At 46.5% G+C, this 144,179-nt stretch overlaps 1 protein-coding gene, 1 long non-coding RNA gene, 1 other non-coding gene and 3 pseudogenes across 12 annotated transcripts; 1 reads left to right on the top strand and 5 right to left on the bottom strand.

Moving 5' to 3' along the window:
- Positions 1 to 4,820: 4,820 nt before the first annotated feature.
- On the bottom strand, positions 4,821 to 10,874 carry LOC100217218 (uncharacterized). Of its 8 annotated transcripts, XM_035964438.1 has the most exons (8): positions 10,119 to 10,874; positions 9,820 to 9,961; positions 9,659 to 9,725; positions 9,363 to 9,585; positions 8,033 to 8,173; positions 7,740 to 7,895; positions 6,631 to 6,820; positions 4,821 to 5,119 (listed from the first exon to the last, which is right to left on the bottom strand). In XM_035964438.1, the coding sequence occupies exons 1-6, from the start codon at positions 10,178 to 10,180 to the stop codon at positions 7,850 to 7,852; spliced, it is 681 nt and encodes a 226-aa protein (XP_035820331.1). In that variant the 5' UTR covers positions 10,181 to 10,874; the 3' UTR covers positions 4,821 to 5,119; positions 6,631 to 6,820; positions 7,740 to 7,849. The 8 variants fall into 8 exon arrangements, with proteins under 8 accessions (XP_035820331.1, XP_035820330.1, XP_035820329.1 ...); XM_035964437.1 differs by having other exon boundaries at positions 4,821 to 6,820; XM_035964436.1 differs by lacking the exons at positions 7,740 to 7,895; positions 8,033 to 8,173 and adding an exon at positions 6,104 to 6,340.
- Positions 10,875 to 57,437: 46,563 nt separating this feature from the next.
- Positions 57,438 to 64,578, bottom strand: LOC118473190 (uncharacterized; annotated as a pseudogene). Its single transcript, XR_004852284.1, has 6 exons — positions 64,159 to 64,578; positions 63,119 to 63,527; positions 59,699 to 59,936; positions 59,326 to 59,509; positions 58,294 to 58,361; positions 57,438 to 58,216 (listed from the first exon to the last, which is right to left on the bottom strand). The product of XR_004852284.1 is annotated as an uncharacterized protein (transcript).
- A 3,709-nt stretch (positions 64,579 to 68,287) lies between these two features.
- LOC103643521 (uncharacterized) lies at positions 68,288 to 69,371 on the bottom strand. The gene is made up of 3 exons (XR_002266839.1): positions 69,211 to 69,371; positions 68,676 to 68,834; positions 68,288 to 68,382 (listed from the first exon to the last, which is right to left on the bottom strand). It is a non-coding gene; the product is annotated as an uncharacterized lncRNA (long non-coding RNA).
- A 10,573-nt stretch (positions 69,372 to 79,944) lies between these two features.
- Positions 79,945 to 80,042, bottom strand: LOC111590768 (small nucleolar RNA snoR31). The gene has a single exon (XR_004855806.1). It is a non-coding gene; the product is annotated as a small nucleolar RNA snoR31 (small nucleolar RNA).
- Positions 80,043 to 80,722: 680 nt separating this feature from the next.
- Positions 80,723 to 81,244, top strand: LOC103643519 (uncharacterized; annotated as a pseudogene).
- A 7,126-nt stretch (positions 81,245 to 88,370) lies between these two features.
- Positions 88,371 to 94,193, bottom strand: LOC103645385 (actin-related protein 7-like; annotated as a pseudogene). Its single transcript, NR_144502.1, has 5 exons — positions 93,608 to 94,193; positions 90,333 to 90,570; positions 89,960 to 90,143; positions 88,928 to 88,995; positions 88,371 to 88,850 (listed from the first exon to the last, which is right to left on the bottom strand). The product of NR_144502.1 is annotated as an actin-related protein 7-like (transcript).
- Between the last annotated feature and the right edge of the window lie 49,986 nt (positions 94,194 to 144,179).

Raw genomic sequence — 144,179 nt, 5'->3', positions numbered from 1 at the left:
GACCGGTTTTGGGCCGAGGCGATTAACACCGCCTGCTACTCCATCAACCGGTTATATCTACACTAAATCCTCAAGAAGACATCCTATGAACTCCTCACCGGTAAAAAGCCCAATGTTTCATATTTTAGAGTCTTTGGTAGCAAATGTTTTATTCTTACCAAAAGAGGTAGAAAATCTAAATTTGCTCCTAAGGTTGTAGAAGGCTTTTTACTAGGATATGATTCAAACACAAGGGCATATAGAGTCTTTAACAAGTCCACTGGACTAGTTGAAGTTTCTTGTGACATTGTGTTTGATGAGACTAATGGCTCCCAAGTGGAGCAAGTTGATCTTGATGAGCTAGATGATGAAGAGGCTCTGTGCGTCGCGCTAAGGAACATGTCCATTAGGGATGTGTGTCCAAAGGAATCCGAAGAGCCTCCACAAGCACAAGATCAACCATCATCTTCCATTCAAGCATCTCCACCAACTCAAGATGAGGAACAGGCTCAAGGTGATGAAGAAGAAGATCAAGAAGATGAGCCACCTCAAGAAGAGGGCAATTATCAAGGGGGAGATGAAGAAAATCAAGACAAGGAAGATGAACAAGAAGTACAGGGTCAAAGACTGCCACACCCAAGAGTCCACCAAGCGATTTAAATAGATCACCCCGTGAACACCATCCTTGGAGATATTCATAAGGGGGTAACCACTTGATCTCGAGTCGCTCATTTTTGTAAACATTACTCTTTTGTTTCCTCTATTGAGCCATATAGGGTAGAGGATGCACTAAGAGATTCGGATTTGGTGCTAGCGATGCAAGAGGAGCTCAACAACTTCACGAGGAATGAGGTATGGCATTTGGTTCCACGTCCTAATCAAAATGTTGTAGGTACCAAGTGGGTATTCCGCAACAAGCAAGATGAGCATGGTGTGGTGACAAGGAACAAAGCCCGACTTGTAGCCAAGGGATATTCACAAGTCGAAGGTTTGGATTTCGGTGAAACCTATGCACCCATAGCTAGGCTTGAATCAATTCGTATATTACTTGCCTATGCTACTTACCATGGCTTTAAGCTCTATCAAATGGACGTGAAAAGTGCCTTCCTCAATGGACCAATCAAGGAAGAGGTCTATGTTGAGCAACCTCTCAGCTTTGAAGATAGTGAGTACCCTAACCATGTGTATAAACTCTCAAAGGCGCTTTATGGGCTTAAGCAAGCCCCAAGGGCATGGTATGAATGCCTAAGAGATTTTCTTATCACTAATGGCTTCAAAGTCGGAAAGGCCGATCCTACACTCTTTACTAAGACTATTGCAAAAGATTTGTTTGTATGCCAAATTTATGTTGATGATATCATATTTGGGTCTACTAACAAATCTACTTGTGAAGAGTTTAGTAAGATCATGGTACAGAAATTCGAGATGTCTATGATGGGGGAGTTGAAGTATTTTCTAGGATTTCAAGTTAAGCAACTCAAAGAGGGCACCTTCATCAGCCAAACGAAGTATATTCAAGACATTCTTACCAAGTTTGGAATGAAGGATGCCAAACCCATCAAGACACCCATGGGAACTAATGGGCATCTCGACCTCGACACGGGAGGTAAATCTGTAGATCAAAAGGTATACCGGTCGATGATAGGATCTTTACTCTATTTATGTGCATCTCGACCGGATATTATGCTTTCCGTATGCATGTGTGTAAGGTTCCAAGCCGATCCTAAGGAAGTTCACCTTAGGGCCATGAAAAGAATCTTGAGATATTTAGTTTATACTCCTAAGTTTGATCTTTGGTACCCCAAGGGATCCTCTTTTGATTTATTAGGATATTCAGATGCTGATTGGGTAGGGTGTAAAATTGATAGGAAGAGCACATCAGGGACTTGTCAGTTTCTGGGGAGATCTCTAGTGTCTTGGGCTTCAAAGAAACAAAAATCAGTCGCTCTTTCTACCGCCGAAGCCGAGTATATTAACGCAGGCCATTGTTGCGCGCAATTACTTTGGATGAGGCAAACCCTCAGGGACTATGGCTACAAATTTAGCAAAGTCTCTCTCCTATGTGACAATGAGAGTGCAATCCGCATGGCGGATAATCCCGTTGAACACAGCCGCACTAAGCACATAGCCATTCGGTATCACTTTTTGAGAGATCACCAACAAAGGGGGATATCGAGATAGCCTATATTAACACCAAAGAACAATTAGTCGATATCTTTACCAAACCATTAGATGAGAAAACCTTTACCAAACTTAGGAATGAACTAAATATTCTTGATTCTAGGAATTTTGATTGATACTTTGCACACATAGCTCATTTATATACCTTTGATCATATCTCTTTTATGTCTATGACTAATGTGTTTTCAAGTGTATTCTTATGCTTAGTCATAGAATTGAAAGGGAAATGGAGTATTCAGCAAAGACGACGCTTTCACTCAACTCCATCAGTATTATCTACTCTTTGCTGATATTCCACCATCTCTCCACATTGGTATAATCTTTCACTCATATATTGTTTGCCAAAGGGGGAGAGCATTCAAAAGGGCTCACAAAGTCTCCATTTTTAGCGATTAATGCCAAAGGGGGAGAGAGTATTAGCCCAAAGCAAAAGGACCGCACCACCACCTAACTTTTAATTGTGTTTTCAAAATTTTTATTGGTATATTTCAAATTGGTATTCCTCTAATAAAAGTATCTCAAATGGTATATCCCAAAATCCTCTTGAAAGCTAAGAGGAGAATTTCATTTAGGGGGAGTTTTGTTTAAGTCAAAAGGAAAAGCATTTGAAACAGGGGGAGAAAATTTCAAATCTTGAAAATGCTTCTTTCAATCTTATCATACACCTTTGACTATTTGCAAAAGGATTTTGAAAAGAATTCTCCAAAGAATTTGCAAAAACAAAACTAGTGGTGCAAGCGTGGTCCAAAATATTAAAAATAGAAAAAAGCAATCCTTGCATATCCATTGAAATAATAATATTGGTTTAAATTCCAAGCAACCTATGCACTTACCATATGCAAACTAGTTCAATTCTGCACTTATATATTTGCTTTGGTTTGTGTTGGCATCAATCACCAAAAAGGGGGAGATTGAAAGAGAAATAGGGTCAAACCTTTTCCTAAATATAATTTTGGTGGTTGAATGCCCAACACAAATAATTGGACTAACTAGTTTGCTCTAGATTATGTGTTCTACAGGTGCCATAGGTTCAACACAAACCAATAAAAAGAACAAGTTAGGGTTCAAAGAGAAAGGAGGAAAAGAAACCGAAGTGTGCCCTGGTCTGGCGCACCGGACTGCCACCGGACAGTGTCCGGTGCACAAGGGAGATCAACTCTGAACTCCTCAGCTTCGGGTTTTCTCCAGCGCACTCCGCTATAATTCACCGGACTGTCCGGTGTGCCAAGCGGAGCAACGGCTACTGCACCAACGGTCATCTGCAAAAGTGAACAGTGGCGTGAACAGTGTATGGACAGTCCGCGCAGAGTCAGAGCAACGATAGAAGGCGCACCGGATAGTAAACAGTACCTGTCCGGTGCGGCACCGGATTGTCCGGTGCACCAAGAAGTCAGAGCTCCAACGGTCAAAACCGTCAGAACCCTAACGGTTGGGTGACGTGGCTGGCGCACCGGATAGTGTCCGGTGGCACACCGGACTGTCCGATGCGCCCATCGACAGCAGCCTTCCCCAACGGTTGGTTTGGTGGTTGGGGCTATAAATAACCCCAACCACCACCATTCAAGGCATCCAAATTTCCATCAATTTGCATTCAATACAAGAGCTCTAGACTTCACTCCAAGGCACAAAACAAAAGATCAAATCCTCTCCAAGTCCCAAACTCATTCCAAAGACTTAGTGGCTTGTGAGAGAGAGACATTTATGTTCATTTGAGTTCTTATCGCTTGGATCGCTTTTCTTCTTCCTCTGTTCTTGTTCTCAAGCAACTTGTAATCAAAGCAAGAGACACCAAGTTGTGGTGGTCCTTGTAGGGGTCTAAGTGACCCGTTTGATTAAGGAGAAAAGCTCACTCGGTCTAGGTGACCGTTTGAGAGAGGGAAAGGGTTGAAAGAGACCCAGTCTTTGTGACCACCTCAACGGGGAGTAGGTTTGCAAGAACCGAACCTCGGTAAAACAAATCACCGTGTCATCCGCTTTATTTGCCTTTGATTTGTTTTTACCCTCTCTCGTGGACTCGATTTTATTTCTAACGCTAACCCCGGCTTGTAGTTGTGCCTTAAGTTTATAAATTTCAGATTCCGCCTATTCACCTCCCCCCCTCTAGGTGACTTTCAGTGTGTGCAAGCATCAAGGGTTTGGAGGTGTCCATCCTCACTTCTATATATTAAGGTTATCCTAGAGCAAGCGCTACAATAGCAATCTAGCTAGCTAAGCACTTCATAAAGCACCCACTCTAATCATTAAGTGATTCTCAAAGAACTTGGGTATCTAGAGCTATATGATTGGAGTCTCAACTCACTTGCAATGTCTCCCAACTCCCACACTTAAGAAATGGTCAGTTGGGGTGGTATTTATAGCCCCCCATCTCCAAAAGAGTCATTGGAACAAAAGAAACTTTTATGCGTAGGACCGAACATGTCTAGTGGCACACCGGGCAAGCCCAACGAGTTTCACATTAGCTAGCCTGTGAACTAGCCATTACCGAATGTTGAAGCTTATGCATCTGATGTGGTCATTAGTGCCACACTACACATGTCTAGGGAGTGTTACTCGTCTTGGTTGCATTTGCAACCTTTTTGAGCATGTTGTTTGGTGCAGGATTCAGTGTGTCACCTAACACGTCTAGTGCGTTGTAGACTCCCATGTACCCACTGTAGGGCTTGCTGGATGCCATGTTTGGTATGGCATCTGGTTCACATGTCTGTTGCACACTTACATGTCTAGTGTACTTAATCTTCAAGCCCTTTCTTTAATACTAGCACTACATATATCTGGTGCAAAATCTGATGCTCTATGTAGTACTATTTTCTTGGTGTCTTCATGCTTCTTATTTTAGGCTTCTTCTATCTTGTGTCTTGGACTGTTGCTTGATCTTGATAGGAATTCAATGGGTCTTCTAATGTCTTTCTTTGAGGTGTTGATCTCCTTGATCACCTTGTTGCCTTCGTCCAAGTCCACGCTGCATCATTTGAACTATAACCATAAAGACTAGCAAACTTCATTAGTCCAAATGGTTATGTTGATCATAAAACACCAAAATTCATTAATCAAATGGGCCATGGTATACTTTCTTTACATGTAGGTCCCTCTCAACATGTCTAGAGGCTTCAAAAATGTTCCTAATGGGTCCGTCTCACTATGGTAGGACCTAATCTTGCACATAAGGACCTCCATTATAGGGGCCCATCATGAACCCCATGGATGCGAATGGCACTAGACCCACCTGTCTCTATGGTAGCACCTCCCAAGGCCTAGCATCAGTAGGGGCTCCTTGTAGACCCTAGCTTTGGAAGGAAACCTCTATTATCGCTAGTTATAGGGGCCACTAGAGGACATCACCCCCATCTGAGTCTGCTAGCGCAACACCCTTAGGATATGCCGCCTATAACTCACTATATCCTTCAGGTATCAATGCATCCCACACTACCAACATCGTTATCTCTGCAATAAAGGCCTCATCACTAGCAGGCCTAGAGATTGTGCCTGTCTTAGTGTCGGGCTCATCGTTGTAGACATTATGACTAGGGGATCACTACCCCCAATCTTCATAGTTGTCACTATCATCATCTATAGATCTCCTCCTGTAGGGGCATCTTTGATGGCACTAGAGGTGGTCTCAGTAGTGCCTCCCAAGTCCAGAGGCTTGGAAGAGAGCCTACTCGTACCCAGCACAAAAAGGCAAAAACCAAAAGATTTGTTAAACGTAGGCCACGATAAGACAAAGATTGTGAAAACCAAAGAGGTACATAGTTCTAATGTTCGCACAACATCATGTCCCTACAAATAGGGGTGATAATGGGGTCTAGATTTTACATTATAAATTTAAGGATCGAATCGGGTTAGGATCAGACTCTATTTCTAATTATTTTTGAACTAAAATTAACTAAAAGTCGTAACTTATTATGAAAAAAACATTTGGATCATAATCCATTACCACTCATACCTGCCAAACAGGACCCCTTCTACATCCAAAAATGCTTTTTGCTCGGGGAGGAAGGCCATAGCTGCCATGGCCCGAACGCTTCTTCTGCATATCGCTAGGGCATGTGGTAATATCGCTCATCTCATGGATGGAGTCCTCTTGAGGGGAAGCCCCCTTCCACTTCACACCACCGTCCCCTAGCAGATTTTACATGCTACTTGTCACGGCCTTGAGGTTGGTTCATGGGGGTCGCCCCAACTGTAGGGAATAGAGCGCACCCCGTCAGAACTCTCAACCCAGTCGTACATTAGCTTGACATATATATGTCTATGTATTGACACATGGCTTCATCCTCGAACAACATGAAAACACCCTTACACCCACCGACGTTAGTAGCATACTATCGTAGAAGGAGCCAACACAAGCCTTCATGATAGTCCCCATGATGCTAGGGGCTAGCTCTATATCGGTGCCTTTCTCAATGCACATGGGATCTTTGATCCTAGGGGAAGAAGACTCGGTATGGCGATGTATGGTGCTGGCCATACCTTGATTCTTTCCAGAAAATTCGCTGGTCGGCTGCCCTCCTCCAACGTTTGCCATGGCAGCATGTGTAGAGATAGCAACGGATATGTACCCATTAAGTAGTGCTTACCTATACTCGTACGTGAGATAAAATTATACTCGTTAAAAAACTCGTACCCACTCATGGGTATGAAATTGTACCCATACTCGTACCTGCATAGGTAAAAAAAACTTGTCAGACCGTAACCCACACCCAATTAGATACCTGCTAAACCGATTAGGTACCTACTGAACATATATTAAATAGCATAAATATAATAAATGTATGGTATATTTAAAATCATAAAACATCAAATGTGAGTCCATAAAAGAAAAAATAATGAATAATGTAGAAACATGTAAGTTGATCTTATTTTTAGCTAATATATATTTATATGTGCTTATTTAAGTAGGGTATGTGTATGACTAGGGCAGATATAAATTACCCATGGGTACGTGGGTATAGGTAGTACATATTCATACTCATACTCATCTACCCAATATGTACATAATTATACCCATTAACGTACCCGCGGGTATCCTATACCGCCCTTATATTGGGTAAAACTCGTTGGGTATACGTGTTTTTGGTACCCATTGTTATCTCTAAACGTGTGAAATAATGCAAGCAGGCTCGTGAGAAAGAAGATAGAAGGGATAGAAACGTAGAATGAACTGTTATCTACTAGTGGAGCTAGGCCACAATATGGGCTTCCATTCGCTAACTACTAATGGGCTTCCAAAGGCTGAATCCCATACGTTGTAGACGTGTAGGGGCCGAGCAGAGCTGAGCAACATGTATAGACATAGCCGAGATGCAGCTAGGACCTAGGGGCAAACACGAGGTCACGAGCAGATGTCATCCATCACGCTAGCTTGAGTAATTGAGTAAATTAAGGAGGCTCGGTGATTTAGTGAAAGTAGTTGAGTAAGAATGGATCCAAACGGAAAGAGCAATGCCAATGCACGGATGAGAGGCACCTATTGCAATTTGCGATGCTCTATCCGTTATTTTATACAGTAATTTATTGTCGCATTTGCTTCTACCTAGATTTTTTTTATATTGTCATATACATTTTTAACTTCGCCATACCTTGTTTTTGACTCATCCTCCACCACTGTTTGATCCCGAAGTGCCTTCACATCACTAACGCGCTCTATTTGCGGCCCTGGGGCATCCATGGGCTCACACAACTTCCCCGCTCACCACGGGCTCAGTCTCACACGGCCCTGGGCAAGGAACACACCCCTACAACACCATCACATGAACCACAACTTAAACAACTGGCACATCACCAAGAATCAGTTGCATTTTACTTGATGCGGTACTTGTAAACGTCAAGGTCAACTACATGTAGGACTACAAGTGGCAGCTTATTTATGTACATGAACAGCCGCCTGATGTTCTCCCTAGTCAAGGTATCCGTGTCCACCACGTCGCTGTCGTCGGTGTATATCCACAGGCTGCCCGGCTTCACCTCCTCCAGGCAGGCGCGACAGAAGGGGCAGGACTTCGATTTCTCGTTCCTGTAGTGCAAAGAGCGAACGAACTTGTGTTATGACGACCCCGGCCCACCATTAGGATCATCATCACTTATAATAGCTTCGATACAGATTGTTTGAGTGAATGGTATGAATATGATAGGTTGGGAGCACGGGTAATGGAAAGGTCAGATTTGTCAGGCTTGATGATGATGATGATGATGCATCCAAAGCACAAAATATCTAGGGTGTAGTCAAATATTGGCTGAAGGGAGTGGAAGATTATCTCTAGTAAAGCACAAAATATCCAGTGGAAGATAAAGACTGGAAAAGAGAGAGCCAAGCTTATCCTGACCCAACAAAGAGGTGAGCTGAATGGAAGTGCCATTAAACCAGATTTCATCAGACCGCTTCATCTGCTACTAACCGACTATATACATTGAATCTTTTGAAGAAGAAAAAAAAACTACAACTTGAATCTTAAACGACAAGGTCAAGATAAATATTACCGCTGCACCCATGGTACTCCCTCCATAATTTTTTTCTATTTGAGGTTTTGTAGTTCATTTCCGTACTGTTTGGCGTCAATTATGAAAGGATGGAGGCAGTATAACACAAAAAATGCAGGGGTTTGCTGTTCTGACGAGAGTCATCATGCAACCAAAATGAAAGTGATGCTCCAGCCATAACTGCTCCTTGTGGTACCAAGTTACCAACTCGGAAGCAGACTACTGATTCGATAGAAAGCTCCCTACTCTTTCCTAGCATAATAATGGTATTTTCAGTTCAAGTTGCTTTGATGAACAGCCTGAATCAAGAACTTAAAATTCTGTCAAATGACTAGAGATGTAGAGATAGACCATCTGACACTCAAAAGGCTCCAAACCGACCACCTACACTGAAATTGCCTCATTCAAAAAAAACGGTGACACCAATTTTCAAAAAAGAAAAAAAGAAAACAGCACTTCATAAAGAAATATAATTCCACTAAAAACAAATTTCCCATGTTCCCCAATCCAGAGTTTCAACATTCTGCTTCAGAAAACATTATGCTTTAGAACCCACGAGAAGTACTTGACTGTAATTCTGCTTCAGAACCCGTGAGAAATAGTACTTTGCCATCCATAAGCTAACATGACCAAATTTGTGTAAATGTGGAACATAAAAAAATCAAACTTCATGCACGCTTATGGACTCGGCCAAAGATTTTAAGCTAGGAGAAAAGAGATATTACCAATCCTCAAAGCACCGCATGCAGAGCATGTGGGCACAGTCGGGCAGCACGACCTTGGGGCTAACCTCGAGGCAGATCCCGCACTCGAGCTCCCTCTCCGTGTCCACCTCCGAGAGCTGCTCATCCCTGCTCCTGAATTTCTTCAGGCAGAGCTTCCTCTGCTTCCTGTCGTCCAGCTCGGTGATGCCACTCGGAAGCTGCAGCAGCGACGGGAAAATGACGCCTGCCATTGCGCAACGCCGTCAGAACCGACAGTTAGTTGTTCGAGGAAGAGAGGAAGGGGGTGGGTTAATTACCGTAGAACTCCCTGATGCTGGCCTCCATCTCCCAATCAGGAAGCGCCGACGAGCCGTCCGCGCACACCTGCCGGAGAAACGGCAACTCAGCAAGCCAACTCGTGGAGTGAAAACCCTAATCGAGCACGGGCACGAGCTAGCAGGGTGCAAGGCGGCGATACCTTGTATAGCATAACCTTGAGGAGGCCGAGCGCGCCGGCGAGCTTGCAGTCGGTCCACTGCAGGAGGAAATGCGCGACGGCGCTGTACGCCACCCGCATCTGGATGACCGAGCCGTCGTAGTCCCTCAGGAATTCCGACGCCCTGCTCGCATCGCACAAACAAACAACCCCCGCCATCGCGAAAAAAAAGTCATTCAGTCATCCAAAAACGTCGAAGAAGAGTAAAAGATTCCGCCTTTAACGTGAGCAAGCAAAGGGAAAGGGGGCGAACAGGAAATCCCGCTCCCTGGAGGACTCACATCGCATTGGCGTGATCGATGTCGGCCTGGAGGGCCTTGATGGAGTCCTGAAACTTGCGCATCGGCGCGTTCCACTTCCACCGCCGGGGACCCCCCTCCTCCGCCTTGGTCTTCGCTTCCGTCAGTACTTGCCTCCCGCGCGGAGAGCAGAATCGCACGGAAGGGACAAAACAAACCCCGACTAAACCTCGCCGCGTCCCGCCCCTTGTGCCTAAACCCGGCGATTAGATTTGGACTGGGGCGGATTGGACTGGAACGGCTTGCTTTTGAGTTCGTTCGCCCTCCGGCCCTGGATTGGGGTTCCTATTCGTACCCTTTTTTTCGAGCTCGCTGGATTGTTCTGGCCGACTCCGAGTCCAACTCCGAACCGAGACCCTTTTGTTGCCACACTCGTGGGGGGCCGCCGGGGGCGAGACCGCGAGAGCGACGACGAGGAACAGTGTCCTTGGGTGAGCCCGCACGGCAGTGGTCCACGGGCCCCACCCACATCTCGGCACACCTGACGCTCCACGTTTTACCACTGAAAGGTGGGGTCAAATAACCACGTGGTCCCATCTGTCATTCTTTAGATAGAGGTTGCGCAGATAACTTCGTGCTGCGACGTGCCCATGCGGGTCCCACGAAAAAAAATCCCAAAAATATCCATCCTCGGCGGGTCGCTGTCACGCGCGGTCCTCGGCACGCGCAGATGGAATGATGGACAGACAGACCATCCACCCACGTCACCGACGCGCGGGGCCCGCCGGTGTCCAGGCCAACATGGCAGGTTCGCTGCCCGGATATTTATGGCAGCCCAGCCGTCCTCGACGCCGTGGGAGGAGGAAAGGGACGGAAAGAAACCAGTGGGCTCTGGTTTCCGTGAGGCGCTCGCCGACGACGCCCGCGGCCCGCCCTGGTTTGGGGGAGGTTTGGGGGGAGGGCCGGTGTGGGACCGTTGTGTCCTTATCCAAGATTCCGAGGCCATGATTGGCAGGATGGCCTGGTCCTGGTGAGGTTTCGTGACGTCTGTGGCTCAGTGGCTGAGGCTGACCCATCCACCAAGCCTGGTTGATGAATGGCGATGTCACATGTTTTCATTACCGGATAGAGATGTCAGATGGAAGTATTATAATTCAGGCCTCTGTCTTGAACCAATGATAAACGATTTTTTTTTTTGGCCAAGATTCTTTTTCATGGTACTGCCCTAGCCCCTAGTTAGCTTAACTCTTCTGCGTCCTGTAAATCGAAGGTGTTCGAAAACTATTGTATGGAATTATATAGCCATATCAATAGATTTATTGTTACGCACGTTTCTAAAAAAATACCGAACGGGTCTTGTTGGATTAATTAGCACTAAAAATTAACTGGTTACTAATATAATAATGCATACTAGTATTTTTTTAGGCCGAAAGGCCATTTAAATCCACCTGCTAATAGTTGGTCGGACAACAAATTAAAGGTACATAAAAATATTAGTATCTTTGTGTAACGACTTTAAATCGGCGAATAAGGCTAGCTAATAATTAGACATGTACAACCTAGATACTATATTGTATATACCTAAAAAAAAGCCCGTCATACAACCTAATGTATCGAAGTCTTTTATCTTATTCATACCCTCGAGATACAATTCATTTATGTGGATTGTATGGTAAAACCATATCTTTTAGACTTAGAACCGTGCTAAATACGTTTCTTCACTGAGATATATATCTTGTGTTTTTTCACTAAACTCCTTAGATACTCCTTAAGATACGAACCATTTATGTGGATTATATATACACAGGGCAATCCACGTAAATAAGTCGTGTCTTAAGAGGTTTTGATGAATAAAATATAATGCTTAAATACATTAGGTTGTATGAACAAGCTTCTTAAATATGTCTAGTATTTGGAGTACTACAATATAGTATCTACATTATATATGCCCATAGTAGGTTTGTTTGTGAGAGGCGATAGAGCTGGTTTTGTTGCACGTGACACATACGTCGAGTCTAAATCTAAACTATAAAATTTCCGAAATATTTCAACCTTGTCAATACCCTCAAGCACAAAAGTACAAAAACCTCACGAAAAAAAAACAAAGGTATACAAACCTGTGCGCCGTAGGTCCAAGCTTGCCCCTGGTATTGGTATCCAAAAACAATTCCATATAGGTATAGTATTGGTGTTACGAGTAAAGGGACAGATCAAAGTCATCGTTACATCCACCAGGTCATAAGGGACTGCATGTGTTCATTTACCAGTCGATGTGGCCGTCCTCGTGCGTATCTTAATCAAAGATTCAAAGGCATGCTTGAATGCTAGTCACGTATTACCACAACTCACCATAAGTAAAAGCGACAGACAAAAAAAAACTGTGGCTAAGTTCAACGGTTACCTCTCCCAAATCCCTTTATTTGTAATTTCTATTCATATTTAAATATTTCCACTACAAAATTCTTCTCTCAACCATTCCCTCTATACTCTATAACTCAGCTATTTGGTATTTTTGTCTCAATTTTTCAAGTTTAAAAAACTATACAATATTTGTAATTTGTAGTACTATAATACACATTATTTTCATATAATAAAGTTTGAAAAAGAAGTTAATTTTGCATATAAACACCGTGATTAACGAGAGAAGATTAGAGCTTCATGTGATTAACGAGAGATAGTGCTTCCTATATCCTACCTAATGTATTTAAAACGGATTTAGGATCTGATACGGATAGTTAGAAATGGACGGATACAGATACATGGATCGTATATTTATTCGGGCAGATAAGTGACAGATACGAATATTATTTGGTCGGATATTGGATACTTGTCGGATAAAGCATTAATTGCTTATCAAAAAATATTCTTGTTCGACCATGAATTGCAAATAAATTATCATGAATAATAACCATTTTATGAGAAGATAATCACAAGTTCCCACAAAAAATGGTAAAGTGAAGTATTGATTATGTTGAAACTTGGATATTTAAAGTGACTTCACGTGTAACTCACACAATAAGTGGAAACGAAATAGAAGAAACGTTGACATCTTGTGGATTTTATGGTCCCATTATTTTTGATGACTATATGTGTCCATATGTTGTGCCTCCATATAATTTCATGGATTTCTGAGGCTATTTGTGCATTATTAATTTTTTTCTACATAAAATAATCAAAAATAATTAAATTTATAAAATACGCTAGTTTCGATCCAAAATTGCAAAAAAGTTACCAAAACAAATAAACATTCTATTCAAAGATAACCTCAAGTCCCCACATAAAAAATGTAAGTGAAGTATTGATTATGTTAAAACTTTGATACATAAAGTGATTTCACGTGTAACTCACGCAATAAGTAGGAGTGGAATGGAAGAAACAGTAGCATCTTGTGGATTTTATAGTCCAAATGTTTTTGAGAACTATACGTAGATATATATTGTCTCCCCATAAAAATTCATGATTTTTTTCCTATTTGTATATTATTATTTAATAAAATATTCTAGTGCCACTCAAAAAATTACAAATCTCTACTACTTATTAAGACACTAAAGGTAGCATGCCTCCTCCTGTTCTGCTGTTCTGCCTCCCATCTATCTGGACCGTCCGATATGCCATGGACCCCTCCCCGTTCGATGCACGTTCTCCCTCCCCGACGCTCTATCCCTAGATCCGCTTCTCGCGTCACTCTCCCGTGGCCCCCGGCAAGCTCGTGGATGGAAACTGCCACCCCGCGCTGCTTGCGATGTCAAGCCAGCCACCATCCACCCGTCCCGCTCGCTATGCCCGGATCCCAACAGCACACGCGCACCTCCGCGACCGCTCACACACCTCCAGCAAAACCCCTATCGCTCCCCCTCCCTCTAAACCCTAGAGCTCACTATCTCTCTGTTCGTCGGCAATGGTGGCGATGGGGGCGAGGAGGAGGCCGACGAGAGTCACAAGCTATTCGTGGGCAAGATCCCGGCCTGAGGAGCCCAAGCCGCAAGCGCACTTCGCGGCCGCGACGAGCCAACGAGCTAATCGAAGGTAACAACCTGCTCTTCCTAAAATGGATTTTCTGAGGCTTTTGCGTGTGTTTGTGATTCGTTTCAAACGGAGGGGGAATCACACGTGATTGATTCTGGTTGATTTCGCTTGCTGAGCTGCTTGCTTTCGCCTCACTCCTCGCTGCGGTGGGTGCTGCTTGCATCTATGCTTCTGCCTCCTTCCTCGCCGCGGAGCAACAACAATAAATGTAGGGCCACGAGTAGGAGGTTGGCGAAGAGGAGGAAGAGGATAAGCAGGAAGGCGAGATCGAGGAGGACGAGCATGAAGGGTAACGCAACGACATCGGTGGGGATGACATCAGTGGGGAGCACGTTCCCATGGACGCAGATGCTGCTGTAGCAGCCGCCACACAGATGGACCCGCACTCAACGTTGGTGCCTGGGACCGAGCCACCCATGGCAACTAACTAGCTCGGCGATCAAGGCAAAAGCTTAAGCAAGAAGCAAAAAAGGTGAGAACACTCTCAGATTACTCCCACGTTCGCATATCTTTCGATTTCTTGATGCTTTGCTTGAGCCCACGTTCGCTCATCAGATCGACTACCATCATCCTTCGTGCTTGATTTGCTTATGTTGTCGTAGTTGTAACCAGAGATCTGGTCTGAACTAGATTTTAAATGACTGTGCTAGTCATCCAGCCATAATCCACCATGTGAATTAACTGAATTCTGTATTTTACATTACGTATTCAGATATAACTGATTATGGCGATGCCATGTGGTAGATTCTAAAACCAGGCTATGTTGCAGATTTGACGCTTGTCTAACTTATTGCTGACTGTTGTGTGATATTTTGTAGGTTTCGTTGGTGATGCAAGCTTGGTGTTCTCGCAGACGCTTCCTAACCACCCAAAGCTCCCCAAGGGGAAGCTGGTGGCTGTCGTGGTGGTAGACGGATGGGGCTAGGCCAACGCTGACCAGTACAACTGCATCCATGTCGCTCAGACTCATGTCATGGACTCGCTAAAGAATATGTATATGTTGTCCTTTACACCTGCTCACCTGCTTGGGTTGCGTATATGCTCTTTTTTGTTTGTATAATTTTACCGCAATAGAAATCTATATATTTTGGTCCTCATTGTTGTTAAGTATGCATTGGTCGCATGGTTGTCAGGAACCTAATTCTTAGCTCTAGCTCAGTGATGACTGGTCTAATCTTGAATTAATACTTGTTTGTAATGGCTTTTAGATTTTATACATAATCTTGGTTAAGTTTAAGTTCTACAGATAGGTTATATGCTTTTTCCACACCAATACTCACTATTATGCATATGGGGCTCTAGGCCAAGCATTGAATGCTGAATTTTTCTTTGAGTACAAAAGTTTATGCAATAGGAGCGTCTGAAAATGGTTATGCCCTGAGGTTAGTAATGCTTTCAAAGTGTATCCATTCAACTGCTTGTTTTACAAACCTTTAATTATCATTATCCTTGAGTACTACTTTGCAAAATCTAGGTCGCTGCAACAACTTTGTACTAGACCTTTGTTGTTTGAGTCTATTCACAACTAATGTTTTATAGTTTATGTGTTAACGTAGATTTGGATTTAGAAGGGATTCAAATTTATTGTTTCACTTAATGTCTTGGAAATAAGTGAAATTTGTTCAGGATCGAAAGAAGTTGTGATAAAGGCATGGCCTTGGGAAGCCATTGCTAAGTGCCTCCCATCTACTTCATGAGACAATCCACTATTTTTTCATCAACCACTATTTTGTTCTATTTCTTGTTGCTTTCTTTTTTTTCTTCGATTCTCTATAAAAGGAATGTTTCAAAGTATGTTTTTGTGATTTTTGCTATGTATGCAGTGAGGTAATGCATTTTCCACATCCGACAATGCTGTGACATTTGCTCGATCAGGAGTATCAGCCTGTATAGGTAAACACCTTTTCTTATATATCATCATTTGCTCCTCAGTCCTCACCATCCCCACCAGATACATGCACAAAACACTCACCTGCCCCCACTTACCAAAAAAAGCTACTGATGCTCATCAAAGCTTGTAAATAACTAATAAGCATTCCGGGTCTCATTTACCCCCACCCCCTCTTGAAATGCACATGGTTACCTTTCTTATAATCTTTTTCCATTGTGATGATTCCTATGTTGCCAGAATGTTTAGTTTTCATAAAGGTAAATGTTGGAAGTTATTGTCTTATTTCCATGCACACACATCTTGTTATCGTCCATTCTTCTTTGTTTGTCCAGATAATTCAACACAATATGGATAGTTGCTCAAACACATTCTTCCATGATATTCACAGGCCCCATCCAACTTTTTCTGCAAATCCCCGCCCACTACTATGCACGGTCAGTTCACTGTTGCGTTCCTCAAGACTAGTTTATTCGTTAGCCCACTGCTCCAGTATACGCGGTGTTCAGGTAGCACAATTCATATGATTAATCGAGTTGTTCAGGGTACTTATCTATGTTGGACGATCTTGCTATAAAATATGTTCATCTGACTGCATAAAAGACTTCCATTTTTAGACAACAGAATCATCAGTGCGCATTATTATTTTAGTTATCGATTGTACTTGGGGTTGTAGGAAGAGTTTCAGATGAATGAGTTTGTGGTGCAGCTAGGTCAGGTTAGACACCAGGTTCATTCTTCTCCTTTGTTGGTGGTTATTTTGCATATGTATTTATCTATATTTTTCATTGATTGTGGTTAAAAGTATGATAACATTGCAGCTGATTTATTTGTATTTATCTAGAATTTTCATTGACTCGTTCTTGTCTCGAGCGTAATTTTTAGTGGTGCTTTAATAACTGGTATGAAGGAATGTCAGTGTATTACTGGAATGCTTTATAAAGCTGACTGACACAATAGGTAAAGAAATGGTTGGTTGGTTTGTGCAAGCATGCTTCAAAACATAGTTTTATTGATAGAAAAATGCTTATGTGTACTGCTACTGGAATGCTTCGTAATGTTGCAGTAGTATAGTCAATATTAGGTAATTTGCTAGAGTGGCATGAATGTTCCCTTGGTAGAACATTCATCTATAAGTGATGGGTTTAACTATCATATTGAATAAATTCTCATCTTTTCTAAATTCTAAATGTTTATTGGTTTATTTACTGAAAATCTGAAATATGCTGAGATTGGCAGGATCGATAACCGAAAGTGAGGATAGCATTGGGCTTGCTGTATAAGTCCATTTCAGATTTTAGTGCGGATGGGAGTACATCATTCTCATCTTTTATTGATGCTAATAAAAGTATATAATAACAATTAGTATTTTTATATAACAATGAATTTTATCTTATTGATTCAATGATGGATGATTCAACGTACATAAGTATTGTTGATTGTTTTGCCAAGACATTAAAGAATCATATGTGGAATCATTTCCCTATTTTTTACTATAATATTGTTGGCTTTCATTGAGATTGCAATCTAATTTATTTTGTTCATTGCTCAGACTAGAAACTGAGATCATACAACATGGACAGAAGGCAAGTGCCAAATGGACAGAAGGAAAGTAATGGAGTACGTTTAGAAATGCGAGGGTAGTGTAGGGGAATCTTACTAAACTTCTTACGCTCATGGCGCTTAGAAGTTACGGACGACGCGTCGGAGCCGGAGGTGGATGGCGATGAAGAGTCGGTCTCGTAGTAGACCACCTTCCTCATCTTCTTCTTCTTTTCGCCACTCCGATGCGACTTGTGTGAAGGGGATTCCTTCTCCTTCTCCTTGTTGCGGGACTCTCCTGATGGAGCCTTCCCGTGGCTTGTAACGGGCTTGTCGCCGGTCACCATCTCCTTCTTGCCGTGATCTCCCGACATCACTTCGAGCGGTTAGGCTCTAATGAAGTACCGGGCTTTGATACCAATTGAAAGTCGCCTAGAGGGGGTGAATAGGGCGAATCTGAAATTTATAAACTTAAGCACAACTACAAGCCGGGTTAGCGTTAGAAATATAAACGAGTCCGAGAGAGAGGGTGAAAAACAAATCGCAAGCAAATAAAGAGTGAGACACAAGGATTTGTTTTACTGAGGTTCGGTTCTTGCAAACCTACTCCCCGTTGAGGTGGTCACGAAGACCGGGTCTCTTTCAACCATTTCCCTCTCTCAAACGGTCACTTAGACCGAGTGAGCTTCTCTTCTCAATCAAACGGGACACTAAGTCCCCGCAAGGACCACCACACAATTGGTGTCTCTTGCCTCGGTTACAATTGAGTTGATCACAAGAACGAATGAGAAAGAAAAGAAGCAATCCAAGCGCAAGAGCTCAAATGAACACAAGTCACTCTCTCACTAGCCACTATTTGATTGGGAATGATCTTTGGGCTTGGGAGAGGATTTGATCTCTTTGGTGTGTCTTGTATTGAATGCTATAGCTCTTGTAAGGTGTAGGAAGTCTGAAAACTTGGATGCAATGAATGTGGGGTGGTTGGGGTATTTATAGCCCCACCCACCAAAAGTGGTCGTTGGGAGGCTGTCTGTCGCATGGCGCACCAGACAGTCCGGTGCGCCACCGGACACTGTCCGGTGCGCCAGCCACGTCACTTGACCGTTAGGGTTCGACCGTTGGAGCTTCTGTCTTCTGGGTCACCGGACAGTCCGGTGTTGCACTGGACAGTCACTGTACACTGTCCGGTGTGCCTTCTGACGCTGCTCTGACTCTGGCGCGCACTATAGCGCATTGAATGCGTTCTGCAGATGACCGTTGGCGCGAAGTAGTCGTTGCTCCGCTGGCACACCGGATAGTCCGGTGGAGCGCCGGACAGTCCGGTGAATTATAGCGGAGCGGCTCCCAGAATTACCGAGACTGGCAAGTTTAGAGTTGGATTCCCTGGTGCACCGGACACTGTCCGGTGGCACACCGGACAGTCAGGTGCGCCAGACCAGGGCTGCCTTCGGTTTAACTTTGCTCCCTTTGTTTGAACCCTTTCTTTTGACTTGTATTGGTTTGTTTTGAACCTTTGGCACCTGTAGAACATATTTTCTAGAGCAAACTAGTTAGTCCAATAATTTGTGTTGGGCAATTCAACCACCAAAATTCTTATTGGAAAAGGTTTGACCCTATTTCCCTTTCACCCGGCAACATGGCAGGGTGAAAGGGAAATGTGCCCTTGGGCCATTTCTAAGTATTTTGGTGATTTCATGTCCAACACAAGTGCCTAAGTGTAAAAAGGTGGACAAAGTACAAATCAAGAATTAAGGTATGTTTCTCAGACTTAGTACATTGTTTTATGGACTAATGTATTGTGTCTAAGTGCTGGAAACAGGAAAAATCCAATTGGAAATGTCTTGGCTCAAGCAGCCAAGAATCTGCTGAGTCTGGGAGCACCGGACTGTCCGGTGGTGCACCGGACAGTGTCCGGTGTGCCAGGCTGGCTCGGGCGAAGTGGCCGCTCTCGGGAATTCACCGACGACGTACGGCTAAAATTCACCGGACTGTCCGGTGTGCACCGGACTGTCCGGTGAGCCAACGGTCGGCCGGGCCAACGGTCGGGCGCGCAATCTGCGCGAGATACGTGGCTGAGCCAACGGCTAGAAGATGGCACCGGACTGTCCGGTGTGCACCGGACATGTCCGGTGCGCCAACGGCTCCAAGTCTGCCAACGGTCGGCTTCGCCATTTAAGGAAGGAAATCGGGCACCGGACAGTGTCCGGTGTGCACCGGACTGTCTGGTGCCCCCGACGACAGAAGGCAAGAATGGCTTTCTAGATTTGTGCTCAACGGCTCCTAGCTGCCTTGGGGCTATAAAAGGGACCCCTAGGCGCATGGAGGAGAACACCAAGCATCCTTTGAGCATCATTGATCACTCACACTTCATTCTTGCGCACTTGTTCGACATTCTAGTGATTTGAGCTCCGTTCTAGTGTGCTAGTCTCTTGAGCTCAAGTCTGGGTTTTTGCATGTGCGTATTCGTTGTGATCTTTGTGTCGTGTGTGAGTTGCTAATCCCTCCCTTGCTCCGTGATTCTTTGTGAACATCTTTTGTAAGGGCGAGAGGCTCCAAGCTGTGGAGATTCCTCGCAAACGGGATTAAGAGAAGCAAAGCAACACCGTGGTATTCAAGTTGGTCTTTGGACCGCTTGAGAGGGGTTGATTGCAACCCTCGTCCGTTGGGACGCCACAACGTGGAATAGGCAAGCGTTGGTCTTGGCCGAACCATGGGATAACCACTGTGCCATCTCTGTGATTGATATCTCTTGGTTATTGTGTTGTGTTGAGATTCTTCTCTAGCCACTTGGCAAATTATTGTGCTAACAATTAACCAAGTTTTGTGGCTTAAGTTTTTGAAGTTCTACAGGATCACCTATTCACCCCCCATCTAGGTACTCTTAATTGGTATCAGAGCCGTTCTCTTCAAGAAAGGGACTAACCGCCCGAAGAGATGGATCCTAAGGGCAAGGGGATGGTGATCAACGACAAGGAGAAGGAGACCTTCGTCAACGAGCCCAATGATGACAGGCCCACCGACTCAGGCTCGGGCCACAAAAGAAAAGACGGGAGGAAGAAGAAGACAAGGCGCATCAAGGAAATTGTCTACTACGACAGCGACGAATCTTCCTCCTCCCAAAAGGACGACGACGACTACGATAGATGAAAGACGGTTAACTCAAACTTTTCTTTCGATTATTCGCGCATCCCGCATAGTTCAAATGCTCAATTGCTCCCCATTCCACTTGGCAAGCCCCCTCACTTTGATGGAGAGGACTACGGATTTTGGAGCCACAAAATGCATACTCACCTGTTTTCTCTCCATCCAAGCATTTGGGAGATTGTGGAAAGTGGAATGAAATTTGATAGCTCGGATAGCCCTATGTTTATTAATGAACAAATTCATAAAAATGCACAAGCTACTACTGTGTTGCTAGCCTCTTTGTGCAGGGACGAGTATCACAAGGTGAGCGGCTTGGACAATGCCAAGCAGATCTGGGACACCCTCAAGATCTCTCATGAGGGAAACGACGTCATCTTGCTCACCAAAATGGAGTTGGTGGAAGGCGAGCTTGGACGGTTCGCGATGATAAGGGGCGAGGAGCCGACACAAACATACAACAGGCTCAAGACCCTTATCAACAAAATAAGGAGCTACGGGAGCACGCGATGGACGGACCACGACGTCGTCCGCCTAATGCTAAGGTCATTTACCGTTCTTGATCCTCATTTGGTGAACAATATTCGTGAAAATCCCAGGTACACCAAGATGTCGCCCGAAGAAGTTCTTGGGAAATTCGTTAGCGGGCGAATGATGATCAAGGAGGCGAGGTACGTGGACGACGCCTTGAATGGTCCGATCAACGAGCCGCAACCCCTTGCTCTCAAGGCAACACGAAGCAAGGAGGCGCTACCTAGCAAGGTGGCACAGATTGAGGCGGCCAGACTTAATGATGAAGAGATGGCTCTCATCATCAAAAGATTCAAGACGGTGCTTAAAGGTCGCAAGGGACAGCCAAGCAAGACCAAAGCCAAGGGGAAGCGCTCGTGCTTCAAATGCGGTAAGCTTGGTCATTTTATTGCTAACTGTCCCGGCAATGATAGTGATCAGGATCAAGGGAACAAGAGGGAGAAAAAGAAGAACTATAAGAAGGCAAAGGGCGAGGCTCATCTTGGCAAGGAGTGGGATTCGGACTGCTCTTCGTCCGACTCCGACAATGAAGGACTCGCCGCCACCGCCTTCAACAAGTCATCCCTCTTCCCCAACGAGCGTCACACTTGCCTCATGGCAAGGGAGAAGAAAGTAAGCACTCATAATACTAGTACTTATGCTTCTTCAAGTGAGGATGAGTCTAGTGATGATGATGAGATAGATTACTCATGCTTATTCAAGGGATTAGATAGAACCAAGGTAGACAAAATTAATGAATTGATTGATGCCTTGAATGATAGGAATATACTTTTAGAAAAGCAAGAGGATTTGTTGTATGAAGAGCATGATAAATTTGTAGAAGCTCAGAAATCTCTTGCTCTAGAAATTAAGAGGAATGAAATGCTCTCTAGTGAATTATCTTCTTGTCATGAAACTATTGCTAAGTTAAAAAGTTTTAATGATGATTTAAATGCTAAACTAGAAGTAGCTAGTAAATCTAATTCTTGTGTAGAAATTGTTGAAACTTGTAATAGGTGTAAAGATTTTGACATTGATGCTTGTAGTGATCATTTAGTTTCAATTTCCAAATTAAATGATGAATTAGCTAGTCTTAATGCCCAACTTAAGACTAGCAAGAATGAATTTGACAAGCTAAAATTTGCAAGGGATGCCTACACGATTGGTAGACATCCCTCAATTAAGGATGGTCTTGGCTACAAGAGGGAAGCCAAGAACTTGACAAGCCATAAGGCTTCCATCTCCGCCAAGGAGAACGGGAAGGCCCCTATGGCTAGTAGTGTGCAAAAGAACCATGCCTTTATGTACTATGATAGAAGACAACCTAGAAATGCTTATAGGAGTTGTAATGTATATAATGCCTTTGATTCTCATGCAATGCTTGCTTCTAGTTCTTCTTATGTGCATGATAGAAATGTTGGAAGGAGAAATGTTATTCATAATATGCCTAGGAGAAATGTCGTTAATGTTACTAGGAAAGTTAATGAACCTTCTACAATATATCATGCTTTAAATGCTTCTTTTGCTATTTGTAGAAAGGATAGGAAGATAGTTGCTAGAAAATTAGGGGCAAGATGCAAGGGAGACAAAACTTGCATTTGGGTCCCTAAGGATATTTGTGCTAACCTTGCAGGACCCAACATGAGTTGGGTACCTAAGACCCAAGCCTAAATTTGCCTTGCAGGTTTATGCATCCGGGGGTTCAAGCTGGATTATTGACAGCGGATGCACAAACCATATGACGGGGGAGAAGAAGATGTTCACCTCCTACGTCAAGAATAAAGATTCCCAAGATTCAATTATATTCGGTGATGGGAATCAAGGCAAGGTAAAAGGGTTAGGTAAAATTGCAATCTCAAATGAGCACTCTATCTCTAATGTGTTTCTAGTAGAGTCTCTTGGATATAATTTGCTATCTGTTAGTCAATTATGCAATATGGGATATAACTGTTTGTTTACAAATGTAGATGTGTCTGTCTTTAGAAGATGTGATGGTTCACTAGCTTTTAAGGGTATACTAGACGGCAAGCTTTACTTAGTTGATTTTGCAAAAGAAGAGGCCGGTCTAGATGCATGCTTAATGGCTAAGACTTGCATGGGCTGGCTGTGGCATCGCCGCTTAGCACATGTGGGGATGAAGAACCTCCACAAGCTTCTAAAGGGAGAACACGTGATAGGTCTAACCAATGTTCATTTCGAAAAAGATAGACCTTGTGCAGCTTGTCAAGCAGGGAAACAGGTGGGAGGCTCTCATCACACCAAAAATGTGATGACAACATCAAGACCCCTGGAGCTGCTACATATGGACCTCTTCGGACCCGTCGCCTATCTGAGCATAGGAGGAAGTAAGTATGGTCTAGTTATCGTTGATGACTTTTCCCGCTTCACTTGGGTGTTCTTTTTGCAGGATAAGTCTGAAACCCAAGGGACCCTCAAGCACTTCCTAAGGAGAGCTCAAAATGAGTTTGAGCTCAAGGTGAAGAAGATAAGGAGCGACAACGGGTCCGAATTCAAGAACCTTCAAGTGGAGGAGTTTCTTGAGGAGGAGGGGATCAAGCACGAGTTCTCCGCTCCCTACACACCTCAGCAAAATGGTGTGGTAGAAAGGAAGAACAGGACGCTCATAGATATGGCGAGGACTATGCTTGGAGAATTCAAGACCCCCGAGTGCTTTTGGTCGGAAGCCGTGAACACGGCTTGCCACGCCATCAACAGGGTCTACCTTCACCGCCTCCTCAAGAAGACGTCGTATGAGCTGCTAACCGGTAACAAACCTAATGTATCGTATTTTCGTGTTTTTGGGAGTAAATGCTATATTCTAGTGAAGAAGGGTAGGAATTCCAAATTTGCTCCCAAAGCCGTAGAAGGGTTTTTATTAGGTTATGATTCAAATACAAAGGCGTATAGGGTCTTCAACAAATCATCGGGTTTGGTTGAAGTCTCTAGCGACGTTGTATTTGATGAGACTAATGGCTCTCCAAGAGAGCAAGTTGTTGATCTTGATGATGTAGATGAAGAAGACGTTCCAACGGCCGCGATACGCACCATGGCGATTGGAGATGTACGGCCTCAAGAACATTTGGAGCAAGATCAACCGTCTTCCTCAACTATGGTGCATCCCCCAACCCAAAGTGACGAACAGGTACCTCAAGTGGAGGCGCATGATCAAGGGGGAGCACAGGATGTTCAAGTTGAAGAGGAAGAAGCACCTCAGGCACCTCTAACCCAAGTTCGAGCGACGATTCAAAGGGATCATCCCGTCGACCAGATATTGGGTGATATTAGCAAGGGAGTAACTACTCGCTCGAGATTAGTTAATTTTTGTGAGCATTACTCTTTTGTCTCTTCTATTGAGCCTTTCAGGGTAGAAGAGGTCTTGCTAGATCCGGACTGGGTGTTGGCCATGCAGGAGGAACTCAACAACTTCAAGCGCAATGAAGTTTGGACACTGGTGCCTCGTCCCAAGCAAAATGTTGTGGGAACCAAGTGGGTGTTCCGCAACAAACAGGACGAGCACGGGGTGGTGACGAGGAATAAGGCTCGACTTGTGGCAAAAGGTTATGCCCAAGTCACAGGTTTGGACTTTGAGGAGACTTTTGCTCCTGTGGCTAGGCTAGAGTCAATTCGCATCTTGCTAGCATATGCCGCTCACCATTCTTTCAGGTTGTACCAAATGGATGTGAAGAGCGCTTTCCTCAACGGGCCGATCAAGGAGGAGGTGTACGTGGAGCAACCCCCTGGCTTCGAGGATGAACGGTACCCCGACCACGTGTGTAAGCTCTCTAAGGCGCTCTATGGACTTAAGCAAGCCCCAAGAGCATGGTATGAATGCCTTAGAGACTTTTTAATTGCTAATGCTTTCAAGGTTGGGAAAGCCGATCCAACTCTTTTTACTAAGACTTGCGATGGTGATCTTTTTGTGTGCCAAATTTATGTCGATGACATAATATTTGGTTCTACTAACCAAAAGTCTTGTGAAGAGTTTAGCAGGGTGATGACGCAGAAATTCGAGATGTCGATGATGGGCGAGTTGACCTACTTCCTTGGGTTCCAAGTGAAGCAACTCAAGGACGGCACCTTCATCTCCCAAACGAAGTACACACAAGATTTGCTAAAGAGGTTTGGGATGAAGGACGCCAAGCCCGCAAAGACTTCGATGGGAACCGACGGACACACCGACCTCAACAAAGGAGGTAAGTCCATTGATCAAAAAGCATACCGGTCCATGATAGGTTCTTTGCTTTATTTATGTGCTAGTAGACCGGATATTATGCTTAGCGTATGCATGTGTGCTAGATTTCAATCCGATCCGAAGGAGTGTCACTTAGTGGCTGTGAAGCGAATTCTTCGATATTTAGTCGCTACGCCTTGCTTCGGGATCTGGTATCCAAAGGGGTCCAACTTTGACTTGATTGGGTACTCAGATTCCGACTATGCTGGATGTAAGGTCGATAGGAAGAGTACATCGGGGACGTGCCAATTCTTAGGAAGGTCCCTGGTGTCATGGAACTCTAAGAAACAAACCTCCGTTGCCCTATCCACCGCTGAGGCCGAGTACGTTGCCGCAGGACAGTGTTGCGCGCAACTACTTTGGATGAGGCAAACCCTCAGGGACTTTGGCTACAATTTGAGCAAAGTCCCACTCCTATGTGATAATGAGAGTGCTATCCGAATAGCGGAAAATCCTGTTGAGCACAGCCGCACAAAGCACATTGACATCCGGCATCACTTTTTGAGAGACCACCAGCAAAAGGGGGATATCAAAGTGTTTCATGTTAGCACCGAGAACCAGCTAGCCGATATCTTTACCAAGCCTCTAGATGAGAAGACCTTTTGCAGGCTGCGTAGTGAGCTCAATATCTTGGATTCGCGGAACTTGGATTGAAATGTAGCATACATGTGTTTATGCTTTTGATCATGTTCATTCTGCATTTTGTTGCTTATTGTGGTGCTCAAGTTGTACAATCACTCCCTGGACCTCACAAGTCCTGTTTGCAAGTGTGCACATATTTAGGGGGAGCTATGCTACAACTTGACCCTTTGAGACTAACCATGTACTTGAGTTTGGTTGTTTTAGTCTCCAAGGAGAATTGAAATGGAAAAAGGTGGACTTGGACCATGCAAGACTTCCACTGCACTCCGATGAAAAGAGTAACTCTTCCAAGTTCATCTTTATACTCTCATTGCCTATTTGCTCTTATTTGAAGATTTTGGTGAGGCAATGGGGTTAAAAGGGCCAAGATTGATCCTGTTTTGGTGCTTGATGCCAAAGGGGGAGAAAATAAAGGGCCAAAGCGATAAATGGATCAGCTACCACTTGAGAGATTTTGAAAACAGTAGAATAGAGCTTTTGGTTTGTCAAAACTCTTTTGTTGTCTCTCTTGTCAAAAGTTGGCTTCTTGTGGGGAGAAGTATTGATTATGGGAAAAAGGGGGAGTTTTTGAAATCTTGGATCAATTTCTCTTGGAATGACTCTCTTTATGTCTTAACAGGTGTGTTTGACTTAGAGATAGAAATTTGAGTTGGATTTGCAAAAACAAACCAAGTGGTGGCATAGAGTGATCCATATATGTCAAATTGAAACAAAACAATTTTGAGTTCTTATTTGATTTGATTTTGTACTTGTTCTACTTGCTTTATGTTGTGTTGGCATAAATCACCAAAAGGGGGGAGATTGAAAGGGAAATTTGCCCTTGGGCCATTTCTAAGTATTTTGGTGATTTCGTGTCCAACACAAGTGCCTAAGTGTAAAAAGGTGGACAAAGTACAAATCAAGAATTAAGGTATGTTTCTCAGACTTAGTACATTGTTTTATGGACTAATGTATTGTGTCTAAGTGCTGGAAACAGGAAAAATCCAATTGGAAATGTCTTGGCTCAAGCAGCCAAGAATCTGCTGAGTCTGGGAGCACCGGACTGTCCGGTGGTGCACCGGACAGTGTCCGGTGCGCCAGGCTGGCTCGGGCGAAGTGGCCGCTCTCGGGAATTCACCGGCGACGTACGGCTAAAATTCACCGGACTGTCCGGTGTGCACCGGACTGTCCGGTGAGCCAACGGTCGGCCGGGCCAACGGTCGGGCGCGCAATCTGCGCGAGACACGTGGCTGAGCCAACGGCTAGAAGATGGCACCGGACTGTCCGGTGTGCACCGGACATGTCCGGTGCGCCAACGGCTCCAAGTCTGCCAACGGTCGGCTTCGCCATTTAAGGAAGGAAATCGGGCACCGGACAGTGTCCGGTGTGCACCGGACTGTCTGGTGCCCCCGACGACAGAAGGCAAGAATGGCTTTCTAGATTTGTGCTCAACGGCTCCTAGCTGCCTTGGGGCTATAAAAGGGACCCCTAGGCGCATGGAGGAGAACACCAAGCATCCTTTGAGCATCATTGATCACTCACACTTCATTCTTGCGCACTTGTTCGACATTCTAGTGATTTGAGCTCCGTTCTAGTGTGCTAGTCTCTTGAGCTCAAGTCTGGGTTTTTGCGTGTGCGTATTCGCTGTGATCTTTGTGTCGTGTGTGAGTTGCTAATCCCTCCCTTGCTCCGTGATTCTTTGTGAACATCTTTTGTAAGGGCGAGAGGCTCCAAGCTGTAGAGATTCCTCGCAAACGGGATTAAGAGAAGCAAAGCAACACCGTGGTATTCAAGTTGGTCTTTGGACCGCTTGAGAGGGGTTGATTGCAACCCTCGTCCGTTGGGACGCCACAACGTGGAATAGGCAAGCGTTGGTCTTGGCCGAACCACGGGATAACCACTGTGCCATCTCTGTGATTGATATCTCTTGGTTATTGTGTTGTGTTGAGATTCTTCTCTAGCCACTTGGCAAATTACTGTGCTAACAATTAACCAAGTTTTGTGGCTTAAGTTTTTGAAGTTCTACAGGATCACCTATTCACCCCCCCTCTAGGTACTCTCACAGGGGCCGGTATACTACCACTCATCACCGCCCCTATCATCGCCAACATGCGGCTGCACCATGTGCTGATCGACGGTGGGGCCAGCCTCAATGTCATCAGTCATGCAGCATTCAAGAAGCTGCAGATCCCTCACGGCCATTCTCTAGAGTGGGCCCACAGCCGGTGTATCCCCTAGGGAGCATCGCACTCTCGGTCACATTCGGGACCGAGGAAAACTTCCGCACGGAGAGCGTCCAGTTCGACGTCGCGGAGGTTAACCTCCCCTTCAACGCCATCATTGGTAGGCCGGCCCTGTATCGGTTCATGGCCATTGCCCATTACGGGTATTTGGTCCTCAAGATGTCGTCCCCGGCTAGGGTCCTCACCGTGCCAGGGGACCGCGTCGCTGTAGTGGCGGCAGTTGAGAAGCTGCACGCCCTGGCGGCGGAAGCTACTCGCCCGAACGATGGAGGGAAGAACCCCTCGACCTCCGGTACCAAGGCGCCTGCCATGGTGCCAAAGGTGCAGCCGTTCGGAGCAGACGACAGACCCGTGAAGACCATCCAGGTCGGCGCGGACTCCTCCCATACCACCCACATCGCGAGCAATCTAGGAGAGAAATAGGAACTCGCGCTCGTCACCTTCCTCCGGGCAAATGTCGATGTTTTCGCTTGGGAAGCGTCGCAGATGCCTGGGATCCCTAGGGAGGTGATTGAGCACCATCTGAAGATCCACCCCGACGCCAGGCCGGTGAGCCAAAAGCCTCGGAGGCAGTCCGTCGAGCAGCAGGACTTCATTCGCCAAGAGGTCCGAAAGCTACTTGACGTTGGCTTCATCGAAGAGGTCCATCACCCTGTGTGGCTGGCCAACCCAGTCATCGTTCCAAAGGCGAACGGGAAGCTTCGGATGTGCATCGACTACACCAGCCTAAATAAGGCTTGTCCCAAGGACCCGTATCCACTTCCACATATAGACCAAATCGTGGACTCTACCTCCGGGTGCGACCTCTTGTCCTTCTTAGATGCCTACTCGGGTTTCCATCAGATCCGGATGGCGAGGGAGGATAGGAAGCATACCGCTTTTGTAACAGTGGATGGGCTCTACTGCTATGTTGTAATGCCCTACGGTCTGAAGAATGCCTTGCCAACATTTGTACCTGATCAGGGACAGGGTAGAGATATATGCCGATGACATCGTGGTCAAGACTAGGAGGGGGTCAACTCTGCTGGAAGACCTAACCTTGGTCTTTGACAAGCTGCAGGCAACGCGCACGAAGCTAAACCCGGACAAATGCGTCTTTGGTGTCTCCGCTGGGAAGCTGCTGGGATTCCTGGTCTCACGCCGGGGCATTGAAGCAAACCTAGAGAAGATCAGGGCGATTCAGGCAATGAGGCCTCCGACCCGTATCAAGGATGTCCAGAAGCTTACGGGGTCGTTAGCCGCCCTTAGCCGCTTCATCTCATGGCTGGCTAAGAGGGTGCTACCCTTCTTCAAGCTCCTGCGCAAGTTTGGTCCATTCTCTTGGACCGAAGAGGCTGAGCAAGCCTTTCAAGAGTTGAAGCAGCACCTAGTGTCCCTACCAGTACTAGTAGCTCCAGATCCTGGGGAGCCGTTGTATTTATACATCGTGGCGGCCACAGAAGTGGTGAGCATGGTGCTGGTTGTGGAAAGGACGGCGCAAGAAGGCCAGGAGCCTGAGGGCCCGGGACCAGCTACAGGGGTCTGGACCGTTCAGAGGCCAGTCTACTACGTCAGCGAGGTCCTCCATGAGGCGAAGACCAGGTACCTTGAGACGCACAAGCTCCTCTATGCTATACTTGTTACGTCCAGGAAGCTACGCCACTACTTCCAGGCACATAGGGTTGTGGTGGCGACCTCCTTCCCGTTAAGGGCCATCCTCCACAACTCTAACGCCATAGGCAACATCGCCAAGTGGGCCACGGAGCTCGCTGAGTTCCAGCTGGACTTCTAGCCTCGCCACGCTGTCAAGAGCCAAGTCCTGGCTGACTTCATCGTGGAGTGGACGCCTCCCCCGAGCATTTCTAGGGGTCTGGATCCTGATTCGGACCCCACACCTATGGAGCCCAAGGGTCCGATCTTCACCGAGCCCCACTGGACGCTCTTCTTCAATGGATCCGCTCGTCAGCAAGGTGGCAGTGCCGGAGTGGTCCTTATCGACCCAAGCGAAGATCAAGTGAAGTACATGGTGCGCCTAGAGTTCAAGGCCACCAACAACATGGCGGAGTACGAGACACTGATCTTCAGCTTGTCGACGGCCCTATCCCTGGGGATCCGCCAGCTCCTTGTGAAGGGGGACTCCTAGCTGATCATCAAATAAATCCACGGGGAATGTAGCTGCAACGATCCTAGGCTCGCGGCTTACCTCCTCCACGTAAGGAAGCTAGAGAAGGACTTCACGGCCCTGGAACTGCAACATGTTCCTCGGGCTGACAACTCGGCGGCAGATGAACTCTCCCAAAGGGCATCAACTCGGGCACCCGTGCCCGAGGGCGTCTTCGAAAGGCGGCTGCTGAGACCCACTGCCTAGCCCGCCGAACTGGGCGAAGGGGGCGAGACTAGCACCTCGAAGCTGGCAGTCCCGGTGGCGTAACATCTACAGCACCCACCAAAGACTGTGTGCTATAGGGGGTCCTGCCTACCCCTTAGTGCCACAGCCAGTATCTCAGAGTGGTCCCGATGCATGGATCTCCGAGATCCAAGACTACCTAAAGGAAAATATCCTTCCTGAAGATCATGTGTCCATAGAGCGCATAGTGCGGTTGGCTAAACGCTACGCGGTGGTGGAAGGGAATCTCTACCGCCGTGGCACCAACGGCATTCTTATGCGGTGCATTACCCAGGAGGAGGGCCGTGAGTTGCTCATGGAGATCCATGGAGGTGAGTGCGTAAGTCATTCCTCATCCCGCACGCTGGTCGGTAAGGCCTTGTGGCATGGCTTTTACTGGCTAACCGCCCTCTAGGATGCAGCTGAGATGGTGAAGTCCTGCAAAGCGTGTCAATTCCATGCAAAGCAGATACACACGCCAGGTCAGGCTCTGTAGATGATTCCGCCCTCCTGGCCATTCATCGTATGAAGGGTGGATATCCTGGGACCATTTCCTAGGGCCATCGGTGGGTACCGGTACCTCTTCGTCGCCATCGACAAGTTCACCAAGTGGCCAGAGGCCACCTCTGTGGTCAACATCACCCAGGGTGCTGCCGTCGCTTTCCTCAAGTCGATTGTCTGTAGATTTGAGGTCCCAAGCCGTATCATTACGGACAACGGGACCCAGTTTACAAGTCGGCTCTTCCAGGAGTATTTGCGAGGGCATCGGCACCTAGCTCTGCTTCGTGTCTGTGGCTCATCCCAGGAGCAACGGTCAAATGGAGAAGGCAAATGCAGAAATCCTCAAGGGACTCAAGACACACACCTATGACTGTTTGAAAAAGCATGGTGCAAATTGGGTCAGTGAGCTTCCGTCCGTGCTGTGGGGGAACCGGACCACACCCAGCCGAGCCACCGGGGAGACCCCGTTCTTCCTGGTCTACGGGGCCGAAGCCTGCCTTCCCCCGGAAATCATTATGGGCTCCCCACGGGTCCAGGCTTTCGATGAGTCTATGCAGGAACAACTATGGCGTGAGGACGTGGACTTCATCGAAGAGCGCAGATGGCGAGCGGCGATCCGAAATGCGCGGTACAACCAGGCGCTCAGGCGCTACCACCAACGGTTCGTGCATAGTAGGGAGCTCAGGGTCGGGGACCTAGTCCTAAGGCGAGTACTAAACCAAGAAGGGCTCCACAAGCTCTCCCCCAGCTGGGAGGGACCCTTCAAGGTGACGGAAATATGCTGACCCGGGTGTGTCCGCCTTGCTACAACTGAAGGAGAGCCTCTTCCCAATCCTTGGAACATAGAGCATCTCCATAAGTTTTTCCCATAAAAGCAAACTTGGGGACCCGGTTTTCTTCCTTTGTAACTAGGTAGCGCATATATGTACGCCAGCCCAGTAAGGTCCGCCCTCATAAACCCGGTCTGTTGGCCTACACTCATGAATATCAAGTTATAAAGAAAAGATTCACCCCTAGATTTGTTTCTGTAATGGTCTTATTTTGCTTCAATTTGTGAGCACCATTTTTTATCTAACCCACCCATATAATTCCCACCCTTGCTGGTATAATGACATCCGAATTAAGTAGCCAGGCTTGCAGTATGGGACCCCTCGGCTGGGGGGTCCGGCAGCCTGGGGGCCAGTTTTGGAGAACGGGTACTTGTCTCCTAGGGTGGTCCGGAGCCGTGTAGCCGCTTAGCCTGGTTCCGTACCCTAAGCCTGCACGCTCCACCACGCTGTGATGGGTACCCTAGTATTTGGAACTATAGTCCTGTGGGTCCGGCAACCTGGGGTCCGGTTCTAAAGAATGGACACTTATCTCCTAGGGTGGTCCGGAGCTGTGTAGCCGCTTAGCCTGGTCTTGTACTCTAAGCCTACATGCTCCACCACTCTGCGACGGGTGCCCTAGTATTTGGAGCTGTGATCCAGGGGGTCCGGATACATGGATTGGCTTCCCAGTATAAGTCCTGCAGGTCCTGTTGCATGAAACAAATGATAAAAGATACCAGTTACTGAGTCCTATGGGTGCACTACTAAAACTTCCTAGCCAAGGCTGTGTGCAGGTCCAGGTCCTAGTCGAGACTATCTCCTGGGGACCAGGTCACCAATTCTTTCTTAAGTATACTGGCATCCAGCCTCGACACGTCGAGCCTACATCCCACGGGGGCCAAGTACCAGGGAGAAGTTGGTAACGACGCACACAACAAAGACAAATAACATACAGATAAGTTCTGTCACTATTAGAACAATACTTCCCAAAAGTATCTTACAAAATCAAAAAATATTATAAAGTCACTTCCCAGCGGGACCCTTGCCTTCTCTCTGCAGATCTAGCTACTCATCATCGGCGGGATCCCGCTGGAAGCGCTCGGCCACCACCGCCACGATATCTTGTACGCCCTCTCGGGCGGCGTCTTCGATGTCGGCCACCGGACCAGCGATCACCGGCTCCATGGAGATGGTCGGGTCGTGGCTCCGGAAGCACGTCAGGATGTACTCTATCACCGCCTAGCAGAGCCTACCGCCCAAATTCCACTCAAAGCAATTAGTGACTAGAGAGAGAGTTTTGCTCATGTTCTTTGAGTTCTTGCGCTTGGATCACTTTTCTTCTTCCTCTTTCTTGTTCTCAAGCAACTTGTAATCAACGCAAGAGACACCAAGTTGTGGTGGTCCTTGTGAGGAGTGTAAGTGACCCGTTAATTAAGGAGAAGAACTCACTCGGTCTAGGTGACCGTTTGAGAGAGGGAAAGGGTTGAAAGAGACGGGGTCTTTGTGACCACCTCAACGGGGAGTAGGTTTGCAAGAACCGAATCTCGGTAAAACAAATCACTGCGTCACTCTCTTCATTTGCTTGTGATTTGTTTTCGCCCTCTCTCTTTCGGACTCGATTTTATTTCTAACGCTAACCCCGACTTGTAGTGTGTGCTTAAGTTTATAATTTTTAGATTCCGCCTATTAACCCCCCCCCCTCTAGGCGACTTTCAATTGGTATCAGAGCCCGGTACTTCATTAGAGCCTAACCGCTCGAAGTGATGTCGGGAGATCACGCCAAGAAGGAGGTGGTGACCGGCGAGAAGCCCGCCACAAGCCACGAGAAGACTTCATTGGGAGAGTCCAGCAACAAGGGGAAGGGATCCCCTTCACACACCAAGTCGCATCGGAGCGGCGGCAAGAAAAAGAAGATGAAGAAGGTGGTCTACTATGAGACCGACCCTTTGTCGACATCTACCTCCGGCTCCGACGCGTCGTCCGTCACTTCTAAGCGCCATGAGCGCAAGAAGTTTAGTAAGATCCCCTTACGCTACCCTCGCATTTCTAAACGTACTCCTTTACTTTTCGTCCCATTAGGCAAACCACCCGTTTTTTATGGTGAAGATTATTGTATGTGGAGTGATAAAATGAGGCACCATCTAACCTCACTCCACACTAGCATTTGGGATGTTCTTGAGTTTGGAGTACATGTACCATCCGTAGGGGATGAAGATTATGATTCGGACGAGGTTGCCCAAATCCGACACTTCAACTCCCAAGCCACTACTATACTCCTTGCCTCTCTAAGTCGAGAGGAGTATAATAAGGTGCAAGGGTTGAAGAGTGCCAAAGAAATTTGGGACGTGCTCAAGACCGCGCATGAAGGAGACGAGGTGACCAAGATCACCAAAAGGGAAATGATCGAGGGGGAGCTCGGTCGATTCATGCTCAACCAAGGGGAGGAGCCACAAGCCATGTACAACCGGCTCAAGACCTTGGTGAATCAAGTGCACAACCTTGGGAGCACAAAATAGATGACCATGAAATGGTCAAGGTTATTCTAAGATCACTTGTTTTTCTTAATCCTACTCAAGTACAATTAATTCATGGTGATCCTAGATACAAGCTAATGTCTCCCGAGGAGGTTATAGGAAAGTTTGTGAGCTTTGAACTGATGATCAAAGGCTCCAAACAAATCATCGAGCGAGGCGCCACCTCAACACCCGAGGTGCAACCCGTCGCATTCAAGGCGACGGAAGAAGAAAAGAAGGATTCTACACCAAATAGGGTCCCCATCGATGCCTCCAAGCTCGACAACGAGGAGATGGCGCTAATCATCAAAAGCTTTTGCCAAATCCTCAAGCAAAGGAAGGGGAAAGATTACAAGCCCCGTTCCAAGAAAGTTTGCTACAAGTGTGGTAAGCCCGGTCACTTTATTGCTAAATGTCCATTATCAAGTGATAGTGACAGGGGCGACGACAAGAGGGGAAAGAAGAAGGAAAAGAAGAGATACTACAAGAAGAAGGGCGGTGATGCCCATGTTTGCCGGGAGTGGGACTCCGACGAGAGCTCCACCGACTCCTCCTCCGACGAGGACGCCACCAACATCGCCGTCAACAAGGGTCTTCTCTTCCCAAACGTCAGCCACAAGTGCCTCATGGCAAAAGACGGCAAAAGAAGGTAAAATCTAGTGCCTCCACTAAATATGCAACATCTAGTGATGAGGATAACTCTAGTGATAATGAAGATAACTTGTTTGCTCTTTTTGCCAACTTAAACATGCAACAAAAGGAAAAAATAAATGAATTGATAGGTGCTATTCATGAGAAGGATGAACTCTTGGATAGCCAAGAAGACTTCCTTATTAAGGAAAACAAGAAGCATGTTAAGGTGAAAAATGCTTATGCTCTAGAGGTAGAAAAATGTGAAAAATTGACTAGTGAGCTAAGCACTTGTCATGACACTATTTCCAACCTTAGATTTGAGAATGCTAAATTGATTGCTAAGGTTGAGAAGTTAGATGTTTGTGATGATTCAATTGTTAGTCTTAGAAATGATAATGCTAGTTTGATTACTAAGATTGACAATTTGAATGCATCACTTTCTAGCCTTAAGATTGAGAATGATAAATTAATTGCTAAGGCTAAGGAATTAGATGTTTGCAATGTTACTATTTCCAATCTTAGAAATGAAAATGCCATGTTACATGCTAAGATTGATGAATTAAATGTTTGCAAACCCTCTACATCTACTGTTGATCATGTTTCTATTTGTACTAGATATAGAAACATTAATGTTGATGCTATCCATGATCACATAGCTCAACTTAGTGCTAAAATTAGTGAGCATGACTTAGAAAATGAAAATTTTAAATTTGCTAGAAGCATGCTCTATAGTGGGAGACACCCTGGCATTAAGGATGGCATTGGCTTCCTACAGGGAGGCAATGTCAAGCTTAATGCCCCTAAGAAATTATCTAACTTTGTTAAGGGCAAAGCTCCCATGGTTCAGGATAACGAGGGTTAAATTTTATATCCTGTTGGTTATCCCGAACATAAAATTAGGAGAATTCATTCTAGGAAGTCTCACTCTGGCTCTCATCATGCTTTTATGTATAAGAGTGAGGCATCTAGTTCTAAGCAATCCACTCATGCTAAATTGTCTAAGAAGAAAACTCCTATTGCATCAAATGAGCCAATTATTTCATTTAAGACTTTTGATGCATCTTATGTGCTTACTAACAAATCAGGCAAAGTAGTTGCCAAATATGTTGGGGCAAACACAAGGGTTCCAAGACTTGTGTTTGGGTACCCAAGGTGCTTGTTTCTAATGTCAAAGGACCCAAGACCGTTTGGGTACCTAAGAACAAGGCCTAAACTTGTTTTGTAGGTTTATGCATCCGGGGGCTCAAGTTGGATCATTGACAGCGGGTGCACAAACCACATGACTGGGGAGAAAAAGATGTTCTCCTCCTATGAGAAAAACCAAAATCCCCAAAGAGCTATCACATTCGGGGATGGAAATCAAGGTTTGGTCAAAGGACTTGGTAAAATTGCTATATCACCTGACCATTCTATTTCTAATGTTTTTCTTGTAGATTCTTTAGATTACAATTTGCTTTCAGTCTCTCAATTATGCAAATGGGTTACAACTGTCTTTTTACAGATTTAGGTGTTACTGTCTTTAGAAGAAGTGATGATTCAGTAGCATTTAAGGGAGTGTTAGAGGGTCAACTATACTTAGTTGATTTCAATAGAGCTGAACTCGACACTTGCTTAATTGCTAAGACTAATATGGGTTGGCTCTGGCATCGCCGACTAGCCCACGTTGGAATGAAGAATCTTCACAAACTTCTAAAGGGAGAACACATTTCGGGACTAACAAATGTTCATTTTGAGAAAGACAGGGTTTGTAGCGCATGTCAAGCAGGGAAGCTAGTTGGTACCCATCATCCACATAAGAACATTATGACGACCGACAGGCCGCTTGAGCTACTCCACATGGATTTATTCGGCCCGATAGCTTACATAAGCATCGGCGAGAGTAAGTATTGTCTTGTAATTGTGGATGACTATTCTCGCTTCACTTGGGTGTTCTTTTTGCAGGAAAAATCACAAACCCTAGCAACTTTAAAGGGATTCTTGAGACGGGCTCAAAATAAGTTTGGCTTAAGGATCAAAAATATTAGAAGCGACAATGGGACGGAGTTCAAGAACTCTCAAATTGAAGGCTTTCTTGAGGACGAGGGCATCAAGCATGAGTTCTCTTCTCCCTACACACCACAACAAAATGGTGTAGTGGAGAGGAAGAATAGAACTCTACTTGACATGGCTAGGACCATGCTTGATGAGTACAAGACTCCGGACCGGTTTTGGGCCGAGGCGATTAACATCGCCTGCTACTCCATCAACCGGCTCTACCTTCACCAAATCCTCAAGAAGACATCATATGAACTCATCACCGGTAAAAAGCCCAATGTTTCATATTTTAGAGTCTATGTGTCGGCGTTTCGAGACCGGGGGGTCCCTAAGCCGACGAGTGAATGTCGCCGCGTGCCCTAGCCCAGATGGGTCGACGCGAGGCCGAGCGCGAAGGGGGGAAGTGAGGTGGCCGGAGATGGGCGTGAGAGAGGTGGAAATCCTGCGGCCTTCGTGTTCGTCCTGCGCCCAGGTCGGGTGCGCTTGCAGTAGGGGGTTACAAGCGTCCACGCGGGAGAGGGAAGCGAGCGGCCCCAAGAGAGCGCCTGTCCCGTCCTCATCCCCGTGCGGCCAACCTTCTCTAAGAGGGCCCTGGTCCTTCCTTTTATAGGCGTAAGGAGAGGATCCAGGTGTACAATGGGGGTGTAGCAGAGTGCTACGTGTCTAGCGGGGGAGAGCTAGCGCCCTAAGTACATGCCGATGTGGCAGCCGGAGAGATTTTGGCACCCAGCTGGTGTGATGTCGTGGCCGTCGGAGGAGCGACGGAGCCTGGCGGAGAGACAGCTGTCGGAGCGGTTGAGTCCTTGCTGACGTCCTCCTGCTTCCGTAAGAGAGCTGAGAGCCGTCGTCGTCACACAGCATGCGGGGCGCCATCATTGCCTATCTGGCGGAGCTAGCCAGATGGGACACCGGTCTTGTCCTCTGCGACCCGAGTCGGCTCGGGGTAGGGTGATGATGGCGCTTCCTATTGACGTGGCTGGCCTGTGCCCTAGGTTGGGCGACGTGGAGGCTCCTCCGAAGCCGAGGTCGAGTCTGTCTTCCATGGCCGAGGCCGAGCCCGAGCCCCTGGGTCGGGCGAGGCGGAGGTCGTTCGGCAGAGGCCAGGGCGGAGTCCGAGCCCTGGGGTCAGGCGAAGCGGAGTTCGTCGTCTTCCGGGACTTAGCCCGAGTCCGAGCCCTGGGTCGGGCGAAGCGGAGTTCGTCGTCTTCCGGGACTTAGCCCGAGTCCGAGCCCTGGGTCGGGCGGAGCGGAGTTCGCCGTCTTCCGGGACTTAGCCCGAGTCCGAGCCCTGGGTCGGGCGGAGCGGAGTTCGCCGTCTTCCGGGACTTAGCCCGAGTCCGAGCCCTGGGTCGGGCGGAGCGGAGTTCGCCGTCTTCCGGGACTTAGCCCGAGTCCGAGCCCTGGGTCGGGCGGAGCGGAGTTCGCCGTCTTCCGAGGCTTAGCCCGAGTCCGAGCCCTGGGTCGGGCGGAGCTTCCTATGGTGCCTTTGGCAGGGCCTGACTGCCTGTCAGTCTCACTCTGTCAAGCGGCACTGCGGTCGGAGTGGCGCAGGCGGCGCTGTCCTTCTGTCAGGCCGGCCAGTGGAGCGGTGAAGTGACGGCGGTCACTTCGGCTCTGCCGGGGGGCGCGCGTCAGGACAATGGTGTCAGGTCACCTTTGCATTAAATGCTCCTGCGACTTGGTCGGTCGATGCGGCGATTTAGTCAGGGTTGCTTCTTAGCGAAGGCAGGGCCTCGGGCGAGCCGGAAATATGTCCGCCGTTGGAGGGGGGCCTCGGGCGAGACGGAAATCCTCCGGGGTCGGCTGCCCTTGTCCGAGGCTAGGCTCGGGCGAGGCGTGATCGAGTCACTCGAATGGACTGATCCCTGACTTAATCGCACCCATCAGGCCTTAGCAGCTTTATGCTGATGGGGGTTACCAGCTGAGAATTAGGAGTCTTGAGGGTACCCCTAATTATGGTCCCCGACAGTAGCCCCCGAGCCTCGAAGGGAGTGCTAGCACTCGCTTGGAGGCTTTCGTCGCACTTTTTTGCAAGGGGACCAGCTTTCGCGGTTGCATTTTGTTCCGGTGGGTGCGCGCGAGCGCACCCGCCGGGTGTAGCCCCCGAGGCCTCGGAGGAGTGGTTTCACTCCTTCGAGGTCTTAATGCCTCGCGTAATGCTTCGGCTGGTCTAGTTGTTCCCTCATGCGAACTGGCCGTAGCCCGGGTGTACGGTCGGGGCCCAAGCTCTCGGGCTGGTATGTTGACGCTGTCAACGGTTCGGCCGAAGCCGGGTTTGCGAGAGCAGCCCCCGAGCCTCCGCACAGGGCGAGAGGGCGATCAGGGACAGACTCGGCTTTTTTACATACGCCCCTGCGTCGCCTTTCCGCAAGGAGGAGGGGGGAGAGCGCCATGTTACCCTCGATGGGCGCCGAACAGGGTGTCTCCGGTGAGCTGCAAGCGGGTAATCCGAGTGGACGTCCGTGCCCCGTTCGTTAGGGGTCGGCTAGGGGCCCAGAGGCACACCCAAAAGTACCTGCGGGTGATCTGCCGGACCCGGTCCCCTGGCGACGGGGTCCGAGGGCTCGATGCCTCCCACTGATGGGATTCCGTTACAAGATCGCTCCCGCTGGTCTCGGAAATGTCCTAGGGTACCTCGGGAGCGCAGCCCGAGCCTTGGTTATGTATCGAACGTACCCCTGGTCATCCCTCGCTCGGTGTTTGAGGCGACTGTGAACCCTTCGGGGGCCAGCCTTCGAACCCCTGATCAGTAATGGGCGCGGAGCCCGAGTAGCCTGAGGTGGCCGTGGAACCCTTCGGGGGGCCGGCCTTCGAACCTCTGACCAGTAGTGGGTGTAGGGCCCACGCGATCTGAGGCGGCTGTTGAAACCCTTCGAGGGGCCAGCCTTCGAACCTCTGATCAGTAAGGAGGCTCGGAGCCTGGTTCCTTCACAGGGAAGGATCCTTTTCGGGGTATCCCCCTTTCCCGGTCCCTGTTGCAAGAGATAGAGAAAGAGGAAAAAAGGAAAAGGATACGAAATCGAACGACGTGGCGTACCTTTTTTGGCGCGGTTTTTACGGCGAAGGCGAAGCGTCACCCGCTTCTCCTGCCAGAAGCGCCGTCTGTCCCTCCGCGGAGTTAATGCGACGGGGCGGGTTGTTGGCAGGGCGGCCGTTGCGCGTGCGTGAGCCATTCGAGGAACGGATCACGGGCGCGTTGTCTTCACGCCGTGAGAGGGGGTTCTCTAGTTGCCCCCGGATGGGACGTGAGCATGGCTGACGACGTGACCGCTGCTCCTGCCCGCCTGCCACCGTCATCACTACCGGCCCACTTTTGGCCGCATTGACCGCCGCGTCAGGCTGGCGCTACTGGGTCGTGCGCCTGGTCGCCTCGAGTCGCGGTATTGATTCCGCAATCGAGGAGGCGCGGTGGTGGCGCAAGTGGCGGTATGTTGACGCTGTCAACGGTTCGGCCGGAGCCGGGTTTGCGAGAGCAGCCCCCGAGCCTCATCTTAAGGGTAGAAGCGACGTAGTTGTTGGATGTTCCAAGTGTTGCCGTAGACCTCGCCTTGACTGTTGGCCAGCTTGTACGTTCCGGGCTTCAGAACTTTGGCGATGACGAATGGCCCCTCCCAGGGGGGCGTGAGCTTGTGCCTCCCTCGGGCGTCTTGCCGCAGCCGAAGCACCAGGTCGCCCACCTGGAGGTCTTGGGGTCGGACACCTCGGGCGTGGTAGCGTCGCAGGGACTGCTGGTACCGCGCCGAGTGTAGCAAGGCCTTGTCCCGAGCCTCTTCCAGCTGGTCCAGCGAGTCTTCTCGGCTAGCTTGGTTGCTTTGATCGTTGTAGGCCCTCGTCCTCGGGGAGCCGTACTCCAGGTCAGTGGGCAAGACGGCCTCGGCCCCGTAGACCAGAAAGAACGGCGTGAAACCCGTGGCCCGGCTCGGCGTTGTCCTCAGGCTCCAGACCACCGAGGGGAGTTCCTTCATCCATCGCTTGCCGAACTTGTTGAGATTGTTGTAGATCTGAGGCTTGAGCCCTTGTAGAATCATGCCGTTGGCACGCTCTACTTGCCCATTCGACATGGGATGAGCCATGGCGGCCCAGTCCACCCGGATGTGGTGATCCTCGCAGAAGTCCAAGAATTTTTTGCCGGTGAACTGGGTACCGTTGTCGGTGATGATGGAGTTCGGGACCCCGAAGCGATGGATGATGTTGGTGAAGAACGTCACCGCCAGCTCGGACCTGATGCTGTTCAGAGGTCGGACCTCAACCCACTTGGAGAACTTGTCGATGGCGACCAGCAGGTGCGTGTAGCCCCCGGGCGCCTTCTGCAAGGGGCCGACGAGGTCCAGACCCCACACAGCAAAGGGCCAGGTGATGGGTTTCGTCTGCAGAGCCTAAGCGGGCAGGTGGGTCTGCTTCGCATAGAATTGACACCCTTCACAGGTGCGGACAATTCTAGTGGCATCAGCCACCGCCGTTGGCCAGTAGAAGCCTTGCCGGAAAACATTCCCAACAAGGGCTCGAGGCGCTGCGTGATGGCCGCAAGCCCCCGAGTGTATCTCTTGCAGGAGTTCCTGACCTTCAGCGACGGAGATGCATCGCTGGAGGATGCCCGAGGGGCTGCGGTGGTAGAGCTCCTTCTAATCGCCCAGCAAGACGAACGACTTGGCGCGTCGCGCTACCCGCCGAGCCTCGGCTCGGTCGAGGGGTAGCTCACCTTGGCGGAGATATTGCAGGTACGGGGTCTGCCAATTTCGATCAGGCGTGGCCCCGCTCCGCTTCTCCTCGATGCACAGTGCCTCACCCTCGGAGGCCGAGGGTACCTCGGGTTGAACCGAGGCCGCCTCGAGCCTAGCTGAGGGTGCCTCCGGCTGTGCCGAGGGCACCTCGGGCTGGACCGAGGGCGCCTCAGGCTCGGGCGCGTCGTCGATCTTGACGGAGGGTTGATGCAGATCCCGGGAGAAGACGTCCGGGGGAACCGTTGTTCGCCCCGAGGCGATTTTTGCCAGCTCGTCCGCAGTCTCGTTGTAGCGCCGAGCGATGTGGTTAAGCTCGAGCCCGTAGAACTTGTCTTCCAGGCGCCGAACCTCATCGCAGTAGGCCTCCATCTTCGGGTCGCGGCAGTGGGAGTTCTTCATGACTTGGTCGATGATGAGCTGCGAGTCACCGCGAGCGTCGAGGCATCTGACCCCTAGCTCGATGGCGATCCGCAACCCGTTGACCAGAGCCTCGTACTCAGCCACATTGTTGGACGTCGGGAAGTGGAGGCGTAGCACATAGCATAGGTGTTTCCCGAGGGGCGAGATGAAGAGTAGGCCCGCGCCGGCTCCCGTCTTCATCAGCGACCCGTCGAAAAACATGGGCCAGAGCTCTGGTTGGATCGGAGCCGTCGGTAGCTGGGTGTCGACCCATTCGGCTACGAAGTCCGCCAAGACCTGGGACTTGATGGCCTTCCGAGGGGCGAACGAGATTGTCTCACCCATGATTTCCACTGCCCACTTTGCAATCCTGCCCGAGGCCTCTCGGCACTGGATGATCTCCCCCAGGGGGAAGGATGACACCACAGTTACCGGATGAGACTCGTAGTAGTGTCGCAACTTCCGCCGCATCAGGATCACTGCATACAGCAACTTCTGAACTTGTGGGTAGCGGATCTTGGTTTCGGACAGTACCTCACTGACGAAGTAAACTGGCCTCTGAACGGGCAATGCATGCCCCTCTTCTTGCCTCTCGACCACAATCGCGGCGCTAACCACCTGGGTGGTGGCGGCGACGTAGACCAAGAGGGCTTCCCCGTCAGCTGGGGGCACCAAGATAGGCGCCTTTGTGAGGAGCGCCTTCAGGTTCCCGAGAGCTTCCTCGGCCTCAGGGGTCCAAGTGAAGCGCTCGGCCTTCCTTAAGAGGCGGTACAGAGGCAGGCCTCTTTCGCCGAGGCGTGAGATGAAGCGGCTCAGAGCCGCGAGACATCCCATGACTCTCTGTACGCCCTTTAAGTCCTTGATGGGACCCATGCTGGTGATGGCTGCGATCTTCTCCGGGTTGGCTTCGATGCCCCGCTCGGAGATGATGAACCCCAAGAGCATGCCCCGGGGCACCCCGAAGACACACTTCTCGGGATTGAGCTTGACGCCTTTCGCCTTGAGACATCGGAATGTCACTTCAAGGTCGAAGAGGAGGTCAGAAGCTTTCCTCGTCTTGACTACGATGTCATCGACGTAGGCTTCGACCGTGCGACCGATGTGTTCGCCGAACACATGGTTCATGCACCGCTGGTACGTCGCGCCCGCATTTCTCAAACCGAACGGCATGGTGACATAGCAGTACATGCCGAAGGGCGTGATGAAAGAAGTCGCGAGCTGGTCGGACTCTTTCATCCTGATTTGGTGATACCCTGAGTAGGCGTCGAGGAAAGACAGGGCTTCGCACCCAGCAGTGGAATCCACGATTTGATCGATGCGAGGCAGAGGGTAGGGAACCTTCGGACATGCTTTGTTGAGACCAGTGTAGTCTACACACATCCGCCATTTCCCCCCTTTCTTTCTCACAAGCACAGGGTTGGCAAGCCATTCGGGATGGAATACCTCTTTGATGAACCCGGCTGCCATTAGCTTGTGGATCTCCTCGCCTATCGCTCTGTGCTTCTCCTCGTCGAATCGGCGCAGAGGCTGCTTGACGGGTCGGGCTCCGGCCCGAATATCCAGTGAGTGCTCCGCGACATCCCTCGGTATGCCGGGCATGTCCGAGGGACTCCACGCGAAGACGTCGGCGTTCGCGCGGAGAAAGTCGACGAGCACTGTTTCCTATTTGGGGTCGAGCCCGGAACCGATCCGGATCTGCTTGGAGGCGTTGCCGTTGGGGTCGAGGGGGACGGCCTTAACCGTCTCCACTGGCTCGAAGTTGCCGGCATGACGCTTCACGTCTAGCACCTCTTTGGAGAGGCTTTCCAGGTCGGCGATGAGGGCCTTGGATTCGGCGAGGGCCTCGGCGTACTCCACGCACTCCACGTCGCATTCGAACGCGTGTCTGTACGTGGGGCCGACAGTGATGACCCCGTTGGGGCCCGACATCTTGAGCTTCAGGTAGGTGTAGTTGGGGACGGCCATGAACTTCCCGTAGCATGGCCTCCCCAGTACCGCGTGGTAGGTCCCTCGGAACCCGACCACCTCGAACGTCAGGGTCTCCCTTCGGAAGTTGGAGGGCGTTCCGAAGCAGACGGGAAGGTCGAGTCGTCCGAGGGACTGGACGCGCTTCCCGGGAATGATCCCGTGGAAGGGCGCAGCGCCTGCTCGGACGGAGGACAGATCAACGCGCAGGAGCCTGAGGGTCTTGGCGTAGATGATGTTGAGGCTGCTGCCCCCATCCATAAGGACCTTGGTGAGCCTGACGTCGCCGATGACGGGGTCGACGACAAGCGGGTATTTCCCCGGGCTCGGCACGTGGTCGGGGTGATCAGCTTGGTCGAAGGTGATGGGCTTGTCGGACCAGTCTAGGTAGACTGGCGCCGCCACCTTCACCGAGCAGACCTCCCGGCGCTCTTGCTTGCGATGCCGAGTCGAGGCATTCGCCGCATGCCCTCCGTAGATCATGAAGCAGTCGCGGACCTCGGGGAACTCTCCTGCTTGGTAATCTTCCTTCTTGTCGTCGTCGCGGGCCCTGCCACCCTCCGCGGGTGGCCCGGCCCTGTGGAAGTGGCGCCGAAGCATGACGCACTCCTCAAGGGTGTGCTTGACGGGCCCCTGATGATAGGGGCACGGCTCCTTGAGCATCTTGTCGAAGAGGTTGGCACCTCCTGGGGGCTTCCGAGGGTTCTTGTGCTCGGCGGCGGCGACAAGGTCCGCGTCGGCGGCGTCGCGTTTCGCTTGCGACTTCTTCTTGCCTTTCTTCTTGGTGCCGCGCTGAGTAGACGCCTCGGGAGCATCTTCCGGTGGGCGGCGCTGGGGCTGCTTGTCCTTTCGGAAGATAGCCTCGACCGCCTCCTGGCCAGAGGCGAACTTGGTGGCGATGTCCATCAGCTCGCTCGCCCTGGTGGGGGTCTTGCGACCCAACTTACTCACCAGGTCGCGGCAGGTGGTGCCGGCAAGGAACGCGCCGATGACATCCGAGTCGGTGATGTTGGGCAGCTCGGTGCGCTGCTTCGGGAATCGCCGGATGTAGTCCCGGAGAGACTCTCCCGGCTGCTGTCGGCAGCTTCGGAGGTCCCAGGAATTCCCGGGGCGCACATACGTGCCCTGGAAATTGCCGGCGAAGGCTTGGACCAAGTCATCCCAGTTGGAGATCTGCCCCGGTGGCAGGTGTTCCAACCGGGCGCGAGCGGTGTCGGAGAGGAACAGGGGGAGGTTGCGGATGATGAGGTTGTCGTCGTCCGCTCCACCCAGCTGGCAGCCCAGGCGGTAGTCCGCGAGCCACAATTCCGGTCTCGTTTCCCCCGAGTACTTTGTGATAGTAGTCGGGGGTCGGAACCGGGTCAGGAACGGTGCCCGCCGGATGGCCCGGCTGAAGGCCTGCAGACCGGGTGGTTCGGGCGAGGGACTCCGATCCTCCCTGCTGTCGTAGCGTCCCCCACGCCTGGGGTGATAGCCTCGGCGCACCCTCTCGTCGAGGTGGGCCCGACGGTCGCGGTGATGGTGCTCGTTGCCGAGGTGGCCCGGGGCCGCAGGCGCGGTGTTGCGCGTGCGCCCGGTGTAGACCGAGGCTTCTCGCATGAATCGGGAAGTCGCGGCATGAGGTTCCGAGGGGTATCCTTGCCTTCGGGAGGCAGAGCTCTCGGCCCGTCGGACCGCAGCGCCTTCCAGGAGATTCTTGAGCTCTCCTTGGATTCGCCGACCCTCGGTGGTTGATGGCTCCGGCATTGCGCGGAGAAGCATCACTGCTGCAGCCAGGTTCTGACCGACCCCGCTGGATGCGGGTGGCGGCCTGACCCTGACGTCGCTGGCAACGCGGAGCGGGAGACCCTGGGGCAGGTGACGTATTTCTCCGGCTGGGGGTTGGCCCGCCCATGCCTGCCCGACGTCCCGGCGGATCGGCTCAAGCGCTCCTGCTCCCTCGTCGAGCCTGGCCTGCGCCCCGCGGACTTGCTCGAGCTATGGGTCGTGACCACCCGCCGGAACAGGGACCACAGCTAGCTCCCGCGGGATGTCAGCGCGGGGCACCGGCCTAGGGAGATCACCGCCCTCCGGCATGCCGAGATGGTTGCCTTCGGAGGGATCCCCTAGATCGACGTGGAAACATTCGCGGCTTGGGCCGCAGTCCTCGTCGTCGAGGCTGCGGCTACCGTCGGAACAATCGGAGAGGCAGTAGTCACATGCGGTCATGAAGTCCCGCATGGCACTGGAGTTGCCAAATCCAGAGAAATCCCAACAGATGTTGGGGTCGTCATCTTCCTCGGACCCAGAGGGCCCGTAGGTCGAGACGTCCGTCAGCCGGTCCCAAGGCGACCGCATGCGAAACCCCAGAGGGTTTGACCTCGCCTCTACGAGAGCGCCCGCCAAAGCAAGGTCGCTAGGCGGGTTGAGGCTGAATCTAAATGACGTAGGATGGGAATCGGTCGGTACCTTTCGGTCGACGAGCAGCGACATAGTCACGTTGGGGGCTGATTGCATCGTCGTCTCAGGTACGAGGGCGACGTCCTACAAGCTCTCTGCGAGCGCGCTGGCGTCGTCCACTTGCTCGGGATTGGTGTGTCGCGGGGAGACGGCGCTCGCCTTCGTCTCAAACGCGAGGTCGACGCCCGACGCGCCCCCCGTTGGAGCGCTGGGGACGTCGACTCGCTCGACAGCCGATGAGGCGCGGCCTCCCGCTTGGCCTTGGTTGCCCCGCCTCCTCCTCCGTTGTCGGGGGAGAGGACGGGGCGAGCTCGAATGTTGTTCTTCCACCACGCGGGGAAGACGTCGTCGATTCCGTCGCCGGCGGGCGGGCTGTCGGCCGCCATTGTCGTTGTCGCGAGGCGGTGGAAGGAGTATCATGTTGTAGCTGCCGTTGAAGGACATGAACTCAAGACTCCCGAAACGGAGCACCGTCCCGGGTTGGAGAGGTTGCTGGAGACTGCCCATCTGGAGCTTGACGGGAAGCTGTTCGTCAACACGCAGCAGGCCCCTACCTGGCGCGCCAACTGTCGACGTTTCGAGACCGGGGGGTCCCTAAGCCGACGAGTGAATGTCGTCGCGTGCCCCAGCCCAGATGGGTCGACGCGAGGCCGAGCGCGAAGGGGGGAAGTGAGGTGGCCGGAGATGGGCGTGAGAGAGGTGGAAATCCCGCGGCCTTCGTGTTCGTCCCACGCCCAGGTCGGGTGCGCTTGCAGTAGGGGGTTACAAGCGTCCACGCGGGAGAGGGAAGCGAGCGGCCCCAAGAGAGCGCCTGTCCCGTCCTTGTCCCCGCGCGGCCAACCTTCTCTAAGAGGGCCCTGGTCCTTCCTTTTATAGGCGTAAGGAGAGGATCCAGGTGTACAATGGGGGTGTAGCAGAGTGCTACGTGTCTAGCGGGGGAGAGCTAGCGCCCTAAGTACATGCCGATGTGGCAGCCGGAGAGATTTTGGCACCCAGCTGGTGTGATGTCGTGGCCGTCGGAGGAGCGACGGAGCCTGGCGGAGAGATAGCTGTCGGAGCGGTTGAGTCCTTGCTGACGTCCTCCTGCTTCCGTAAGAGAGCTGAGAGCCGTCGTCGTCACAGAGCATGCGGGGCGCCATCATTGCCTATCTGGCGGAGCTAGCCAGATGGGATACCAGTCTTGTCCTCTGCGGCCTGAGTCGGCTCGGGGTAGGGTGATGATGGCGCTTCCTGTTGACGTGGCTGGCCTGTGCCCTAGGTTGGGCGACATGGAGGCTCCTCCGAAGCCAAGGTCGAGTCTGTCTTCCATGGCCGAGGCCGAGCCCGAGCCCCTGGGTCGGGCGAGGCGGAGGTCGTTCGGCAGAGGCCAGGGCGGAGTCCGAGCCCTGGGGTCGGGTGAAGCGGAGTTCGTCGTCTTCCGGGACTTAGCCCGAGTCCGAGCCCTGGGTCGGGCGAAGCGGAGTTCGTCGTCTTCTGGGACTTAGCTCGAGTCCGAGCCCTGGGTCGGGCGGAGCGGAGTTCGCCGTCTTCCGGGACTTAGCCCGAGTCCGAGCCCTGGGTTGGGCGGAGCGGAGTTCGCCGTCTTCCGGGACTTAGCCCGAGTCCGAGCCCTGGGTCGGGCGGAGCGGAGTTCGCCGTCTTCCGGGACTTAGCCCGAGTCCGAGCCCTGGGTCGGGCGGAGCGGAGTTCGCCGTCTTCCGGGGCTTAGCCCGAGTCCGAGCCCTGGGTCGGGCGGAGCTTCCTATGGTGCCTTTGGCAGGGCCTGACTGCCTGTCAGTCTCACTCTGTCAAGCGGCACTGCGGTCGGAGTGGCGCAGGCGGCGCTGTCCTTCTGTCAGGCCGGTCAGTGGAGACGGCGGTCACTTCGGCTCTGCCGGGGGGCACGCGTCAGGACAAAGGTGTCAGGTCACCTTTGCATTAAATGCTCCTGCGACTTGGTCGGTCGGTGCGGCGATTTAGTCAGGGTTGCTTCTTAGCGAAGGCAGGGCCTCGGGCGAGCCAGAAATATGTCCGCCGTTGGAGGGGGGCCTCGGGCGAGACGGAAATCCTCCGGGGTCGGCTGCCCTTGTCCGAGGCTAGGCTCGGGCGAGGCGTGATCGAGTCACTCGAATGGACTGATCCCTGACTTAATCGCACCCATCAGGCCTTAGCAGCTTTATGCTGATGGGGGTTACCAGCTGAGAATTAGGAGTCTTGAGGGTACCCCTAATTATCGTCCCTGACACTATGGTAGCAAATGTTTTATTCTTGTTAAAAGAGGTAGAAAATCTAAATTTGCTCCTAAGGCTATAGAAGGCTTTTTACTTGGTTATGATTCAAACACAATGGCATATAGAGTCTTTAACAAGTCCACTGGACTAGTTGAAGTTTCTTGTGACATTGTGTTTAATGAGACTAATGGCTCTCAAGTAGAGCAAGTTGATCTTGATGAGCTAGATGATGAAGAGGCTCCGTGCATTGCGCTAAGGAACATGTCCATTGGGGATGTGTGTCCTAAGGAATCCGAAGAGCCTCCACAAGCACAAGATCAGCCATCATCTTCCATACAAGCATCTCCACCAACTCAAGATGAGGAACAGGCTCAAGATGATGAAAATGAAGATCAAGAGGATGAGCCACCTCAAGAGGACAATGATCAAGGGGGAGATGCCAATGATCAAGACAAGGAAGATGATCAGGGTCAAAGATTGCCACACCCAAGAGTCCACCAGGCGATTCAAAGAGATCACCCCATGAACACCATCTTCGGCGATATTCATAAGGGGTAACCACTCGATCTCGAGTCGCTCATTTTTGTGAACATTACTCTTTTGTTTCCTCTATTGAGTCACACAGGGTAGAGGATGCACTTAAATATTCGGATTGGGTGCTGGCGATGCAAGAGGAGCTCAACAACTTCACGAGGAATGAGGTATGGCATTTGGTTCCACGTCCTAATCAAAATATTGTAGAAACCAAGTGGGTATTCCGCAACAAGCAAGATGAGCATGGTGTGGTGACAAGGAACAAAGCACGACTTGTAGCCAAGGGTTATTCACAAGTCGAAGGTTTGGATTTTGGTGAAACCTATGCACCCGTAGCTAGGCTTGAGTCAATTCATATATTACTTGCCTATGCTACTTACCATGGCTTTAAGCTCTATCAAATGGACGTGAAGAGTGCCTTCCTTAATGGACCAATCAAGGAAGAGGTCTATGTTGAGCAACCTCCTGGCTTTGAAGATAGTGAGTATCCTAACCATGTATATAAACTCTCTAAGGCGCTTTATGGGCTCAAGCAAGCCCCAAGAGCATGGTATGAATGCCTTCGAGATTTTCTTATCACTAATGGCTTCAAAGTCGGTAAAGCCGATCCTACTCTCTTTACTAAAACTATTGCAAAAGATTTGTTGTATGCCAAACTTATGTAGATGATATCATATTTGGGTCTACTAACAAATCTACTTGTGAAGAATTTAGTAGGATCATGGTTCAAAAATTTGAGATGTCTATTATGGGGGAGTTGAAGTATTTTCTAGGATTTCAAGTCAAGCAACTTCAAGAAGGCACCTTCATCAGCCAAACGAAGTACATTCAAGACATACTCACCAAGTTTGGAATGAAGGATGCCAAGCCCATCAAGACACCCATGGGAACCAATGGGCATCTCGACCTCGACACGGGAGGTAAATTCGTAGATCAAAAGGTATATCGGTCGATGATAGGATCCTTACTCTATTTATGTGCATCTCGACCAGATATTATGCTTTCCGTATGCATGTGTGCAAGGTTCCAAGCCGATCCTAAGGAAGTTCACCTTAGGGCCGTGAAGAGAATCTTGAGATATTTAGTTCATACTCCTAAGTTTGGCCTTTGGTACCCCAAGGGATCCTCTTTTGATTTATTAGGATATTCCGATGCTGATTGGGCAGGGTGTAAAATTGACAGGAAGAGCACATCAGGGACTTGTCAGTTTCTGGGGAGATCCCTGGTGTCTTGGGCTTCAAAGAAACAAAACTCAGTAGCTCTTTCCACTGCCGAAGCCGAGTATATTGTCGTAGACCATTGTTGCGCGTAATTGCTTTGGATGAGGCAAACCCTTAGGGACTATGGCTACAAATTTAGTAAAGTCCCTCTCCTATGTGATAATGAGAGTGCAATCCGCATGGCGGATAATCCTATTGAACACAGCCGCACTAAGCACATAGCCATTCGGTATCACTTTTTGAGAGATCACCAACAAAGGGGGGATATCGAGATAGCCTATATTAACACCAAAGAACAATTAGCCGATATCTTTACCAAGCCTTTAGATGAGAAAACCTTTACCAAGCTTAGGAATGAGCTAAATATTCTTGATTCTAGGAATTTTGATTGATACTTTGCACACATAGCTCATTTATATACCTTTGATCATATCTCTTTTATGTCTATGACTAATGTGTTTTCAAGTGTATTCTCATGCTTAGTCATAGAATTGAAAGGGAAATGGAGTATTCGGCAAAGACGACGCTTCCACTCAACTCCATCGGTATTATCTACTCTTTGCCGGTATTCCACCATCTCTCCTTTGGTATAATCTTTCACTCATATATTGCTTGCTAAAGTGGGAGAAAATTTTACGTTGGGCTCATATTTCACTTAAAGTATCCGTTTTTGGCGATTCATGCCAAAGGGGGGAGAAAGTATTAGCCCAAAGCAAAAGGACCGCACCACCACCAACGAATTTTAAAAATGAAGTTTTCAAATTGTTATCTTAATGTGCTTTCAAAAGGGGGAGAAAGTACTAGTATCTTCAAAAATCTATAAAACCCTCTTGAACACTAAGAGGAGAATTTCATTAAGGGGGAGTTTTGTTTTAGTCAAAGGAAAAACATTTGAAACAGTGGGAGAAAATTTCAAAATCTTGAAAATACTTCTTTCAATCTTATTCATATACCTTTGACTATTTGCAAAAAGGTTTTTGAAAAGAATTTTACAAAGAATTTAAAAAAACAAAACTAGTGGTGCAAGTGTGGTCCAAAATTTTAAATAAGAAGAAAACAATCCATGCATATCTATTGAAATAATTATATTGGTTTAATTACAAGCAACCTTTGCACTTACCTTATGCAAACTAGTTCAATTATGCACTTATATATTTGTTTTGGTTTGTGTTGGCATCAATCACCAAAAAGGGGGAGATTGAAAGGGAAATAGGGTCAAACCTTCTCCTATATGATTTTGGTGGTTGAATTGCCCAACACAAATAATTGGACTAACTAGTTTGCTCTAGATTATAAGTTCTACAGGTGCCAAAGATTCAACACAAACCATTAAAAAGTCCAAGATAGGGTTCAATTGGAAAGGAGCAAAATCCACCGAAGGCTGCCCTGGTCTGGCGCACCGGACTGTCCGGTGTGCCACCGGACAGTGTCCGGTGCACCAGGGAGAATCACTCTGAACTCCTCAGCTTCAGGTTTCTGGAAAATGTTCTCCGCTATAATTCACTGGACTTTCCGGTGTAGCACCGGACTGTCCGGTGTGCCAAGCGGAGCAACGGCTAACAGCGCCAACGGTCGTCTGCAAAAGTGAACAGTGCGTGAACAGTGCGCGGGCTGCACGCGCAGAGTCAGAGCAAGCGCCAGAAGGCGCACCGAACAGTGAACAGTGACTGTCCGGTGCACCACCGGACAGTCCGGTGGCCCATCTGTTAGAAGCTCCAATGGTCGAACCCTAACGGTTGGGTAACGTGGCTGGCGCACCGGACAGTGTCCGGTGGCGCACCGGACTGTCCGGTGCGCTCGTCGACAGTAGAGTTCCCCAACGGCCACTTTGGTGGTTGGGGCTATAAATACCCCCCAACCACCACACTTTAAGGCATCCAAGTTTTCAGCCAACACATTCAATACAAGAGCTACTGCATACAATACAAGACACAAATAGATTGAATCAAAGCCTCTCCAAGTCCCAAATTCCACTCAAAGCAATTAGTGACTAGAGAGAGAGTTTCGCTCGTGTTCTTTGAGCTCTTGCGCTTGGATCGCTTTTCTTCTTCCTCTTTCTTATTCTCAAGCAACTTGTAATCAACGCAAGAGACACCAAGTTGTGGTGGTCCTTGTGAGGGGTCTAAGTGACCCGTTGATTAAGGAGAAAAGCTCACTCGGTCTAGGTGACCGTTTGAGAGAGAGAAAGGGTTGAAAGAGACCCGGTCTTTATGACCACCTCAATGGGGAGTAGGTTTGCAAGAACCGAACCTCGGTAAAACAAATCACCACGTCACTCTCTTCATTTGCTTGTGATTTGTTTTTGCCCTCTCTTTCGGACTCGATTTTATTTCTAACGCTAACCCCGGCTTGTAGTGTGTGCTTAAGTTTATAATTTTCAGATTCCGCCTATTCACCCCCCCCCTCTAGGCGACTTTCAGTACTCGACGGCATCGCCATCGTTGAGGCTGAGGTAGCTATCGGCGCAGTTGCAGCGGCCGGGGGCGAGCCGCCGTCACCACTCCCAGCAGACGCCTACTGCTGACCCGACGGAGTAGGCGCGCCCTTGGGAGCAGAGGGGGAGGAAGCCCTGGCAAACAAGGATGGGTTAGGACCCGTCGGCATGATAACTACACTCGCATAAACAAGAATGAGGCTACAATTACTTGGGGCCCTGGACCTTCCAGCGGCCCTGGAAGCGAGACGTCCACTGCTGTTGCTGCTGCTGGTGCCCCTAGGGAAGATCACCCCCAGGTGGTGGTGGCGGCGGTAGCGGATCCGATGGTGGCGGTGGTGGAGGACTGACGCGCCTCTGCGCGCCCTGAGCCTAGGAGCCGATCCCCTCGGCCCCACCAGCTGTCCTTTGACGCTTCTGGGGTGGGTCCGCATCAAGAGGAGGGTTTGTGACGAGCGACCCATTGGCGTGACGCAGCCGGCGTCGCCTATAATCCTCCGACCCCCCCGGTGCCACCCGGGGCGAGGAGCTACTTGCAGCCCCTTTGCCCTTGTCCTAGGGGCTGGGGGCCACGGGGGGCTCTGGAGCCTGCACCAGCAGGCTGGGGGCCTCCAGCCGGCGCGTCAGAAATCCGGATCCCATGGTGGGGGTTCCAGCCGCCAGTCTGATGAACCGCCACGCCGCTCTCATCGAGGGTCGGCAGCCAGGCCAGGATCGCCGTCCTCAACCCTGGATCATCGCAGAGCGCAGGGATGCCCTGGGGAAGGATCAGGGACTCAGGAATGAAAGACTCACCGGTAATCCCCTTCACCAGGACTTCCAGCTCGTCCTAGGATAGGTCGGTCCCTGGCCCGCGCTGGACCCGGTCGATGTCCTTTGGACCGGTGAACCAGCAACACAGGCGCGCCCTCTGCTGCAGCGGCGCGATCCGGCGCTTCAAGAAGTCGCCGACCACATGCATCGACGTCAGGCCACCAGTTGCCAGGGTCTTGATCCTGTCCAGTACGGGCTCGAACTTCGGCGCCAGCGACGACTTGGCCCTCCATTGCTTCCGGTTGAGCCTTGGCCCTTCGCTCGTCAGCGCGAGGCGGTCGTTGACCTCGGTGCTAACGATCACCCAGTTGTCGTGCCAGTTTTCCCACCTCGCGCCACCGAGGGAGGAGATGTAGGCATCGGCCGAATCTGGCCTTGTTTGGAAGTAGTAGGCGCCGAGATTGTCCTTGGCCTTCCTGGACTTCACCAGCACGAAGAAATGGCGGAAGAGGGAGGTACAGGGCGCCACCCCCACGAACATCTGGCACAGGTGGGCGAAGATGGCCGCCTGGAGGATGGAATGGGGTGTGAGGTGCTGAAGCTGAAGGCTGAGCTCCTCCAGCAACAGCAGGAAGAAAGGCGAGATCGGCAGCGCTAACCCGTAGGAGAGGTAGGAGATGAAGAGCACGAACTCCCCGGCGGCGAGATCGCCGAGGGGAGTGGCACCGGCGCGGATCCATTCGGCGAACGCCGGCGCGCTCCATCTGAGCAGGTTGCGCACCAGGTTGAGTGCCCCCTCGGACTGGAAACGCTCAGGATGAACCGGCGAGGCCATGGCGTCTGCGGCGGCAGAAAGCAGAAGAGCGCAGATGCAAAGGGGCGCAGAGGGCTCGGAGGCGAAAGGGCCCAGTGATTGAAGAGAATGTGAAAGCGTAGCTGCTGCACGCGGGGTGAATCCCTTTTCAGGGAAGACTCTCCTGCTCACGCCCCAGGAAATCCCGTCTGACGCGCACCGGGCGCCCAAGCGACCCAGTCTCTGACATGGGGGCCCTGGCCCACAAGTCATGCAGCTGGTGCGCCGGTCTCCGAATGTGAAAAAGGCGAACCGCCGCGCGAGGAGCGAACCACCACGCACGATCGCACACCGCCTCGAGGCCGCTGCAGAGAGATATTTTATTAACCAAGGCGGCGGCAACGAGGCGCCCCGCACGTGGGCTGATGGAACCGCCAGACGTGGGGCCATGGGTCGGTCAGCCACGGGGACAGATGTGGCAGTTGACGTGACCGAGGATGGACTGACAGCGCGTGTGTCACCAGATGCGCTGAGTTAATGCGGCGCGCGCTGAGGTGTTGCCCCAGTCACCGGTCATGCCATATTGACGCGAAGTACAAGTTTTGGCCCCACCTGCAGGCTCGCATCCTCCCCTGAGGCGGGCCTAGGGGCCACTGTCGATACCCTGAAACTGGGGTACCCCTGCTACTGTACAAAGACGCAGAACCCGCGCGGCTATCTCTTAGTCGCGTGGCAGAAGTGCTGTGTGGGACCAAGCTGTGCCTCGCCCCAGCCGCGAGCGGCTACTTTGGGTCCACAGCAGCGCCCGACCCCACCACATGGGCGGGTCCGAGGCCGCCACGTGTCCAGAGAAGGTAGCATACTCCAAAGCATCAACAGTGAGTCCGGACCCCCACGGGAGAGCGCCGGACCCCCGGATGTACAGTCCGGACCCCCACGGGAGAGCGTCGGACCCCCGGATGTACAGTCCGGACCCTCAAGGATGGTCTCAGACCCCTGGATATATAGTCCGGACCCCCAAGGTTGGTCCCGGACCTCCACGTGTGCAAGCCGGACCCCTGGAATGGGATCCGGACCCCTCCGTATGGGGTCCGGGTCACCACAGTGGGGTCCCAAGGTCCTAGGACAGAACGTACACGGGCCTTGGGCAGGACCCAGGCGGGGGTCCGGTGCCGACATGTGTCCAGGCCCAGTCTGGCGCAGACTTGTACACATACGCCTCTGCTCCCCGCCCAGGCGGAGACCCGATGCAGCCACGTGGCCTACTACGCGTGACGTAAGTCAGCGGGCGGAGCCTGACGTAAGGCCCCGGGTTACGCGGCCCCTGCATTTATTGCGGATAAGGCGCGCCGCGTACCCACTCCGCTGACAGGCGATGTGCCGCCTCGGCATTTAGTGAGCCCTGTCCATTCCGCAGGCGGCGTGCCTGTCCATTCCACCGGCAGGCAATGTGTCGTCTCCGTATTTAATGAGACCTGTCCATTCCACTGGCAGGCAGCGACCTGTCAGTCCCATAGGCGGCATGCCTGTCCGTACCACTGGCAGACTGCACGACCATACTGCCGCGTGTGCTACGCCCATCATTACTCGTACCTTACCAAGGAAGCTGCCACCGCATGTCAACGCTGCGCGTGCTGCAGACAACATGGGCCTGAAGATTACACAGACAACACCTGCATTAGTTGCTCTAGGTATTCCATCCGTTATGTTCCTGGGCCCACATGTCGGGGCTCAGCAACCTTGTATGTGCCTCCCTTGAGCTATAAAAGGGAAGGCACACAACGTTACAAGGCAAGTTCACTCAAGCCAACTTAGACCCTCGGGAAGTTCTCCAAGCTCTCGATCACCAGCAATACAACACACAGTGGAGTATGGTTTTATGCTCCGGCGGCCTGAACCACTCTAAACCCTTATGTGCTCTTATGTTCACCGATCATCTAGCAAACAGGCAAAACGCTTAGGCCGCCTCCTCATCTTAGGATTTAGGGCAGGTGCATTCCGCCACCCGGCCGAAGATTTCCTCTCTGACATTAATGATTCCTTGGTCTTAGTAAAAACTACTTATACGCTTGTGAAACTTGGATGGAGGTAGTATTTGATTGCCTATTTGTTTGTCATTCTTTGATGTCAAATTTGGATACATGTTATATTGATGTTTATCATTTCATATCTATATCTTATATTAATTTTTAACTCCCGTGGCAATGCACGGGCACATAACTAGTAAGTTAAAAAAACTAATAAATGTTCTATACGAAGATAACTCAAGTCCTCATATGAAAATGATAAAGTACTGATTATGTTGAAACTTGAATATTAGAGTGATTCATACAAATAAGTGAAAGTGGAATGGAAGAAACATGTGCATCTTATAGATCTTATGATCAAAACATTTTTATAGTTATATATGGACATATGGTGTACCTTCGTAAAATTTCATAAAGTTTTGAGGCTATTTGGTGTATTATTGATTTCTTGCTTTAGCAAATAAGTTACCAATACTAATAAATAATTTATGAAAAGATAACCTTAAGTTCGCACAGATAACCTTAAGTCCCACATGAAAATGATAAAATCTATTAATTTGATGGCTAAATATGTGTTCAAAAAATATTTATAGATCTCTTCGAGCTCTACAATTTTTATATAAATTTTATCTCCATCCGATTCCATATGTAAAAGTTTTGATTTTATAACTATATTATTATGTAAAAAAGGAAAAAACAGGTAACCGAAGACCCGAACGTTCAGGTATTTTATCGGTTACTGCTCGCTCCGTATCCAACCCGAATCAAAAGATACACTATTCGGATATTACCCATATTCATCACGAATATAAAAATACTCAAACTCGCATAAAAAACAGATATTTACACTATCTGTATTCACATTCAGTACCCGACACGGTACCCATAGGGCGTACCCGACCCATTTTCACCCTAGAGAAGCCCCTTTCTCAATGCAGAGTGCTCCCAAGGGGGAGCCGTTGAAGAGCGATGGAATGTTACGTGCACCCTCTGGCCGGCAGGGGGAGAGGATGCCGTTGGCTACTTGGCTCCTAACAAAAACATATGCCTAAGAACCTGTGACATGCTTAGTTTGTGGGCATGACCCAAACAACTCTTTCACTAGCAGTAGCTGAAGAGATAATGGATCATAATGTAAGTTGAAAAGGAAATCTCAGCTAATTCTCTAATACTACAGGTGCAAATGGGCAATTGGCTAAAACTCCTAACGAATACACGTCAATGTTACCCTCTATTGCACTCTAAATAAACCCAACCGACCTAGATGCACCAACACTTCGCAACAGTCAGGTATGAACTGTGGCTAGCGGTATGAACTGTGGCTGGCGTACAGTGGACTCAAGCATCGGCACCTGCAACATTCAGGTACGAGCACAGCTGTGACATGAACAGCAGCAAATGGTGCACAACCGTGCTAGTTCAAGGCAGTTTGTCTCTAAAAGCACTTCTGGTGCACAATAGACGCCCCGTCTCATCATACTCGCCCTTGGTGATATGCTGGTTTTCAGGGAAAACGACCTTGGCCAATATCGCACCACCCAACCAGGCCGAGTACCTTGCTAGGTTCTCGGACATGTATTCAGGGGGGCTGGAAGAAACATTGCTCAAGTTAGTAATAGCCAGGGAAGTGAGGAGGGGATTGACTAGGAGCAGCAATGAGGGTACCTTCACAAGTGATGGAAAGATTGCTGAAGCAGACAGATTTGCTTCTCTCTGGAACCTGTCCTCAAAGCCTTGAGGAAGAAAAAAAGTGAGATAAACCTTAGTGATTAAATGAGTCTAAGCAAAACTACAAGAGTTTAGATTAAATATGCATAAAGATCCACAAGTTGTATACACAACTGTCCAAGAGAGCCAATTGAACATGCAAAGCTGTAACCATGGCATGAAATGTAGCTGTTGCCTGTTGCTATTGCTACCTAATTCTTACTTAACCAACATACTTCCCACTTCCAGTTGTGCTATTGCTACCTAATTCTTACTTAACCAACATACTTCCCACTTCCAGTTGTGCTATTGCTACCTAATTCTTACTTAACCAACATACTTTCCACCTCCAGTTGTGCTATTGCTACCCATATTCACTACAATGTTTGACTACTTATCCAAAGGACAAGTATCAAATGAAACTTCAAAGTTCTAACAGAACATCAAAGCTGGCACTCTTTATTATTAGGGAACATAACAACAGAGAATGTCCCGGACTAGTGGTGCATAGGTTGGCATCCATACAATCAGTTCATACCGAAGGCAGATTTTCATCTTGAATGAAGCTGCGTTCAACTAGAAAACATATGTTAAATCCACAAAAGTTTAAAACAAAATGATATTACTTACCCTATACAGCTAATTGATATGCATTTGACCTATAGCTAAAAAAACTCGGCCGGTAGGGAAAGACCGCCCTCCCGATATTAAATTAAGAAGAGACCGAATCATGGTTTCGACTGATAAAATCCATTCTGCCCACTCTACAACGGCCCAGCGGGAGGGTGGCGCGCAGGACATAACCCAAGAACGGGTGGGACACAGCGAGGGGATTTTTTTAACCAAGCCCGAAGTTAGGGATCGAACCAGGACCTGGAGATGCTACTCGGAAGCCTTAACCATTACGTTAGAGGCCCTTTCGCTATTTGACCTATGACTCACAAGGTTGAATAAAGCAAAGGTGCACATCAAAAACAAAAGGCAACTAACCAGTCATTGATGTGGTGCCACCACATAACATGGTATTTTCAAGCAGCTGACGATGGTACTCTGATGAAACATTTGAGGCGCTAGTAACTAGCTGGTGAACGATACCATAATCTTCCAAGCCCAATATATGTGGTTGAAATAAAGCTTCACCAACAATGTACCTCTCTTTCTCAATTGTTATGACCTGGAGAAAGAAGCGGTTATGAAAGACTAGTTTATATAGATTGATTACTGCATTTGGACCCAAAAACACGAAAAGAGACAAGGGCACAATAATCATGCATTAATGTAGAAAATCAATCACAAATAAGAGATTACCAACTTGTATGTTCGACAGAAGATTTGAGGCAAAAAAATGAATATTAACCTATACCTGCCCATCAGGAAGTGCCTTTCTGGTTGGCAAGAGCTTTCTATAGCCTTCAAAAGCCAACTGATCTTCTGTGCAACATGCATACTGCTCTTTCAGCCTCTCAACATCAGAAACATCAAGGTTTACTGATGGATTAGTTTTTCAGTTCGTGTGAAAAGAGGTTTGTCAAGTCAACTACCCCAATCTCTAATCTCTTAGAAGCTGTGTTGAACAGCTGCTTCACAAACTGGAGCAATATCTGGTAAAATAGAAGCAAATGTCACTCTCCAACATCAACCTTGCTTGCTGACCACTAATTAGTGAAGTAAAACAAGCACTGGATGGCCATAACTGAACCAAAATGTAGGCAAAGTCTACTTTAGTTAAAGCTAGCCGATCAAAAGATTTGGTATGCCACGTGTATTTTGCAAAGTAGTCAACTATGCCACACTAAACAAATCACCCAAAAATGAGGAAGAACTTTGAAATCCTAAAGAAACAACAATCACAAGATAAATGCAAGTACAAACAGTTTTAAACCACAAGCATGCAGTCACATTCCCGTAAATGAACCAATACCTTAAGAAATACTATGATGCATACCCTAGGAGCAACCGGCACCTAAAAAACTCAACCTGTGGGGGTATGATAGCCCCCGGGCATAGCATGATAGAGAAGACCTCATGCAGGTCGAGGAAACCTCTGATCCTACACCCCACTCATACAAATTGGCACTGCAGCCTATGTAAGCAACCTGGGTCAGGTCTTAGACCTATGTTTTGGTATGGAAGAGACAAGGAGATTTTTTTAAACCCAGGCTAAGGACCTTGCTAATAAAGCCACTAAGCTGGCACCTAGAAAATCCAAAAAAAACTCGAGCTACAGGAGGTAAGACAGCCCTGGAATTTGTATTAAGATGTTATTCTCGCCCAAGTCGAGAAAACCCCCGAACCCCTACCCCACCCATGCACAGTGGCACCGTAGCCAATGTGAGAACGACCACAATAGGGCTGGGCCTTAAGCCCTTAAGCCTGTGCTTTGGCATGGGACAGACGAGAGGATTTTTTATCCCAACCTAAAATTCACTCCAACGGGAAGTCGAACTCAAGACCAGAGGAGTGCTAGAGGCTCTTTCGTGGCACCTAAGAAATCAAGATTTTAAAAGAAGATGTGAAGTAGGTGTAATCATTATGCACTATTTCTTCAGGTATATTACTATTATCTTTTGGTTATTTTGTTAGACGTGAAGCTTCATAATATAATGTGCTCCCTTTGGTAAGGGAAGAGTGTTGTTCCTGGCATCCACTTATTATTCAAATGCAACTATGGCATTTTATTTATGTTATATTTATGAAAGGATTTATAATATGAAAGTATTTTTTTCAAAATGATTCCACTATCATTTTATATTTTTAATATCTATATGCAGTATAAGTATTGTTATCCCAAATGGCTTCTTATCAGAAACTCCATTTAGTTTCATCTTTACCCTAAGTTGAAAAAGGAACAATGTTAATTGGTTACTTGAAGAACCTACAGAAAGACTCCTCTGGGTGCAAGAAATGCAATAATACATCTTTGTAGAAAGGTAAATGTAATTAGGTGAAAGAACTGTCGCACAGCTATATGCAAAAAATAGTGTTTCAAAAGCGCTACACATTAGGCAGGAGGTCAGGCTACGCGTAGTGCCTATGAAATGCTAGGTGTTTGTACTTTATGTGGGTGATTAGAATTATCCTGCTAAAAACTGATATTATCATACATCCATGAGTGACATGACTGCAGCTCATCTTCCTCCATCTCTAATATTTTCCATTTTCAAGCATACATCATGCCCAAAACATCTCTATGCACAAAAAAAGCCTAGACAAAACACCAAGGTGCTAAGTGAGGTGATGCAGCTCAACCTAGTGCCAAGGTGGAGCTAGACACCGCCTTTTAAAATACCAGCAAAGATACACAAATGAAACCAGCACAACATTATAACAGTATGACACAAGCCATGGTTCATTGTTCATTCACAACTCATGAGACTAGATTAATTAATTGCATAAAGCCCATAACCTTTTGATATTTTGTATTGTAACTAGTCGGTTGCCCATGTCTTACAATAGTTTCTATATTCACAATATTTATAATATCTATCTTTTGTAGAACACAAATAAATATGTAATCCAGTGGTTAGAAGCTAAGTCTGGGAGAGAGATAGTTAGGGTTCGAACAATAGGTTCTGCACTTATTTTTTGTATTTTCTGGCGGTGCGCATGGGACCGAGACGCGGAAAGAAATCCCACTTAAATATAGTAGGGATATAAACATTCCTGAAAATTGTTTGCAAAAAAGAATTTATGTCACCCACACGTGATGTTCTTGTGTATCCTTAAAGATCATCAGTCAGTAGTTGACATTTTTTTCTATTGCACAACTTTTGAGCTCGGAAGGGAACATATATGTTTTCCCTGAAAGCCTTCGACATGTGCTGGTTTGCATCAAGGAAATCAGACAAGAGGACTGAATCAAACATTCACGTAGTCAAAATCTACAGGTAAAGAACGTCCCTTTTACACAAATAAATGAAGGAAAAGGTCAATAGCTTCAGAACATTGCTACACAAATAAAAGTGAGATGTGGAATAAACATAACTGAAATCTGAATCTGAATCATCCAAAACTAAAGTTTCTTATAAAGTGGAGTTACCACCAGCAGCACAGATTCACCCTGTGTTCCATGTATCTCAGCTGAAGCCTTTTATTTCTTCATATCAGCCAGTTTATGCAGACTTCTCTCAGGTGGTGGACTTGTCTAGTGTGGAGGTGTATCCTATCAAGATTGTGGAGAGAAGATTGGTGCAGAAAAGAAGTTACCCAGTGGTTCAAGTGAAGGTGGCTTGGGGAAATCTTCCAGAAGATGCTTTGACTTGGGATGACTTTGAAGTTTTGAAGAAAAGGTTTCCAAATGCCCTTGATTGGGGTCAATCAAGTCTTGGCAGAGGGGAAGATGTTAGCACTATGTGAGTTGTATCCAGTTTATTCAGTTGTGTTGCTGCTTCTTGTGCTGTTAAGGAGTATTAGTTCTTTGAGTAAGTCGGTTGAAGAGTAGGGGATTAGTGAATGTACTGTTCAGCTGGCCCGTTAGGGTTACCAGCCATGTAATAGATCCAGGCGGTTAGGCCCAGATTAGGGTCTATAAATACTCACATTTGAAGAGAAAGAAAAAAAAGGAGAGAATAACAGAAATTAACACCACACATACATGGGAGTTTCCCTTGGTAGTAGATGCTCGATTTGAAACTCACCTGTGTTCACCCAGTCGCGGCTCACGTCAGGGAGGCGCGCAATCCCTCGGCCTAGGGTTGGGACACAGTGGTGGAGCGGCTGGTGGCTCTCCCTGGTGGAGCAGGGGATCTGGGCGGCCGACTCCCTGGTGGAGCAGGGGATCTACGCGACCGGCGGCTAGAGGTAGCGGCTGGCGACTCTCCCTGGTGGAGCAGGGGGTCTGGGCGGTCGGCGGCTGGCGTCTGGAGGTGGTGCAGCGGATCTGGGCGGCCGGAGGTGGCCACGTCGGCAGGTTGACCGGCGGCTGGAGGTAGCCGCGACGGGAGGGGCCGAGGCACCGCGGAGAGGGCTGCAGCGCGGTCGGCGGGGGCGGAGAGGCTGGGCGGATCTGGCCGGCGCCGGAAGCCGACGAGGTCATGGACGCGTGCGGGCGGCCGCTGCGATGGACGAGGCGCGGACGGCCGCGTGCGGGTGGATCTGGTCGGCGACGCTGCAAGCAGACGAGGCCGGACTCTGGAAGCAGATGAGGTCGCGACAGCGACTAGGAAGGGCAGCGACGGCGGCCAAAATAATCCCTAATCGTAAAATGACCAGTCTATATGCACTAAATATATAGACAGTAGGTATGGACTTATGGCGTGTTTGGTTAGGGGATTGGCTCCATCCGGAATCAGCCGGTCCGGAATGGATTCATTCCTCACAGGATTGGATGGTTCTTTCTTTATGTTTGGTTAGAGAAATGAGGTGAATCCATTTTTTGTTTGTTTTGAGGAAGCAGGTGAATCCATTTTTTGTTTGTTTTGAAGAAGCATGTCATCAAGCGACGCTCAATCTGCTTTCACTCACCACACCAAAAAGGTTGCATTTTTATCCAACATACATAAAAACTGAAAGTTATAACATAGATAAAACTGAAAATTGAAACTTGTATCTTCACGAGTACTTATCCAGCATACAATTTCATCCAGCATTATCCAACATACATTAAAAACTGAGAATTTATCCAACATACATATTCAACATTATCCAGCATACAAATAAAATTGAGAAGTTATCCAACATCCATATCAATGTTCAAAGATAAGTTTCATAGACTCCATCCATCATAGAAATAACTAAAAAGTTTCAGACACAAGTTTTAGGCTAATCTGCTTTTTTGATGCATCAATCAGAAAGATGAGTCTTGATGTACCTAGACACCCATACCATTTGATCATCTAGTCCCATCTCTAGAAAGGCATAAGCAAGGGCTGGATTCTCACACAAGTAGCCATAGTAGTGTGCTATATGTTCTCTTTCAAAAACAGGAATCTGTTTCATCATAGTCCATAGGTTGGGTGGGATTATCGGACGTGGTTGTGGTGCTGACTGCTTGATTGCATCTGAAAGAGTCTTAAAAGCTTCAGTGACAGTGCATATCAATGGATCCTCATCTTCCATCATCATGCGCCCTCTCTTCCTTCTTGCACCACTTCGAGTAGATGAGTCTCCACCATCACGAATTGGACCACTTGGGTTCAATGATTCTCCACTATCACGAGTTGGACTTGCATTGTTAATGGACCTTAACAGCCCCTGCTGCCTTGCCGCCGCCCCTGTGCGAGGTACGAACCGGAGTGAGCTCATCCGGTTGATTTGGAGGAACGAGTCGCTGCTAGGGTTATGCTGTATTTTGGAATGAGTGGATGACGGATGGGTAGACTCCGTGACGCTATCCAAACGATTTTGTAGGCTCGGATACAGGTTCGGATCACTCTGGATCCATGTCGTGCTGCAAACCAAACACGCTGTTAATGGACCTTAACAGCCCCTGCTGAGATTATATGTTTCATTCTCCAAATGGGCCTTAACAGCGCCTACCGAGATTATATGTTTGATTCTCTCTTGTAACATGTTGGGCAGGATTATAAATATGTATGTGAATTGATGAGTGATGAGTTGTGTTAATCTGATGTTTCATTGAAGTGCTCTATGAAACTATGAGTATAATTAATATTTTCTATTGTTAAATTAATTTAAAATTAACTAGAAATTGATTATTATTATATATAGATTGTTTTTTCTGCTCTGGCTCATGAGCTAAACACGGCAGCTCGAACTTGTAAACGAGCCGAACTGAATCAGTGACTTGTTCGCTTAACGAGCCGAATCGAGCCAGATTATTAGCTTAACAAGCCAGCTCAAACTCGGACGAGTCAAGCTGACTCATATCCAACCCTAAATATGGCACAAAAGTTCTGAAGACGACGCCTTTACACTTTCGTCAGCAAGGACGGATGGATGGAGGAGATAATAGGATGGCAAATGTCTAAGCATTTGCTGTGAAGACGGAAGGAGTCTCTGAAATTTGAACAACAGCATGTGTGTTGTTGGCGCCAGAAATGGGTGTGTAACAGAAACAGTAGATTTACAAATGATTGGATTATGTCCTTTCTTGTGGCGTCATGGACTGGTTAAAGCACTTGGTAGTTATGTTGTTCGTTTAGTGCCAGTTGGTGAATGAACCCTCTGTGTTCATTCGAGCATAGCTTTATCCTAGCGACGTTTGAACGCACTAAGGATAATAAATAGTTAGCCAAAAAATTATTAGTAAAATAAGCTTGCTAACACATAACTAGCTAACTATTAGCTAATTTGTCAAAAGTAGCTAATAGCTGAATTATTAGCTAGCTTGTTTGGATGTTTTTAGCTAATTTTTGTAGCTATTAGCTCTAATACATTCAAACACTCCTTTAGATTCGGTATAGTTTATTTGCCTATTTGGTATTACACACTATTGTAACTTCGTTGCTCTCGAGTAATAAAATCTGGTTCATGTGTGGTCGAAACAAATAAGAGTTATGATTTGAGATCACAAAACTTCAAAAACAAGCATCTAAAAACAAAAAATAATGTTGGCTTAAGAGTTCAAGCCACAAGTCCAGAGTACCCCCAACTAATTAATTTTCTATTATTAAACGCAGGAGCAAAGAAGCTCATTCAGTGTGTCTATGTCATCAGAAAAAAATTTGGAACGTTCCATATGATTTGGACGACACGGCCAGCAGTTAATTGTCCTTAGTCCTTACCTCGACGGCGGCTCACGGCCCATCAATTTCCAACCCAAGCGACGCTCGCGGCCCATGTCCCACGTCAACAGGTACGTAACCTACACACGATGCCTTTTATTTCCTTTTGTTTTATTTGCTTGCTTCTACTCCTTTTTCATTGATGATATTTTATCCTTCTTTCCATTTTCTTCAATTTTTATTTTATTTTTATTTTATCATCTAATTAATTATTTCCTTTATATTGTCCATCGCAATGAGTCCTGTACGAAGTCTAAAAAAAGAAAAATGTCTTCCGTGTGCCTAGGCAAGAGCAAAGAAGCTATATCAGTGTGTCCACGGTCATCAGAAAAATTTTGCAGGGTTCCATATGATTCGGACGACACGGTCAGCAGCTAATCATCATTACCCCGACGGCGGCTCATGGCCTATCAATTTCCAATCCAAACGACGCTCGCGGCCCATATCCTATGGCAACAAGTACGTAACCTACACACGATGCCTTTCATTTCCTTTTATTTTATTTGCTTGCTTCTACTTCTTTTTTCATTTTCGATTATATTTTATCCTTCTTTCCATTTTCTTCAACTTTTATTTTTAATTTTATTTTATCATCTAATTAATTATTTTCTTTGTACTGTCCATTGCATTGCGTCTAGTACAAAGTCTAGAAAAAAAAGAAAAATGTCTTTCGTGTGCCTAGGCATTGTCAGTGTGTCCATGTCATCAGAAAAATTTTAGAGCGTTCGATATGATTTGGACGACACGGCCAGCAGCTAATCGTCCTTACCGCGACAGCGGCTCACGACCCATCAATTTCCAACCCAAACGACGCTCGCGACCCATATCCCATGGCAACATGTACGTAACCTACACATGATGCCTTTCATTTCCTTACACACGATGTCTTTCATTTCATTTTGTTTTACTAGGTCAGTGCCCGTGCGTTACAACGGGAACATATAAATTAGTCAGGAACCATCTTAGAAGATTTTGTCAACACCTATTCACACAAACAGTAAATTAGTCAGCATTATATTCATTTACGAGAAATTGTTATACAATCACATGAAAAACAACTAATTGCGATTCCTCTTTTCAAGTATTGCTCTAGCTAAATTAGGAACTTGATTCCACACAAGAGGACACATTAAAGAATTTGGTATTCAGAAAGGAAAATATAGGAGCACATCGTCGTCAAAATATGAACGCCTTCCAGAGATGGTCTCAAGCAGTACAAATCAAACTTATACACTGCGTTGTACTCATCAGGAGCATTGTACTCGTCATCTTGTTTCTTGTCAACGCCAAAGCTGATGTCTGAAACCTTTGCAACATCGTCTTCAGTCAAGGATATGCATGAACTGTTTAGTGTTACAGGAGTGTTTTGCTAGTGTGTATATTGCAGACGTGACTGCTAGTTCAGGTGCTCCGCTTCGTTAACTGCAGCAGTGTTTTGACGATAATTAGTAAAAGCTAAAATGAGTGTTATCCTATCAACAACTACTAATACCATGAGCCTTAGTATGACGAGTACATACACTTACATGTATTACATGTATTCTTTAGATGGATAATAATAGATAACCATTTTACTCATTTTTCATATCTGAAGACATCTTAGAGGTTAAACTCTTTGCTACTCTCATGTATTACTAAATACTTACAGAAGAATGCGCTAGGAATTGCATGTTCAAGTACACACGAGCAAGCACTCCTGTTGACCGAAGGTTGTTTAGTGATCTGGCATATTCAAGTGGCCACAGTAGCAAGTGTACCACATTGGTGATTGGTGGATGAGAAGTTGAACGAACACAAATATGAGAACTTATTGATATTTGCGCTAAACCAACTGATATGTTCCAATATTGCAAGTGCGGACAAGTTATTAATTATTGTAGTCATTTCACAAAGTAATGTTCATGTACGGTGTTTGTGAATGCACAAAAGGAAGCATCTGCATCTGTTTAGCGATGTAACGAGTGTATAGAATCATTAAGGAAGTGAAAAGCATCACCTGACCATGAGGACCAGTCTGTGTCCATCATATCTGGGTTTGGCCTATACTTCAGGAGGTCTTCCTCATCCGAATGCCCATCCTTCCCATTGACCTCTGCATTTCCTGATTTCTCTCGAGCAGTGGCATTGTCAGCCGCATTGGTGAGCTTCTGGATTTGGTAATCTACCTTCTTGTCACTCGGACAAATCTACAAGAGCGCAGCATCAGAGCCATGGGTAGAAACCACATGCAGTTTAGCTTCATTCTCCAGTACCAAAAATATCATCAACTCACATATTGTAAAGTTGATAACAAAGCGCGCAAGTTGCCCTGTTTTCCAGTGGACCACCTCTTAATTTCAAAGTCTAAAGTGTCTCCAATTCTCTATAATTCACAATGTCCAAACAAACAAGTGGGTTGTTAGCATCCAAGCAAGTGTAGTTAAAGGACCAAGGCATGCTGTAATCACGGACTGAAAATGTGGTGAGATATGAAAGCTGAAAACAATTTTAGATAATAACAAATGTTGGTGAGATATGCTATAATCAAAGGTGAGCTGTTACTTGGTCTATTTCATCTCTGAAATGAACACCAGAGTGTAGACTGTTTTGAGTGTTGACATGGACTAAAGCAAGCATAATCAAGTTGATATGGATATGAAAAGCATATGTACTTACATCTCTCTCAGCCTGCTCCTTGTGAGCTTTTGCATATATCGTTCATTCTTCTCAGCCCGAGATTTTCATCCGAGACCATCACGAATCAAAAAGTGCCACAGCAAAGAGCTGTCCACTTCGAGATTGAAACCTGCCTCTTCTTGTTCTGCCCTGCTTCACCTATAATATATCACAAAGTCAATAAATATATCCTACAACCCAACATAAAAAGGATAAATAAGAATTACCGTGCCCATCAAAGAATCTATAATGATAATAATCTACAACCCAACAAGCAATAGAAAATAAACACAGTGATGCATGACAACAATCTACACCTATATGAAATCAAAATGCATGCATAAATTAGGAAGCATCAAATACAATAATGTTGGAAAGAGAAACTAATAAAAAATTTGAAGTGAAAACCACAGTGAGGCAGTGAGCAGATTTATTATAATCTCACAAAATAGAGGAAAACTTCAAACAGCCCCAACCTTACATTTCAGTTTGCACCGATTAGGTAATACTCACTGAAATAAATAAGGAATCTTACCGGGGGTTCTAGAGGATATAAGAAACTGATAACAGTGTCATTCTCGTCTTCAAGAGGTTGCAGCGGCATATAGTCTGCAGAGATGATAGACACAGTTTATACACAGATGATGAGATTACTCAGAAAAATATACATTTAGTGGGAGCCACCAGTACTGGGTCTGTCCTTTTTAAATTATCTAGCAGTGCAAGATCAACATTGAGGAAATGGCCAAACATATCTTCCAATTGAAAGGGAAATGTGCCCTTGGGCCATTTCTAAGTATTTTGGTGATTGAGTGCCACCATAAATGCTTTTGTGCTAATCTATGCAAAGTGGTGGACAAAGTGCAAATCTTGTCAAAAGGTATGTTTCTAGACTTAGTACATTGTTTTATGGACTAATGTATTGTGTCTAAGTGCTGGAAATAGGAAAAATCGAGTTAGAAATGAGATGGCTTTGTTCAGCCAAAGTCTGCTCAGTCTGGGTTCACCGGACTATCCGGTGGTGCACCGGGCAGTGTCCGGTGCGCCAGACTGGCTCTGGCGAACAGGCTGCTCTCGGGACTTCGACGGCGGTGTACGGCTAAAATTCACCGGTCTGTCCGGTGGTGCACCGGACTGTCCGGTGAGCCGTTCACAGGCGAACTCGTCGCTCTCGGGAGATGATTAACGACGTACGGCTAAAATTCACTGGTCTGTCCGGTGGCGCACCGGACTGTCCGGTGAGTCAACAGTCAGCCGGGGCAACGGTCGGCCGAGGATTCCGCGCGTGACACGTGGCCGAGCCAACGGTCACATTGGTGCACCGGACTGTCCGGTGTGCACCGGACAGTGTCCGGTGCGCCAACGGCTCTCAGACTCCAACGGTCGGCTTCGCCAAATAAGGAAGGATATCTGCACCGGACAGTGTCCGATGGTGCACCGGACTGTCCGGTACGCCAGTCGACAGAAGGCAAGATCTGCCTTCTAGGATTGCTCTCAACGGCTCCTAGCTGCCTTGGGGCTATAAAAGGGACCCCTAGGCGCATGGAGGAGGATACCAAGCATTCCTTGAGCACTCTTGATCACTCACACTTCATTCTTGCTCACTTGTTTGACATTCTAGTGATTTGAGCTCCGTTCTAGTGTGCTAGTCTCTTGAGCTTAAGTCTGGGTTTTGTGTGTGCGTATTTGCTGTAATCTTTGTGTCTTGTGTGAGTTGCTAATCCCTCCCTTACTCTGTGCTTCTTTGTGAACTTCAAGTGTAAGGGCGAGAGGCTCCAAGTTGTGGAGATTCCTCGCGAACGGGATTAAGAAAAGCAAGCAAAACACCGTGGTATTCAAGTGGGTCTTTGGACCGCTTGAGAGGGGTTGATTGCAACCCTCGTCCGTTGGGACGCCACAACGTGGAGTAGGCAGGCGTTGGTCTTGGACGAACCACGGGATAACCACCGTGCCATCTCTGTGATTGATATCTTTGTGGTTATTGTGTTTTGTTGAAGACTCAAGCCACTTGGCGATTATTGTGCTAACACTTAACCAAGTTTTTGTGGCTTAAGTTTCAAGTTCTACAGGATCACCTATTCACCCCCCTCCAGGTGCTCTCAATTGGTATCGGAGTCGTTCTCTTCACAAGGGACTAATCGCCCGAAGAGATGGATCCTAAGGGGAAGGGAATCGTGATCAACGATAAAGAGAAGGAGTTCTTCGTCAACGAGCCAAAGGATGACAAGCCTACCGACTCGGGCTCAGGCCACAGACGCAAAGATGGAAAGAAGAAGAAGACGAGACGCATCAAGGAGATCGTCTACTACGACGACAGTGATGAGTCCACTTCTTCCCATAAGGACAACGACGACCATGACTACGACAAACGAAAGACTGTTAACTCAAACTTTTCTTTCGATTATTCGCGTATTCCTCAAAGTTCAAATTCACATTTGCTCTCCATTCCTCTCGGCAAGCCTCCACACTTTGATGGGGAGGACTACGGATTTTGGAGCCACAAAATGCGTAGTCACCTGTTCTCTCTCCATCCAAGCATATGGGAGATTGTTGAGAATGGAATGAAATTTGATAGCTCGGATAGTCCTATTTTTTTAATGAACAGATTCATAGAAATGCACAAGCTACTACTGTGTTGTTAGCCTCCTTGTGCAGGGACGAGTACCATAAGGTGAGCGGCTTGGACAATGCCAAGCAAATCTGGGACACCCTCAAGATCTCTCATGAGGGGAATGACGTCACCTTGCTCACCAAGATGGAGTTGGTAGAAGGCGAGCTCGGAAGATTTGCGTTGATAAGGGGCGAGGAGCCAACCCAAACATACAACCGGCTCAAGACCCTTATCAACAAAATAAGGAGCTACGGAAGCACGCGATGGACGGACCACGACGTCGTCCGACTAATGCTAAGGTCCTTTACCGTTCTTGATCCTCATTTGGTGAATAATATTCGTGAGAATCTCAGGTACACCAAAATGTCGCCCGAAGAAGTCCTTGGAAAATTCGTAAGCGGGCGAATGATGATCAAGGAGGCGAGGTACGTGGACGACGCACTGAATGGCCCAATCAATGAGCCTCAACCCGTTGCTCTCAAGGCAACGAGAAGCAAGGAGGCGTTACCTAGCAAGGTGGCGCAAGTTGAGGCGGCAGGGCTAAATGATGAAGAGATGGCCCTCATCATCAAGCGCTTCAAGACGGCGCTTAAGAGTCGCAAGGGACAGCCAAGCAAGACCAAGTCAAAGGGGAAGCGCTCATGCTTCAAATGTGGTAAGCTTGGTCATTTTATTGCTAACTGTCCCGATAATGATAGTGACCAGGAAAAAGGAAACAAGAGGGAGAAGAAGAAGAATTACAAGAAGGCCAAGGGCGAGGCACATATCGGAAAGGAGTGGGATTCGGATTGCTCCTCCTCCGACTCCGACAATGAAGGACTCGCCGCCACTGCCTTCAACAAGTCATCCCTCTTCCCCAACGAGCATCACACATGCCTCATGGCGAAGGAGAAGAAGGTATGTACTCGGGATACCACTTATGCTTCTTCAAGTGATGATTCTAGTGACAACGATGAGATAGACTATTCTAGTTTATTTAAAGGTTTGGATAGAATTAAAATTGGCAAAATTAATGAGTTAATTGATGCCTTGAATGAAAAGGATAGACTTTTAGAAAAGCAAGAGGATTTGTTGTATGAAGAACATGATAAATTTGTAGAGGCACAAAAAGCTCATGCTTTAGAAGTTAAAAGAAATGAAATGCTTTCTTATGAACTATCTACTTGTCATGAAACCATTGCTACTTTAAAAGGTGTTAATGATGATTTAAATGCTAAACTAGAAGTAGCTAGTAAATCCAACTCTTGTGTAGAACATGTTTGCACTAGGTGTAAAGATCTTAATGTTGATACTTGTAGTGAACACCTAGAGCGCATTTCTAAATTAAATGATGAAGTAGCTAGTCTTAATGCCCAACTTAAGACTAGCAAGAGTGAATTTGACAAACTAAAATTTGCAAGGGATGCCTACACAATTGGTAGACACCCCTCATTTAAGGATGGTCTTGGCTTCAAGAGGGAAGTCAAGAACTTAACAAGCCATAAGGCTCCCATCTCCGCCAAGGAGAAAGGGAAGGCCCCTATGGCTAGTAGTGTGCAAAAGAACCATGCCTTTATGTACCATGATAGGAGACAATCTAGAAATACTCATAGGAGTTGTAATGCGTATGATGCTTTTGATTCTCATGCCATGTTTGCTTCTAGTTCTTCCTATGTGCATGATAGAAATGTTGGTAGGAGAAATGTTATTCATAATATGCCTAAGAGAAATGTTGTTAATAAGAAAGTTAATGAACCTTCTACAATATATCATGTTTGCAATGCTTCTTTTGCCATTTATAGAAAGAATAAGAAGGTGATTGCTAGGAAATTAGGGGCAAGATGCAAGGGAGATAAAACTTGCATTTGGGTCCCTAAGACAATTGTGACTAACCTTGTAGGACCCAACAAGAGTTGGGTACCTAAGACCCAAGCCTAAATTTGCCTTGCAGGTTTATGCATCCGGGGGTTCAAACTGGATTATCGACAGCGGATGCACAAACCACATGACGGGGGAAAAGAGGATGTTCTCTTCCTACGTCAAGAACAAGGATTCCCAAGATTCAATAATATTCGGTGATGGGAACCAAGGCAAGGTAAAAGGGTTAGGTAAAATTGCTATTTCATCCAAGCACTCTATTTCTAATGTGTTTTTAGTTGAATCGCTTGGATATAACTTGTTATCTGTTAGTCAATTATGCAATATGGGATATAATTGTCTATTCACAAATATAGATGTGTCTGTCTTTAGAAGGTGTGATGGTTCACTAGCTTTTAAGGGTGTACTAGACGGCAAACTTTATTTGGTTGATTTTGCAAAAGAAGAGGCCGGTCTAGATGCATGCTTAATGGCTAAGACTTGCATGGGCTGGTTGTGGCATCACCGCTTAGCACATGTGGGGATGAAGAACCTCCACAAGCTTCTAATGGGAGAACACGTGATAGGTCTAACTAATGTACATTTCGAAAAAGATAGACCTTGTGCAGCTTGTCAAGCAGGGAAACAGGTGGGAGGCACTCATCACACCAAAAATGTGATGACCACATCAAGACCCTTGGAGATGCTTCATATGGACCTCTTCGGACCCGTCGCCTATCTAAGTATAGGAGGAAGTAAGTATGGTCTTGTTATAGTTGATGATTTTTCCCGCTTCACTTGGGTATTCTTTTTGCAGGATAAATCTAAAACCCAAGGGACCCTCAAGCGCTTCCTCAGGAGAGCTCAAAATGAGTTTGAGCTCAAGGTGAAGAAGATAAGGAGCGACAACGGGTCCGAATTCAAGAATCTTCAAGTGGAGGAGTTCCTTGAGGAGGAGGGGATCAAGCACGAGTTCTTCGCTCCCTACACACCTCAACAAAATGGTGTGGTAGAGAGGAAGAACAGGACGCTCATCGATATGGCGAGGACTATGCTTGGAGAGTTCAAGACCCCCGAGCGTTTTTGGTCGGAAGCCGTAAACACGGCTTGCCACGCCATCAACAGGGTCTATCTTCACTGCCTCCTCAAGAAGACTTCATATGAGCTGCTAACCGGTAACAAACCCAATGTGTCTTACTTTCGTGTATTTGGGAGCAAGTGTTATATTCTTGTGAAGAAAGGTAGAACTTCTAAATTTGCTCCCAAAGCTGTAGAAGGGTTTTTATTAGGTTATGATTCAAATACAAAGGCGTATAGGGTCTTCAACAAATCATCGGGTTTGGTTGAAGTCTCTAGCGACGTTGTATTTGATGAGACTAATGGCTCTCCAAAAGAGCAAGTTGTTGATCTTGATGATGTAGATGAAGAAGACGTTCCAACGGTCGTGATACACACCATGGCGATTGGAGATGTGCGGCCTCAGGAACAATTGGAGCAAGATCAACCGTCTTCCTCAACTATGGTGTATCCCCCAACCCAAGATGACGAACAGGTACCTCAAGTGGAGGCGCATGATCAAGGGGGAGCACCGGATGTTCAAGTTGAGGAGGAAGAAGCACCTCAGGCACCTCCAACCCAAGTTCGAGCGACGATTCAAAGGGATCATCCCGTCGACCAAATATTGGGTGATATTAGCAAGGGAGTAACTACTCATTCAAGATTAGTTAATTTTTGTGAGCATTACTCCTTTGTCTCTTCTATTGAGCCTTTCAGGGTAGAAGAGGCCTTGCTAGATCCAGACTGGGTGTTGGCCATGCAGGAGGAACTCAACAACTTCAAGCGCAATGAAGTTTGGACACTGGTGCCTCGTCCCAAGCAAAATGTTGTGGGAACCAAGTGGGTGTTCCGCAACAAACAGGACGAGCACGGGGTGGTGACAAGGAACAAGGCTCGACTTGTGGCAAAAGGTTATGCCCAAGTCGCAGGTTTGGACTTTGAGGAGACGTTTGCTCCTGTGGCTAGGCTAGAATCAATTCGTATTTTGCTAGCATATGCCGCTCACCATTCTTTCAGGTTGTACCAAATGGATGTGAAGAACGCTTTCCTCAATGGGCCGATCAAGGAGGAGGTATACGTGGAGCAACCCCCTGGCTTCGAGGATGATCGGTACCCCGACCACGTGTGTAAGCTCTCTAAGGCGCTCTATGGACTTAAGCAAGCCCCAAGAGCATGGTATGAATGCCTTAGAGACTTTTTAATTGCTAATGCTTTCAAGGTTGGGAAAGCCGATCCAACTCTTTTCACTAAGACTTGCGATGGTGATCTTTTTGTGTGCCAAATTTATGTCGATGACATAATATTTGGTTCTACTAACCAAAAGTCTTGTGAAGAGTTTAGCAGGGTGATGACGCAGAAATTCGAGATGTCGATGATGGGCGAGTTGAACTACTTCCTTGGGTTCCAAGTGAAGCAACTCAAGGATGGCACTTTCATCTCCCAAACGAAGTACACGCAAGACTTGCTAAAGCGGTTTGGGATGAAGGACGCCAAGCCCGCAAAGACTTCGATGGGAACCGACGGACACACCGACCTCAACAAAGGAGGTAAGTCCGTTGATCAAAAAGCATACCGGTCTATGATAGGGTCTTTACTTTATTTGTGTACTAGTAGACCAGATATTATGCTTAGCGTATGCATGTGTGCTAGATTTCAATCCGATCCTAAGGAGTGTCACTTAGTGGCTGTGAAGCGAATTCTTCGATATTTAGTCGCTACGCCTTGCTTCGGGATTTGGTATCCAAAGGGGTCTAACTTTGACTTGATTGGATACTCAGATTCCGACTATGCTGGATGTAAGGTCGATAGGAAGAGTACATCGGGGACGTGCCAATTCTTAGGAAGGTCTCTGGTGTCGTGGAACTCTAAGAAACAAACTTCCGTTGCCCTATCCACCGCTGAGGCCGAGTACGTTACCGCAGGACAGTGTTGTGCGCAACTACTTTGGATGAGGCAAACCCTCCGGGACTTTGGCTACAATCTGAGCAAAGTCCCACTCCTATGTGACAATGAGAGTGCTATCCGAATAGCGGAAAATCCTGTTGAGCACAGCCGCACAAAGCACATTGACATCCGACATCACTTTTTGAGAGACCACCAGCAAAAAGGAGATATCGAAGTGTTTCATGTTAGCACCGAGAACCAGCTAGCCGATATCTTCACTAAGCCTCTAGATGAGAAGACCTTTTGCAGGCTGCGTAGTGAGCTAAATGTCCTAGATTCGCGGAACTTGGATTAATTCATAGCATACATGTATTTATGCCTTTGATCATGTTCCTTATGCATTTTTGTTGCTTACTGTGGTGCTCAAGTTGTACAAACACTTCCTGGACCTCACAAGTCCTTTTTGCAAGTGATGCACATATTTAGGGGGAGTTGTGTTACAACTTGACCCTTTGAGACTAACCGTTTGCTCGAGTTTGCTTGATTTAGTCTCAAAGGAGGATTGAAAGGGAAAAGGTGGACTTGGACCATGAAAGACTTCCACTGCACTCCGATGAGAGGGTAACTTATTCCAAGTTCATCTCATGTCCTCTTATTGCCTTTGTATTCTTATTTGAAGATTTCGGTGAGGCAATGGGGTTCAAGGGCCAAGATTGATCCCGTTTTGGTGCTTGATGCCAAAGGGGGAGAAAATAAAGGCCAAAGCAATAAAGGGATCAGCTACCACTTGAGAAATTTTGAAAATAGTAGATTAGAGTTTTTGGTTTGTCAAAACTCTTTTATTGTCTCTTTTGTCAAAAGTTGGCCTCTTGTGGGGAGAAGTGTTGATTATGGGAAAAAGGGGGAGTTTTTGAAATCCTTGATCAATTTCTTTTGGAATACCTCTCTTTATGTCTCTACAAGTGGACTTGACTTAGAGATAGGAAATTGAGTTTGATTTGCAAAAACAAACCAAGTGGTGGCAAAGAGTGATCCATATAAGTCAAATTTGATTCAAAACAACTTTGAGTTTTCATTTGCATTGATATTGCACTTGTTCTAGTTGCTTTATGTTGTGTTGGCATAAATCACCAAAAAGGGGGAGATTATAAGGGAAATGTGCCCTTGGGCCATTTCTAAGTATTTTGGTGATTGAGTGCCAACACAAGTGCTTTTGTGCTAATCTATGCAAAGTGGTGGACAAAGTGCAAATCTTGTCAAAAGGTATGTTTCTAGACTTAGTACATTGTTTTATGGACTAATGTATTGTGTCTAAGTGCTGGAAACAGGAAAAATCGAGTTAGAAATGAGATGGCTTTGTTCAGCCAAAGTCTGCTCAGTCTGGGTTCACCGGACTGTCCGGTGGTGCACCGGACAATGTCCGGTGCGCCAGACTGGCTCTGGCGAACAGGCTGCTCTCAGGACTTCGACGGCGGTGTACGACTAAAATTCACCGGTCTGTCCGGTGGTGCACCGGACTGTCCGGTGAGCCGTTCACAGGCGAACTCGTCGCTCTCGGGAGATGATTAACGGCGTACCGCTAAAATTCACCGGTCTGTCCGGTGGCGCACCGGACTGTCCGGTGAGTCAACAGTCAGCCGGGGCAACGGTCGGCCGAGGATTCCGCGCGTGACGCGTGGCCGAGCCAACGGTCACATTGGTGCACCGGACAGTGTCCGGTGCGCCAACGGCTCTCAGACTCCAACGGTCGGCTTCGCCAAATAAGGAAGGATATCTGCACCGGACAGTGTCCGGTGGTGCACCGGACTGTCCGGTGCGCCAGTCGACAGAAGGCAAGATCTGCCTTCCAGGATTGCTCTCAACGGCTCCTAGCTGCCTTGGGGCTATAAAAGGGACCCCTAGGCGCATGGAGGAGGATACCAAGCATTTCTTGAGCACTCTTGATCACTCACACTTCATTCTTGCGCACTTGTTTGACATTCTAGTGATTTGAGCTCCGTTCTAGTGTGCTAGTCTCTTGAGCTTAAGTCTGGGTTTTGTGTGTGCGTATTTGTTGTAATCTTTGTGTCTTGTGTGAGTTGCTAATCCCTCCCTTACTCCGTGCTTCTTTGTGAACTTCAAGTGTAAGGGCGAGAGGCTCCAAGTTGTGGAGATTCCTCGCGAACGGGATTAAGAAAAGCAAGCAAAACACCATGGTATTCAAGTGGGTCTTTGGACCGCTTGAGAGGGGTTGATTGCAACCCTCGTCCGTTGGGACGCCACAACGTGGAGTAGGCAAGCGTTGGTCTTGGCCGAACCACGGGATAACCACTGTGCCATCTCTGTGATTGATATCTTTGTGGTTATTGTGTTTTGTTGAAGACTCCTCTCTAGCCACTTGGCGATTATTGTGCTAACACTTAACCAAGTTTTTGTGGCTTAAGTTTCAAGTTCTACAGGATCACCTATTCACCCCCCCTCCAGGTGCTCTCAGTTGGTATCGGAGCCGTTCTCTTCACAAGGGACTAATCGCCCGAAGAGATGGATCCTAAGGGGAAGGGAATCGTGATTAACGATAAAGAGAAGGAGTCCTTCGTCAACGAGCCGAAGGATGACAAGCCTACCGACTCGAGCTCAGGCCACAGACGCAAAGATGGAAAGAAGAAGAAGACGAGACGCATCAAGGAGATCGTCTACTACGACGACAGTGATGAGTCCACTTCTTCCCATAAGGACAATGACGACCATGACTACGACAAACGAAAGACGGTTAACTCAAACTTTTCTTTCGATTATTCGCGTATTCCTCAAAGTTCAAATTCACATTTGCTGCATTGCTGCCATAGGAGAACAGAAATCAGAGATCGTACGGAGAAGAGGCAGAGAAGTCTCCTGAAGAAAAAGGAATAGAAATGCTATTAAACAAAAAAAGAACCTTGGATCATGCATAAACATGTCGGCCGTAGAGATGCTGGATGCCTAGGATTTTACGGTCGATCATGCCAACCGCATTGCAGCCTGGGCTGGTGTCACCTCTTACTCCACATTTCACCTAAGTAAGAAAGATTGCGAATTCGAAGCTCATCAGTAATAAAACCTCTTAGCATAAAGAAATGATGAAGTAGAACCTACAAAGAAATGCTTCTCTATGGAGCCAGGAGCTGATGTCTGGTACTCCCAGTCAGGAACATAGATACCGTACAAGAGGGACTTGTATGTGATCGCCACGACTACGCCTACGAACAAAATGGCTCGTGATCCTTCCCATAGTGCAGAAAGGGGAGTACTTTTGGTCTAACTAAACTCACAGCTAGTAGCGGTATCGCTTGAGCAAATCATATCCGTAGTCTACATCTTCATCTCCTCTGATCCAAATCTCATAGAGGACGGTCAACAGATAAGCTATTGCAATTCTCTGCAATCAAGAATGCGAGGCGTCAGTTTACATACATACTTACCAAACACCAGTTTTATCTTGTCCATGACAAAATACATAGCTCATAACAGAAACACGCATTACATATACCTGCAGTACACCCATCAGCCTTATTTCTTGAAGGTCAACCCCGAAACTTAGACTGCAAAAACAATGAAAGAATCCACCTACGCAGCGCGTAGCGCAGCAAAAAAAAGGCATCAAACAGATTTTCATTACCACAAGTGTACTTTTGGTTAGTTGAAGAAACATAGCTCAGCTGCCATCACACCTTGTAGAATTGAAGCATAATTGCAGCATCATTAGAAAATAATATACTTATCACTCAAAGTGTTGCTAGCAATGTGTCGAAATGTGTTCTAAGATTGTTTCGAGGTTTCGCCATCAGATACTACAAAGAAAAATATAGAGATGCAATTCAACAGCACAAGAATAGAAAACAATGGTCAAAACCATTACAGGATGTTAAGGACTCAGATACAGAGATATCTGCGCATCAGTCGCTCCATAGAAGCCGGCCTCAGATCAAGTGCTGGATTATGCATCAGTTTATCTTCACTATCCAAAATCAAATCACGGAGCACAAAAAACAACTAAAATCAAATTACGAATCAGGGAAAAACAATGAAACAAGATTGGAGGGGGCCTGTAGTTATTCAGTGGTGGCAATAGGGTACCTCGCCCTTGGAGGACGGCACAGACTTGAAGCACAAAAAACAACTAAAATCAAATTACGGATCAGGGAAAAACAACGAAACATGATTGGAGGGGGCCTGTAGTTATTCAGTCGTGGCAATAGGGTACCTCGCCCTTGGAGGATGGCGCAGACTTGAAGCAGCGGAGCGCGGCGTCCTCGAGCACGAAGTAGCGCTTGCGCGAGTACTACATCCCAAATAGGTTGGATCGCGAGTACTGCATCTAAAATCAAATTACGGATCAGGGAAAAACAACGAAACAAATTAATAGCAATTTGTATTTCTTCTATGTGGACGCCTACTTCAGTTGGACAGGCATACACTATCTGAATATCTTATAGCCAACAGGAACCGACCAGCACTCCTGAAACAGAGAAGAAATACAAATTGCTATTAATTTTGCCAAATGGATAGTGCATGTAATGATGTTCTTCAACGAAACATGAAGACTCAAAAGGCTCACTTGAGATAAACAAGCATCAGAGGTCCTCAAATCTAGGTAAGCACCACTTGGTTATATGCAGCTCTGAGGATTAAGCATTAACTGCGTTTTGAATTACACCGAAAACTAAGGATTACATACCGAAGGCTTATATCATTTTTTTCATGGAAGATTACGGTCCCAGTAAAACACTCAGACACATGCCTCGACAAGGCACACACCATTCCCCAGAATTATATACTCTCCAAAGATCGCCTGCAGGAAAGCCAACTCAAGATGCTATCATTTGGTGATGTCCCCCCAAGCAGGAACATGGTGGCGACACTGAAGACGGCGTGGATTGCCCTTGTAAGTTGTTTTTTGCTTGCATTGACAGCAGTGGTTTAGAGTGGATGCCTGCGCTTACCTTCAAGTTTGGATCATGAATCGTGGTATGTGGTGCTCCAAGATGGCCAAGAGTTCTCTGCTTTGGCTATCCCTTTCCACTTGCCGGTCCTCGAGCCTGCTTGCAGCCTCCATAAGCTGACCTCTAAGCCTTTGAGGCAAAAGTCGCCCATTGGAATTCATGCATTCCTTATAGAGCGGCAGGTAGGCCATGGCAATCACCAGCTCAAGTGGGAGGTCCCCTAAGCGGATTGGTGATTCACCCCTTTCCATTATCCTCATGAAATTAACAAAGTGCTGCTGTGCAGATTCGAATCTCGCACAAAAAGCTGCCTCGCTCCAGTGCTCATTCATGAAAGACCTAAGCTTTGCATCCACAGCTTCATCGGTGCATCTTGCAATACTGTCTGCCACGGCATATGTGGTAGCTGGGTCATTGAGGAAATCCGAGCGGAGAAGAAAATCCGCACTAAGCACATAGCCATTCGGTATCACTTTTTGAGAGATCACCAACAAAGGGGGGATATCGAGATAGCCTATATTAACACCAAAGAACAATTAGCCGATATCTTTACCAAGCCTTTAGATGAGAAAACCTTTACCAAGCTTAGGAATGAGCTAAATATTCTTGATTCTAGGAATTTTGATTGATACTTTGCACACATAGCTCATTTATATACCTTTGATCATATCTCTTTTATGTCTATGACTAATGTGTTTTCAAGTGTATTCTCATGCTTAGTCATAGAATTGAAAGGGAAATGGAGTATTCGGCAAAGACGACGCTTCCACTCAACTCCATCGGTATTATCTACTCTTTGCCGGTATTCCACCATCTCTCCTTTGGTATAATCTTTCACTCATATATTGCTTGCTAAAGTGGGAGAAAATTTTACGTTGGGCTCATATTTCACTTAAAGTATCCGTTTTTGGCGATTCATGCCAAAGGGGGGAGAAAGTATTAGCCCAAAGCAAAAGGACCGCACCACCACCAACGAATTTTAAAAATGAAGTTTTCAAATTGTTATCTTAATGTGCTTTCAAAAGGGGGAGAAAGTACTAGTATCTTCAAAAATCTATAAAACCCTCTTGAACACTAAGAGGAGAATTTCATTAAGGGGGAGTTTTGTTTTAGTCAAAGGAAAAACATTTGAAACAGGGGGAGAAAATTTCAAAATCTTGAAAATACTTCTTTCAATCTTATTCATATACCTTTGACTATTTGCAAAAAGGTTTTTGAAAAGAATTTTACAAAGAATTTAAAAAAACAAAACTAGTGGTGCAAGCGTGGTCCAAAATTTTAAATAAGAAGAAAACAATCCATGCATATCTATTGAAATAATTATATTGGTTTAATTACAAGCAACCTTTGCACTTACCTTATGCAAACTAGTTCAATTATGCACTTATATATTTGTTTTGGTTTGTGTTGGCATCAATCACCAAAAAGGGGGAGATTGAAAGGGAAATAGGGTCAAACCTTCTCCTATATGATTTTGGTGGTTGAATTGCCCAACACAAATAATTGGACTAACTAGTTTGCTCTAGATTATAAGTTCTACAGGTGCCAAAGATTCAACACAAACCATTAAAAAGTCCAAGATAGGGTTCAATTGGAAAGAAGCAAAATCCACCGAAGGCTGCCCTGGTCTGGCGCACCGGACTGTCCGGTGTGCCACCGGACAGTGTCCGGTGCACCAGGGAGAATCACTCTGAACTCCTCAGCTTCAGGTTTCTGGAAAATGTTCTCCGCTATAATTCACTGGACTTTCCGGTGTAGCACCGGACTGTCCGGTGTGCCAAGCGGGGCAACGGCTAACAGCGCCAACGGTCGTCTGCAAAAGTGAACAGTGCGTGAACAGTGCGCGGGCTGCACGCGCAGAGTCAGAGCAAGCGCCAGAAGGCGCACCGAACAGTGAACAGTGACTGTCCGGTGCACCACCGGACAGTCCGGTGGCCCATCTGTTAGAAGCTCCAATGGTCGAACCCTAACGGTTGGGTAACGTGGCTGGCGCACCGGACAGTGTCCGGTGGCGCACCGGACTGTCCGGTGCGCCCGTCGACAGTAGAGTTCCCCAACGGCCACTTTGGTGGTTGGGGCTATAAATACCCCCCAACCACCACACTTCAAGGCATCCAAGTTTTCAGCCAACACATTCAATACAAGAGCTACTGCATACAATACAAGACACAAATAGATTGAATCAAAGCCTCTCCAAGTCCCAAATTCCACTCAAAGCAATTAGTGACTAGAGAGAGAGTTTCGCTCGTGTTCTTTGAGCTCTTGCGCTTGGATCGCTTTTCTTCTTCCTCTTTCTTATTCTCAAGCAACTTGTAATCAACGCAAGAGACACCAAGTTGTGGTGGTCCTTGTGAGGGGTCTAAGTGACCCGTTGATTAAGGAGAAAAGCTCACTCAGTCTAGGTGACCGTTTGAGAGAGAGAAAGGGTTGAAAGAGACCCGGTCTTTATGACCACCTCAATGGGGAGTAGGTTTGCAAGAACCGAACCTCGGTAAAACAAATCACCACGTCACTCTCTTCATTTGCTTGTGATTTGTTTTTGCCCTCTCTTTCGGACTCGATTTTATTTCTAACGCTAACCCCGGCTTGTAGTGTGTGCTTAAGTTTATAATTTTCAGATTCCGCCTATTCACCCCCCCTCTAGGCGACTTTCAGTACTCGACGGCATCGCCGTCGTTGAGGCTGAGGTAGCTATCGTCGCAGTTGCAGCGGCCGGGGGCGAGCCGCCGGCACCACTCCCAGCAGACGCCTACTGCTGACCCGACGGAGTAGGCGCGCCCTTGGGAGCAGAGGGGGAGGAAGCCCTGGCAAACAAGGATGGGTTAGGACCCGTCGGCATGATAACTACACTCGCATAAACAAGAATGAGGCTACAATTACTTGGGGCCCTGGACCTTCCAGCGGCCCTGGAAGCGAGACGTCCACTGCTGTTGCTGCTGCTGGTGCCCCTGGGGAAGATCACCCCCAGGTGGTGGTGGCGGCGGTAGCGGATCCGATGGTGGCGGTGGTGGAGGACTGATGCGCCTCTGCGCGCCCTAAGCCTAGGAGCCGGTCCCCTCGGCCCCGCCAGCTGTCCTTTGACGCTTCTGGGGTGGGTCCGCATCAAGAGGAGGGTTTGTGACGAGCGACCCATTGGCGCGACGCAGCCGGCGTCGCCTATAATCCTCCGACCCCCCCGGTGCCACCCGGGGCGAGGAGCTACTTGCAGCCCCTTTGCCCTTGTCCAAGGGGCTGGGGGCCACGGGGGGCTCTGGAGCCTGCACCAGCGGGCTGGGGGCCTCCAGCCGGCGCGTCAGAAATCCGGATCCCATGGTGGGGGTTCCAGCCGCCAGTCTGATGAACCGCCACGCCGCTCTCATCGAGGGTCGGCAGCCAGGCCAGGATCGCCGTCCTCAACCCTGGATCATCGCAGAGCGCAGGGATGCCCTGGGGAAGGATCAGGGACTCAGGAATGAAAGACTCACCGGTAATCCCCTTCACCAGGACTTGCAGCTCGTCCTAGGATAGGTCGGTCCCTGGCCCGCGCTGGACCCGGCCGATGTCCTTTGGACCGGTGAACCAGCAACACAGGCGCGCCCTCTGCTGCAGCGGCGCGATCTGGCGCTTCAAGAAGTCGCCGACCACATGCATCGACGTCAGTCCACCAGTTGCCAGGGTCTTGATCCTGTCTAGTACGGGCTCGAACTTCGGCGCCAGCGACGACTTGGCCCTCCATTGCTTCCGGTTGAGCCTTGGCCCTTCGCTCGTCAGCACGAGGCGGTCGTTGACCTCGGTGCTAACGATCACCCAGTTGTCGTGCCAGTTTTCCCACCTCGCGCCACCGAGGGAGGAGATGTAGGCATCAGCCGAATCCGGCCTTGTTTGGAAGTAGTAGGCGCCGAGATTGTCCTTGGCCTTCCCGGACTTCACCAGCACGAAAAAATGGCGGAAGAGGGAGGTACAGAGCGCCACCCCCACGAACATCTGGCACAGGTGGGCGAAGATGGCCGCCTAGAGGATGGAATGGGGCGTGAGGTGCTGAAGCTGAAGGCTGAGCTCCTCCAGCAACAGCAGGAAGAAAGGCGAGATCGGCAGCGCTAACCCTTAGGAGAGGTAGGAGATGAAGAGCACGAACTCCCCGGCGGCGAGATCGCCGAGGGGAGTGGCACCGGCGCGGATCCATTCGGCGAACGCCGGCGCGCTCCATCTGAGCAGGTTGCGCACCAGGTTGAGTGCCCCCTCGGACTGGAAACGCTCAGGATGAACCGGCGAGGCCATGGCGACTGCGGCGGCAGAAAACAGAAGAGCGCAGATGCAAAGGGGCGCAGAGGGCTCGGAGGCTAAAGGGCCCAGTGATTGAAGAGAATGTGAAAGCGTAGCTGCTGCACGCGGGGTGAATCCCTTTTCAGGGAAGACTCTCCCGCTCACGCCCCAGGAAATCCCGTCCGACGCGCACCGGGCGCCCAAGCGACCCAGTCTCTGACATGGGGGCCCGGGCCCACAAGTCATGCAGCTGGTGCGCCGGTCTCCGAATGTGAAAAAGGCGAACCGCCACGCGAGGAGCGAACCACCGTGCACGATTGCACACCGCCTCGAGGCCGCTGCGGAGAGATATTTTATTAACCAAGGCGGCGGCAACGAGGCGCCCCGCACATGGGCTGATGGAACCGCCAGACGTGGGGCCATGGGTCGGTCAGCCGCGGGGACAGATGTGGCAGTTGACGTGACCGAGGATGGACTGACAGCGTGTGTGTCACCAGATGCGCTGAGTTAATGCGGCGCGCGCTGAGGTGGTGCCCCAGTCACCGGTCATGCCATATTGACGCGAAGTACAAGTTTTGGCCCCACCTGCAGGCTCACATCCTCCCCTGAGGCGGGCCTAGGGGCCACTGTCGATACCCTGAAACTGGGGTACCCCTGCTACTGTACAAAGACGCAGAACCCGCGCGGCTATCTCTTAGTCGCGTGGCAGAAGTGCTGTGTGGGACCAAGCTGTGCCTCGCCCCAGCCGCGAGCGGCTACTTTGGGTCCACAGCAGCGCCCGACCCCACCACATGGGCGGGTCCGAGGCCGCCACGTGTCCAGAGAAGGTAGCATACTCCAAAGCATCAACAGTGAGCCCGGACCCCCACGGGAGAGCGCCGGACCCCCGGATGTACAGTCCGGACCCCCACGGGAGAGCGTCGGACCCCCGGATGTACAGTCCGGACCCTCAAGGATGGTATCGGAACCCTGGATATATAGTCCGGACCCCCAAGGTTGGTCCCGGACCTCCACGTGTGCAAGCCGGACCCCTGGAATGGGATCCGGACCCCTCCGTATGGGGTCCGGGTCGCCACAGTGGGGTCCCAAGGTCCTAGGACAGAACGTACACGGGCCTTGGGCAGGACCCAGGCGGGGGTCCGGTGCCGACATGTGTCCAGGCCCAGTCTGGCGCAGACTTGTACACATACGCCTCTGCTCCCCGCCCAGGCGGAGACCCGATGCAGCCACGTGGCCTACTACGCGTGACGTAAGTCAGCGGGCGGAGCCTGACGTAAGGTCCCGGGTTACGCGGCCCCTGCATTTATTGCGGATAAGGCGCGCCGCGTACCCACTCCGCTGACAGGCGATGTGTCGCCTCGGCATTTAGTGAGCCCTGTCCATTCTGCAGGCGGCGTGCCTGTCCATTCCACCGGCAGGCAATGTGTCGTCTCCGCATTTAATGAGACCTGTCCATTCCACTGGCAGGCAGCGACCTGTCAGTCCCATAGGCAGCATGCCTGTCCGTACCACTGGCAGACTGCACGACCATACTGCCGCGTGTGCTACGCCCATCATTACTCGTACCTTACCAAGGAAGCTGCCACCGCATGTCAACGCTGCGCGTGCTGCAGACAACATGGGCCTGAAGATTACACAGACAACACCTGCATTAGTTGCTCTAGGTATTCCATCTGTTATGTTCCTGGGCCCACATGTCGGGGCTCAGCAACCTTGTATGTGCCTCCCTTGAGCTATAAAAGGGAAGACACACAACGTTACAAGGCAAGTTCACTCAAGCCAACTTAGACCCTCGGGAAGTTCTCCAAGCTCTCGATCACCAGCAATACAACACACAGTGGAGTATGGTTTTATGCTCCGGCGGCCTGAACCACTCTAAACCCTTATGTGCTCTTATGTTCACCGATCATCTAGCAAACAGGCAAAACGCTTAGGCCGCCTCCTCATCTTAGGATTTAGGGCGGGTGCATTCCGCCACCCGGCCGAAGATTTCCTCTCTGACATTAATGATTCCTTGGTCTCAGTAAAAACTACTTATACGCTTGTGAAACTTGGATGGAGGTAGTATTTGATTGCCTATTTGTTTGTCATTCTTTGATGTCAAATTTGGATACATGTTATATTGATGTTTATCATTTCATATCTATATCTTATATTAATTTTTAACTCCCGTGGCAATGCACGGGCACATAACTAGTAAGTTAAAAAAACTAATAAATGTTCTATACGAAGATAACTCAAGTCCTCATATGAAAATGATAAAGTACTGATTATGTTGAAACTTGAATATTAGAGTGATTCATACAAATAAGTGAAAGTGAAATGGAAGAAACATGTGCATCTTATAGATCTTATGATCAAAACATTTTTATAGTTATATATGGACATATGGTGTACCTTCGTAAAATTTCATAAAGTTTTGAGGCTATTTGGTGTATTATTGATTTCTTGCTTTAGCAAATAAGTTACCAATACTAATAAATAATTTATGAAAAGATAACCTTAAGTTCGCACAGATAACCTTAAGTCCCACATGAAAATGATAAAATCTATTAATTTGATGGCTAAATATGTGTTCAAAAAATATTTATAGATCTCTTCGAGCTCTACAATTTTTATATAAATTTTATCTCCATCCGATTCCATATGTAAAAGTTTTGATTTTATAACTATATTATTATGTAAAAAAGGAAAAAACAGGTAACCGAAGACCCGAACGTTCAGGTATTTTATCGGTTACTGCTCGCTCCGTATCCAACCCGAATCAAAAGATACACTATTCGGATATTACCCATATTCATCACGAATATAAAAATACTCAAACTCGCATAAAAAACAGATATTTACACTATCTGTATTCACATTCAGTACCCGACACGGTACCCATAGGGCGTACCCGACCCATTTTCACCCTAGAGAAGCCCCTTTCTCAATGCAGAGTGCTCCCAAGGGGGAGCCGTTGAAGAGCGATGGAATGTTACGTGCACCCTCTGGCCGGCAGGGGGAGAGGATGCCGTTGGCTACTTGGCTCCTAACAAAAACATATGCCTAAGAACCTGTGACATGCTTAGTTTGTGGGCATGACCCAAACAACTCTTTCACTAGCAGTAGCTGAAGAGATAATGGATCATAATGTAAGTTGAAAAGGAAATCTCAGCTAATTCTCTAATACTACAGGTGCAAATGGGCAATTGGCTAAAACTCCTAACGAATACACGTCAATGTTACCCTCTATTGCACTCTAAATAAACCCAACCGACCTAGATGCACCAACACTTCGCAACAGTCAGGTATGAACTGTGGCTAGCGGTATGAACTGTGGCTGGCGTACAGTGGACTCAAGCATCGGCACCTGCAACATTCAGGTACGAGCACAGCTGTGACATGAACAGCAGCAAATGGTGCACAACCGTGCTAGTTCAAGGCAGTTTGTCTCTAAAAGCACTTCTGGTGCACAATAGACGCCCCGTCTCATCATACTCGCCCTTGGTGATATGCTGGTTTTCAGGGAAAACGACCTTGGCCAATATCGCACCACCCAACCAGGCCGAGTACCTTGCTAGGTTCTCGGACATGTATTCAGGGGGGCTGGAAGAAACATTGCTCAAGTTAGTAATAGCCAGGGAAGTGAGGAGGGGATTGACTAGGAGCAGCAATGAGGGTACCTTCACAAGTGATGGAAAGATTGCTGAAGCAGACAGATTTGCTTCTCTCTGGAACCTGTCCTCAAAGCCTTGAGGAAGAAAAAAAGTGAGATAAACCTTAGTGATTAAATGAGTCTAAGCAAAACTACAAGAGTTTAGATTAAATATGCATAAAGATCCACAAGTTGTATACACAACTGTCCAAGAGAGCCAATTGAACATGCAAAGCTGTAACCATGGCATGAAATGTAGCTGTTGCCTGTTGCTATTGCTACCTAATTCTTACTTAACCAACATACTTCCCACTTCCAGTTGTGCTATTGCTACCTAATTCTTACTTAACCAACATACTTCCCACTTCCAGTTGTGCTATTGCTACCTAATTCTTACTTAACCAACATACTTTCCACCTCCAGTTGTGCTATTGCTACCCATATTCACTACAATGTTTGACTACTTATCCAAAGGACAAGTATCAAATGAAACTTCAAAGTTCTAACAGAACATCAAAGCTGGCACTCTTTATTATTAGGGAACATAACAACAGAGAATGTCCCGGACTAGTGGTGCATAGGTTGGCATCCATACAATCAGTTCATACCGAAGGCAGATTTTCATCTTGAATGAAGCTGCGTTCAACTAGAAAACATATGTTAAATCCACAAAAGTTTAAAACAAAATGATATTACTTACCCTATACAGCTAATTGATATGCATTTGACCTATAGCTAAAAAAACTCGGCCGGTAGGGAAAGACCGCCCTCCCGATATTAAATTAAGAAGAGACCGAATCATGGTTTCGACTGATAAAATCCATTCTGCCCACTCTACAACGGCCCAGCGGGAGGGTGGCGCGCAGGACATAACCCAAGAACGGGTGGGACACAGCGAGGGGATTTTTTTAACCAAGCCCGAAGTTAGGGATCGAACCAGGACCTGGAGATGCTACTCGGAAGCCTTAACCATTACGTTAGAGGCCCTTTCGCTATTTGACCTATGACTCACAAGGTTGAATAAAGCAAAGGTGCACATCAAAAACAAAAGGCAACTAACCAGTCATTGATGTGGTGCCACCACATAACATGGTATTTTCAAGCAGCTGACGATGGTACTCTGATGAAACATTTGAGGCGCTAGTAACTAGCTGGTGAACGATACCATAATCTTCCAAGCCCAATATATGTGGTTGAAATAAAGCTTCACCAACAATGTACCTCTCTTTCTCAATTGTTATGACCTGGAGAAAGAAGCGGTTATGAAAGACTAGTTTATATAGATTGATTACTGCATTTGGACCCAAAAACACGAAAAGAGACAAGGGCACAATAATCATGCATTAATGTAGAAAATCAATCACAAATAAGAGATTACCAACTTGTATGTTCGACAGAAGATTTGAGGCAAAAAAATGAATATTAACCTATACCTGCCCATCAGGAAGTGCCTTTCTGGTTGGCAAGAGCTTTCTATAGCCTTCAAAAGCCAACTGATCTTCTGTGCAACATGCATACTGCTCTTTCAGCCTCTCAACATCAGAAACATCAAGGTTTACTGATGGATTAGTTTTTCAGTTCGTGTGAAAAGAGGTTTGTCAAGTCAACTACCCCAATCTCTAATCTCTTAGAAGCTGTGTTGAACAGCTGCTTCACAAACTGGAGCAATATCTGGTAAAATAGAAGCAAATGTCACTCTCCAACATCAACCTTGCTTGCTGACCACTAATTAGTGAAGTAAAACAAGCACTGGATGGCCATAACTGAACCAAAATGTAGGCAAAGTCTACTTTAGTTAAAGCTAGCCGATCAAAAGATTTGGTATGCCACGTGTATTTTGCAAAGTAGTCAACTATGCCACACTAAACAAATCACCCAAAAATGAGGAAGAACTTTGAAATCCTAAAGAAACAACAATCACAAGATAAATGCAAGTACAAACAGTTTTAAACCACAAGCATGCAGTCACATTCCCGTAAATGAACCAATACCTTAAGAAATACTATGATGCATACCCTAGGAGCAACCGGCACCTAAAAAACTCAACCTGTGGGGGTATGATAGCCCCCAGGCATAGCATGATAGAGAAGACCTCATGCAGGTCGAGGAAACCTCTGATCCTACACCCCACTCATACAAATTGGCACTGCAGCCTATGTAAGCAACCTGGGTCAGGTCTTAGACCTATGTTTTGGTATGGAAGAGACAAGGAGATTTTTTTAAACCCAGGCTAAGGACCTTGCTAATAAAGCCACTAAGCTGGCACCTAGAAAATCCAAAAAAAACTCGAGCTACAGGAGGTAAGACAGCCCTGGAATTTGTATTAAGATGTTATTCTCGCCCAAGTCGAGAAAACCCCCGAACCCCTACCCCACCCATGCACAGTGGCACCGTAGCCAATGTGAGAACGACCACAATAGGGCTGGGCCTTAAGCCCTTAAGCCTGTGCTTTGGCATGGGACAGACGAGAGGATTTTTTATCCCAACCTAAAATTCACTCCAACGGGAAGTCGAACTCAAGACCAGAGGAGTGCTAGAGGCTCTTTCGTGGCACCTAAGAAATCAAGATTTTAAAAGAAGATGTGAAGTAGGTGTAATCATTATGCACTATTTCTTCAGGTATATTACTATTATCTTTTGGTTATTTTGTTAGACGTGAAGCTTCATAATATAATGTGCTCCCTTTGGTAAGGGAAGAGTGTTGTTCCTGGCATCCAATTATTATTCAAATGCAACTATGGCATTTTATTTATGTTATATTTATGAAAGGATTTATAATATGAAAGTATTTTTTTCAAAATGATTCCACTATCATTTTATATTTTTAATATCTATATGCAGTATAAGTATTGTTATCCCAAATGGCTTCTTATCAGAAACTCCATTTAGTTTCATCTTTACCCTAAGTTGAAAAAGGAACAATGTTAATTGGTTACTTGAAGAACCTACAGAAAGACTCCTCTAGGTGCAAGAAATGCAATAATACATCTTTGTAGAAAGGTAAATGTAATTAGGTGAAAGAACTGTCGCACAGCTATATGCAAAAAATAGTGTTTCAAAAGCGCTACACATTAGGCAGGAGGTCAGGCTACGCGTAGTGCCTATGAAATGCTAGGTGTTTGTACTTTATGTGGGTGATTAGAATTATCCTGCTAAAAACTGATATTATCATACATCCATGAGTGACATGACTGCAGCTCATCTTCCTCCATCTCTAATATTTTCCATTTTCAAGCATACATCATGCCCAAAACATCTCTATGCACAAAAAAAGCCTAGACAAAACACCAAGGTGCTAAGTGAGGTGATGCAGCTCAACCTAGTGCCAAGGTGGAGCTAGACACCGCCTTTTAAAATACCGGCAAAGATACACAAATGAAACCAGCACAACATTATAACAGTATGACACAAGCCATGGTTCATTGTTCATTCACAACTCATGAGACTAGATTAATTAATTGCATAAAGCCCATAACCTTTTGATATTTTGTATTGTAACTAGTCGGTTGCCCATGTCTTACAATAGTTTCTATATTCACAATATTTATAATATCTATCTTTTGTAGAACACAAATAAATATGTAATCCAGTGGTTAGAAGCTAAGTCTGGGAGAGAGATAGTTAGGGTTCGAACAATAGGTTCTGCACTTATTTTTTGTATTTTTCTGGCGGTGCGCATGGGACCGAGACGCGGAAAGAAATCCCACTTAAATATAGTAGGGATATAAACATTCCTGAAAATTGTTTGCAAAAAAGAATTTATGTCACCCACACGTGATGTTCTTGTGTATCCTTAAAGATCATCAGTCAGTAGTTGACATTTTTTTCTATTGCACAACTTTTGAGCTTGGAAGGGAACATATATGTTTTCCCTGAAAGCCTTCGACATGTGCTGGTTTGCATCAAGGAAATCAGACAAGAGGGCTGAATCAAACATTCACGTAGTCAAAATCTACAGGTAAAGAACGTCCCTTTTACACAAATAAATGAAGGAAAAGGTCAATAGCTTCAGAACATTGCTACACAAATAAAAGTGAGATGTGGAATAAACATAACTGAAATCTGAATCTGAATCATCCAAAACTAAAGTTTCTTATAAAGTGGAGTTACCACCAGCAGCACAGATTCACCCTGTGTTCCATGTATCTCAGCTGAAGCCTTTTATTTCTTCATATCAGCCAGTTTATGCAGACTTCTCTCAGGTGGTGGACTTGTCTAGTGTGGAGGTGTATCCTATCAAGATTGTGGAGAGAAGATTGGTGCAGAAAAGAAGTTACCCAGTGGTTCAAGTGAAGGTGGCTTGGGGAAATCTTCCAGAAGATGCTTTGACTTGGGATGACTTTGAAGTTTTGAAGAAAAGGTTTCCAAATGCCCTTGATTGGGGTCAATCAAGTCTTGGCAGAGGGGAAGATGTTAGCACTATGTGAGTTGTATCCAGTTTATTCAGTTGTGTTGCTGCTTCTTGTGCTGTTAAGGAGTATTAGTTCTTTGAGTAAGTCGGTTGAAGAGTAGGGGATTAGTGAATGTACTGTTCAGCTGGCCCGTTAGGGTTACCAGCCATGTAATAGATCCAGGCGGTTAGGCCCAGATTAGGGTCTATAAATACTCACATTTGAAGAGAAAGAAAAAAAAGGAGAGAATAACAGAAATTAACACCACACATACATGGGAGTTTCCCTTGGTAGTAGATGCTCGATTTGAAACTCACCTGTGTTCACCCAGTCGCGGCTCACGTCAGGGAGGCGCGCAATCCCTCGGCCTAGGGTTGGGACACAGTGGTGGAGCGGCTGGTGGCTCTCCCTGGTGGAGCAGGGGATCTGGGCGGCCGACTCCCTGGTGGAGCAGGGGATCTACGCGACCGGCGGCTAGAGGTAGCGGCTGGCGACTCTCCCTGGTGGAGCAGGGGGTCTGGGCGGTCGGCGGCTGGCGTCTGGAGGTGGTGCAGCGGATCTGGGCGGCCGGAGGTGGCCACGTCGGCAGGTTGACCGGCGGCTGGAGGTAGCCGCGACGGGAGGGGCCGAGGCACCGCGGAGAGGGCTGCAGCGCGGTCGGCGGGGGCGGAGAGGCTGGGCGGATCTGGCCGGCGCCGGAAGCCGACGAGGTCATGGACGCGTGCGGGCGGCCGCTGCGATGGACGAGGCGCGGACGGCCGCGTGCGGGTGGATCTGGTCGGCGACGCTGCAAGCAGACGAGGCCGGACTCTGGAAGCAGATGAGGTCGCGACAGCGACTAGGAAGGGCAGCGACGGCGGCCAAAATAATCCCTAATCGTAAAATGACCAGTCTATATGCACTAAATATATAGACAGTAGGTATGGACTTATGGCGTGTTTGGTTAGGGGATTGGCTCCATCCGGAATCAGCCGGTCCGGAATGGATTCATTCCTCACAGGATTGGATGGTTCTTTCTTTATGTTTGGTTAGAGAAATGAGGTGAATCCATTTTTTGTTTGTTTTGAGGAAGCAGGTGAATCCATTTTTTGTTTGTTTTGAAGAAGCATGTCATCAAGCGACGCTCAATCTGCTTTCACTCACCACACCAAAAAGGTTGCATTTTTATCCAACATACATAAAAACTGAAAGTTATAACATAGATAAAACTGAAAATTGAAACTTGTATCTTCACGAGTACTTATCCAGCATACAATTTCATCCAGCATTATCCAACATACATTAAAAACTGAGAATTTATCCAACATACATATTCAACATTATCCAGCATACAAATAAAATTGAGAAGTTATCCAACATCCATATCAATGTTCAAAGATAAGTTTCATAGACTCCATCCATCATAGAAATAACTAAAAAGTTTCAGACACAAGTTTTAGGCTAATCTGCTTTTTTGATGCATCAATCAGAAAGATGAGTCTTGATGTACCTAGACACCCATACCATTTGATCATCTAGTCCCATCTCTAGAAAGGCATAAGCAAGGGCTGGATTCTCACACAAGTAGCCATAGTAGTGTGCTATATGTTCTCTTTCAAAAACAGGAATCTGTTTCATCATAGTCCATAGGTTGGGTGGGATTATCGGACGTGGTTGTGGTGCTGACTGCTTGATTGCATCTGAAAGAGTCTTAAAAGCTTCAGTGACAGTGCATATCAATGGATCCTCATCTTCCATCATCATGCGCCCTCTCTTCCTTCTTGCACCACTTCGAGTAGATGAGTCTCCACCATCACGAATTGGACCACTTGGGTTCAATGATTCTCCACTATCACGAGTTGGACTTGCATTGTTAATGGACCTTAACAGCCCCTGCTGCCTTGCCGCCGCCCCTGTGCGAGGTACGAACCGGAGTGAGCTCATCCGGTTGATTTGGAGGAACGAGTCGCTGCTAGGGTTATGCTGTATTTTGGAATGAGTGGATGACGGATGGGTAGACTCCGTGACGCTATCCAAACGATTTTGTAGGCTCGGATACAGGTTCGGATCACTCTGGATCCATGCCGTGCTGCAAACCAAACACGCTGTTAATGGACCTTAACAGCCCCTGCTGAGATTATATGTTTCATTCTCCAAATGGGCCTTAACAGCGCCTACCGAGATTATATGTTTGATTCTCTCTTGTAACATGTTGGGCAGGATTATAAAAGAATGTGATATCTCTGCATCTGGAATATGGCTAGGGCTCGATGAAATGCTTGTGGCTCATCGGTTCACTCGGTTCATAGTCAGCTCGACTCGGCACGAGTCGACTCGGATGAACTCGTTTGAATTTTTTTCACGTGCTCAGCTGACATCCTAGCTCGGTTCGTTAATGAGTCAGCTCGAGTTGTTAACGAGCCAGCTCGTGAGCTAAACGAGCTACTACATTTCAACAAAACGAACTATATACATATCATTTACGTGATAATTGATAAACATGTTATATGTATGTGTGGTGTCTATGACATATAAGTTAAACTAATGGTTGATGAACTATGTCTATTTGTTAAATTAGTCTATGTAAATGTAACTATGGATTAAACTGATAAATATGTATGTGAATTGATGAGTGATGAGTTGTGTTAATCTCATGTTTCATTGAAGTGCTCTATGAAACTATGAGTATAATTAATATTTTCTATTGTTAAATTAATTTAAAATTAACTAGAAATTGATTATTATTATATATAGATTGTTTTTTCTGCTCTGGCTCACGAGCTAAACACGGCAGCTCGAACTTGTAAACGAGCCGAACTGAATCAGTGACTTGTTCGCTTAACGAGCCGAATCAAGCCAGATTATTAGCTTAACAAGCCAGCTCAAACTCGGACGAGTCAAGCTGACTCATATCCAACCCTAAATATGGCACAAAAGTTCTGAAGACGACACCTTTACACTTTCGTCAGCAAGGACGGATGGATGGAGGAGATAATAGGATGGCAAATGTCTAAGCATTTGCTGTGAAGACGGAAGGAGTCTCTGAAATTTGAACAACAGCATGTGTGTTGTTGGCGCCAGAAATGGGTGTGTAACAGAAACAGTAGATTTACAAATGATTGGATTATGTCCTTTCTTGTGGCGTCATGGACTGGTTAAAGCACTTGGTAGTTATGTTGTTCGTTTAGTGCCAGTTGGTGAATGAACCCTCTGTGTTCATTCGAGCATAGCTTTATCCTAGCGACGTTTGAACGCACTAAGGATAATAAATAGTTAGCCAAAAAAATATTAGTAAAATAAGCTTGCTAACACATAACTAGCTAACTATTAGCTAATTTGTCAAAAGTAGCTAATAGCTGAATTATTAGCTAGCTTGTTTGGATGTTTTTAGCTAATTTTAGTAGCTATTAGCTCTAATACATTCAAACACTCCTTTAGATTCGGTATAGTTTATTTGCCTATTTGGTATTACACACTATTGTAACTTCGTTGCTCTCGAGTAATAAAATCTGGTTCATGTGTGGTCGAAACAAATAAGAGTTATGATTTGAGATCACAAAACTTCAAAAACAAGCATCTAAAAACAAAAAATAATGTTGGCTTAAGAGTTCAAGCCACAAGTCCAGAGTACCCCCAACTAATTAATTTTCTATTATTAAACGCAGGAGCAAAGAAGCTCATTCAGTGTGTCTATGTCATCAGAAAAAAATTTGGAACGTTCCATATGATTTGGACGACACGACCAGCAGTTAATCGTCCTTAGTCCTTACCTCGACGGCGGCTCACGGCCCATCAATTTCCAACCCAAGCGACGCTCGCGGCCCATGTCCCACGTCAACAGGTACGTAACCTACACACGATGCCTTTTATTTCCTTTTGTTTTATTTGCTTGCTTCTACTCCTTTTTCATTGATGATATTTTATCCTTCTTTCCATTTTCTTCAATTTTTATTTTATTTTTATTTTATCATCTAATTAATTATTTCCTTTATATTGTCCATCGCAATGAGTCTTGTACGAAGTCTAAAAAAAGAAAAATGTCTTCCGTGTGCCTAGGCAGGAGCAAAGAAGCTATATCAGTGTGTCCACGGTCATCAGAAAAATTTTGCAGGGTTCCATATGATTCGGACGACACGGTCAGCAGCTAATCATCATTACCCCGACGGCGGCTCATGGCCTATCAATTTCCAATCCAAACGACGCTCGCGGCCCATATCCCATGGCAACAAGTACGTAACCTACACACGATGCCTTTCATTTCCTTTTGTTTTATTTGCTTGCTTCTACTCCTTTTTTTCATTTTCGATTATATTTTATCCTTCTTTCCATTTTCTTCAATTTTTATTTTTTATTTTATTTTATCATCTAATTAATTATTTTCTTTGTACTGTCCATTGCATTGCGTCTAGTACAAAGTCTAGGAAAAAAAAGAAAAATGTCTTTCGTGTGCCTAGGCATTGTCAGTGTGTCCATGTCATCAGAAAAATTTTAGAGCGTTCGATATGATTTGGACGACACGGCCAGCAGCTAATCGTCCTTACCGCGACAGCGGCTCACGACCCATCAATTTCCAACCCAAACGACGCTCGCGACCCATATCCCATGGCAACATGTACGTAACCTACACACGATGCCTTTCATTTCCTTACACACGATGTCTTTCATTTCCTTTTGTTTTACTAGGTCAGTGCTCGTGCGTTACAACGGGAACATATAAATTAGTCAGGAACCATCTTAGAAGATTTTGTCAACACCTATTCACACAAACAGTAAATTAGTCAGCATTATATTCATTTACGAGAAATTGTTATACAATCACATGAAAAACAACTAATTGCGATTCCTCTTTTCAAGTATTGCTCTAGCTAAATTAGGAACTTGATTCCACACAAGAGGACACATTAAAGAATTTGGTATTCAGAAAGGAAAATATAGGAGCACATCGTCGTCAAAATATGAACGCCTTCCAGAGATGGTCTCAAGCAGTACAAATCAAACATATACACTGCGTTGTACTCATCAGGAGCATTGTACCCGTCATCTTGTTTCTTGTCAACGCCAAAGCCGATGTCTGAAACCTTTGCAACATCGTCTTCAGTCAAGGATATGCATGAACTGTTTAGTGTTACAGGAGTGTTTTGCTAGTGTGTATATTGCAGACGTGACTGCTAGTTCAGGTGCTCCGCTTCGTTAACTGCAGCAGTGTTTTGACGATAATTAGTAAAAGCTAAAATGAGTGTTATCCTATCAACAACTACTAATACCATGAGCCTTAGTATGACGAGTACATACACTTACATGTATTACATGTATTCTTTAGATGGATAATAATAGATAACCATTTTACTCATTTTTCATATCTGAAGACATCTTAGAGGTTAAACTCTTTGCTACTCTCATGTATTACTAAATACTTACAGAAGAATGCGCTAGGAATTGCATGTTCAAGTACACACGAGCAAGCACTCCTGTTGACCGAAGGTTGTTTAGTGATCTGGCATATTCAAGTGGCCACAGTAGCAAGTGTACCACATTGGTGATTGGTGGATGAGAAGTTGAACGAACACAAATATGAGAACTTATTGATATTTGCGCTAAACCAACTGATATGTTCCAATATTGCAAGTGCGGACAAGTTATTAATTATTGTAGTCATTTCACAAAGTAATGTTCATGTACGGTGTTTGTGAATGCACAAAAGGAAGCATCTGACATCTGTTTAGCGATGTAACGAGTGTATAGAATCATTAAGGAAGTGAAAAGCATCACCTGACCATGAGAACCAGTCTGTGTCCATCATATCTGGGTTTGGCCTATACTTCAGGAGGTCTTCCTCATCTGAATGCCCATCCTTCCCATTCACCTCTGCATTTCCTGATTTCTCTCGAGCAGTGGCATTGTCAGCCGCATTGGTGAGCTTCTGGATTTGGTAATCTACCTTCTTGTCACTCGGACGAATCTACAAGAGCGCAGCATTAGAGCCATGGGTAGAAACCACATGCAGTTTAGCTTCATTCTCCAGTACCAAAAGTATCATCAACTCACATATTGTAAAGTTGATAACAAAGCGCGCAAGTTGCCCTGTTTTCCAGTGGACCACCTCTTAATTTCAAAGTCTAAAGTGTCTCCAATTCTCTGTAATTCACAATGTCCAAACAAACAAGTGGGTTGTTAGCATCCAAGCAAGTGTAGTTAAAGGACCAAGGCATGCTGTAATCACGGACTGAAAATGTGGTGAGATATGAAAGCTGAAAACAATTTTAGATAATAACAAATGTTGGTGAGATATGCTATAATCAAAGGTGAGCTGTTACTTGGTCTATTTCATCTCTGAAATGAACACCAGAGTGTAGACTGTTTTGAGTGTTGACATGGACTAAAGCAAGCATAATCAAGTTGATATGGATATGAAAAGCATATGTACTTACATCTCTCTCAGCCTGCTCCTTGTGAGCTTTTGCATATATCGTTCATTCTTCTCAGCCCGAGATTTTCATCCGAGACCATCACAAATCAAAAAGTGCCACAGCGAAGAGCTGTCCACTTCGAGATTGAAACCTGCCTCTTCTTGTTCTGCCCTGCTTCACCTATAATATATCACAAAGTCAATTAATATATCCTACAACCCAACATAAAAAGGATAAATAAGAATTACCGTGCCCATCAAAGAATCTATAATGATAACAATCTACAACCCAACAAGCAATAGAAAATAAACACAGTGATGCATGACAACAATCTACACCTATATGAAATCAAAATGCATGCATAAATTAGGAAGCATCAAATACAATAATGTTGGAAAGAGAAACTAATAAAAAATTTGAAGTGAAAACCACAGTGAGGCAGTGAGCAGATTTATTATAATCTCACAAAATAGAGGAAAACTTCAAACAGCCCCAACCTTACATTTCAGTTTGCACCGATTAGGTAATACTCACTGAAATAAATAAGGAATCTTACCGGGGGTTCTAGAGGATATAAGAAACTGATAACAGTGTCATTCTCGTCTTCAAGAGGTTGCAGCGGCATATAGTCTACAGAGATGATAGACACAGTTTATACACAAATGATGAGATTACTCAGAAAAATATACATTTAGTGGGAGCCACCAGTACTGGGTCTGTCCTTTTTAAATTATCTAGCAGTGCAAGATCAACATTGAGGAAATGGCCAAACATATCTTCCAATTGAAAGGGAAATGTGCCCTTGGGCCATTTCTAAGTATTTTGGTGATTGAGTGCCAACACAAGTGCTTTTGTGCTAATCTATGCAAAGTGGTGGACAAAGTGCAAATCTTGTCAAAAGGTATGTTTCTAGACTTAGTACATTGTTTTATGGACTAATGTATTGTGTCTAAGTGCTGGAAACAGGAAAAATCGAGTTAGAAATGAGATGGCTTTGTTCAGCCAAAGTCTGCTCAGTCTGGGTTCACCGGACTATCCGGTGGTGCACCGGACAGTGTCCGGTGCGCTAGACTGGCTCTGGCGAACAGGCTGCTCTCGGGACTTCGACGGCGGTGTACGGCTAAAATTCACCGGTCTGTCCGGTGGTGCACCGGACTGTCCGGTGAGCCGTTCACAGGCGAACTCGTCGCTCTCGGGAGATGATTAACGGTGTACGACTAAAATTCACCGGTCTGTCCGGTGGCGCACCGGACTGTCCGGTGAGTCAACAGTCAGCCGGGGCAACGGTCGGCCGAGGATTCCGCGCGTGACGCGTGGCCGAGCCAACAGTCACATTGGTGCACTGGACTGTCCGGTGTGCACCGGACAGTGTCCGGTGCGCCAACGGCTCTCAGACTCCAACGGTCGGCTTCGCCAAATAAGGAAGGATATCTGCACCGGACAGTGTCCGATGGTGCACCGGACTGTCCGGTGCGCCAGTCGACAGAAGGCAAGATCTGCCTTCCAGGATTGCTCTCAACGGCTCCTAGCTGCCTTGGGGCTATAAAAGGGACCCCTAGGCGCATGGAGGAGGATACCAAGCATTCCTTGAGCACTCTTGATCACTCACACTTCATTCTTGCGCACTTGTTTGACATTCTAGTGATTTGAGCTCCGTTCTAGTGTGCTAGTCTCTTGAGCTTAAGTCTGGGTTTTGTGTGTGCGTATTTGCTGTAATCTTTATGTCTTGTGTGAGTTGCTAATCCCTCCCTTACTCCGTGCTTCTTTGTGAACTTCAAGTGTAAGGGCGAGAGGCTCCAAGTTGTGGAGATTCCTCGCGAATGGGATTAAGAAAAGCAAGCAAAACATCGTGGTATTCAAGTGGGTCTTTGGACCGCTTGAGAGGGGTTGATTGCAACCCTCGTCCGTTGGGACGCCACAACGTGGAGTAGGCAAGCGTTGGTCTTGGCCGAACCACGGGATAACCACCGTGCCATCTCTGTGATTGATATCTTTGTGGTTATTGTGTTTTGTTGAAGACTCCTCTCTAGCCACTTGGCGATTATTGTGCTAACACTTAACCAAGTTTTTGTGGCTTAAGTTTCAAGTTCTACAGGATCACCTATTCACCCCCCCTCCAGGTGCTCTCAATTGGTATCGAAGTCGTTCTCTTCACAAGGGACTAATCGCCCGAAGAGATGGATCCTAAGGGGAAGGGAATCGTGATCAACGATAAAGAGAAGGAGTCCTTCGTCAACGAGCCGAAGGATGACAAGCCTACCGACTCGGGCTCAGGCCACAGACGCAAAGATGGAAAGAAGAAGAAGACGAGACGCATCAAGGAGATTGTCTACTACGACGACAGTGATGAGTCCACTTCTTCCCATAAGGACAACGACGACCATGACTACGACAAACGAAAGACGGTTAACTCAAACTTTTCTTTCGATTATTCGCGTATTCCTCAAAGTTCAAATTCACATTTGCTCTCCATTCCTCTCGGCAAGCCTCCACACTTTGATGGGGAGGACTACGGATTTTGGAGCCACAAAATGCGTAGTCACCTGTTCTCTCTCCATCCAAGCATATGGGAGATTGTTGAGAATGGAATGAAATTTGATAGCTCGGATAGTCCTATTTTTTTAATGAACAGATTCATAGAAATGCACAAGCTACTACTGTGTTGTTAGCCTCCTTGTGCAGGGACGAGTACCATAAGGTGAGCGGCTTGGACAATGCCAAGCAAATCTGGGACACCCTCAAGATCTCTCATGAGGGGAATGACGTCACCTTGCTCACCAAGATAGAGTTGGTAGAAGGCGAGCTCGGAAGATTTGCGATGATAAGGGGCGAGGAGCCAACCCAAACATACAACCTGCTCAAGACCCTTATCAACAAAATAAGGAGCTACGGAAGCACGCGATGGACGGACCACGACGTCGTCCGACTAATGCTAAGGTCCTTTACCGTTCTTGATCCTCATTTGGTGAATAATATTCATGAGAATCCCAGGTACACCAAAATGTCGCCCGAAGAAGTCCTTGGAAAATTCGTAAGCGGGCGAATGATGATCAAGGAGGCGAGGTACGTGGACGACGCACTGAATGGCCCAATCAATGAGCCTCAACCCGTTGCTCTCAAGGCAACGAGAAGCAAGGAGGCGTTACCTAGCAAGGTGGCGCAAGTTGAGGCGGCAAGGCTAAATGATGAAGAGATGGCCCTCATCATCAAGCGCTTCAAGACGGCGCTTAAGAGTCGCAAGGGACAGCCAAGCAAGACCAAGTCAAAGGGGAAGCGCTCATGCTTCAAATGTGGTAAGCTTGGTCATTTTATTGCTAACTGTCCCGATAATGATAGTGACCAGGAAAAAAGAAACAAGAGGGAGAAGAAGAAGAATTACAAGAAGGCCAAGGGCGAGGCACATATCGGAAAGGAGTGGGATTCAGATTGCTCCTCCTCCGACTCCGACAATGAAGGACTCGCCGCCACTGCCTTCAACAAGTCATCCCTCTTCCCCAACGAGCATCACACATGCCTCATGGCGAAGGAGAAGAAGGTATGTACTCGGGATACCACTTATGCTTCTTCAAGTGATGATTCTAGTGACGACGATGAGATAGACTATTCTAGTTTATTTAAAGGTTTGGATAGAATTAAAATTGGCAAAATTAATGAGTTAATTGATGCCTTGAATGAAAAGGATAGACTTTTAGAAAAGCAAGAGGATTTGTTGTATGAAGAACATGATAAATTTGTAGAGGCACAAAAAGCTCATGCTTTAGAAGTTAAAAGAAATGAAATGCTTTCTTATGAACTATCTACTTGTCATGAAACCATTGCTACTTTAAAAGGTGTTAATGATGATTTAAATGCTAAACTAGAAGTAGCTAGTAAATCCAACTCTTGTGTAGAACATGTTTGCACTAGGTGTAAAGATCTTAATGTTGATACTTGTAGTGAACACCTAGAGTTTAATTTCGATATGTATTGGGTCATGCCCTATTATCTCGTATGTGATCTAGACTCATGACCCACGCTCATACGGATTAGAACAACTTGCATCTAGCGATGATACAAAGCACGTTTCCTATATGTATGGGGTTATGTTGCAAGGCACATGCATGTTTGCTAGTAACTACTTACGATAACTCCAACAAGGATATGCCCTAATGGAAAATAGGTGTAATCGCATCGGATACGAACAAATAATACTCATTTCATATTTGTTTTCATATTTTCTCTTTGGATTCGGATCGGATACGAATATTATCAAGTTGTATCAGATAAGATTTAAATGAATATCGACATTTTAAATATCCAACTTTGAGAATACGAATACAGATCAGATATTGAGTATCCGGACTCGGATACGGGTCGAATCTCATCCCCTTAGACGAATCAAATTCGAATATGGATATATAATATCCGTACCATTTACACCCCTAGAAACCAAATACACGTTTAGGTTATGCAGTTAGCCGAAAGATGAGACCCAAATGTTATCATGTCCAACCAGATACCCAGATACACGTTTGAAAAGATGGTCATCCATATATAGTCATATAGGTACTCTCCCACATTGCATCTAAAATAGGTATCGAGTATAGGTATTAGGTAGCTTGTTGAAGAAACTACAATGTAATGTTTTCCAATCATCCGATTAATCGTGATTCGTCCAAGTCGGTTTGGAAAATAGCAATTAATCGCTAGACTAATCATGATTAATCACGTTTAATCGCCTAAGTCGGTCAGCCAGAACGACCAACAAGTCGTTCAACTTGAAAACATTGCTACAGTGTCATTTAAATATCTATAATGAGTTTAGGTGCCCTGATAGCTACTCCACTAGAGTCAGCCTCAGGGCATGTATTTAATATGGGGTCTTTTGAGGGGTCTTTAAGACTATCTTCGGTGAATCGTGTAAAATAGGAAATGTGGTACTGTAGATAACACTGTTTGTAGAGTGAAGTTTGAAATAGGGGATGAGATAGACGAGCTATTGGAGACAGCCTAAGGGGTAAATTGAAAATACAAGAGACAAGCTTTTCGCAAAGAGTCTATCACTACAAGAGACAAGAGACAAGCTTTTCGTATAGTTTTTAGCGTAAATAATACATGTGATAGGCATAAAACACAATAATCAAAAGAAAACATGAATCAAAGGAGGTAGTCGCCGGAGGATGTCGTCGACGACACAAGCACAGATGTAGGTCGTCACTCAGGCCGCCCGAACTGCGCCGATTCGGAGGATGTCACACGCGATCGTAGCTGTGCGCACCTCGTGCCTTCCGTGACGCCACTCAAACCTTGCGCCTCGTGCATCACCATCGCTACCCGCACATCGAGGGGCGTCGCTTGCTCGCCGGCCTTGGAAGTGCCGCCGCCTCAAGGCCCTGGGGACGCCGCCGCTTGCCCGCACAAGATCCCCGTCGTCGCTGGCCCTCTGGATCGGGGAAACACCACCACCGACCTGGGAACTGCCGCCACTACTTCAGATCGAGGAATCGCCGCCACCGCGCGTCGAGGTTAGGGAGTCATGGCCACCGTAGCCACCGGCCGAGGGTCCACCGCCGCGCGCTCTCTCGGGCAACCACCGTCGTCGCACACGCCGTCGCTAATGGATCAGGATGGGCGTGAAAAACTGAACCCTAGCACTCCGGGTCTTGTTTTATAGACGTCCGAATTGCATCGTCCGACCTGGGCTTGCTCTAGTTATTAGAAGCCATGGGCTTCCTCTTAATATATATATATATATATATATATATATATATATATATATATATATATATATATATATATGTGTGTGTGTGTGTGTGTGTGTGTGTGTGTGTGTGTGTGTGTGTGTGTGTGTGTGTGTGTGATCGAGGTAATTGAAGCCCTGGCCTTCGATTAGTAGGGGAAGCCCCAGCCAGGACGCGGATAGGCCACCAACCGTGTGATTGCGTCAGCATTTATGCTGGTATAACCGAGTTATAGGATTTATACATACCATACAACGAATCTGGGAAGGCAGTTCACATATACATGTGTCAACAACTATACCGGGACAAACAGATTGAATAATATGCATAAACTATGCAAAAAATATGCTGACGCGCAGATCACGTGGGACGACTTTATAAGTTTGTTCAGTGTTTACGACATCATAAGAACATGAAACGTAACATCATAAACCATTCAATATCGAGATGTTAGACCATTTATACTATTGTATATACGTGACCAGTGTGTGCGTAAATCTTGGTTGGTTTGAGATTAGGAAAGTAGTATTGTAAAATCGCGATAAATGTGGGACAGTTACCGCTTTATTCTCAATGTTGCATAAAAGATGTGTAAGATTTGTGGTAGTTACCGTATATCTTGCTTTGTCCATTTTAGCGTAAAACTGATACAAAAGAAGCGTAAAATTGTGTATAATTTAGCGTAAACTATAGTTGACTTTATAATGGGTAAGAGGTCCACTGTTCGGGGCATAAAAGTCACACACAATTTGGAAAAGTTGTTGTGTATCTCGCTTCGCACAAGGTTGTCGTAAAACACAAAAAAATATCGTAAATTGGCGTAAAACGCATCAAGAATTTCGTAAATTGACATAAAATACATCAAGAATTTTGTAAATTGATGTAAAATGCATAAAGAAGTATTTTGAGGTAATTGTAGCATAAAACACAACTAAATGTGTCGTAACTTTCGTTAGAGTATTTTGTGTAAATGTCATCATTCTCTACAACCTTAATAGCAATCTTGTAGAACAGATGGCAGAGTTGCATAACGTCCTTAAATGGAAGATTTTGTGCCACTATCAAAATTAAACCCCAATAGTTTCATCCATCACTATGGGTACACCTCCAGCATTTGAGATGACTTCTAATGGGAATTTTGGCTCTTCTTCCGCCTTTTCTTCTGGCTTAGCTGCAATTTGGAAAAATTCTCTTGTGCAAGAGAAGCCTTGATCTAGTGACTAATTAAGCATGTGGTCAATGTAGCTTGGACACTAGTAAACTAGACAAAAATAATAATATTTATGACACAAGAATCAGTTGACTATTGCAAATTCACATAAAACTGGTCCAAAGTGGACAGAAGCTACAAATATTTTTGTTTGAGGACAAGATAGTGCCCATTGTATGTGTTGATGCATGATGTTGCAATCTTGTGCAGGTATGACATGTGCAATGACTGAGTAGGTTATAGCTTAAACTTAGTATAATCTAGTGACACAAGCTTCAACTCAACTTAACTCGTCGGGAACAGTATAATATAGTGAGTAGTGACACCAGATACACTGTCTAAACTATAAACAAGTGCATAATAAAATGAAAAGACTGCATAAGACAGTACAACAACCCATTATGCCCCTTAGCATTCGATTCATGAATTTAGATTATCTCTTAGGTGAAACTTCTGGATTCAGGGGATATGGATTGATAATACTAGACTTAGAAAATAAATAGTGAATTTATGTTCTTTTTTAACACAATAGTGAATTTATTTTATGCAAACACATAGTCTTATGGCCCAAATAGATAAGAGAGTAGGATCAGCCGATCAGGCGGTACAAAATAGTGATATTGGCTCTGCATTTCTACATTGGAAAATTCAAATTACTAAATTAGCATAAATCGGCACATACCATGGCAACATCCAAGATTAGAACTGCACCTCCACTTATTCCACCTAACAGGGGAGCAGGATGACAAACTCTTGGCCCAAACTAAGCGGCGAGTCAGGGTCGTCGACGGTGAGCCCGTTGGCGGTGTGGATCTGGTCAGTGGAGGGTAGGCCAAGTCGCCGCAGACACAACGGTTGGCACGTGAGGGGCGTCCTCGCGAGGGACGATGCAGTTGGCGGTGCCGGGAGAGTCGAAGTCGAGCGCGTGCGCGTTCCTGTGATCATCGATTTCACTGTCGCGCCATAGAACACCGCCGCCGCTAGGAACAACAGCTGTGCAGTCGCGCTGGAGAGTGGGTCCATGCGGAGCAGGGGCAGTTTAGAGATGTAGCAACAACGCTGCGAGGAAGATGAAGATGGGGGAAGAAGAAACTAGCGGCTGCTACGTGCGGGGAAAGGAGGTAAGGTTAGGGGAGGGAAGAAAATGAGGGAAACAAAGGGCCACCTCTGGAATGATGACGGGGAGGCGATCCACCATGGATCTCGTCTATGGGGACGCTTGTCCACCGTGGTCGTGCTGGCTTCGCCGCGCTCGCTCGTGTCGCGCAACCGCCGCCACTGAAACCCTAGTCTCAGCCATCACGGAAGGCCAGGTAGAGCGGTTGGTTTTATACGATGGTACATGAGCGTAAACCTATGTATAACTAAATGTAGACATTATAGTGGATGGACCGGATGGTGCGCCTGGTCAACCAGACGGGTGGTCAGGGCTTCCTATAGTTAAATAGAGCCGAGGGCTCTAAATACATATACTATATATATGGCAGATCTATTCATCACCCTATGTGATGGACCCAACGGTCCGTCACCTACACCACTCTGAAGCGTGCGACTCACCCGCGCCCTCCCAGCAAGCCGATCGAGCCGCCCCTGCTCAAGAGTCGAGTCGAGCCACCATGAGCCGAGCCCCCTCGCCTAAAATAACTTAATGTTTCTGAATGACTTAATGTAGCATAAAATGTCTCAAATGTTACTTAGACTTTGGAATGACTTAAAGTTACCTCGAATGACTTAAATGTTGTCTGGATGCTAGAATGACCTAATGTTTTCTGGAATGACTGAACCAATAACATAAGAAATGTCTCAGAAAAACCAGAAAAAACGCCTAAAACAATAATAACTTAATGTTTACTTTAAAATAACTTAATATTTATGTACCTAGACTTTGGAATGACTTAAAGTTAACTAGAGTGGATTAAATGTTGTCTAGACACTAAAATGACTTAATATTTTTTGGAATGACTGAACCAAAATAACATAAGAAATGTTTGTGAAAAACAGGAAAAACGATTGAAAACAATAATAACTTAATGTTTTCTGGAAAAAAACAACTTAATATTAGAATGACTTAATATGGCTAGAAAACGAGCCGCACGGGGCGCGGAGCCATGCAGGCGCGAAAGCCGTGCGGAGCCGGAGCCGCATGGGGCGAAGCCATGCGGGAGGGGGGGGGGGGGGCTCGAGCGCCATTATGGTATAGGTGATGGATCGTTGGGTCCATCACCCTAGATGATGAATACAATGTATATATATATATATATATATATATATATATATATATATATATATATATATATATATATATATATATATATAAAAGGAAGGTATATTGGAAGCCCCGGGCTTTCAAATGGTAGAGGAAGCCCTAGCCGACCAGCCCTGCGACCTGGTTGGACCACACCGGCATGTCCACCCATACCACACGCCTGTGTGGACCAGGTCAAACCTTCCCCATGTGCATCAGTCAAACCCTCAGTCTAACATCTTAACCCCTCGTGTGGGATGCACACCATAAATTGTGGTTCTATTTTTTTGTGCAAATAGCATAAATAGTTCGTAGAAATAGCATAAATAGTTCATAGGGATGGCATAAAAACCTCGCCCAACCACTAGACCCGTGCACTGACGCAGGCACATGCATGCATATCCTATTTTTATGGTAGATCCGATAATTATGGCATATTGTGAGAGTTTCCATTGCATGTACGCAAATTTTTTATGATATTTTCGTTTCAACTGCATGCACGCAAAAAATAGATGGTTCCATAAATATAGGATCGCTCCAACAGCCATGCAGATGCAGCTAGACTCGTTATAACCAGTTTATGATATATAATGATACTAATTATGATACAGGATGTAGGTATTTATGCAACTTGGTACATTGCATAAAAATCCATTTACTGTTTCATGTGCATAAATTTAGGATGACATGGATGTACGATGAAAGGAAATGGATTGACATGTATGGAAACAAAAAAATCATATTTAAATGCTTTATTTACTCTATAAATATAGGATCGCTCCAATAAGGAAGCTTGGCTCGTTAGAACCAGTTTATGGTATATACTTGTACTAATTATCCTACACTGTTGGTATTTATGCAATGTGGTACACATCAATACGTAAAAATTTGGCATCTGGTTCACTGATGAACACATCTCCATGTTCGAGTGTAAAAACCTTCAGTTTTGAGCGTAAAACCCACAATTAATAGCGCAAATGGCCTTTATATCTAGGAGCAGTTATATTTTTTTTGTGAATTTTTGTTACATTGAGTAAATGTGTATGTCGTAAACATCTAATACATATGGCGTAAATGGTACGAACCCCATATACATATTGGGCTAGGTAACGATATAATGCATAAAATCAATAAAAGTTTGTGTAAATGTGAATAAAATTATCATAAACAGACAATAGATGGAAAGTGAAGCCATGAACTGAAATGTATGTTGTAAAAACCTATTGACGTTGGCATAATTTGTAAACAAAGTAGCATAAATATGCCCATCGCTCGCGCCTAGGGGAGCCATCGCTGCCTCGGATGACATCGTCGTCGTGCGCCCAAGGGCCACCACTGCTGTGCACCCCTAGGAACCGTCGCCTCGCCTATGGGATCAACCACAGCTCACACCTTGGGGAGCTTGCCGTTGCCGCTCGTGCCTAGGGAATTCCACCTCCGCCGCTCCCACCTCAAATGTGTCATCGTCGTGCGTGTCTTAGGGGACTGCCAACGCGCGTGCCCCCTGGGATCCGCTCCGCGGCCACTCCCACCTCGAATGCGTTGTCTATGACAGACCAGATCCACCGCTCCCCCAGGACCCGCCATCGTGCCTCCAGAACGGGGAGCCGCCATCGCCGTGCCTCTAGACCTTAGAGCCAGCACCACCACATCTCCGGATTAGGAGCCGCCGCCGTGCCTCTAGACAGGTGAGCCGCCACACGCCTCCAGATCACGAGCCATCGCCCACCCACCCTTGGGATCGCCACCGCTTACACACCTCAAGGCAACCGTCGTTGTTGCTAAAACCTAATTCCTGGCAGCCTGAGGTGCTTTTATAGATGCCCGGACCTAGTCCGGCTCAACCGGTTGGCACGTCTAGCCTAGGCTTCATATAGTAATTGGAAGCCTAGGGCTTTAGATATATAAACTATATATATATGGAGGGGATATTGGGAGCCCAAGGCGCAGTCGGTTTCTATTTTTATGGAGCGCATGCATGATGTTTCTATATTTATATAGATCCAAAAATTATGGCAGATCGTGGGTGTTTCCATTGCATGCGCACAAATTTTGGATGAATTTTCATTCACACTACATGCGTGCAAAAAATGGGTGGCAGGTATCATGCAAAACATAAATCCTTATAGAAACTTGCATACATACTTACACCATATGTCATAATTGATGAAAAATCCTAATATGGGTCGGGGCCAACCAACAACCCCACGAAAAATGGGGTGGTTTTATGGTAGGTGTAAAAATCTGGCATGTGGTACACTGGTGAACGTATCTACAGACCTAAGCATAAAAACCTCCAGTTTTGCGTGTAAAAAGCTTCACTTATGAGCGATGTTGGTAAACCTGATATGTTGTATTCATGATCATAAAAATCCCAAAGTTTGAGCATAAAAATATTGTTGATACAACGTAAAATGTTGGTTTACTCCGAATCAACATCCCCATGCCCATGCGTCCCCCATAAATCAAATGATTTAATTACGGATATAATAAGGTGGGTTGATTATGGAATTTAAATTTTTATGGCAGTAATAGATACCATAAAATCATGGAATTGCATGCTCGAGATCTTATGGAATCATGGCAAATGGCCTTATTTCCGAGAGCGGTTACCTTTTTGTGAATTTTTACTTTGTTACGTAAATGTGTATGTCGTAAATATCATATATATATATATATATATATATATATATATATATATATATATATATGGTGTAAATGGTATGAACCCATATACACACTGGGTTAGGTAACGAGATAATGCATAAAATCAATAAACATTTGCATAAAATATGAATAGAATATCATAAACAGATACTAAATAGGAAGGGGAGCCATGAACTGAATATATATGTCATAAACACCTATTGACGTTAGCACAAATATGTATACAAAGTAGCATAAAAACAGGGCCGTCGCTCGCGCCTCTGGGATCCGCCGCTGCTCGTGCCTAGGGAAGCCCGTTGCTGCCGCTCGCGGCTAGGGAAGGCCGCCACCGCCGCTCCAACCTCGAATGTGTCGCCATCGTGTGCGTCTTAGGGGAACCCCCACCGCGCGTGTGCCACCAGGATCCACCGTCGTGGCCGCTCCCACCTCAGATGCATTGCCTGTGACGGGCTGATCTCAAGGATGACGATGCCCCGACTGATGGTCCTCGCCGTCCATCCGTCTGCGACAGACCGTTGGTGCTGCATCCGCCCGCCCGCCGTGGACACCTTCTGTTCATGTCGGACCCGCCCGGTCGCGTGTTGGCCAGCGTCGCGCCCATCCGCGCCGAACCCGCCTAACCACGTGTTCGCACATCGGCCATCGTCGCGCCCCGCATGCGTCTGATTCGCTTGCCCACGCCGTCCGCGCCTAACCCCCCGCACGCGTTGGTTCCACCATCGCGCAATCGCCGCTGCTGCCGAAACCCTAATTCTTGGTGGTCTCGTGTAGCTTTTACAGATGGCTCGGTGCCTGGTTTGTTTGAGGTGGTGCGGCTGAACCGAAAGGTACCGTTGGTTCAGGGCTTTTAGTCAATATTTGGAAGCCTAGGGCTCCAAATATATAGACCTTATAGTCTATATAAATATAAAGACAATATAGTCTATATATTTGGAGCCATAGGCTTCCAATAACTAGAGGAAGCCTTGGCCCAACGGTGCCATCCATTTCAGCCGCACTAGTTTCAGGTGGCTATAAAACACCCCATGCCGCTAGAGATTAGGTTTTAGTGGCGACGATGGTTTCCTCAGATCAGCGGTCGTGGCACCCTGAGGCGGGCAACTGGCAGCGACGCTCCCCTAGGATCGTGTGACGATGACACTCCCTAAGCAGACGAGCAGCGCACCCCAGGCCTAGTGGCGACGCTGGTTGCATGAGGCGTGATAGTCTTCGGCAGCGAAAGTATTGGCCACAGGAGATACGGTTCGCTCCAGTGGTCGCGTGAGGCGCGGTTGTCTCCAGCGATGGCAGCCATGCGAGGCATGGGTGGCTCCGGCATCATTCGATGACCAACTCCTCCGATCTAGTGGCCTCAGTGGCGTCCTCCTCCGACGACCTCCTCTAATCCTTTGTTTATGCATGGGGTTGTTGGTTGAGCCATACTCAGATTTTTATTATTAATTATGATGTATGGTTTAGGTATTTATGCAACTTTCTATAACGATTTATGATTTACGCGATATCAGCCATCCAACTTTCGCGTGTATGCTATAGGAACGAAAATGTCATTCAAAATTTGTGCGTATGCAATGGAAACTCCAATGACCTGCCATAATTTTCGGATCTGCATAAAAATAGGAACCATATGCATGTGCATAGTGTTTGCCATATTGTTCACATCTGCCAAATAAATAGGATCGCATGCATGCGTCTGGTGGGGGACACGCCTGAATGCATGTTCCTAGCGGAGGGACGACATACAATTGCATACATATTTTTATGTCACTTTGTATACATATTTATGCCAACATCAAGAGGTTTTCAAAAACTTTCAAGATGGATCAGTATTTTATGCTCATAACTTCGGGTTTTTACGGTCAAAACTAAAGGGTTTTACGCTCTAACATGGAGATGTGTCCACCAGTGCACCGCATGCCAGATTTTTACATAGTGTACCACATTGCATAAATACCTACACTGTGTAGTATAATTAGTATCATTATATATCATAAACTATTTCTTTCACACCCGGTTTTGAAGGTAAACCGAATGCGAACCATGTACATGCCAGGATCAGAAACTCACGTACACAACGTTTACATAATTGGACATCATCACACATTGCTCAAAATAAATAGTGGAAATAGTAATTTATTACATTAAGATGTCCAAGACATCCATAGAGTCATTAACATAACATAGTCATTAACGTGATCAAAGTGCGGAATACGAAACTTAGAAGATAAGGCCTTCACAGGCAGCTAAATGGGGGTTTGCCACTAACACAATTAGAACTCATCATAGTCCTGAAACTCTTCAAAGTCCTCCATCTTGCCTGCATCTCCTTCTGAGCACTGATTGCAATGGGGACAACCTGGGTTGGGGTGGTTTTTAAAGCAAGGGTGAGTACACATCAACGTACTCAGCAAATGTCCCATTTGGCTAAAGTGGACTAGCTATATGTGGAGTTAAGGTTAAAGCAGTTGCTTTTAGTTGGTTAGGTATTTATTACTAGTAGTAAGCTAAGTTTTAGTAATAAACTCAGTTATTACCCAAGAGTACTCCCTCCAAGAGGAAAAACCAGAAACTAGAGTTATAACCATCAATATTAATCATCATCATAAATTATCCGAAGTTATTCTAATCAAAGAGGACCCAAGGCTGCTCTTAACCATGAGCACGGCTGACATACCAGTTTCTAACACTCTGCAGAGGTTGCACACTTTACCCATGAGCCGTGATTCCCTTTCTAGCCTAGGTTGTCCAGATCCAATCTTCACTACCGAGGTGAATGGCCAGGGATTCACTACGTAGACTTTACAAAGACCCCCTGATGCATAGTTGCTCGTTAGGTTTCGCCAGTCGTACAAACACAGTACTCCTCCCTAAGGTGTGTGACTAACAAAACCAAATCGAATGAACCTCGGCACCCACCCTTAGCAGAGCGAGCACTATGCCCCAGCCCCCATTGACGACCCTCCAGCAAAGCCAACTACACCCCTAGGTTCATCTAATTAATCAGCTAAGGGCATCCCATTCCACCTTCATGGTTGTACGGTTATCCCGGGTGGTCACTCAACAAATAGGTCCTTACGGAGAGGTACTCAGGAAAACAACCTGAGTCCCCTAGAGTGCCATAAGAACATCATCATAATCATAATAACAACATCGTATTATAAATATTCACATCATGTTCATTGATTAAAGTGGAGCAATAGCATGAAGCTAACCAAAATAACCCAAAAGGAAAACAAGGACAAGATAAATACAGACTAGTCAATCCTTAGGTTTCAATTAAGTAATGTAGGACAGTGAATTATAAAGTAAGCAGGACATAATAGGTCAGAGGACACTTGCCTTCACCAGGTTGCTGCTCAGGAAGGTCTTCGGCAACACAGTCAGGAACCACGGGCTACTCATTGTCTACGCAAAGCGATCATGCATTCAACACATTTAGATAATGATAAAGAAATAGTACACTGAACATGTACAGCCAAGTGAACACAAGCTCGAAAGAACAATAAAAACACAAGAGGGGAAAATCTAGGTTCTAGGGTAAGCAATTTCACCTAGAGGTTTGTGGTTCTCCAAGTATTACTTATCTCAATAAATTACATAACTTAACTTCATTTACCTTAACGAGACACAAAAATCATACCAGGAATGGATTCATACTTTACATGTTGTTACTTTCACAAGGTTGATTATCTAATTACCATTAGGGTTTTCTTTTAATAAATAAACCATTATTTACACTAACCTATAGGCTAGGCATAAAATTAACACATGGAGACAGTAAGAGATTATAATTTAAACAGGTAGAGAATAATCTTATGAACATTTTGGAATTTGAATCACTCAATTTGGAGTTCATATGAAAATGATATGAAATAAACAACTTTTGGAATTCAAAATACAAAACTAGGTCCAATTCTTCGATAAAGTAAAAGGTTAGGGGTCTTTCTGCAAAAATACAGGACCTGCGCGCAAAAACCAGGGACGACGAGTTGATTCTCAGAAAGCCAGGGGGTTTTTAACAAGTTTTCCATGTGAAAGGGTATCGACTGATCTCGACCGTGCGATCGTGAATCAACGACCATGATTAGATCTGAGCGCGAGAGCGCGTGAGGGAGCGTGGGCGAGTACTGACAAGCAGGCCAGGGATGTCAGCGATCGGGGAGGGGGACGGGCTGACCAGCCGGGCCTAGCGGTAGGGGCGCAAGCACTTACAGGCGAGGCCCAGGGGCAGAGCACGTAGACCCAGCCGATATCCGTAGATCCGAACAGTTGGATCAGGGATGGACGGTTGTGATGGGGTGCGTGGGGGGTTTTGCAGCTTGATGACCAGCATTGCTCTCTCCACGGCAGCGAAGTCACCACAGGCGAGGCAGACGAGGTCACCGGGGATCTAGGGTCGCCGATGAGGGCTAACACAGACTAGGAAGGTCCGACGAACTCATTGGCGGGACTTTGGCCGTGAGAACGGGACTAGAGACGGGGAAACAACGATGGGGAGATGCTCTGGGTGGGTTGGGCAACTCCGGCGAGGAATCTCGGCCACAGGGAGGGGGTTTCGAGCGCGCTAAGGCTTGGACTGGCTTTGGCAGGGTAAGGGGAACACTATGGACCAACGCAGGGGTACAACGCGAGGCTAAATCGGCCAGTCACCATGTAGGGCACGGCGAACCGATGTGGTCGGACTCCGCCGAGGCCAAATTGGCTAAGACCAGATGGAAATAAGGTAAACCAAGCACAGGAACAAGTTCCTCACCTCAAAACAGAGCTCGAGGCAGCTTGGCACGACTTCTGGCGTGCTGGACGGCCGGCAGCGTGGTTGCGGATCTCTGGCGAGCACGGGCTGTGGTGGTAGAGCGCGATAGAGGGCGAGAGTGTGCAAAATGAGACAGGGGGAGAGATAGCGGGTGCGGGCAGGGCTCAAAAAGAGCTGAGGCGCGTGGGCGAGTGACATGGGCGGTCTCCACGGCGCGCGCGGACATGGGTCAGTGGCGGTTGTGGGGAAGACGGAGCTGACAGGGCTGGCCCACCGCGTAGTGAGAGAGAGCGAGCGCGTGGGCGAACGGTCCACGACGCTGACGAGGCGGGCCCACAGTGTAGAGGGAGAGAGAGGGCGCACGGACGCGCGGTGGCGAGGGAAGCATGAACCCTAGAGAATCATCACATATTCACTAAAAATACAGATCTGGCTAAGTGACTTTGATATGGAGCACTTACACTGCATGAAGCAACCGATGTAGCCGTCGTGGGAGTTGAATCCGGTGAGGCGGTGACCGTCGTCCGTCGATCGAATGCGGCTGTGCCTGGTGCTGTCGAGCCGGTGGTCTGGTGGCCTGGTGTCGCGGACTCGTGGTGGCCGGTGGGTGCCTGGGTGCGGGCGGTGTCGCGGTGGCCGGTGGTGGGGCGGTGTCGCGGTAGCCGGCTGGGCATGGGCGGCTGTCGCGGTGGCCGGCTGGTGCCTGGGGGCTGCCGGGCTCGCCTGGGGATGGGTTGCTTCGGGCAGTCGCTGGCTCGCTGCTGTGCGTGGGTTGCCGGGCTCGCGGTGGCCTCGCCTGGGGATGGGGCTGCCGGGCTCGCCTGGGCTGCTGGAGTACGGAGTGCCGGGCGCCGGCTGGCCGGCTGGGTGCCTGGGTGGCCGGGTGGGGGAGGACGGGCGCCGTCGGGCGGTGCCGCGGTGGGCGGCTGCCGGCATGGAGCCTGGGATGGCCGGATGCGGATGGGAGTATGGGACTATGGGAGTGCTCTGTCTCTGGTGGATTTGGGACTTGGGCGGTGCCACGGTCGCGGTGGGCGGCTGGGAGCCTGTGCTGTGCCTGTGCGTGGTTACCTAGGGTTAGGGTTCATTTGGATTTGGGACATGGGCGTGGGCCAGGCCGGATTTGCTTATTGGGCTGTTTACTTTCGGTTTTTTCGGGTTTTTCGGTTCTTTAGGGTGGAGAACCGAAAATAACTCATTTATTTCGGTTCTCAAAATACCAGAACCGAATTTTATATCGGTTCTTTCGGTTCGGTTAGTTCGGTTTCGGTTCTCGGTTATTTCGGTTCGGTTCCTCGGTTCCGGTTCTTTTTGCCCAGGCCTACGCGCGGTGGCGAGGGAAGCTACACCGACAGATCGGCCTCACCGGGCAGAGGGAGAGGGGGGAGCGAGAGTGTGCAGACGTGGGCCATCGCTGACAGGTGGGACCCACCTGTCAAAAGAAGCGGGCGCGCGCGGCCTGGTTAGGTCGGGCTGGGCTTGCTGGGCTGAATTTAGTTTTTCTTTTTTTCTGGAATTTTCTAAATGCTTTCCTTTTTTATTTTCTCTATGGATTTCAAATTAAATTCAAACCCAATTCAAATTCAAACCAATTCAAACATGTGCATCAAACAAAAGAATAATTTAGGCTCAATGATGCAACATTTCATGATTCCCATAGGTTTTGCTATATTAAATAAATAGTTAATCCCCTATAAACTAGACATAGCTCTAATAAAGAGAGAGAGAAGAAGTCTAGAGAGAGAAACAAGAGGTAACACCTGAATTTGGTAGGCATTAGAGAAGAATTTTTATACCCCAAAATTCAGGGTGTTACAAGTTCTAACAAACCTAGCTTCTTGGCTGCTGGAGAGATCCTATATTTATAGAGGAAATAAAGCATTTAAATTAGATTTTTTGTTTCCATGCATGCCAATCTGTTTCCTTTCGATGCACATTCTTGTCATTCTAAATTTGTGCACATGCAGCAGTGAAAGCATCTAGGCCCCTGGTTGGTTTTAGTGATTAATGAAAACGTAAGATTACATGTGACTAACGTGAATTTTGCAGAGCAAATGGTAAGTTAGGTCATATTACAGGGAGTTGCGCTACAACGGTGAAAACAATCCCTCAGATGAGAACTTGATGTGATGACTAAAAAAGGTGAATCAAAAGATGAAGGACTTCATATCCTAAATATTGAAGGAGTTGTGGGACACTTGGTATAGAGTTAGTACTTCTATTTTTATTTTAGCCGTACTATAAAGAGGGGTTGTGGATGAGTAGTTTGACGAAGAGAAATATAGTGTAGTGTCGGTGCATGTTCACACTCACAACTAGTGCTAGGTATCACTCTAGAACTCACTCACAAGTTAGAATCAAAAAAGGTTTAGAAAAACCTAAGAAAAGAAAGATGGTTGCTGACCTAGGGGCACCGGCTGGACAGCGGGCCCGATGGCACCCAATAACTCACCCGAGAGCTGTAGCAAACCCTAGAGCAAACAGTTCCCGTCAACTGATTTTTAAGCCGGCATTGGACTATCTGATGTGCACCGGACAGGTACTGTGCACTGTCCGGTGCAACTCCAGAGGGAGTGCACAAGTGGCGCACCAGTGGCGTACCAGACTGTCCGGTGCGCCCATGCATAGCAACCTATTGCAACGGCTAGTTTTGGTTAGTGGGTGTCTTTATACCCCCTCCACTAGCTATATTAAGAGTCTTGCTACCTCAACCACCTAGTATTCATTGCTAGAGCATTGCAAGTCCACAAAGCCAAGTGAGGTGATTAGTAAAATCATAATCCCATGTTAGGACCTCATTAGTGCGCATGAGAGTCATCTAGAGCACACACCACATGCATTAGGCTTCTCTTGGTCAAGTGAAAGTCTATGACTTATTACTCTTGGTGATCGGCATCACCTAGACGGCTCTGTGGCGATTGGAGTTCGGTGATCACCCTAGAGGATTATTTGGTGACCCGACTTGACGGTTATACGTGGTCGTGAGGGATCCATCACGCTAGAGAGGCAAAGGATCATCCCAACAAAAACGTGGACATTTTTGTTGCCAGCGTAGGGTTTCCGCTGCTTTCCAAAATTCGAATTCCGTTCACAACGCTCGCAACCAGCGCCCAAATTGATGCCCTGAATCACAATCGCTGCTAGGGTTTTGCACTTCAACTACACCGATCGGGACTGGGTTCTATAGTTGTTGTGGCGAGTGGATACTGGGGGCGCTTCAGGTAGGGTTTTCCTCTGTCCCCACTGAAATCATTTTTGATTTTTAATGTAGTTTCTTCAAACAACATTTTTACATGGGAAAGGGGAGGAGAGGGCGAGTGCTAATTAGTATTGGATTATGCATACTATTTTTCAAGTGAAACATTCTTTGTAGCTTTATCCGCTAATATACCACCGACTCAGTAATATGTGTAACATTTAGTAATAACTTTGAATAGTCAATAGAAGATATTTATAGGAATTTATTGTTTTTAATTCACTTTTGTGTATAGTCAGTAATAACCTCGACTATTCAGTAATAACGTAGAACGTAAGTAATATTTCTTATAGATATTTTTGTTGCCTAGATTTGTTTTATGAGTATAGTTAGTGACTGTCGGTGTTTGGAGCCCGACTGCACACCCGAGGTCACCCCTCATGGTGCTTTTGGGTAGGACAATGCTGTTGATTGTAACTCAATGGTTCGTGCGAGATGCACGAGAGACGACAGGCGATTTTCTACAGGTTCGGGCCGCTTTGAGATGCGTAACACCCTACTTCCTCGCGTGGATCTTTATGTGGTGGGTTACAAGGAAGTCTCCTGTATGGAGAAAAGCTAGTGAGCAGAGTAGATGGTCGATCGATGGAAATGATGGGGTACCCCCTAGGCCTTATATACTTGACCATGGGGCACTACATGCATATAGGATGATGACAAGTACCTAAACAATAGTGAACCAACTGAACTTATCTTCCTATAATCTTGTCGATTCACCTCTAACCCATTCCGATGTTCTAGGGCGCTGCACACGGGAAAGTCGGATCTGCGCTGTGGATAGCGCTTAAATCTAACGAGCCGCCTGGGCCCGAGTCTACTTCTTCCTCGCATAGGCCCATTCCACCAGCAGTTCTCCCCTGGCCCATGAAGGGATAGCCTTGCGAGATAATAGGCCCAAAGCCTCTCGCGAGGCCTTCTTGCCTTCTAATGGACCTGGGAGATATCTGTCCCCCACAAGCCTCCAATCTTTGAGTTGATTTTGAAATAATCAGCCCAAAGATTCTAGGTCCAACTCGCGAATCTGAGGCTTGATTTCCATTCTGGTGATGGGCACGACGAAGGTGCACCTATTGAACGTTGCTCCTAAACTTTAAGTGACTTCAGTAAAAATAGTCTTCTCAAAGGTCCTCATTCAGTGCTTTGGAGATCAGCATCTTGTCATCATGCTATGCTTTGGAAGTCAGCATTTGGAACTTTGAGTAGGTTTTTGAAAACAAACCTCCCAAAGGTCTTCATTTCGTGCCTTAGAAATCAGCATTCTATCATCAGCTTGTGCTTTAGAAATCAGCATTCGGAACTTTGAGTAAGTTTTTGAAAACAAACCACTCAAAGGTCTTCATTTTGTGCCTTAGAAATCAGCATTCTGTCATCAGCTTGTGCTTTAGAAATCAGCATTCGGAACTTTGAGTAAGTTTTCGAAAACAAACCACTCGAAGGTCTTCATTTCATGCCTTAGAAATCTGCATTCTGTCACCAGTTTGTGCTTTAGAAATCAACATTCTTTCTCCTGGGATTAAAAATCTATTGGGCGCACCGGAGGTTCACCCAATGGGTGTAGCCCCCGAGCTTTGAGTGGATTTTTGAAAATAATCCACTCAAAGATCTTCATCTTATGCTTTATAAATCAGCATTCTGTCATCACCTCATGTTCCAGCGAATTCAAATAATATTGTCTGCCCACTCCTTATTAGGTCTGCAATTTATTTGATTGGTGACAGATTGGACGTTTGGTAGATGGCTCTTGGCTGGTCTTCACTCCGCTCTGCGCTTCAATGCCTCTGCTGACTAGACTTGCAGTTCAGTAGCTATATTTGGATTTCCTTTGATCTCTATCGATCTCTTCCTTCTGTCTCAGTACATTCATTGCGTATACTGTATGGATATGACTTCTTCAGAAAATCCAATGAAAATTCCTGGCCGTCCCCCTCCAATGGGTGTGACCAAGGGGCATCTTGGTATGCAGAGCGTTTAGCACACTGTCCTAGAGTAGTAACTTGGTGTGACTGTGGGGTGTAATCATACCGCCCGAGCAGTTGACCTTGGTCCAAATGGTGTCATGTTACGCGAAGCGGCGTCTGTTGCCTGACTCATTTTCCGGTGGCTTGAATTGCTTATTGAATACTTGCGACTGTTCGGCGAGCGCGGTAGGAAGTGGACAGTCACTCTCGGCCTCTATAAATAGCCTGCTTGCACCATTGTTCTCTTCACTTATCCTTCGATCATCTGTTGCCTTTCTTCTAACTCCCTCTTCTCTTCCATCTGACCATGGGCAAGGACAAAAAGGGTCGAGGTTCGCCCCATCGCTCAGGCGACAAACGGAAGCGTGAACCGAGTCGTCCCTCATAGGACTTTGGTGACTCTGAGTACTCGGAGGAGGAGGTTTCCTCCGAGTCCGAGGGGTTGCCGGTCTATGCTTCCCCCCCGACGTCGTCCGATGACTAGGACGACTCCTAGGGGATAGCCACCAAGGTGTGGACGTACATCTAGTCCGTTGAGCGTGCCGGGCTCGAAGGCTCGGACGAGTCGGAGGTCTCCTCAGACGAGAAGAACTCTTCCGACTCGTCTGAGGAAGAGAGCGACGGCGATGACAGTGGCAGAGGTGGCGGCGCGACGGCAACGACAGCGACGGCGGCGGCAAGGGCAGCGGTGAAGGCAGTGGCGACAGCAGGAGCGACGACGGTGGCAAGGGCACCAAGGGCGATAATGGCGACGACGACGGTGGTGACGGCGACTGTGGCGGTAAGGGCAGCAGCAGCAAGGCCAATGGCAAAGCACCACTGCTTTAAATATTAGTATAGATAATTTGTAGTAGTAGTAGAAGTAGAATAATATAGTGGTAGTTTAGTAGTATAATGTAATGTAAGTAGTGTAGTAATGTAGTGTAATGTAATGTAGTAAAAAAGGGGAAAAGGCTGACTCATAATGAGTCAGTTTTTGAGTTTGTGAAAAGCCCCTCCAATATGTAACGAAGAACTTTAGGTGCTTCTAGTGACCGTTGCTTTTGTTGCTTTTTCTGTTTACACGCTTGAAAGTTCATCCATATGCCTAACATTGCCGACGTTTTTAGAGGTAACCGCCGAGCGATGCTTGAGGCTGCCGGCATTTTAGAGGTAACCACTGAGTCATGTTTGATGCTGCCGTCGTTTTAGAGGTAACCGCCGAGTCATGTCTAAAATTTTGCTTTCCCGAGTAAGGACCTGGCACTTTTAGAAATAGTGCTCGACCCGGGAAACCCTATTTATACTCGTGCCGACGTGCTTTTTTGATTTCTGAGCCCTAACTTCCGTTTTTCACCTCGAACCATTCCTCTGCTTCCTTGAGATCTCAATCCTGCTCGTTCCGCCGGCAAGACTGCGATGGCGCCGAAGCGGAAGAGGCAGAGCACCGCTGCTGCAATCATCCCGCCTATCGATCCCAATAGCAGCTGCCATTCACGGGTAACCGCATGTCCGTCATCTTAGAACCCAACCTCCTTTATCTTGTTGACGTTGGGGTTTTGCTTCCGAAAGAGCTATACTCTTGGCGGATTTGCCGCGGCGTCACTGTTCCGACTGAGGATACCCATGAATCTGTCGTTTACGTCCCTTTCCTCATTCGCGGACTTGCTCTTCCCATCTCTCCCTTTTTCCGCGGTCTCCTTGACTTCTATGAACTGAATTTAACACATCTGAACCCTAATTCCATTCTTTAAATTTCCATCTTCATTCATCTATGTGAGGCCTTTCTTGGGATTCTTCCCCATTTTGGTCTCTGGAGATACCTTTATCACTGTCGGCCTGGGATGGCCGGGGGACAGCACCAACTTGTTGGTGGTGCGAGTATGGAGCTTCGCTGGGGGAGGAAAATAGAGTACCTCGACATTCCTCTCAAGGATAGCATTAACGGATGGCGCCTTGAGTGGTTCATTATGGAGAACCACTGCAAGTCCCTCCCCCCTCGGTCAGGGAGGTAGCCAGATGTCCATGCACCAAGTTGGATAGAATCTCCAACCCTTTTGGAGATAATAGATGCTAAAGTGTTGCTTGCTGAGGTCTGCTTGCTGAAGGATAGAGGTCTGACTGCTGAAGCTGTAGTTGCTGACTTCATTTTCAAGAACATTCAACCCTTAAAGGATAGGGCTTACCCTTCTTATTTGTACAGTGGTGTCAACGACTCCACTCGGGTCACGAACAGAAGAATCCCCACTGGAGATCTGCTGAGTCGACTAGACATTATCCTGAGAGGCAGAGTCTCGAATGATGGTGCTCCTGTGGCCTATTCTGCATGGAATCTGCCGCCACGTAGGCCATTTTCTGAGTTTGTATCCAACCCTCCTGCTCGTAACAGTTGCCCGGGTCATAGAGTGCGACCCTCTCCAGCAGATATCAAAGCCTTGATCACTTCACTTTAGAACCTTCCTGAAGATGAGAAGCAGACTCACTTCGAGATGCCAGCCAACGCTGATGACGTTGAGATAGATGCTGTGCTTAGCCTGCTGGCAGGGGAATCATCTGACTCTACCCGCACCGAGCCAATGACTATCACAACTGGGCAGGAGTTTGGTGAAGAAGTGGAAACTTGGAAACCCGAAGGTGCTCGCCCAAAGCGTTCACGCCGAGCAAAACGCCCAACTACACCTATCAAGGAGAAGAAGAAAAAGAGGCGGCTTCGGCGACTGTCGTGCTTGGGTCAGGATGCCGGCCCTTCTGTGCCAGTTCCTGATGATATCCTAACAGAAACTGTTCCTGAAGTTGATGCCAAGGGTTGTGTTCATGCACAGGCTGTCGTCTGCCTATTTGACGAGGACGAAGAGGAAGAAGAAGAAGTCCCGCTGATCCACAAGAACAGCCGGTACTATAGAGGTAGCGAGTGGGGTAGTGATATTCCTTCTCCAGCTCTGTCGGCCCTTGTCAGTCTTCAGGGGCTTTCAATATCAGACTTTGATCAAGTACTGGAGGAAGTTGTCCCCGAAGACATGCTATCAGAGCCACCTACAGATGATATCCCGGCCGTCTGTTCAGAGGTCCCAGACGGTGGGCTTTCCTTGCTTGATTCCGCTGGGCAAGACGTAACCCGAGCGGTGTCTTTCACATCGTTGACTTTGGAGGGCAGTCTTTCATGCCGAGATGCTGGTGTGAGTCACCCGACTCCCATGGAGGTAGCTGAGGAGCCCTTAGCCTTAGATGTGGCTACTGTAGAAGTCTTAGCCCCCGAGGGTGGTGCCAGCAGTTACCCAGCCCCTGAGGGTGTTGCTGGTAGTGATCCAGCTCTTGTGGGTAGTGCAAGCCACAACCCAGCCCCCGAGGGTGTTCAGGTGGGCTCTCTTTCCCATGCCTCCATGGATGTCCACGTTGGGTCGTCCCCACCTCAGCCCGATGGGGCGACGACAACACGTGCTTCTACAGCTTTAGCTGGACAAGTCGCCTTAGAGGTTGGTGAGTTAGATATGAGAGGCCTACTTTCTGCTGGTGGGGTTGAGGTCATTCCAGATAATGCTCTTCAAATTGTTCATGCTGATCTTCCTTCCTCAAGCCGTGCCACAGCTCCCCTGCCTTGGTTCTACCACTATTCCTCTCCAATCTTCAGGTGAGTCGGTCTCTTGCTCTATGTTATTCATATTAGCGAATTATCTTTCTTCTGCTCATCTGTCTATGGTCACAGGCTTTTGTTGATGGAGTATCTGCTCAGCTGAGATCCTGCGGTGCCACTGTTCCTGAACAAGCTCTGTCTCTAATGCAGTGGAACCCATTGCTACTCCAGAAACAGATTGATGACTTGAAAGCGTCAAACGCTGGTTAGTGATCTCATAGCTTCCCTAGTTGTTTTTATTGATCAACTTGTTCTTAGTCATGCATCCCATTTTAGCTGCGTTGTCGGATATGGCTCGACGGTGTTGTGACCTTGAGGAGAAGTATTCTCAGAGTCAGTCCGACCTAGCCCAGACATCTGCCTTTCTAGATGGTGCATGTTCTTTGAATTCCTCTCTTAATGCCCAGCTTGACTCTGAGAAGATGGTGCATGAGGTAAATTTCCTTGGTTGACCCTGCTTCATTGTTGTTGCATTGGTGTTGAATGTTGCTTCCTGTTTGTAGGAGGAAAAACGAGCACTTGTTGCCTCCCACGATAATCTGGACAGGCTATACCGTGATGCTAGCAACTCCTTGATCACATTGGAGAGGAGCCACCACTTCACCATGTCTGATCTGGATCATCACCGTCATGAGCTGCAGGTCTCCCAAGATGAGGTTCTACGACTTGGACAACTGTTATCGACCAAGGATTCAACTATCAGGGATCTGCGTGCTTCCAAGAAGTTTGTGGCGCAGGAGCTAGAGGTCACTCGACTGACCACTAAAGCCTTAGAGGACGACTGCACCGTCTTGAAGGCTCAGCACGACAAGGCTATGGACAAAGCCGTTCGCACTGGATGGATCCTGATGAGGAGGCCCGACACCGTGGTGCCTGATGATATTGTCGCCGATGTCAAGGTTGCGCCCGATGCTTCAAGTCGTCCTTCTTCTTCCATCGCTTTTGCGAAAGACATTGCTAGCAAAGACGTCTCGATGCAGTGATGTCCTACAAAACACTCGATGTAATATGAATTTTATTTGCATGTGATGGTTGTGTTAGAACTTGAATATTTTGCGGGCAAGGTGCAAGAACATGCCCCTTGTGCCAGCAAGTAAAACGTTCTTTTTCCCTGAATGGCTAATTATTTTGTTGTTAGGGTATAGCAATCACCCTAAACAACCATGAAAGCAAGTGTGCCATGCTGTTTTTAAGGCATTTTCCGACTTAAGCCGATCACCTGACTGGTATGGCATAATGGTCGCCCTAAGATAAGTAGACGTGAGCATGTCGCACCATCTTAAGTCATTGTCGACTTAAGCTGATTGCTCCATTAGCAGGGTATAGTGATCACCCTAAGTCGAGTAAGCGTGAGCATGTCGCAATGTCTTAAGTCGTCGCCGACTTAAGCCGATTGCTCTGTTAGTAGGGTATAGTGGTCACCCTAAGTCGAGTAAGCGTGAGCATGTCGCACTGTCTTAAGTCGCCGCCGACTTAAGTCGATTGCTCCGTTAGCAGGGTATAGTGGTCACCCTAAGTCGACTAAGCGTGAGCATGTCGCACCGACTTAAGTCATCACTGACTTAAGCCGATTGCTCCGTTAGTAGGGTATAGTGGTCACCCTAAGTCGAGTAAGCGTGAGCATGTCGCACCGACTTAAGACGTCGCCGACTTAAGCCGATTGCTCCGTTAGTAGGGTATAGTGGTCACCCTAAGTCGAGTAAGCGTGAGCATGTCGCACCGACTTAAGTTGTTGCTGACTTAAGCCGATTGCTCCGGTAGCAGGGTATAGTGGTCACCCTAAGTCGAGTAAGCTTGCTGATTTCAAGTCCGGTCAAATTAAAGTTGGCTGAAAGTCAGGAGTCTGAATGCCTTTGAAAACGAAAACTTTATTGATGATGAATTCCCCCAATTACAGAGTATAATGTTTCTTCGAGAATTCTAGAGGCCTCACTAGGGATAGAACGTTCTGAGATGCTCTATGTTCCATGCGTGCCCCACTTTCGTGCCATCCATTTGAGTAATCCGATATGATCCTGGCCGAGTGACCTTTGATACAATGAATGGCCCTTCCCATAGTGGTGACAACTAGTGCCGTCCCTTCCCCCGTTAGAATTCGGCGAAGGACCAAGTCTCCCACTGCAAAGGACCAGTGTCGCACGACTTTATCATGATAGCGCCTCAAGGTCTACTGGTACCTAGCCGACTGAATTACTGTGTTCAATCGTTCTTCCTCTAGCACATCAATATCTTCTAGCCTAGTGGCTTCTGCTTCAGCTATGTTTTCAAAAACCAACCTCGGTGCCCCAAATATTAGGTCGGCGGGTAGCACTGCCTCTATCCTCTGACCCATAAACCATGAAGAATGGGGTATTTCCATGTAGGGCTCGACTAGGTTGAGTTCTCAAGCTCCAAACCACGTATGGCAGCTCTCTGATCCACTTTCCTGCAAGCTTTTCACTCTTATCAAACACTTTCTTCCTGAGTGCTTCCAGTATCATTCCATTGGCTCTTTCTACTTGGCCATTGGCTCTTGGATGCGCTACTGATGCATACTTAATCTGGATGCTCCGTTGCTCGCAGAAGTCAAAGAATTCAGATATGGTGAAATTGGATCCTAGGTCAGTTATGATGCTATTTGGTATCCCGAACCTGAATATTATGTCTTGTATGAATTCCACTGCCTTGGCCGAGGTTAAAGAGGCAATAGGCTTATACTCTATCCATTTTGTGAATTTGTCAATGGCAACCAGCACATGAGTATAACCTTCCTGAGCTTTCTTGAAGGGTCCGATCATGTCCAGCCCCCAGCATGCAAATAGCCATGTTATAGGGATGGTCTGCAACTGCTGTGTAGGTAAATGCTGTTGCTTTGATAAGAATTGGCAAGCTTCACATCTCTAGACTAACTCGGTGGCATCGCTCATCGCTGTTGGCCAATAGAAACCAGATCTGAAAACCTTCCCAACCAGAGTTCTGGATGCAGCATGTACTCCGCACTGCCCGGCATGGATTTCATCTAACAGTTGCTTCCCCGTAGCTGTGGCAGAACCTCCCAAGTTATTGGGCCCACATGCACATGTCCTTGTTCCAAGGACCTCAAACGGCCATGCATGTGCACCAAACAACTTAACAGGATCTGTCCGAATGTCCCAAGGACCCCGGATAAACCACTTACCGCCAAGATCACAGGATTAAGTAAACACAACTCACATACAAACACTTGCAGCAGAAATAAACTCTTTATTACAAAATGATTACAAGTTTATCAATATTTTATTACACCTCATCGGAGTGATTACAAAAGAAAGTGTTTCAAAAGAATTACACTTTAAAATGTTATAGAATATTTGTAAATTTGAAATACATGCTAGCTTAAGTGACAATCCTCATTAAAGAAACTATAGAAGGGATATACTTATATAAGAAGGCCAAGCCCACCGGCACTTAGCACCATCCACAACAGAACAAAATTACAACCTGAAAAACAACATGGAATAAAACCCTGAGTACGCAATTACTCAGCAAGACTTACCCGACTAAAGAAAAGACTCTCAAGGCTATGCTGGTTTGTCGGGAATCAAGGTAAAGCTTATCAAATTTCAAAGACTCATTTTTGCAGAAAAGCTTACTAGTAGTGGATCCTTATGCCAAAATTTTACATCACAAGTTAAGTACTTTTCCTGAATCTAGATTTGCCTAATCTAGAGCATTCACTTGTCCTATACTAACTTTCTTTTAAAATCAAAATTTTGTTTCGCTTGTTATCTACGATGAAGGGCAGCGATCCAGTCTTCATATCCGAGAAGTAACGGCGATCCGAATCGATTAATACCTAGCTGGGGATCTCCAACCACACGACATATGTAGCACTTAACCCTTGCATATGTCAACCATTCCCACGGATCCTCCACTACATGAACCGGTCCGCGCTACCCGAGAGCACATTACCCTACCATCCAGCCTCTTGCCAGGAGGGTAACTGCTACTCCCACCATCTCCCACGCCCAGTGCGCGGTTGTCTTTTCACGTATGGAATAGCCGGGTTCAGGCTTACCCATGACGAGGTATGTGGCCAGTTAAAAGGTCCTAGATCATCAGGCCAACAATCGGTACGGTCCTTAATCGACACAGACAGGCGACCTTTCCTGCTCAACGTCTGGTCTCATTTTATTATTTAATACCCAAACCATATACCTGACAGAGGTACAATACTCGAATAATGAATTCATCATCGCGAGTGATGCCTTCATTATTGCAAGTTCCTTTTTCATAAAACCCATATCCAGTGTTGCACAACATTCTTTTTGAAAGAAACAACTTTTAGTTTTTTCTAAGCAGGGCTAAGCCTCATTAGTTCTCTTTATAAAACAGGAATCAAGGAAGATAATCAAATTCCAAGGAATGGCAATGCATCAATTGTTTCATCACTCAACTCCTATCACCTAATGCAACATATAAGTGATAAAAGTTTTATAACAACAAGGAGGTGGCAAATGCACCGGGGCTTGCCTGGAATAACACTAAGTTAGTGTTGTTAGATGAAGGCCACTTGGTGAGCATCTCTCATCCTGGCAGTTGTTTGATTCACCCACTTTAGCTTCGTCCATCAGCATTATCTTGAGATCAATCCAAACCTGGTCTTCCACATCACGTGATCAATTAACGTACCTAGATGATATGCAATAATGCATATGAGTAAGGACATGAATAGTAAATAATAATTAACCTATACTAAAGAGGGGAAACACTTCAAGCAAGACATCACAAACATTCATAACCAAGCATTAGATAGAGATACACAACCAACACAATGATCACGTTCTCTAATTTACACGAATCAAATCCAAACATGAAGAATTTTAAAACTAGATCTAGTTCCTATATTTTCTTTAGTTCAAACATAACACCAAAAGATTTATAAAGCATAAGGTCATTATTTATACACTTCAAATTTAGAACAAGAATACAAATAAGCTACTAACCTTCTAAACCACTTTGCTAGATGACTTGAATTACGCACCACTAAATAAGACATCTCAATAACATAAGACTTTACGACGCTATGCAATAGAGAACTAAGTACTTAAGGGTGAGGCGCAATACAATACTCATCAGCATAAGCTAGATGTCGATAAACAATGAAACACAACAATCGAGCTTCTCTAGCTTGACCGAAGTTAATTTGAACAAGAAACTACAATCATGCATGAAAACTATATGTTTTTCTATGCCACAGCATACACCAATCGATTATCAGACTTAGACTAATTAGAATCGGATATTTAAGATTTAGAATAAGGATAGAAGCATTTTAATTAGTTTTCTCAACTTAATTACCTAAAACACTTATATATATAACCAACATTTCAACTCTAAACTTTGCTACTCAAGCACAAGGCACTTATATCATATTTATAGCCACAAGAGGACCGAATCAACTTAATAATAGATATATATGTCTACTAAACCTTTTCCGTATTATTAAGTTTACTATTACCACAGAAGGCCTAAATAATCACTAGTTCACTAGCATTCATCAATCAAGAATCAAAAATTGACTAATCCAACCTAACCAAACAAGAGTAACTTCAAGAAATCAACTTAATGCTTGCTGATTTTGGACAGCAGTACAGCAGTCAGCGGTTTGACTCATAACTTACAAAATATTCATCCAAAAATTGTGAACTAAGACTTTCTAGAAAGCTTAAGAATTCCTCTATAACTTTTGTATTATCCTCACAATGAGACTTGACACTTAGAATGGTCAAACAATACTAAACGTAAATTCTGTCCAGATTTGGATAGAATTCGACTACTTACTTCAAAAATTCATAACTAGAGTTTCAGGCATCCAAATCAGGTGATCCTAGACTTTTTAGAAAGCTAATAGAATTCTCTACAATTCATTTATGAACATCCTAGATTAATTTAATGTGTATCGAAGTCAGTTAATACAAACAAACATTGCTGTCCAGATTTGGACAAATTCAGACTCTATAGTTCAAACAGCTTTAACTTAGTCTCTAGACCACCAAAAAGGGTGCTCCAAAATTTGTTGGAAAGCTTAAGCAAAGTACTACAATTCTCCTATAATTACTAAGAGCTAATGCTAAGTTTAACTTGGGCAAACAAGGTTATTTTCGAAATCAGTACAGAATCTGGACAGATTCTGAAACTGGACTTTGAAAAATCATAACTCCTAAACTACTAGACATATGACCATAAAATTTTAGCACAAGTAAGATGAAGAGGTTATCTACAACTTGTTTATATAACATATCTTCATAAAACAAAGTTTACTTCAATTAACTACCTGCATACTAAAATTGGACACAGTCCAAACAACAAACATTCAATTTTACTCCTATAATTATCATGTGCTGTCCAAACAAGTGTTAGCATGTTCTTTGTATAAGTAACTTAACCATAAACAAAACTCTATCATTTATGATTTATTAACACAATCGTATCAATGCATATATATTCACCAAGCATATTTCATACAATATATCATCACACCTAACACTAGACAAGAGAATCATCGATCATATCCTAATCAATCCACCATACACGCTAGATAGCCTAAGAGCTCACCATGACTAAAGTTGACTCGATCGGCACTAAACGACCACGACAACCGATTCAATCCTTTCACCCAGATTCCACGGATTTCGCTCCTCAACACACATAGGCACATAAACACAATTTATGTTAGCAAATAGACGTCGATCAATGAAACGACAAAGCAAGAATGAAACCTCACCGAGGGTCGACGATGTCGTGGATGGGCTACGTAAAATACCAAACATCCCACGACGCTAACAGGGTTGTCCATGACAGGGCACTTCACTTGGACATTTTATCAAACACCATACGAGTGCGGATGGTGCGGGACTACCGGAGGATGTCCGGCAGCGAGGGGCTGCTACAGATAGGTTTGCAACCATGGGAAAAACAGAGGGGGCGCTGCTGGGGAAGAACTGGTGGCCGGCGTCGAGCGTAAACCAGGGGAAGGTGAGCCCACGGCCAGCCCACAGAGGGAGGGCGTGAGCTGACAGGCTCCGGCGAACAACCACCAGGGAGCGACGACCATGGAGAGCTGGAGGGTGACGTATCCTCGATGAGGACCGAGCGCAGGGGCGAGTTTGGACTGGAGAGGGCGAGCTGAGGGAGGAGCGCGGCCAACAGATAGCTTGCGCGCAGGGACTGACGAGGTCGACGATCGACGGTGCACGACAAGGTGGGAACGTCCAGCCAGGGAAAGAGATATGCGGGGTCGCGGCTGTGGGGAACAGGAATGCCGAGCTAGGAGCTGGACGGCTGGAAATGGTGACTGGACCCAGGCAACGCAGCGACCGCGAGCTGTCCATGATGCCGGCGAGCAGAGTACAAACGTGAGGCTGATTCCCAGGCGCACTGGTGAACGCAGTGAGGAAAATATCCAATAGAAAGGTAGCGGCTGAAGATTGAAGCCTGCAGGGAGAGAGACGCGTGGGAATTGGAGATTGCTGATCCAGAAATTTTTGCCACGCAGCAGTAGTGCTGGCGATGGGATAGAGGAGAGGGTTACACGTTGGTTTAATCAAAAATCGGATTTATCTTCTCCATTGTTTTTTTATTACGATAAACATCTTTACAAATCTGATTTCTATGGTTTTGGAATTAAGGTGTCGACACGATGAGAATGGACCAAACTAAAATATTATCGGGTTATAATTTTGGACCCAGTATTACCTACTATAAAATGAAACGTTCATCTCTCTGCCTCAGATAATATCGGGATCGAATAAGAGGCAAACATACTGAGCCAAATGAGATTGAGACCCATATTTTAAACTATATTTCATACGACTTAAAATCAAATAACTTCATCTACAACTCGACTCTTGATCCCTCTGTCGAGAATAATTTGTTGGAAACCAACCATGATTATAAATCTTCAGACGCGATGTCTCGTTTGACGAGAGGGAACCAAATTATTTTACACCCAAAAACTTTAGTCGACGAATTCTATTTAATTGGACCGAGATAAATCGTTCGAGTGGGTCGAGCTTCCGAATTTCGTATTCGCACGGGCGATGAGTTTAAATAATCACTGGACGCACCAATTTTCGGAGCAACAATGTTCCGAGCATCTCGAAAATTTAGGAAGAGCCCGGATAGATAAAAATAAAAACGATATCGCACTCGCGACAAACGAAACCGATGCGATATTAAAATCGCGATAGCGAAGATGATTAGAATTTAGCATCTGTTTTATCCACTGATATTACGTGCTTAAATCCGTACTCGTTGTCGTGCGGAGTATAAACACCTGGGGTGTTACAACCCTCCCCCCTTAAAAGAATCTCGTCCCGAGGTTCGGAGCGAAAGACTTTTAAGAGTAGAGAAGCATGTAACCCATGTCCATATCAGCGATAATCGTGAGACATTTCCAAATAAGGCGAGTGTCTCGGTATATTGTTTCTCCAGTGGACATAACATGTATCGCCTTAAGCTAACTTAGAAACGTCCACCAATAGAAACGATGTCTGCGAGAAGAACACATAAGGTTCCATGTGCGTAATTTGCTTTTTCTGATGACACTGTACTATCTGAGTCTGTTGAGCGGGCGGTAGATATGCGAATTTACCCAAACAGAATCAGATGCACCATCTTGGGTAAAACACAGAAAGGGGTTTACCAACAAGTGGTTATGGTAAATTCATAGCACACGAGATGGGTGTGAATGTCGAGCAGCATCACAGTTAACTCGTGTTAGCCAGAAAATCCAAGTCCAAGAAAAATGATAGAGACTCGAAGAATCGCCAAAAGGGATCTGTAGATGTTGCCTTCGTAACCAATCCATTTTATTGAGCACTAAGCATGACTCGACCTAATCACTCATGGTGGAAAAGCACACGTGAGGCGATCAAGGCACGACTAGAGCGATGATTAGGTGGTTACTGGCCGACTTAATCTCGATTCTTGTAAGTACTTTTTTTAGGGTGGGTTGAACCAAAATGAGTTCAGGCAAATCGATAAAACAATCTCTAAACTCAATCTTTGTTCATTGGGCAGTTACAAGTTAGTCAAAACCAACTTGTTGAACCATTTTTGACATTGGGCATGTCCTCTCAGTACCATCGGTAAGCCAACGGCCGAGAGTTCACTCATACTAACAGTTGATCATGCACTTGGGCAGAAATCCATTTGGTCAGGTTGTTCTTCCGTTTCGTCATGCGAGAGGAACTGACTTAATCCAGGAATACATGGATTAAATAGGAGAGCGAATGAACAAACTCCTGCATTTCAGCAACAGGGGAAATCCAATTTGAGAGCTAATCAGTTGTTTTCTAACACTAAAAAGCTCCAAAGCTTCACCTTTACGCAAAGGATGTAAAGGGAACTTGTATGAGTAGTCACTACCAAGATCAAAAGAAATAAGACCACACATGAAAGTGCTATGCCCTTTTGATCCAACGGAGATGACAGATGTTGCTTGATCACTTCACAAACAACATAGAAACTGTTTCAAGGAAGGGGTCTATGAAAGATAACATATTGATATAATCTCATAATGGATTATGACTACTAACTGTGATACTAGCGTGTGCCGAGTAGCGCAACCATGTGCATACACACAGAAGGCCCTCGGTTTCGTCACGGCACCACTGGTTTTAGTCATAACACCATTATCAGACATAACCAATAAGAAATCTCACGCGACACAAATGAATTGGGCAAGGGTGACAATATACAAAGAGATACTCCACCTGTAAGGATGGTTACAAGTAAAGAGCCAAACAGATCATGGCCCGATGAAATGAACAAGGCATGGCCATAACCTAAATTTGATGAAAGGAGTACGACAGGAGACTGTTAATTCGGCCCCAAACATATTTCTATGCCCATCGTAGAAATCACAAGGTCAAGGATCAGTATCTGACTAGATACAGGGGAAAACAATCAAAAGATTAAGTTGGTATGCCTTCGATAGATATGGGAAACCAAAGGCATCAAATTCCAGAAAAATGGTTGGACATGTCTTTCTTAGGTTGGGTTGATAAAGCAACATGGTGATCCTTAAGAACAGGTGAACTGGATAAGGTACATCAGCTTGCACCAACTGAATAAGGATATGGTTTAGGATGGGGACATGACTCGAGATTCTTGGTTTAAGCCTAGGTACAATTTATGTCCAACAAATAAATTATCTAAGCATTTATTTGCATGAGTTGGGTCATGGAGTGATGACGGAAAATTCAACTTTGGGTCAGGGTTCACTAACAAAGAACATGGCCTAATTTTCGGTTTAAGCAAGCAAACTACCAACCTTCTATCAGCACATCAAGTACCAGAGCAACACATATATAACACCTAAATAGGCTACCTAAAGAATGAAGAGTAGCTATTTCACTGACGTTCTGTAACACCCAAATTCTGAATTTGAGATTGGTAGAAGAAATCCGAGCAAAGTACCCTTGATAAATAATTAAACTTTATAATTCACCCCTTTTAAAGGTAAATGATCATAATAAAATAACGATGGTTAAAATAAATCATAATAGAGATTAGACATTGGAAAAATGTTCCTATCAAAACAAAGGGGGGACTTTTGAATATACCTTTAATCCAACTACACACTCAAATAATAATGTGGTGTGTGTACTTCATGTTGAAAACCTAGCCTAAATAAAATAAAATAAATAAGTAAATAAAATAAATAAATATTATGTAGAAATTATGCATCATGTGGAATTTTCTTGTGCATAAATTTGAAATTTAGAATTTAGACATGGTTTAAATTGGATTTGAAATAAGAAAAGAAAAAAAGGAAAAGGTTAAAACGCTGCTTGGGCCGGCTCAACCTCAGTTCGGCCCATCTTCCCTTTTCCGCGCCTTCACTGCGCCTGCTGGGCTGAAAAGCACCCCGCCGGCCCACTTGCGCCCCCTTTTCTTTTTCTTTTTCACTGTGTCACTGCGTGGCGGGACCACCCGCTCAGTATCCTCTGGACGAACTCCGCGCGGGTGCTGGTGTTATCTTCTCCGCTGCATGCACGGCGATCCCAAATTCCGCGCGGGAATCACGGCTTGTTCCGACCTGGCAGCTCGGACTTGCCCCCTCCGTCGCTGGTTATAAGAATCTTGCTATGCACGCCCTTCTGTCTATCCACCGCAAGCCATGACTTCCTCCGCGCCGCCATCGGATACTCGCTCAACTCGGTGCCGAAGCCTGTGGAAGCCATTGGGGGATTCGCCGGCCCGTTCGGGTGCTCATCGGGGCTCCTACGTGCTGGTAGTGCTCTCTGGGCTGGGGGAATTGACCTTGAAGCCGCCGCGTGAAGAGGCAGAGGAGAAGGGAATCAGGATGCCGCCACTATCGATCTCACCGTGGGCAACTCCCCGACCTTGGGGGGGTGTTCTGGGCACGTCGCGGGATGCCGCCGCGCGTGCTCGTGACATCGGCAGGCGTGTATCACAGCCGTGAGGTCGGCAATTTCTCGCCGATGACCCGGCACCGCCGCAAATCCATTGCTCGCCGTGGTCAGATCTTCTACCACACCAATCTCCGGTAAATCTTCGACTGTTGTGTTGACCTCGTTCTCCTCCATGCGTGGCACTAATTGGGGTAGGTTTTGGTGCACTGGCGCGGCGGAGGGCAGGGGCTCCGGCGGGTCATGGCCGCGTCAGTGAGCGGTGCCGTCGCGCGTCTTGTACAAGTGAAGAAGATGGCGCGCGACCGTCCGATGTCCAAGGAACGACCCTGATTAGATCTTCGCGTACCGCTTCGCGGAGTTACTCGTGGCCGTTGGATGTTGATCGGGCGGATCCGATCGACCGCGCCCGTATAAAATCCTGGGCCGTTGATGCGTAGATGGATGGCTAGGATTAGAAGCGGTGTACCGCTTCGGTGCATTAAATCTGGACCGTTTGGATCTAATCCAACGGCCAGAATTCATGGATACCCTTTCGCTGTGGCGATTTTGCAGAAGAGACCCTAGAAGACTTAAGAATCAACCCGCCGTCCCATGCCACAGCCCTCTGAGTCTCGGGGATCTTTTTAGTTTAGCCCCTGGACTTTCCTGTAATTGAGGCCCAGTCCAGAGAATTATAAAATCTAGAAAAAGGAATTAGAAAATGATTTTTATGCAAAAAATAAATGCTAGAATTTGTTTAATTCATAGAAAATGCATATTTAGTCCAAATTAATTCATTCCAATTCCTATAATTTTATAAAATCATTGCTTATCATTTGGTACCATTGTTTTGACATAAAAGTCACATTAAAATTGTTATCTTAATTAATTTTGTACTAAGCACATAGAATCTTTGGAAAATCCATAACTTAAAATCTATAACTCCAAAATTAATAATTTCTGTTCCTCTGATCTTATTTCAATGTGTAGATTATTAATATGTATTTTGCATATATGTTTGGTGTAATGTTAATTTTGCCTATACAATGTTTGTCTGTATTGCTACGACTAGCAGTGAGGTCACGAGTCATCTGAAGATCATCCTGGTACCTGGAATCTCAAGTCTCAGGCAAGTTGTGCCCTTGACCACTTTTTACCCAATAATGTTCTTAATATCACTTATTCATGCATAGGTTAATTTTGATGGGACCCAATAGGTCACCCTAGATTGTTTATCTCATTACCTTGTTTACCCCTGAATCACTTGGGTAGTTTGCTATTGCTTTACATGGATTTGGGATAATTATTTATCATATCTATGTTCCAGTTATTTTGTTATTCTATTTACTGTTCATGTCAAGATCATTAATGTTAATTGGAACATAGAGCTTAACTTGAGAAACACGTGCCACCACAAGGGTTTATGGACGCCCTTGGCTGATTAATTAGGAAAGCTAGTGGAGGACTACCTTACCCGAAAGGGGCAAGGGCAGTAGGGGAGTGGTCAGTGTAGGGAGGCCCTCGGGAGGATTTTGCTGCGATGGCGGTCCTGCAAGGGATTCCTGCATTGGAGCTTCCTATAAACTGTAGCGGGTTTTCTGAAGCTAGTGGAACTTTGTAAAAGCCTCGTAGTGTTACCCTGCCTCGCCTCCTCGGTAGAGGTGTATGGGAAGTCGCGATCCCTTGGCAGATGGGTAACATGACTTGTGGGTAAAGGGTACCACCTCTGCAGAGTGTAAAACTGGTATACTAGCCGAGCTCACGGTCATGAGCAGCTCAGGACTCTCTGATGATTAATTTATGGAACCTAAATTCAATTTGTCATATGCATTGCATCGCAGGTGATGTTATTACTTTTGTTCTACTACTTAATTGGGTTGGTATTTACTTATACTTAGTAATTGCTAATAAAATTTTGACCAACTTTAAAAGCAATGCTCAGCTCTAACCATTCTCTTTGGTAAGCCTTACACTTCACGTGAGCTCCCACCTTTGGCGAGTTCATGCACATTATTCCCCACAACTTGTTGAGCGATGAACGTATGTGAGCTCACTCTTGCTATCTCACACCCCCCCACAGGTCAAGAACAAGTACCGCAGGATGAGGCGCAAGGAGGATGCTGCGATGAGTTCGTGAGAGATCTAGGCCGTCGTCTCCCAGTCAACTTTGGGTTGCTGGACCGTTGTCTCCTTAAATGTAATTATTTATTTTGTATAGAACTCCTATTATATAGTAAAGTTGTGACATTCGATCCTGTGCCATGATTCATCATATGTGTGAGACTTGGTCCCAGCACACCTGGTGATTATGTTCGCGCCCGGGCTTTGGACCCCTAAAACCCGGGTGTGACACGTTCATAATACCGCATTACACCACATTATCTACAATCATTGTTTACTGGAATAAAGATGAGAAAAGCATTTTGGGTGTATAGGTGACAAACATGATGCAACAATCAGGATGCATGCTCGTACTACATGTCCTCACGAGTTTTGCCAACATACTGTGGCAATAGCGTTCTATATCGGTGGCATACTTACGACTCTCACGGTATTTTGCTAGTCGTCAGCTAAACATACGAGTTCGAAGTTAGTGTACCTGCAGAAAATTTCATCACAGCCCAGTTCCCAATGATGCAATTCACACATGATAGTTTATCACAGTTTATACTCCATATATTTCTATATAGAGGCCAGCTCCTCATTAAGCGCCGAGCCACGCATAGGCGCCGCTGCCACACTTTAACCATAGGGTAGCTCATTATGGTAACTCACCTTTTTACCTGAGCGTAGGTGCGTCGTTGCGAGTACATTACACTTCTCAGTATTCCCATGTCTGCATATCCATACACATCCATGGGGTACTGAATCCCAGAAAATTAAATACTCCACATCGCAGCCTTCATATATACATATGTGTAACATGTATATAATCAAGCGCCACAATTAAGCACTCCCCTAAACCGACGTTTGTCCGGTCATGCCCTCACATCTCACCTTACCTTGAGCATCCATCCATTCAAGACTGAATGGCCTCAAAAATAACAATACACATGTATGCATTACCCTTCCCAGGTTGTGGGTTAGTATTCTGAACTAAGCCACCTAATAGTCCTTAATTTAGGGCTTAACAGAGGATGTCGCTAGCATTATAGTTTTTCAAATCTGTTTTTCAAAACCAAACAATGTGTTTAGTTGAAAATAACTTTTTCGAAACCAAAACTTTATTTTGAAAATGTGTATGTGACCGTATTATACTTAATCATGCTCCGATACCAGCTGTGGCAGAACCTCCCAAGTTATTGGGCCCACATGCACCTGTCCTTGTCCCAAGGACCTCAAACGGCCATGCATGTGCACCAAACAACTTAACAGGATCTGTCCGAATGTCCCAAGGACCCCGGATAAACCTCTTACCGCCAAGATCGCAGGATTAAGTAAACACAACTCACATACAAACACTTGTAGCAGAAATAAACTCTTTATTACAAAATGATTACAAGTTTATCAATATTTTATTATACCTCATCAGAGTGATTACAAAGGAAAGTGTTTCAAAAGAATTACACTTTAAAATGATATAGAATATTTGTAAATTTGAAATACATGCTAGCTTAAGTGACAATCCTCATTAAAGAAACTATAGAAGGGATATACTTATATAAGAAGGCCAAGCCCACCGGCACTTAGCACCATCCACAACAGAACAAAATTACAACCTGAAAAACAACAGGGAATAAAACCCTAAGTACGCAATTACTCAGTAAGACTTACCCGACTAAAGAAAAGACTCTCAAGGGTATGCTGGTTTGTCGGGAATCAAGGTAAAGCTTATCAAATTTCAAAGACTCATTTTTGCAGAAAAGCTTACTAGTAGTGGATCCTTATGCCAAAATTTTACATCACAAGTTAAGTACTTTTCCTGAATCTAGATTTGCCTAATCTAGAGCATTCACTTGTCCTATACTAACTTTCTTTTAAAATCAAAATTTTGCTTCGCTTGTTATCTACGATGAAGGGCAGCGATCCAGTCTTCATATCCGAGAAGTAAGGGCGATCCGAATCGATTAATACCCAGTTGGGGATCTCCAACCACACGACATATGTAGCACTTAACCCTTGCATATGTCAACCATTCCCACGGATCCTCCACTACATGAACCGGTCCGCGCTACCCGGGAGCACATTACCCTACCATCCAGCCTCTTGCCAGGAGGGTAACTGCTACTCCCACCATCTCCCACACCCAGTGCGCGGTTGTCTTTTCACGTATGGAATAGCCGGGTTCAGGCTTACCCATGACGAGGTATGTGGCCAGTTAAAAGGTCCTAGATCATTAGGCCTACAATCGGTACGGTCCTTAATCGACACAGACGGGCGACCTTTCCTGCTCAACGTCTGGTCTCATTTTATTATTTAATACCCAAACCATGTACCTGACAGAGGTACAATACTCGAATAATGAATTCATCATCGCGAGTGATGCCTTCATTATTGCAAGTTCCTTTTTCATAAAACCCATATCCAGTGTTGCACAACATTCTTTTTGAAAGAAACAACTTTTAGTTTTTTCTAAGCAGGGCTAAGCCTCATTAGTTCTCTTTATAAAACAGGAATCAAGGAAGATAATCAAATTCCAAGGAATGGCAATGCATCAATTGTTTCATCACTCAACTCCTATCACCTAATGCAACATATAAGTGATAAAAGTTTTATAACAACAAGGAGGTGGCAAATGCACCGGGGCTTGCCTGGAATAACACTAAGTTAGTGTTGTTAGATGAAGGCCACTTGGTGAGCATCTCTCATCCTGGCAGTTGTTTGATTCACCCACTTTAGCTTCGTCCATCAGCATTATCTTGAGATCAATCCAAACCTGGTCTTCCACATCACGTGATCAATTAACGTACCTAGATGATATGCAATAATGCATATGAGTAAGGACATGAATAGTAAATAATAATTAACCTATACTAAAGAGGGGAAACACTTCAAGCAAGACATCACAAACATTCATAACCAAGCATTAGATAGAGATACACAACCAACACAATGATCACGTTCTCTAATTTACACGAATCAAATCCAAACATGAAGAATTTTAAAACTAGATCTAGTTCCTATATTTTCTTTAGTTCAAACATAACACCAAAAGATTTATAAAGCATAAGGTCATTATTTATACACTTCAAATTTAGAACAAGAATACAAATAAGCTACTAACCTTCTAAACCACTTTGCTAGATGACTTGAATTACGCACCACTAAATAAGACATCTCAATAACATAAGATTTTACGGCGCTATGCAATAGAGAACTAAGTACTTAAGGGTGAGGCGCAATACAATACTCATCAGCATAAGCTAGATGTCGATAAACAATGAAACACAACAATCGAGCTTCTCTAGCTTGACCGAAGTTAATTTGAACAAGAAACTACAATCATGCATGAAAACTATATTTTTTTCTATGCCAGAGCATACACCAATCGATTATCAGACTTAGACTAATTAGAATCGGATATTTAAGATTTAGAATAAGGATAGAAGCATTTTAATTAGTTTTCTCAACTTAATTACCTAAAACACTTATATATATAACCAACATTTCAACTCTAAACTTTGCTACTCAAGCACAAGGCACTTATATCATATTTATAGCCACAAGAGGACCGAATCAACTTAATAATAGATATATATGTCTACTGAACCTTTTCCGTATTATTAAGTTTACTATTACCACAGAAGGCCTAAATAATCACTAGTTCACTAGCATTCATCAATCAAGAATCAAAAATTGACTAATCCAACCTAACCAAACAAGAGTAACTTCAAGAAATCAACTTAATGCTTGCTGATTTTGGACAGCAGTACAACAGTCAGCGGTTTCACTCATAACTTACAAAATATTCATCCAAAAATCGTGAACTAAGACTTTATAGAAAGCTTAAGAAGTCCTCTATAACTTTTGTATTATCGTCACAATGAGACTTGACACTTAGAATGGTCAAACAATACTAAACGTAAATTCTGTCCAGATTTGGACAGAATTCGACTACTTACTTCAAAAATTCATAACTAGAGTTTCAGGCATCCAAATCAGGTGATCCTAGACTTTTTAGAAAGCTAATAGAATTCTCTAAAATTCATTTATGAACATCCTAGATTAATTCAATGTGTATCGAAGTCAGTTAATACAAACAAACATTGCTGTCCAGATTTGGACAGATTCAGACTCTATAGTTCAAACAGCTGTAACTTAGTCTCTAGACCACCAAAAAGGGTGCTCCAAAATTTGTTGGAAAGCTTAAGCAAATTACTACAATTCTCCTATAATTACTAAGAGCTAATGCTAAGTTTAACTTGGGCAAACAAGGTTATTTTCGAAATCAGTACAGAATCTGGACAGATTCTGAAACTGGACTTTGAAAAATCATAACTCCTAAACTACTAGACATATGACCATAAAATTTTAGCACAAGTAAGATGAAGAGGTTATCTACAACTTGTTTATATAACATCTCTTCATAAAACAAAGTTTACTTCAATTAACTACCTGCATACTAAAACTGGACACAGTCCAAACAACAAACATTCAATTTTACTCCTATAATTATCATGTGCTGTCCAAACAACAAGTGTTAGCATGTTCTTTGTATAAGTAACTTAACCATAAACAAAACTCTATCATTTATGATTTATTAACACAATCGTATCAATGCATATATATTCACCAAACATATTTCATACAATATATCATCACACCTATCACTAGACAAGAGAATCATCGATCATATCCTAATCAATCCACCATACACGCTAGATAGACTAAGAGCTCACCATGACTAAAGTTGATTCGATCGGCACTAAACGACCACGACAACCGATTCAATCCTTTCACCCAGATTCCACGGATTTCGCTCCTCAACACACATAGGCACATAAACACAATTTATGTTAGCAAATAGACGTCGATCGATGAAACGACAAAGCAAGAATGAAACCTCACCGAGGGTCGATGATGTCGTGGATGGGCTGCGCAAAATACCAAATATCCCACGACGCTAACAGGGTTGTCCATGACACAGCGCTTCACTTGGACATTTTATCAAACACCATACGAGTGCGGATGGTGCGGGACTATCGGAGGATGTCCGGCAGTGAGGGCCTGCTACAGATAGGTGCGCAACCATGGGAAAAACAGTGGGGGCGCTGCTGGGGAAGAACTGGTGGCCGGCGTCGAGCGTAAACCAGGGGAAGGTGAGCCCACGGCCAGCCCACAGAGGGAGGGCGTGAACTGACAGGCTCCGGCGAACAACCACCAGGGAGCGACGACCATGGAGAGCTGGAGGGTGACGTATCCTCGATGAGGACCGAGCGCAGGGGCGAGTTTGGGCTGGAGAGGGCGAGCTGAGGGAGGAGCGCGGCCAACAGATAGCTTGCGCGCAGGGACTGATGAGGTCGACGATCGACGGTGCACGGCAAGGTGGGAACGTCCAGCCAGGGAAAGAGATATGCGGGGTCGCGGCTGTGGGGAACAGGAATGCCGGGCTAGGAGCTGGATGGCTGGAAATGGTGACTGGACCCAGGCAACGCAGCGACCGCGAGCTGTCCATGATGCCGGCGAGCAGAGTACAGACGTGAGGCTGATTCCCAGGCGCACTGGTGAACGCAGTGAGGAAAATATCCAATAGAAAGGTAGCGGCT

This window comes from Zea mays, chromosome 1 (genome assembly GCF_902167145.1).
Source record: "Zea mays cultivar B73 chromosome 1, Zm-B73-REFERENCE-NAM-5.0, whole genome shotgun sequence".
In the NCBI taxonomy this organism is placed as follows: domain Eukaryota; kingdom Viridiplantae; phylum Streptophyta; class Magnoliopsida; order Poales; family Poaceae; genus Zea; species Zea mays.
This window is presented reverse-complemented; position numbering and strand designations above follow the sequence as displayed.

Excerpts from the sequence above, each read along its gene's own strand:
- LOC100217218 (XM_008667637.4), bottom strand. The coding sequence starts at position 10,180 with ATGCGCAAGTTTCAGGACTCCATCAAGGCCCTCCAGGCCGACATCGAT. Across the intron at positions 9,726-9,819 it reads TCAAGGTTATGCTATACAAG|GTGTGCGCGGACGGCTCGTC; the intron begins GTATCGCCGCCT and ends TTTCTCCGGCAG. Across the intron at positions 6,821-9,362 it reads ATGCGGTGCTTTGAGGATTG|GTACGAGTATGGGTACAATT; the intron begins GTAATATCTCTT and ends TTACCTATGCAG.